We start from the raw sequence: 109,556 nt of genomic DNA, 5'->3' as shown, positions 1-109,556 counted from the left end.
GATTCAGTAGCATGCTGTAAAGTTTAAGGAACATAAGAAACCTGTGGAGTTAAAGAGGAACACCAGGAAAAGAGAGGAAGATAAATACTCCTGAGCATGTTTGTTATTTCTCATAAACCCTGAGGTCCTGGCACTGACCATAGCATTAACCAAAATTGCTTGTGATTATGGCAACATTTCTACGACATCTAGATATGTCTGGTCTTTATAAAATGTTTTGCCAAACAGGAGTTTCTGTGTACAAATTTGATTACTCATTTATTCAAGGAAATTCTATGTTAGTTGCCAGGAGATAGGAATAAAGAGCTTGGCTCTGGGAAAGTTCTCTTGCCATCATTTATATTTGAAGGGACTCCCAGGCAGATTGAACGTAACCTTTTCTGTTGCCAATAGCACCTGACAGAGGGGCTTCTAGATATGCTTTGACCCATAAAAAAAAGCTGAAATCGGCCCTATAACTGACGGATGTTTATGGTTAGGTCTTAAGCTCTCTCCATTCCATATGCTGTGTATGTTTGGGGGGAAAGATTAGTGGGAGAACAGCTGACAAGAGTGATGTTTGGTTTTCAGTATCCACTGATGCATTACAAGCTTTAATTAAAATGATGAGAGTAATGTGTCTTCCTTGTGCCAATTTTTGCTTCACAGGGAACCTAGTAAACAAAGGCAGTATAAACTGCTTCTTAATCTTTGAGTGTAATTCTGCATCTCTGCATCTCAAAAGCGTACCTGCCTCTGTGCAATAATGCTGCCATGTTTCCAGTTTATCCTATCAAATATTCCCTAAAATAAGATACTTGGAAATTCTGTCTTCTTTCTATAGACCCTAACATGAGCCTGAGCACTTTGCTTTGGTCTTTAATGCCAAAGGTTTCAGGAATGCAGATGGGGAGTTTTGTGCCTACACATACCTCAGAATGGGAAACTGTTTGGTTAGGTGTTGGGGTTTTGTTGTTTTCGTTGAAAGCTGGGGTTGAGAACTGTTCTGGGTCTGTAACAAACTGGCATTTGTCTCCTCTTTGAATTCATCTCAGCAGTCCCTTGATTCCTTGACGTTAGCAGTGCTGCCTGACTGGGGATTGAGTGTGGGCGGTTAAGTACAGACACTGTCAGCATAAGCATGCCCCTTTGTAGCAGCAAATAGCCCAGGAAGGCTGAGAGGAGAAGTAGGGAGAGGGTGGTGGGATGGCATGAGAGATGTGCCAGGGTGAGTGGCTCTTCCTGGTATCTTAATCTGTCTACGGGCTTTAAAGTTTTGATGGGCACCAGATTATAGGGTCGCTTTGGTAAGGAGCAGATTTCCCCAGGGAAAAGGGGTAAAATTTCAGTGAAAAAATGTGAAGCACAAGTAGAGTTATATCATTGCTCCTCATTGTCTAGGATAGATTTGCATAGTCTTAGTCATATAGAGGTGAGTAATTATGTGAGTAATGCCGTCGACTTCTGCAAGTTTAGTCAGCGTGTGAGGAGAACTACACTGTTGTCTGAATGTGATATCATGAGCAGCTGCTCACAGTTCTCCCTACCTTTCTTTCTCTACTTCAGCACACAGAATCTTAAAAACTGATTTGCTGGAATAATTTCTCCTTCTCTTGTTTATTGTTTATAAGGTTTTAAAGTTGAAGTCTGAATTTTCCATTAGAGATTTAATTGAAGTACAACAATCCTGTCTGGGGATGTTTTCCTGTAGTTTAAGCCATGTAAAATACTTTATGCTTTGTTAGAAAGACATCTCAGAGTCACCATGTCCTGAATAACATTCTCATCACAGAAGAATAATGTGTCTAGCTTGGAGAATCTTCAAGAAAAGTGATTCTTACCATTCTTCATCATCTTGTTTTGTTACCTTATCTGAGCACATCCAAAATATCACATTTGCTACCCTTCTCTTCAGGAGTGTAGTACATCTTGGAACTACAGATGATGTTTCCAGCTTATCAGGACAGAACATCCTACTAAGTAGCTCAGGAGTATTTATTGTAACACGATCATTTCCTTGTTGGTCAATATCATAAAGCAAAGTAGATAAAATCTACATCCAGCATCTTGGTTGTAACTGGTTTCCTTTCAACCGAGCTGTTCACCTAAACCCAGTTTAAAAGAACTTTGAATTGCCTAGTGAGTTTCTTTCCCAAGCAACACATCTGAGTTCACATGTGGTTGGTTTCAGATTCCTTCCTGAGTTTCGTTTCTGGATGCTTAGCGTAGTGCGTTCCTGACTTTCTTGATCCTGTTTGGTTTGGGAACAAATTGTAGGAACGACTCTTCAAATTTTAACCCTCAGTCTAGCTTCTGGCTTTTGCTTAGACCCTTAATGTACACCAAACTACTCTCCTTTTTGACCTGGCCGTACCCCTTCTGAATCCTGCTTCTGGCCCACCCTTATATCAGTGGCCTTAGCTACGTGTCTACTGGTTAATATCATTTTACTGGATGCTTACAGACAGCAGCCTATTCTGACAGCTACAGGCCTTTTCTACAAGAAAATAGGCTTTTCCTATGCCTGAGTGCATCCCGCTGTTTTTTTTGTTGGTTTTTTTTTGTTGTTGTTGGGGTTTTTTTCTCCTAAAGTGCTGGCTGTTTCTTCTTCTGCAGTTAGAGGGAGCTACAGATTTCCATGCTGAGTTAAGCCTAAATCTTTAAACAGATTTATCTTCAACAGAAAATATGAGCTAAAATAAGAAGAATTGATTTGCTCAAGGGCACCTGTGACTCATGAGCACAGCTGAAGTAGAAATTAAATCTCAGTTCTCCAGTGGCATCTTCTATTACAGAAATGTGCATTCAGACAGCTGGAATGGAATCCATTTCTCCCATCTTAAGCATCTAAGATTATAAGTTTAAAGCTCAGCTTTTTACTTGAAACTTTTTCAGCAATCACTGAAGAGAATAGCCTCTGGAGTGGATGACTTGTCTCACCTAAAGAAAGCTTTTTAGGGCAGGTCAATGGCCTGTCATTGACAGCAAACATACTGTCTGTGTAGGGAGCCATTGGTAAGTAGGCTAACCAGACATGACTACTGACCTCTTGATCCCTGATGTTGATCAGAAGAATTCAATCCTAGGAGTGCAAAGCAGATGTCAGAGATAAATACTATTTTTGTGAGTAGGAATTACTATATTAAAGAAAAGTGAGAAAGTATTAGTTACTTGGTTTCTGATTTTAAACTGTGATAAGGGCCACTATAGGTGATTGTCTCACGGTAAGGAAAGGCACATACAAGCTGTAGGCAATCTGTGTGCCCGGAGTAAAAAGGGGCACATAGAATTGAGACAATATTGGAAAAGTCTGGACTGAAGAGTAATTGCACTGAGAATCAAAAAGGTAGTCTGGTCTTTGTGATGAACAAAGGGGTGCAAAGAGAGCATAGCAGTTAAACAGCGGGAATCTTACCTCTCAGAAGATAGAGCGCACTTACCAGTTCAGTGACAGTACCATGTGACTCCCTTTTACCTTCACGATAAATGTAGAAATCATTTTACCTTGACTTTTTTTTTATTTCATTTAGCACATTTAGATGTGACATATCACCATGCAAAATGGGAAGAATCCTGAAGTTGCCACTTAGAAAAATGAATAAAACAATCAATTATATTAATATTTATAGCTGACAGCACAAAGACAACAGGCAGCAGCTAATTAATGCTCAGTGGTATGAAAAGGTCTGTATGTTATCCCCGTTGGACAGCAGTCAATGAAGCTGGATTCTAAGATGAGTAACATAGCATCCCTCAGATGTCACACAGTTTACTTCTGTCACACTGGCTTATTACCTGCATGTGATATATACCCTTGGTGTATTGGTTTTCAGAAGGTCTGATCTTTTCCTAGACAATAGCTAACCTGACAGGCAGCTGTGGTGTTTTGAGACAGATGTGTTGGAACCAATCAAGCCATGCTAATATAAACTCTTGAGCGCACTTGCTCAGTTAATGGTTCATTGCTTGCTTTAAAGAATTATTGTTGTCCTTTAAGCTCTTTTTGAAGAACTGTGAAAAATTCTATGAAAATCTGTATTTCATTTCAATTTGAAATCATTCTGTAAATACAAGTATGAAGACAAGCACTCTTGTAAAAAGTTATATTAGCCATGGCAGTATTTTATTGTTCCTTGCACGTGAAAGGTAATTAGAGGTACACAGAACTTGCATGATATAGGTAGAAAAATAGATCTAGATAATTATGTTTTACACTAAGTTTATTGAATTTATCCAGTTGTGAAATTGACGTGACAAATATCTTCAAAGTACTGTGATTGGTAAACTGCTTTGGTTAACTCTGTAACTGTCATTCGAAGAGATTAAGACATCAGAAATTATACAAAAAGAATATAAATTATAACCAGTAGGCTTCTTTTATTCCAATAATGCCTACTTGGCTAGAGTGTAAGGAGGTAAAAATGGGGCCACTATACATACTTAGAGAAAAGAAACCGTAAGAATGTGTAAGTTAACTGACACCCTCTCTCCTATTATTAAATTTGCCCTTTGTCATTTTTTTTTCCTGTTCCTTGGCATATAAACTACTCTCACTCAACCTCCCACATTCGTCATACGGCAGATCTGAGTAGGCTTTAAGGGAATAATTTAAAATAGCTTCTAAATATTTTTGAAAGTATTTTTATGGCCATTATAGAATAAAGCAGTAAGGATTCAATTTGCCACAGACATGAGCATCTGAATACATCCCTGTTTATATTTTATGCTTCATCTCATTAAACTCTCATTTCAAATGTGGGTAGTTTATTAGGACATCTTTCTAGATAGGAAAGAATGAGCTGGCATGTATTTTATGTTCAATTTATGTTTCTGTCTGCTGATCTGCTCATCAAAGTGTAAGGTGTGGAGCATCTTGCTGAAGTCCCAGAAAGTTCTGCCTCAGGAAGGTCTGATTCCCTCTGACATGATTAATCTCTTCTGAAGAAGATGCAATGTGTTTCATTGGAGAGTTAATTGAGTGGAAATCAGGAATCTGGAGTTCTTTCATAACTCTGCCACTAGCCAACTCTGTCATCTTGATCATATTACCCTGAAATAAAAAATTTCACATAAGTATGAAGTAGAATTGAGATATTTATTCCATGTAATCTTGTAAATGCTTAGATTTTGTATTTGGCTTTCTATCATATCTGCCATATCTCTAGATAGAAAGTGTAGTTCTGCTCCTTCACATGCTTAAGTCTTAACAGTGCTCAAAGCAATGTGGTACTGCTGAAGTACGTCTAGAGCCTTCTGCTAAGGGGACTACACTCAGAAGGGACTATGCGGGTGGTTAAACTAAGTTCAAAGCAGGCAGAGTTGGTTTTCCCCATCTTGAAATGGAAGGAAATTGAAATCTAGTTAATACTGATTATCTTGGTAAAAACATAGGTATGACAGGGGCAGGGAAGGTTTTGAGGGCTGTTTCAACACTTGAATCCTTTTTAGTGTAGCCCTGAGTTTTATGCAGCATCAGTCTTTCATTTTATGCATGTATGACCTGCATCCAAACATATTGAAATTCTAATAAGACTTTCAAGTCCATACATAATGTTGGTAAAACTGATTTTTTGTGTAGCTCTATTTATTTTCAGTTACAGATTTCTACATAGACTTTCATTTAGTATTTCTCTCTATGTTTTTCCTCACTTGTATTTTTATAACCTGATTTTATTGCTCTCATTTCTTTGTAAATTTGAAATGAATTATTGTGGGAAGTTTGTTAAACTGACAAGAAAATAAATTTCTTTTTATATGGATTTTACCTTCAGTCTCCCAAAATACTGCCTTGAGAAATTGAATAGCATGTTCTAAAATACCACTTCCCCAGTAGCGTCATGCCCAGAAGTGTCATCCTACACTGGCATTACAATTGGATGCAACATTAAGTGTAGCAGGCACGAAGGCAAAAAGATATAATCTTTTCTGATATGTTTCACCATCATGTATCTATCAAGGTAAGTTAAAGAACTAATACTGAATTTGTCCCTCATTTTTAGCAGAGATACTACGCCAGTGCTTACATTTTACTTATGAATATAATTGTGAGCAGAAAAATGTCATTTCATTACTGCCAGTTTGGGTAGGTAAAAAGGGGAAGGTGTAGGAGAGGAATCCAAGAGCAGTGGATCTCAGAACATTCAAACAGTACCCCATGAAAGCTCCATCACTTCCAGAAGGGATATATTGTGTGCCTGGTGCTCATCACTTTTTCAGTTGGGTACCCCAAAGGACAGAACTACTTTCTGGAGTCAGAAAGCCTCCTGTATATCACTTAGTGGTGTGTTACAGTGACACTGTTCTCATATTGCTCCCATAGCTCCTGCAGTTGCATGGAGCACGTGCATTCTACTTTTTTCTTGCTTCCCATTGTAAGCTATGCTTCAGTTAACTTCCCTATATCTTTGCTTTTGGACTTTAAAGTTTAACTGAATGCAAAATGCAGAGCACTGTTATACGACTTTAAGAACAGAAGAATTGCCATAGTCTGTCAGACAACAGGTCCATCAAGCCCACTATGTCTCAAGACACTGCCAGCAGGTGCTTAGGGAAAGACTGTCAGAAATAGTGAGAGAAATACTTTGGTCTCCCTGCCTCATTTCATTCCATTTAGATTCAAATATTAATTGTAACATTCTATCATATTTACATGCATGATGATTCATAAACATTCAATGCCAAAACAAATCCGGTGTGATACCAAGAGTTTCTATTAATAACTTACAGTAACAGCAAATTAAGGAGAGAAAATTATTTGCAAATCTTCAATTTGAAGGTCTTGAACTGCACTTTGAGGCTTTAATATTTTCTACAGGATATTGTATCATAGATCTCATGGATTATCTAATACATAAAAACAAATACAGTTTTATTACTTGACCTTTTTGCTACAGAAGTTGTGGAGCCTATATTGCCATTTCATGTGTGTTGTGAAGAATGCCTTTATCAGGAAATACATTGGGAACAGCATACCAAGGTTATTTATGAGATGCAAAACAGGGATAACAAACACATGTAGACAGATTTAGAATCTATTTGAAAGCTAATTAAAATAGTGCAAATAGTTCCTGATTTTCAAAGTGTTAAAACTGCTTCTTTTGAATGTCTTCACCTTTGATGCCTCTTCCTAGACTGTGCTTTTTCCAAGAAAGGTTGGACCAGGTATCTTTGAGGTCTCTTCCAACCTGGAATTGTATGGTTCTATCATGATTCTCTGATTGATTTTGATATGGATTTATTCATATGCCTCAGTGTAAATGTGTGTCAAAGCTCTTTTGATGAGGGGATTTGGTGTCTGTCAAATGACAAGGTTTAATATTGAACAGAAACACAACAAACAAAAGTTAAATGAACTATTTCTTCTATTGTATTCTTTAGATAACTTGAAAGTCAAGATTTTTCCTTTTCTGCTTTTACACTTGCTGCTGGATATTTATAACAGACAATGACATTCAGTAGGTTTCATGAACAAAAAACTTTGTAATGAGGTCTGAGTTGTTGTGTTAGTGCTGTTATTTTCTTTCTTACTGGTTAATATAATGGAGAAAATAAAATCTTAATCACTAACAATCACTAGTAAACCACCATCACAACTCAGCCTCATGGGGATGTTTTACTCATACCTTGTATAGCATATATAGCCTTAAAAGCTTTTTAAAACCTATTGCTTGCCATCAATTTTAATAGAAACACCTCACATCTACTATTTTAGTTTTAATGAAAAAAAATATTTTTTTCTGTGTGTGAATGGAAATTAAGAATTAACTTTTTCAGCACATGCATTATCAAGGGGGATTAACTCACTGATTTATTCATTGTTTTTTCTAAGTGTTTCATTAGAATTCATATTCTTCCTAGAGAGGACTGAAAATTATTAGGGTAGGCAAAGGTGGCAAAACTTTAAGTGTCAGGAACTGCTTTAATAGAGGAATGCACAGATTCATGGTATAATGTCTTTGTAATTATTACACTACATTTTTCAGTATATAACTGAGGGCCATTTCTATTCCTTTTATTTCTTGTATGCGCTCTGTCTGCAAAATGGTACCCATATTGATTCTCCAGGATGTCTCTTATCTTACACAGAGTTCACCATCTCTTTTTGTCCTATTGTCTGTTAGAATAGTATCCATGCTACTTATCCGGACTGACTTAAATTAAATAACATTTAATTCAGTTATGTTGATCAGGTATATCAAGTTTGGCATGGTAGAAACTCTTATTGTTATCTTAGATTGTATTAGGGTTATGAATGGTTTAAAATTCTTGTACCAACATTTGAGGAACATCATCATTAAGGCAAAAACATCACTGCTCAATAGAATTAAATGAAAAAAAAAGGTGGACTGAAAAAAACCTGAACTAGACTGTATAAATGATTTAAAAATCCACATAAATGCAAGAAGTACACCATTCATCTTTAATCTGCAACTGTTTTCAGTTTGCTTTTTTATAGGAGCTTTGTCTGTTGAGTCTGGCTCAAATCCTTTATTTCAAGCCCTTATTCATGTAATGCAGGATGCTTTACCTTTATAAACATTTCTTGAGACATAGAAAAAATACCATAATATTCACAGTTTAACCTCAGTCACTTATAATGACTTTTTTCCTAATGTTTTCCTGCTACGCTATAAAAAATATTTCCTGTTATACTATAGAAAATGCTGGATATAAATCTACAGCAAAATGGGCAGGTGTTATCAATCTATTAGTAAAATCACAAAATCTTTTCTAATATGTTTCCACATAATGTATCCATCAAGATAAGTTAAAGGACTAATACTGAATTTGTACCTCATTTTTAGCAGAGATATCAGGCCAGTGTTTACGTTTTACTTATAAATGCAGGGATGAGCACATTCTGTCTTGTAGAAGGGGTGAGACTGGTTAATGACAATGACAATCCTAGAAGTCTGCACAGGATTTATAACATCTGTTTATCTGTGATAAATAATTAAAGTATTGGCACATGAAGGAGCTGTTTCATTCCTACATTTATTGCACAGATTAATCAATAATCTGGGCAATCAGTTGCCAAGATTAATTTTAACTAGATGCAGCCCAGCCTTCCCTTAGTTAATCAAACTGATACAGTTAATTGAAATATGAATGAGGATTAAATGAGGGACCTTACAAGTGTTTCAGCCTTTGAAGACTATGAAATAATAACACCAATGGAGAACCTCCATTTAGAGGTGTTGCACAACAAATAGAAAATAATATGTTACGATTCTGACTGATTTTGAATATACTCATGTTTGTTTTGTTGACTTGTGTGAAAGAAGCTGAATTCCAGCTCAGGAGTAAATTTCTTCTCTGCCAAAAGAGCAAATTAAATTATGATTTTATAACCTAATTTTTTTTTCCCTAATCCTATCTATGGCTAACATCTTTGGATAATATCATTATCTTGGTAACCTTTATGAAGAAGTCTTGCTGAGCTAAATGCTGTTTTGATTTTGTGATTCTGTCCTTATTATTGATTTCAGGTTTTAATTCCTCAATTTTCATGTGTCGCTTCTGTTAAAAATTTTAAATAATGCTTGTTCAGCTAAAAAACATGAATTCTACAATTTCCACTTTAAAAGTTATAAATGTATTGAAATTGTGTTTAGCTAATAATAAGAAATCCTTTGACTTTTGTTTTTGTAACTGTAAAACTGGTGTCATCAGAATTACTTTGTTCACAATGATTTTTAAGATTTTAGCTTAAAGCTTTCCTAAGATTTTCCATCTGTATCTTTGCCAAGCCCTGATTCTAAGCAATGCCTCACCTGTTGAGGCTGGTGTGCTACTGACCGAGCTTCAGCCATGTGATACCCACCTGTGGGTTATTATAAGATTAATTAGGGATGCACCCTCAAGGCTAGAGTTCTCTCACCTCACACTAGGATGAGCTATTGACAGATGAAGACATGTCATGTAAGTACTTGTTCCTTTTCTGGTTAGCGAAAAAGGAGAGGTAATTTCAGAGCATGATTCAGCTTCCTTGGTCTTGCCTGCACCCCATCTTTCTCACACTAATCTACGGAAAGGTGAAAAAGTCTTATGGGTTTCTGATACAATGATAGTTTAGTTTCATAGAGACTTTTTGGTTATTTGCCCTCTACCACATGTTGTAAAATCTCTAGACCGTGTAGTAAAACAAACATGTAAAATATCAGTGAAGACTGAATATCTAGATCTGTCCTACATATTTCATGCTCTTTAATTTTTAATTTTTTTTAATGTATATGACATTTGGTTCTTGTAATTCTGCAAAATCAAAATTCCATTGAATTTAATGTGAAAATATGATTAAGATCTATTGTTAATATCACTTGGTGGGTAGCATTTCTTTCCTGACACTTCCTAAAATAAACCTCTTTCACTTGTTTCAGAAGCAAATTATCTGGACTGAAAATTTTCAGGTTGGATATGTGCCTCCGTTTTGTTGTTAGGCATGTTTATTTATAGAAACTTTCCCTCAAAACAGCTCTTTCTGAAAAAAAAAGCAAAGCAAAAGTGTCTTGGTAGAAAATATGCTGGTTTCTTTTAAAAATTCTAGGGCATTCAAGAAATAGGGACTTGATAGGCAGGTGATTTTTTGAAATCAGAAATATGATTCATGGCTTTAAAGCTAGTCATATTTGGTCCAATTAAATTTTAGAACATGCTCTCTGTAACTTTTTGTACTCAATTAAGGTGTCCTCTGCTAACTACCAGGATATTCCTCAAAGTCTTAGCTGGGCTACTGCATATTGTGCTATACACGTGCTGCTCAAGACACTTGAATGGAGAGCAGATACATTTATTAACAGTCACTTTTTTCTGTGCTTAGGTGGAAAAATTGGAAAGGAAGATTCCTACCTCAGTCTTCTCTCTTGCACAAGTGCTGTAGGGAGTAGATGGGGACAAAGAGCTGGGAACACTGGCAAAACCACTGAAGTTAGAGAGTGATTATGCATTAGGACACAGGAAGAAAAGGAGTATGCAGCTGGGAATGAACTATCAAGGAAAAGACTGTTGTGAGCCAGGTGGGGTGGATGATGTGAAAACAGACATGGAAGGAATGCTGCACTTCGGTGAGATGCTGGGGGGAGTCCTACTCTGGACACAAATTAAGTATATTCAAAACTCTACAATAGTGATCAAATAATAAATACTACATTGTGGTGAACGTAATGTTGTGGCCACAATAGCATTACTAGGCCATTTGTATCCTCATTGATGAGTTTGAAAGTAGATTGTAACTATTTTATTTATATTATTGCAGCCTCTACTGGTCACAGCCAAAATCTGGCCCCATTCTCATAAGTAATTCCAGCCTGAAGAGAATGCTCTTCAAAGGCCACCGAAGTAGTAATGTGTATTTAATTGAATACCTTACTGGATCAATGCCTTGCAAGCACTGTTTTGGCCTTAGTTGAAAGCTCAGCCTGCTTAGATAGGGTCATTAGTTAGATAAGGTCATCACAAGTTAGTGAGAAAAGCTTAGGTATGAAGAACAATATTACACAGATTAAGATCTGGTGCTAGCAGCATTCTCAGTATTGGATGTTAATGATGCTTTGTCTTAAGTACACCTATTTAATAGTTGGCACTTTTAAATCCATTCAGCAAGCCACATTTGTGAGTCAGATACTTGCTTTTTTTGTTGTTTTATTTCTATACCTAAGTACTGAAGTGTGTACAGGAAAACTGAACGTTTATTTGGAACTGAAAATCAAAATTTAAGGCAGTTTTTTGTAATGGACCACAGGCTGGTGATTTTCTCTGCTGTCTTGTGTGTAATGTTGTTATATCTGGTGTAGCTGGTAAAAAAGTGGCTGACCTAAATCTCAGATTGATTAGTTGGTGATGGCAACTGTCAGTAGAAGATTTTTGGCTGCCATTAATAGGACTTGTTGATGGTTTCCTGTTACCTCATAACATCCCTCAAGAATATAAGCCTGCGAGATGTGAGATGTATGTGAATGTGGCAGAATGTCTTGCAGCTGAGGCATTCATAATCACTGAAGCCTAAAATATTTCAAATTCAGTATGTAGAGATAACTACTACCTAACTATCTTATAAACTTGGCTGAAATCTCTGCTCAACATCAGATTAATATATATGATAATTTTATAAACCTTCATGGTATGGCTCACTCCTTGTCTTTAAAAAAAAAAAATCTTGAACACCTTTTTCTAACAAAAAACTATGCATCCATAATAAACCCTGGAGGAAACAATTCAATAAAAGAATACATATGCATCAGGAATTCATTGAATATTCTTGATTTCCCTTGGTTCCCTTAGATTTTCCATCAAGCTTTAAACTCCTAGGACTAAATTTCATCCCCAATGTATACAGAGTTCCCTGCAGTCAATGGAGTTACGTTGCAGGTGTGTTTGAAGCTGTGAACACTTTCAGAAGTGTTCTGTATTTAGTCATAATAAATATATATTTCTAATGAATTGCTGCTGGAAACTTCCTCTTTAGGACTCTAAAGAACAACATTGTGTTTCACTTTAAAGGGAAATACAGTAAAGTAGGAAGTGATGGATGTACCTGAGTGGATATTCATTACCACGGGCAAGTGATTAGTTATATTTTCTATTCAGAAGTGGCTTATTTTTTAATAAGCAACTATTCTTTGTGCCTCTCATCCCCAGAATACCTGAAAATAATTAGTATTGCTGTGGGAAACTGGGAATAGGGCTACACTCCAGTTACAGATACGATATACCCAGCTTTAAAGTAGGTGATGGTGGTGCTAGAAGCAGTCTGGTATGGCAACACCAAAGGCAGGATGGGCTGCAAATTTCTGGATTAATTCTCAGAGCTTGATCTTAAATATGAGAAAAGATTGTTGTTGAGACTTAAAGCTTATCATCATCTTGCATGTCACGAGTCACAAGGAGTACCACATAATCAAATGTTTAGTGGCTTCGGTTCACAAGTGCTTGTGAAAAGCTTGTATTCTTTTCTGTTTTGGTGGGGGGTTATTCCTAAGGCAAATTAATCTTCTGCTGCAAGCACTGTGCAACTCCAAGTAATTCCCTCAGTGAAAGAACAAGGGGGGAAAATAGTTAAAAAACAAACTTAATGAGAAAAGAAGGGTAATTCAGCACAGGGAGTCCCATTGGTTTGATATTTAGAGATCATAAGGGGCATTGTAGCATAATGGGAACAAATGTTTTTGCCCAAAACTGCAAGTTCTCCTTTAGAAGCTTCTCCAATTCAGATCACATTTATTTCTGTGGAAAAGCTTGTCTGACTTTTTATTATTATTATTATCTATTTATGGCAGGTTAATCATCCATAATGAAACTTTCGTTATTTTTGGCTTGTAATTTTAATAGAAGCTACAGCTACTAAAATGGCACCACAGGAGGATGAAATCTCCACTGTTAAAGCTTTTTGATAAATCTGTTGAAATTGAAAAATAAGCTGTTTCATATTACAGCTGGATGCTCATAGGGCTTTTACCTTTCAGTCAGGAATGTGTATCAGTCTTGAGATACATATATCTATATCTATAGATAGATAAATGGGGAAGTGTCCAATGAGGGAATAATAGCCTACAGTGCAAGAAAAGTATGTGATTTTAATCAACTTTATTAAAAAAAGAAAAAAAAAAAAAAGGAAAGAAACCAGTGGGACTATGAATTTATCTCCAAGGAGTCCAAAGGCAGGGCACTGACGTCTGGGTTGAGCTTTTAAAATACTCCCAGCTCCCCAAGAAAAGTAAAAAGCAACAAATAGTAGGCTGAAAAACAGAAATTACACAGGGTACTTCTCTGACAGGTAAAACAGCTGGCACAGCATCAGACGTTGCCATAACCTGGCTCTCCAGAAAGGTGACCATATAGAAGCTGCCTTGGCTCTGTGTGTATCTTTTGTCCAGACTAACTCCTGGATCATGCTGGGGATATTTCAGAAGAGTTTTACATGGCAATGACCACAACCACACCAATAATTAGACTAAAAATTCAACAGTGCATAGCAGGAAGCATTTGTATCTTATTTAATTTACTATATCAATGTAGCAATGGAATCTTGAAGCCACCAGCCTTGTAGCTAGATACACTGGAAATAACTGAAAATTACCTAGTCACCATCATTCCCAACAGAAGGAAAGGGATGGTCTTTCAGAGCGCTTCACATAGTAACTACAATCTGAAACAGATAAATAATCTCTGTAATCAGGAGCATGTGCTTCCCGCTCAGTCCCGAGATGGAATATGTACGTTATGGATAAAGAAAAATGTAGCAGACTTATTTTTAATATAACCTTAGATATATAAACTTATATAGAAGACAACACATCTTAGCAGTTAAGCAATTAAGTGCTGGACATGTTTTCATGGAACGATTCTCCATTTACTGATATTTCTAAAAGCCTACCTCCCATGCAGACCTCATACAAAAATCTAATATATATTTTTAATTATTTGTGTAAGGATGATCTGCCTTAAATGGACTGATGGCTGTTTTTTTCTAAAAATATGGTGATCACACAAAACATGCCATGTCAGCTGCATGGCAGCAACATCCCCTGTTATATTGCCTGACTTGTTAGGGTAGGAGCCATTTACCTAAATGCCCGAACTTAAACAGACCCGATCTCCCTTTACAGTCTTCAAAAATACCTCCCTCTTTCTCTCTATGCAACTTATTTCAGAGAATTCTGACCTTAAGAACCATTTAGCATGCCTAAATTAGATGAACTAGAGGCCCACAATTCCCTTCTTTCACCTTAGCATTATTTTAATGCAAATTTTCAAGTTAAGATATTATGATTCATAAAAAATAAAAATTGCAGAGCTACACAGAACTCAGGCCTGCTGTGCTTTTAGTTTCAAAATAACTTACATTTACTACATATCTTATTACAGCTTTGAAATTTGTGTAGGGCAGTAATGAAACTGTCATGCTAAGCATATAATGAGCTACTTTGCTTTGTTGCTAACTGCCTCTTTGTTTGTATTATATTTCATAACTACTGTATCTTCATAAATATGATTGAATACAATAATAACTTTAAGGGCACTGCAGCAACTGCTTTGTTTGTGAAAGGTAATATTTTAGTGTCTTGCCATTTGTATTGGACTTGTGCTGAATACAAGTATTTGTAAACTTAGAAGATTTTTTAAAAATTGTTTAAAGTAAAATACAGCACTAATTAAGAAGAAGCCTAGAACCATGCTGAACGGTATAAAACCTTGTTACACATATATGTAACCTGACTTTGAACTACAAAATTAAGCAAATTAACTAAAACTCTAGCCTTATTTTCTAAAGGTGGTAAACAGCCAATCTCTCATGGATTTCATTAGAAACTGTCAGGCATTTGCTTGCAAAGTCAAGGAGATGAGTAAAGACCTCTTCACCTGCAAAAAATCTATCAAGTAACCACGTTGATGTGAAGTACTTCAGACCTTGAGAACTGCTTTTCTGGAACAAATAATATTATAAGAGCTTAGTTGTTGTGTACAAATGTGGATAACAAGAGGCACAGTCATAGAGATGGATGTTAGGTGAAAATCATACTCTAACTCAGATAATTTTATAGAAATTAATTTATCACACCTGTGAGGCCTAATTGTGAACTTAAGGATTTCACTTGATGTAAACATCTTTTTAAAGGCTTGCTTGTGTTGTAAGCCCCTCTCAACACACCAGTCACTGCTTTTAGGAAATCCTTCTCATTTGAGCACCTTAATAGCATTATTTTCCTTTCTTTTTTTTTTTCTTTCAATTTCCAAATCCCTAAAAATTTTCTCACATGAGAATAGTTGCCTCTAAAATAAATTTAAGCCTACTATTAATAGGTCTGTTTTTTCTTAATTACCTTTAGCAGACTTCCCAGAAAGCTTACTAAACCAGACTCCATGTTGCTCAAAGTGTCTGCCTTGCCCTGTTGATACCCTGTATTTGGGAAAGGAGGTAGACATTTAACCATTGCTCTCATCCATCAGTTGAGTAAAATGCCTGAACTGGATGAACTGGAATCCCATCCATAGATTTTTTTACAAGCACCTATTTCTCTCCATCACCTGCATGTGGAATATATGGGGTACCAGATAGAAGAACTTTCATGAAGCAGTGTATAATGTAGGTAACTGGGAAATGTGACCAGATATTTTTCATTTCAGATATGTAGATGACTCAGAGGCAAGCTGATGGAATAATACAAATTCAGATTAAAAAAAATATTGAATTTAATTAAGCATAGGAACAACTTAATAATGAAAAGATTGTCATCTGTGACATCTTTCTGATGTACACTAGCGTAAGGAGAAGCTATGATCTTACTGCAAAAAGAATGAGAAATTGTTCTCTTATATTGATTGCTTCTAATGCACTACTCCTAACATTTTACTTCAAGTATCACACTCTTATCCTGAGGTGAATGTATCTGGAGGACTTGCAATTTGTGGTCACGTAAATGGATGGCCTCTTGATTAACTCTGGATGTACCTTTACTCTGGATAAGAAAGTAATGATGCCCTTTTAGTACACTACTGCCCATTATATATCTGAAAGTTTGCAGTAAAAGCCTGGAGATAATCTAAATTTACTAAATGAAGTGGCTATTAGATGAGTGCAATGTAGTAGAAGGTATTAAATTATTTAATTTTTTATAGTTACAATGAAAGTTGTTGGGGATCTCCGCTATTTTCTAGTATCAAGTAGTAGCAAGCTAAACCAAATATACAGTCTCTTGAATGAATTTTTACTGTTTGTAGGTAGAAAACGAGAGTGTATAGTATTCAGTGAGATTATTCTTGTGAGATCGTGAAAGCTTCATGGCAAAAACATGATTTCACTCACTGGAACATAATTAGTGTTATGAGTTGACAAGGAACAAAAATAACTTAAAGGTTGTTTCCACCGTTTCCTGTATGGTATGTTATTGCTGTCTGCATAGATGATATGCTGGCACCTCACATGATATATACATTTAGTACAAGTTGACTCAGTGCAAAAATGAAATTCTCCTATTGCCCATAGAACAAGCATCACAAAATAATAGTGGGGTAGAGAGCCCTCAGTCCACAAGACAGGGTAAATAAAATTGCTTTAAGAGGACAGAAGTAATAAAATACAGTGAGGCTAGAGCGGATATTAAAACTGTCAAGAAATGTTCTACATGTAGAGATAGAGCCCTATACTTAGACTTAGTCCTTAACAATGGAAAACTGGAGACTTCCTTGTAAAAGACAGTTTGATTTGCTGTGGGATGTTTGGATGTTCAGCTTAGATAAAGGACACTTATCCTGTCAATCCAGTAAGTAATCAAAACCAGAATAGTGGGAATCTTAGTGCAATAGAAGACACTTCAAAAGGAGTTGGTACCTCGAATTGTAGTTTTGCAGTTTCTTTTCAAAATGCTTCACAGTATTCTCACAACTGCGCACCACAAACTCCGTGGTGTCTTTGATGCCGTCTCAGTTTACCATTGAAACTTCATTGTGTCTGCTACATAGATATAAAATTTATTGCTGACTTGAGTGATTGGAGTGTTAGCAGGCACATAGGATTGGTGGCTTGTGATGACTAATGGTGATTAAAGAGAGCACTCAAAACTCTGGGTGCCAGAGACGCGGTGGTTATCTGAAGGACAACCAGAGGAGCCAAGAACAACGCTCTGCTTCTAAAATCCTGCCAGTGCCACAGCTGCTTGGTATTTTAAGTGGATAATTTTGCTGCTCTTATGTGACTTTTCATTATGCTTGAAAAATATCAGAGATTTGTTCCTTGTGTGACTTTATCACAGTCTGGGAGATAATAGAAACTGGACTTGGCTGCATCCCCAGGCTTACTGTGCTTGGAAAAGAACATGATTATGTATGGAAGGCGAAACACGTAATCCAAGAGGACATGGCAAAAGAGCACAAGAAATGCTCAATTTAACTCTGTGTATTCCTGCTTTACCATAAATTGTGTCACAATTAGCCTGATTGTAATCAAAAAAAGATAGAATTTCATTATAAAATTATACATGTTAAAGCTTATCTAATTTTTAGAGATCTCGAAGTTCTAAAGAAAAGAAAAAGAAGCATCTTCATTTTCAGTCTGTACTTGTGAAAACTATAATCTAGGAAGTTATCATTACTTGCCCAGAACATAAATAGTATTGTTATCAAAGAAAATCATAGTTTGAGGACTTCTGCACTGAAGTCTGCTTTGTAGCTCATCTCTTTCCTTTCTGGCTAAACCCTTAAGAATGAAACATTCCACGAAAACGTTTTCTTTATAGTTCCTTTGGTTTTCCATTTTTCCCATCTGGTGGAAGCTCTAATTATGACTGACTTTGTTCCCCGAATTTCAGCAAGAGTTCTGGCCTCCATATATTTCAATATAAGTTTAGAAGATTTTTAATTTTTATTATTATTATTTCTTACTATTATTTAACTTTCATTCCTACTATTCACCAGTGTGGTTAGAACTTAACGTCTTCTAAGCTCTTCTGAAACAGTGGTCTCCAAAATAATAAAAGTCAAAGAATCAGCAAGTGCATTTGTGTAACACCAAGAGCAGCTTTACCATCTTCCTTCTGAACAAAATATTTAAGGGGTGCTCGGAACATCTGGGAAGGATCTTACCTCATTTGCCACAGTAAGTACGTTGCATCTAACTGGATGTAAACAAGGCCTTCTCAACATTTCATTCTGCTACGAGCATAACTGGAAAGTTATCAATTTCTATTAGTGTCTTTAGCAATTTCAACAATCCACGCTCAAGGTAAAAGGAAACTCGGTAATTGTTTCACTGGCTGCTGTAATTTCTTTCCTGGACAGGGCATGGACTCATTGATTAATAAGCACTGAGTGCCATCTAGTGTGTACATCACAGTGCAGGGACAAAAGCAGCCTAGGAAATTCTAACGAATCTCATGATTACAGTTCCTAGCAAAAAAGTGTGTAGAAAAGTTGCTATGTCTGAAATAGAGATCATTAAATTACATTGTCTCATTTAAAAAATAATTAAGAACATATTTCAGACTAGAGAGAGAGAGATGTATGGACACAAAACTGTCGGTGGGTCATGTGTGTTATTGCTTTTGTAGGCTGAGCTCATTAAACACACCAGGTTCCCTGTATCCTTTTATTCCCCACATGATTCCCAGTGTACCACCTTCTCATCCCACTTTATGTCTTAGAACAGTTAAGCCATTTACCACTTGTAATTTGCTAAATTACTTCTGTTCTTTCCTTCTGGGAGAAAAGTAAATCTTAACTGAGATGTTTGGCAGGGTTAAAAGGTATTATACGGCTTCAGCTCTTTGATCTAAAGGCAATAATAATCCCATTAGGGGACAAATTGACTTATCAATTGCCATAGCTTTGTTGGTCCCATTTTCCATCTCCAGTTTTCCCGTTTTCACAAGATCAATAGGACCCTTCCCACTGATAGCTGGCACTATTTTCTGAAAGAATGATTGCACTATGGCCAGGCAAACAGAGCTCTGGCAGAAAAATGCCACTAGTGTGAATGTTAAGTCCGTGATTCACTTTGGACAGTACAGCCTGAAGAATTCAACCATAAAAAGGCTAGGTTTAACTCTCTATCTTCTTATCACTTCTAAAGTGATAAATATCTATGTAAAGTGATAGATGGTATGGTTTGAAATGGCAAAAATGTAACTTTACAGTATTGTCTTACACATATTATCTCAGAAGTGTTTTTTCCAGTGGAAGCCGGATGTTTACCATACCCACGTTTGCAGACATTAGTCCTGGGTTTGTTTACCTGATTCAAGATATATATAATTTCTCATTTCATGTTACAGATATAAAAATCTGATCTATGGAGCTGGTTAATGACCAGCTGGAGACATCAATAGATGCATTTTCAAACTTAGTATCACTTCATTAAATATTTAGTTCAGCTTTCTTCAAAAAGTTGCATAGGTCTGTACCTCTAGGTGCTCCAGAAGCCTGGATGAGATTGAATGTTATTAGAAATTCCCTAACATGTTTCTGATGAAAAAAAAACTTTTAAGTGTCATTGCCTTAAAAGAAGTAATAGATCAAAGGAAAACTTCTATAAAGCCACTAAGAAGGTCTCCAAATGGAACAACAAAATATGAAATTTGTTCTTTCAGAAGAAAAATAACCACTTGAAAGGATAAATGGCTCATGAAGTGCTTGCTTAGTGCTGTATAGCTATAGCATACAGCTATATGGGTACAAAGGGAGAGAGAGGAACAAAAGCTACCTGCTGCTGTCAGTAGAGAAACTAATTATCCATAAAGCTGTTGCTGTTCGTACAGCTGAAGTAAAAAGGATAGAAACGACTATTGCATCCAAGTTTACCGACTCTGGGCTGCAGCACCAATGACCTTACTAGGCAGAGAGGCTGGAGCAGAAAACACACAAATGCCCATGCACACACAAACCTGCTTACAACTCTGAATATACTTAACCTAGTTACATAGTAAAAGATTAACACATTAGAGATGACTGCTGAGCTGCAGCAGCAAAGCGTGGCGAATAGCAAATAAAAGAGCAGTGCTTTTTCTCTACCAGAAGATGGAGGACCTGCTGCAGATACCCAGCAGTGCTGCCCAGGCGCAGCATCCTCACCCAGAGAAACAGGCTGGAGCGATCCTGCTCTCCCGCTTCTGCCCCTGTTTTTGCAGGGGCTGTGGTTGTCCTTTCTACCTTCTTGTTCTCTCCTTTGTGCTTTCATGCTATATGGGGTGTTCTACATGCAATGCGTACAAGTTCTTTGTTGTCTCTGCTGTGCCTAAGCCAGGTTCTGCCCGGCTCTCAGGACTGCATCGCTTTAGTGAGCAATAATATATCAGTTCAGATGTCTGCTGTTCCCCAAGAACAAATGGTATAACCCTATACTTGTTCTGTCAGTTCCTTTGATATCAGCCTAGGCTTGGGGTCTTGGTATAGACCAGGTGAAGGATTGAAAGGTGATAAACGGGTATTATTTTACACTAATAGACCTGTTTGTGTTCATTGAAAATACCATTTTTTCTTGTCCTTGACATGGAAAAAATTTCCAACTTTACAGACAGGTGATTTTCATCCATGAAAAACGTGAAAGACTGAACACATCTGTCAGAACAAGCAACAGTTTTAGATTAATATTATGTACTAGTCATTGTCATAATAGAAAATTTGTTGTGCATTTGAGGGACAAATCAATGAAAGTGGCGTAGCGCTAGAAACAGACTTAGCAGCCAAATCATGATAATGTAAAGAAGTAAATTTGAAGTGGAAGAGATTTCCTGTTGAGACATCAAAATACCAGGTGTGAATGAGTCATGAAGTCTGAATCTGAGGGACTGAATCACGACTCAGTAAATACCATGAGCCTTCTTCACACAAATAAAACAATAGCTATCCCTCAGCTTGTGCGCCAAAGAACAATTGTTAAAATCTTTTGATGATGGCTCAGTTTCCATAAAGAGATGAAGCAATTCATCCAGATAGCTTTTGCTGGCATTTACTACCGAGCAAAGGTGGGGGAGGTTGTGTGAAATAATGTTTCATCAGAGTAGTTGGTTTAGCTGGGAAAATTAGGCAAGCGTTTAAGCATCAAAGCCCTTCTTCAGGTTTAAGATAGGCCTGGCCCATTTCAAAGCAAAGCAGATATTAAAAACATTTGTTTAGGGCCTAGAGAGACAGGTATTGATAAGGTCATCTCTGAGAGAAATGGTGTTTGATGATTGTGGAGCAGATTGCTTATTCTTGGAGGAAAAGGGTAGGGGAACAGGTAAAGAAATAAATACAAGGTAAGTATCATTTGGATAGAAGAGGGAGATGTAATTTCTATAAAAATGTATTAGAGGGGAAGAAGATAACAGTATGTCCTAAAAGCAATACCCCTACTGAGTTTGCTTTTTGTATGTTCGGTAGAATTACAAATCTTGGTTCCTAAGATCAATGAAAAAATATTATTTGCCTGTTTGCTCTGAAGATAAAATCTTAAAGATCTGAAATAGTACTATTTTTCTTCTTTAGAAATACTAGGTTTTGTCATGTAGCCTTTTACAGATGTTTTGGAGTGTTCATCCAAATACAAAAGGGACTGTGATATCATACATGCTATTTGATAACTGAAGGTGACTGACACAGCTGAAGATGAAGTTTGATAGCTGAAGATGACTGAATTTGTTTCCAGAATTTACTGCTAGACATTTGCTCTCCAGTACACGTGAAACTTGCATAAGCTGACACTAAGAGAACATTGTATCATGGAAGGAGAAGTCCTATTCAATCTGGTGCCACAGGACTTAAAATTTTGAAATACTATTTGGAGAACAGTGAGCATTATAGTGTTATCTCTGCCAGTCTGCAAGGTTTAGAAAGGACCTGGACCTTCTTCGCTACAGCTGTGGGGAGGCAAGAGTTGCAATGCCTGGAGGGGAGGCTGGGGAGGAACAAACAAACTAACTTGCTTACATATTAATTAAGCTCTAGAAATGTTGACCCTTGATTCATTCAGATTAAAGTGGTTACGCTCAAAATTCTTGTTTGTGGGCAAAGAAACACTCCTTACATTTGTATAAAGCCAGGAATTTATTGCTAGTGTAGTCAAAACCTTAAGAGTTTAATCATTATTATCCCAGATCTAATTGTTAAAAAGAATAGTTAGAACACAGAATAAAGTCTTAGTAATAAACCAGTTCAAATTACTATACACATACTTAGTTTCTACCCCTTTCCTGGTGTTATGCTCATCCTTCCCCTGCTCCTCTGACTCCTGAGGCTGGCAGCTTCCTTCTGGTAGTGGTAGGTGGTGAGCTGTCAGCATCTGGAGTCCTTTGTCAGGAGGAACATGATGTCATTTCAGTGGTTTCTTCTTCCTCGTGCTAGGATCTGTGTAAGGTGTATTGGGAGCCTGGTGGCAGAAGTATCGGAGGAGATACTGATCCTAAGCAGGCCGTGTCTGGCAGTTACACCAGCTGCTTGGTGTTGCCTTTATCTAACAGTACAGCTAGGATGTTCTCATGAGAACATCTTTTAGGAACAGAGTTGTTTTCTTACAAGGAAATCATATAACAGCTCAAATGACCAAAAGGGAGAGCATCTCTTCATGGATAGGATTTGCTCTGCTCTGCACAGCACAGTGGGGAAAAATCATCCAGGCTCCATCTGATGTTGCACAAATGCAGGCTGCCCAGCATGTGAAAGGATTTACTCCCTGTCTATATTCCTCTTCTTATTCTGTCTTATTAAAGCAGTTCACTTATTAAGACACTTGTTGTCAGGCCTCGTGGAGATCCTGCACCGGCTCACTCATATCACCTACCATTTCATGGGGCCATTTCTAAATGTTTACCAGCATCCATTTGCACCTTCCTCTGTCTTCATTGGTCTGCACCACAATGTTATATCCAAATTTACTACGTGCCATGACCTTTGCATATGTTAGACACAAAATGCTATATTTATTCATTCTCCTTGTTAACCCTAAAACCAGTTTTGTGTAGCTCCAAGCTCACCGTTGGTGAGTTAAAAGAAAGTTGAAGGTAAAAAGTAGTTCAGAGAGAGCAAGCCAGAGAAGCCTCAATCCTGAGGCCTTGCAAACTCAGTACAAAGCTTTAATAAGCTTTAATAAGCTTTAATACTGCCTTGAAGTATCTCTAGCAATTTTTCAGTACAAATAAAGGCAATTATTACTCTTATCGACACAAAAATTTTTGACCAGTAAGGCTTATTGTGCATAAATATGGTTCTTGTCATTTGTGAGAATACCTGCATTAACGTAATTATCACTTCTAAGCACACAGGAAATTTGTAATACCTGAAAGAAGTCTGTGGATAGATATCTTCAGGATATCTGAATTTTTGTCATCTCAGGTCTGTCAATAACTTACATTTCTGAGTTGGGTCACTGGCTAAAAATTCTAAAAGAAACCATGGTATTGTAGAAAAAAGAATAAAATACGTGATATATTTAGCAATGATGGGTAAGTAACTTTAGGCTGATGCCACTTGGAGATTGTGAGTTACACTGGAAAATAGGTCCTAGTAATGGGCAGCATCACAGAAGGAGATATTAAACCTGGAATATGCTGTGTGTAAGATTTCCATTGAATCAGTTGTTAGAGTTTTGGTAGGGAAAAGAGGGGTTTGCTTATTCTTTGAGTTTATAAGTGGCATAGATAGACCATGCTGTACCCAGCTCGGGGTTCTGCGTGTATCATCAAACATATGCTAGAGCAGACAACCTGGGATCTGTCTTAGAAAGGTCCCTCTGGCACTAGCTAAAAAGGCAGATAGGCCCTGTAAATAACCTGACCTCAGGTGGGACGCAGGTTACCCACACGGATATTGAGGGCTGCATCATTGCAGTGCTCCAGCACTTCAGACTGCTCCCATGGCTGAGCTTAAACAGGTTTGGCTGCCAAGCCAGGACTCGGTTTGATCAGTCTAGTAAGATCCTTTCATGACCAAATAACTTAACCTAGTTATGTAACCTAGAAAACTCACTATTCTAACGAACAAACCTGTAGCAAATGCGAAGAAGTTCAGATGTTAGTTGCCTATACTTACAAGTCTGCTAAGTCATGGAACTAACAGAACTGATGTCTGTTAAATTTCTCTGTTTTATATCAGCTCCTTGTCTAAGAACCTGCCAAATGGCAGTGCCTTTTGCTAATTTTTATTTCTGCCTTGTATCAGCTCAAGGTCTGTAAAATATAGGTAAGCAGGGTGTTTGGGTTTTTTTAAGATTAAAATATGCCAAAATGAACAATAAAATGAAAAACATAAGGAAAGGTGCTGAACATGTGCAGTTCACATGGGCCATTCTGATCTGGTGCAAAATGCTGGTTTGAAGCATGGCTAGCTTTACAGGAGAGGAGGTTCTGGAATGGCCCCAGGACTCCCAGAGCAGTCAGGTTTTCTTTGAGTGTTTTACAGATCCAAATTAATCCTGAAATCAAGCACATTGCTTTATGTATGAGTCCAAAATATATGTCTGGTTCTTTCATTATTTGTTTGTAAGAGCTATCAGTATTTGGATCAACCTTCTATTTGTAGAAGAGTCTTACTTGTTTCAATATATGAATTAAAAATTAAACAAAAGCACATTTACTGAAGTAAACTAACGTAAAGAACAAACCAAGCCAAGGAAATCAAATTCTGGGTTATATACTAGACTTAATTATTCATATGAGTAGTTTCCTGCACAGAAAACAAACAAACAAGCAAGCAATTCCCAAAACGAGAGAAAGGTAAGCCTCCAAAAGTGAAACAATCTTGGGGCTTCATACTGTATGCGTAGATATTCTCTTCATTTGAAATGTTTAAAGTTTAACGTTTCTGTACAGCAGTGTTAACAGCTCTACCTCTGCTTTCCTAGAGAATAAACGACAAATCCCCGTTTTCTGGGGTTACGGCACCATCTCCTGGCAAGATGTGGCGTTTGCTCGTAAGTGACAAAATGTATCGTGAATCACGTTTAAAAGGCTATCTGGATGCTTCCTCTGAAGTTTCCATCTCCAGCTCATTTCCATTGCGAGAATTCCCAACGGCTTGTCATACATTAATCGGGGCTGGAGAAGCAGGACCATACTATTTGCAGCTTTTTACCAAAATAAAAACTAAATCAGAAACAGACATAAATATTTTTTTGAAAGACTCTGAGAGCAGTTGTACTTCGGTATGTCTGCAGAGCGCCGCGTCCTCTTACAGTGCGTACAATGTTATGGTGGCACTTCACCGTGAAAAGGGACAGACTCTTTTCCTTTTTGCTTCTGTAGTCACGTCATAACAGCATGGGAGAGTCAAATCTGCATCTGACGGCGGGTAACTAGGTAGAGAAAATCAAGTTTGAGGTTAGAAAGTGTGTGTTATCACATTAACAGGGTATTGTAAATTTTTCTACAATACTTGGTGTTTTACTTCGTGCTTTAAGCTCAACAGAGCTGTCAAAACACACCAGACACAGCTGCCAAAGGTCCCCTCTGGTAGAAATAATCCTTTGATCCTGCAGATTCTTCAGTGGAATGATTCTACCAACTTTTATTTAAAACATTTGTGAAATAATTTAATTGCCTTTACATATGGGAAAAATATTAAAGATGAAAGAAAAAACATACATAAGCACAAACTGATGAGTTTCTGGTCTCTGATAAATGATTTTTTGAACATAGAGGTTACTGGCAATGTTCTGTCACATCTTCACAGCCACCAATATTCTGTTAACACAGTGTTACGGCTTTTTGAAGCTGTAGAAATTATATAATCAAACCTAAGTAAAACTGAAGAACACCAGGATGAGTATTCAAATGGTAAAACTTATTAAACAGCAGTTATCCAAGGAAAATGTTGGATGCTAGTTTGTTTGGGGTTGTTTTTTTTTTTGGGGGGGGGTTGATTGTTTAAAAATGTATGTAATCATATGGACAAAAAAAAGCCTTGGTAGAAGAGACAAGCTAATGTTAGGTTTCTTGCATTCTGAATTTCTGGGATCTGATGCCTCATTTGCACCAATAACTTTAATTTTGTGCAAGCTGAGCTGAAAGAAGATCTAGGATAATTTTATTAACATATATTAAAAAAGAGCTTGTGCTTGATGTAGTTATTTATGAGTGGAGTATGATGTTCTCTCATCCATGTGTCCAAATGCAAATGCAGCGCACTGGCCTGAGCTACCTAAGGCTTCTGTCAGCACCCTCGGAGCGACTCTTCATGCATTTTCCCACACGGCTGTATTTTCCAATGTAAGAATGGGTGAATTTTCTTACTAAAATGCTAAAAATCCTGTTCAGTAATAAGGTCCTTATGAATATTTTGATTTATTAATATCACCCCTGTAGAGAAAATTATAGAACTTTAGTTTAAAAATGTTGGCCTGTAACTTGTATACTTCTAGGTGAAAAAATACTTTACAAATTGCTAATATATGTGGTGTGGTTTTTTTTTCTGCATGTCTCTATACTGAAGGATTTAAAAGCTGTACTGAGCAGCAAGACCATAATAACACCTCCTGTTACCTTTCTGGACTGTCTGAGCTATGAGTAGTACTGCTCACCTGTTTGAATTGCCCTTCTCTCCACAGCTGATAAAGCATGAGCAATTCTTCTTAACACTCACATCACACTGTAAACTTTCTTGGACAGATACCTACTCTTTCTCCTGTTTTTTGTAGTTGTGATCCATGATGGAGACTGATAGAAGACAGCACCACGAAAAAAAGAAAACAAAATAAATTACTTTTGATTGAAAACACAAATGTTTAGTTAGGCGTGTAAGATACTGTTTAAATTTCTAATTGTTTCTAACTTCTGACAGAAGATGGGCTTCTAAGCTGCCAAATTGATCGATGAGATTTACTTTTCCTGTCAGCAATTAATGATCAAAATTTTATGAAATTCCTTCTGCAGAATCACAGTTACTCAGCACTATCCAATGGTGGGGAATGGGAATATATTCCAATATATAGATCTACCTATATGTACTTACATTCCAAATAGTTCTTTGTCTGAAATCAGTTGGAAACATCAGTAAAGCAGTATTGGAAAATATATCCTTAAGCAAGTTGGTGTTTCTTTCAGCAATGGATTTTCATTTATGTCTTCAAGTCTGGGTTGCGAATATTCAAGTAGTGGTAAGACATGAAAATTCCATTTAAAATGTTTATTGGTACAATCCTTGTAGCATAAAAATAGGGTGTCTGATTCTGAACTTCACTAACATTACTTTTGGCATAGGTGGAGTATGGAAAAGGCAGCAGATGGAGACACAACTTTAATTAAGTTTTAATTCCTCTGGCCCTACTCTGAACAAGAAATAGTGTCTTATTGCACACACCAGCCATTCACCATCTTCTGGCAAATCCCCAGATAAAAGAGCATCCTGTTCTAGCAGAGAAGTCCTCAGACAATTCCTCAGCATACTTGTATTCAAGTGTCATCATAACTATTATAAGTATTTTTTCATTTAGCTTGCAGAAGTGTGTATGGCTGTGAAAGTATTACTAAATAGTTAATGTGGTAATGTTAATTTTTAAAAGTTATGGTTTTCCCATGATTTTCTAAAGCCTCTTGCTAGCCTGTCAAAAATGATGCTTCACATGCAAATGGTTCTTTAAAAAAAACACGTCAGTGGCAGTTCAGCAGGGTTCATGGTTAGGTTTTGGATCATTATTTTCAGCTGCACAGCCTGGGACTTCTAAAGGAGAACTCTGTGCCCCGGACTTATGCCCTGTAAGTCTGAAATTTTGCCACATCATTTGCTGCTAAGTGGCTTGGGCTTGGAAAAATGAACATCATGGGCTGGCACAGGACCTCAGAAATATATTCAAGAAACGTGTGTATTGATTACATCTTACTTACGTTAAGTTCTTGCCTCAAAATTCTTGGTCCCAAAGAATTTCCTGCTCATTTTTAATGAAAAACATGTTTTGAGTTTTTAGAGGGTGAGATCCACTCACAGACTTTGCTGCTTTCCAAAGCCAAGACTTCCTCAGCAGTGACACGGCTAAGAGAATATTTGCAAAGACACATTTCCACATAACATTTTATTCAGGCAGAAATACAATTTTACATTTCTGTTCAATTTTTTTTTTCTTAGAACTAAGGTCCAGACTCACAGACAGGGTGGCTTCTCACCCTGTAGTCTACTGAAGTTACAAAACTTGCTACTTGTGTGTATCTAGCTTCAATGTCTAAGTAAACCTGAGGGCAATGACGCTGTCGTTGCTGCCGTCAGCTGCTTGCTTTAAAATCAACAACCTTTAAATGTCAGGAAAAAAAAATCTGATGTGAAGCTTAAACATCTGAGTTTCACAAATCCTAATAGAAGATGTAAAAATTGCAGCTTACAACTGTCTTTATTCTAAATAATATATAAAATTCATTTAACTGGGTTCTTCTAGATAGTTACATCACTGCACAAAGCAATTTTCCATAAAATGGTTATTAATGTTTATTTTTAGTTTTAACATTTTAGGAAATCATCTTTTTTCTCTAACTTTATCATCATAAGACGTATTCATGCTGTCTTCATCACCAACTAATGCCTTCTAAATAAAAATAATAGCATATATTTGTGGGGAGCGCTCCAGATTTATGTAGCCCCTGGGTTTTTTTCCTCAGAGAGTTTACTCGCTCATTTATTCCTTATTCCCATATCTCTAGGCTGTTGCCTAGTCAGCATTCTTCATATTCTTTTGAAGTTTGAATCAAGGTTTTCAAAGACTGGCTGAAATGTATCCGATACTGGAAATGTGTCACAGATCCAAGACTATTATTAAAAAGTAATATTAGAACACCAGGGAATCTTGGTAATAATTAATGCCTTTTCCATAAATAAAAATAGCTGGTTAAAATGGTTATGATTGCTGTTCTGGTTAACACAGAATGAAATCAACAACTTCTGCACAAAACCTGAATTTTCTGTACTCTCTCTCTTATTCTCATCTGTAGACATGTGAAATAGTATATTCTTCAACAATTTGTGCTTACAGCTACTGAAGTATTTTTTTTTTAAATCCCATACTGTATCTGGTTCCTTGTAAGGGTAAGTTCTTAACAGGTGAATACAGACAAATAAAACAGGAATATCCGATATGGGCTCAAGCATATCACTTCTGCAAGCACCTTCCTGGGTGGCTAATACTTCCTAACACGAGGTCAGTTGGGCTGCACTGAGAAGGATGTATTTCATTGAGCACTTTTTCTCTTAATAAGCAAGATCCCACTTCATTTTTTGTTAAAGCCTGATCATTTTTTTAAGTTGGGGTTAATATTCATTCTGACAAGCCAAATGTGGTATTATTAAACTTTTAAGAAGATTAGTTCCCATACCACTCCAGATTTTGAGCAATATTGTGAATACCATAGCCTCTGCTGTCACGTGAGGTTCAAAATAAGTGCTGTAGCTCATGTGTGGTGGCTGGCAAGGAGATGCGTTACGGGCTCTACTGCAGAGTTAAGTCCACCAAGGCACTTCAGCTACATTATTTGCTTCTGTCTTCGGTCATCAGACTCAAGTGTTTAATGCACCAGTTGTATGTTACACAGTGAGCTGGACTCTGCAAAAGGTGATTGAGAACAATTTATTTAAACTCCTGATCCTGCTAGACCTTTAGCTTTAAAGAGCAATAATTTAAATAGGCATGACTGGGAAAGACCAGTCTGGCAAGCCAGGTTTTGGCAAATTTTTTCTTTAGGAGTGTGAGAGAGACTGATCTCAGTGATTCCTGCACAGCCTGAGCTCACCTCAGGTCCCAGAAGGATGTTCGAAAGGAGTGATTTCTTGCCCAGCCCGTGTGTAAGATCCCTGACACATGCTCTGCCCTGTGGGAGCTCTGACGGTGCCGGGTAAGGGCCTGCCGGAGTTAATAAAGAAGAAACACCTGTTTTCCAGATCTTGACAAGAAACAGGTAGAGAGGACTATATGAACCATGATCATTCACACTTCAGATGAGTGCCTAGTTATCTGGAACGCACGACAACACCAACTTCTCCATCTTCCTCAGTCCGCCACAGGTATCTAAGTCCAGCAAAAGGTTTTTAACTTCTGCTCTTGAGAATGATGAAGTGCCTCCCTCCAGCCTAGAGTTTAGTGCCTGAATTTTTGAAATGTAATAACTGTTCTTTGATAATAAAGAGCTGCAGTGATTTTTTTTTTTAATTTGAAAAACATGATTTTTTTATTCTTTTTAGGTTTTTAAATAATTATTTATTTTATAACTCTTCATATTGATCCACACAGAGCTTGGCTGGGCTCTAGGATCCTTTGTTGAATCCTTTAACACATAAACTGTATCACAGCCATTAGAGTAAAGATTAAAGTTTTGTGCAATTGGAAAATGGCCTGAATCCACTACAGACTTGTAATTAATGACTAGATTTAATTTCAAGGCAAATGGGTCACTGGTACTGTCTTTTTTCTGTCTATAAGCAGAGACTTCAAGAGTATAAGTGTAGCATGATGTTAGGGATCCCAAGGGCACGAATACATAACTCTGCTGTACTGCTGCTCCCTGGAGCAACGCAGTCCTGAGAGCTGGGCAGAACCTGGCTTAGGCACAGCAGAGACAACAAAGAACTTGTACGCATTGCATGTAGAACACCCCATATAGCATGAAAGCACAAAGGAGAGAACAAGAAGGTAGAAAGGACAATCACAGCCCCTGCAAAAACAGGGGCAGAAGCGGGAGAGCAGGATCGCTCCAGCCTGTTTCTCTGGGTGAGGATGCTGCACCTGGGCAGCACTGCTGGGTATCTGCAGCAGGTCCTCCATCTTCTGGTAGAGAAAAAGCACTGCTCTTTTATTTGCTATTCGCCACGCTTTGCTGCTGCAGCTCAGCAGTCATCTCTAATGTGTTAATCTTTTATATGTAACTAGGTTAAGTAGATCAGAATTTTAAGGAGGTGTGTGGGCATGTGTGTGTGTGTGTTTTCTGCTCCAGCTTCCCCACGCAGCAAGGTGATTGATAGCACAGGGCTGAATCAGAGCAAACTGGGATGCATCACATCTTGAAAGAAATGAGGTGGCACTGGCAAAAATGCTGCTTCTTGGTGTTGTTACTTGGTGTTGCTATAGCAGGAGTGGTTTTAAAAGCTTCAGAAAAAATAAATAGTGGTGAATTATTTTCATTTGCTGCGTTAGCATCCATCAGTGATATTAAATACATAGAGCTGAAAGCATCAGTTTAAAACTTTCACCTCTTGCTCTTTTCCCAAATGCTAATTAGTTTTAAAAACAACTTACATGGAACATGGTTTACAGAGACTACTTGGAACATGCAAAAAGATTTGCCCATAAAAATTTTTCAAGGTAACTCAGTGAAACAAGGAAAGGTTTTTCCCATAGGCATCAAGCTTCATAATACCGTTGCCTTGCTCCTTCATTAACACTACAATCAAATATTTTTTTCTGTTTCTCATGGCTCTTTTGTTGACCTATATACTGACAAGTACTTCATTATTTAACTGATGATATTATGTGACTAAACCTTGCCTTTGAGAGCTTATTATCATGATTAGTATTTCCCTTTGGAGTTGCTATGTAAGCACATTGTTTTACTATGTCCTCAAAACATTTACTTTTTGTGTTGATCATACCAAGATGCAGAAACAAACATTAATGATAATGGTATGTTTAGGTTCACCCCCACTGATACTTTTGAGAAGCCTCATGGCATCAGACCAACATGGTCTGTAAAATCATGTTGAACTTAGAGAACTTAATAAGCATCATGGGAGGAATGAGAAAAGAGCAGCTACTCCAAACAAAAGTTTTTACTCAGGAAAATCTTATCTTCTGTGCCTTTGAAGTCTTTATTGATTTCAATAAAAATTTAATGCATTCAGGACTTTTGGTTTTGGGTTTTGGGTTTTGTTTTTTTTGTCCTAGCACATCATTAAGAAAGCACAAACTTGCTTTTTTATTCTCATGTAAATTGGTATGTAAATGTTGCTGTGCCGCACACCACTTTTTCAGGGATTTAAGCCACGTGTCTTTGGCATGCATGCATTGACTGCTATTTAGAAAAATAGCAATTCTGCAATACATTTCTTCTTGGGAATACTGATTCCAGTATTTTAAGTATTGAATCTTTTTAAAATATTTTATTTTTAAATTGTATTTGAAAAATAGAATTGTTTAAAGAAATTGGCTGTTTATTTGGGTTTGTGTTTCTGAGCTTTTAGAGTGTGCTGTGCATGTTTTACACCTCGTTACCACACTATGTGATTTGAAATATGCTAAAAATAATTGAAAGAACATACAGTTGCTTATCACAGAAAACCTGGCCTTTCAGTAAAACAGCAAAAAAGAGATTCGTTTCAGGTAGCTTTAGATGTTGCCCCAATGCCCCGAATAGCTCAGATGAATTCGTTTTGTGTGAGTGGTGTTAAACAAACACAGTTTAAAGCTCTAGATTCTTTTCCTGAAGCAACATCATACATTTCAATTATCAATTCATCTGTCTGTCATGAACCAAAGGTTTCAGGCTATGCACAGTTTTTATTTTCATTAAACCACATGATTCTTGTCTGCTCACCAGGCATTATTGTTGCTCCTAAATTTGCAGCATTCCCTTGGCTTGCAAGTTTGTGATAATAGTTAAGACTTCCAAAGTGGCATTTATTTTACCTAAATTTAAATGCCTACAATGCAGACCTCTAAGGCTGTGTTGCTCTTCTATGCTTGAATATAGAGCTAATCTAAGCTAAAGAGGTGAGGAACCATCATCATATGCCAGTGGGACACAAGGAGTGAACTAGGTGAGGAGCTCCCATCTGTGGTATACACCGGAACTAGTAGAAAGAAAAACTCTCTGTGGAGCAACAGTGCAGAAACGTTAAATGGACAAAGATGACAGTAAGTGAACTCTGGTAGGAAGCCTGCATCCTTCTATCTATAATACCATAATGAAAAGAAGAAAAATACTACTAGATTCTACTGTGCTCTGAAGTCACATTAGATGAGACTGAGAACAGAATATAGTCCTAACAAACTGAGACTTAGCTTTCAAGTAGCTAATTTATTATTTTTTATTATTATTCCATCTTCTGAATACCTAGGATGAAGCAAGAATGAAGTGCCCCCAGGCTGTAAAAGCTCCGCTGAGTTCTCAAAGCCACTGATGAAAATGAGCTTGTTATTACCATTGTCAATTAGAGCAGAGACTGCAAGCAGCTCTGAGCAGTTGCCCAAACGTGTTCAGCCTAAATCTGCTTAAAAGACAGCACGCAAGCTCCAGGCACTTGCTGTCAGCATGAATGCTTGCTGGTCTTTAGCTGGAGTTTCCTTTCTGACCTCCTCTCTTTATACAATGATAATAAAAATTATTCTAGGTTTTAGTAATTTGATTTTCAGAATCAAAAAATTGATTTTCAACAGCGTTGAAATGAGATTTTATTTTCTTTAATTTCCTTTTAGAGGAAGGCGTATCATTTACAAAGGAGAGATAAGAAAGTCATGGTAACTTGGAAGACCTTTGGAAAGAGACTTGAAGCTTTCTTGTTCCTCAGCCCCTCCACCTGTGACAGAAAAGGAACAGCACTTCCCTACTTTCTGTAGATTGCATGGATGGAAAAGCTTGTGAATTTTTATAATAATCTCTTGGTTTGGTGAGTTTTGAAATGTAACTGAAAAATCAGCAATCCTCTTGTATTCTCACTAGGATGTAGACATTTCTTAGCATTATCAGCACTTGCTTTCAAATGGCCTGAAAAAGTCTAAAAGTATCAAACTTTGATTCCTCTATATTTTGAAATGCCAGTTGTGGAAAATTAATTTTGAGTTAGATATGAAAATAGTGGACTGGGTATACATGTCCAAGCCCCCTTCACTAACACCTTTGTCTCCACAATATTTTTTTGTCTGGAAAGAGTTTTAAATACATCTCATGGAAGGTATCTTATTCTTTCTGGTTTTGTATTTATAGCATTCCTTTCTGCTATTCTGCATAGATAATAATTAGTGTTTAATTCATATTTGGAGCAGAACTTTAAATCTTTGTGTATTAACAGTACTCAGGCATTTTCTGATGCTGAATGGGAGATGTTGGAGTCATTATAGCTCTACTTGTAGGATTAGCAGGGAATGTTTGTTCAAAATCCTTTGTGTATCCCTTAAATCTTCCTTGTAATAGAATTTTTCATGTTTGTGCAATGAATTAGCAGCCCAAATTATTAAGCAAAAGTACCACTGCTTTTTATCCTTAATCATACACACATGCCATAAACTCAGAAATTCATTTAATAATGAATTGTAATATTTCCAATGTTTTATTAGAAATAAATTTTTCAAGGACTTCCAATAAATAAGGGCAGGTAGAATCATAATCCAGCGAACAGACCACTTTTAGAAAAATCTGGAGAACTGAACACCCTTCTAGTAGCTGTGCTATGGCGTCATTGCTTAAAAATTGTACCTTCTTTCAAAAGAAGAGGGCTATAGGGGGTTTAGGATCTGGACTAGTCCAATTCCACTTGCACCACAATACTGCAGCTACTCTTTGTCTACTGGACTTTTGTATCCCATTTCAGCTGATTGTCCCACTGGCTGTTTCTTCTCGGCACGGAGGCTCCTGGAGCAGGAGAGGAGCTGTCACACTGTGTAGCAGCTTGGGGCTTTGTGCCTTTTCCTCTTTAAAGTCCCATGCCATAGCCTGACCGTATCTTGGCAAGCAGGAAAGTGAATTATCTTGGGGAATAAAAAAAGAAAATTACAGCCTTTTATGTGAAGGTCAAGTATTTCTCCAACTAAAATAACTCTGAAATGAAACCTAATTTCTGCAAGTCTCTGGTTCTTGTGTCTGCCATAGCTATTCCTAGCACCAAGAACACAGTGAGAAGACTAAAGGAGAGGGCTTTTTGATTTCAGATCTCAAGAAAGCAACGGACTAAATGCACAGGGAAATATGGCAGCAGTGTCTGAGACTAAATTTCACTGTAGGCCCACCTAACCACCTTTCTAGTGTCCTTGTTCAAACATTTTTGAATGAATGACCCTGTTGAAGCTGGGTCACTTAGAAGCCAGGCATCAGAGAGGCAACGTTCTTAGCAGGAGCAGGAGTAGGTGGTTCCACCACCCAGCCCACCAGTATTAAGCCCTTTGGTTTTGTGATTTTCCTTTATTTTTCTTGTTTGTGGATTCATGTCGGACTAAAGGAGAAGGAGAGGACTCCACAGTAATAGTAGTTGTCTTGAATATTTTTGTGGGTTTAGTTTACATGCCCTTAGAGTGTTTTCAAATGGCACCTGAAACATTTGGATGGCTCCTAGTTGCAATGCCTTCTAAGAACTAATATAATATAATATAATTTTTTGCAAATATAATGGGATATTCAGTGAGAATCAGTTCCACACAGGATACAGGATGGGATGCTGACTTGCAGTTGTCCATGCCAGTTTGTTATTAGCACATCCCTTGACACAGCTCTGACATACCAAGTGACACACACATATCTAATGCCAGAGACTGCTCTCAATAGGTGATTTTGGCCCAGGTACTTTTTCTGGGACACTTAAGCATGAACCAGTCCATTTCCACAAGGAAAAACATGAATCCTGTCACTGGTTTTTTAACAAGTACAGATCTAGCTATTGGGCCACTACCACAGCTAGTGGGAGAGCCGATATAATTTTGGGCTGCACAAGTCAGGCAGTAGGTAATCCTTCTTCTGGTGGCATTCCATCTTATTACTTTCTAGGGTTAGCCTTTTTGATCAGAATGCGCAGAAAGGCCATTGGTAGAATAGTAACTCTAAAACTGGGTTAGATTTCTGTACTACAGCTGGCAGAGGCAATTTAACAAACAGGCTTTGCAGCTCTTTGATGTGAAAGATCACCAGTAAATTTCACCCACGAGCAGTGGGATTGCACTGCTGCCGAACAAGGGGCACTGCTGACTGCTGACTTTGTGCAGAAGCACTTCATCTCACAAGCACAAGTAAACCATGATGATTAATCTAATTTAAAAATTATGTATATTGGTGACTCTTGACATCTGTGAAGCCAGAGACAGTCCTTGAGCATTTAAAAAATGAAGCCATAATACAAGGATGTAATTTCTTGCTAGTATATTAAGTCTGGAGTCATAGACAGTAGTTTAGTTTGGAGGAGGCAATGGCAGGTCATCTACTCAGATTCCCCACCCTTGCTCAAAGCAAGTCCAGAAGTATCAGGTTGCTCAGGAGCTTCTCCAGATGTTTTAAATGCTTCCAAGGACGAAGATTCTACCAACTCTGTGGGCAGCCTGTTGCAGTGTTTGATTACCCCCACTGTGTTTGATTACCCCTACTGTGATTTTTTTTTCCAAATATATAAGCAGAACTTCTCATGTTGTACTTTGTGCCTGTTGACTCAGTGTCCTACCACCTCCAAGAGTCTAGTTCTAGCTTCTTCATACTCTCCTGTAAGGCACCTGTAGACAGCTCCGCTTAACCTCATCTTCCTCAAGCCAAATAAATCCAGCTCTCTCAAGGCTCTCCTCATACTTCATACATGCCAGCCTCCTGATCATTTTGGTAGGCATCTGCTGGCCTTGCTTGAGTACATCGATATCTTTCTACTGCTGGAAGGCCTAAATCCATATACAATACTGTCAATTCTTACAGGAGCCAAATAGAAAGAAATAATACTTTTTTGATGTGCTGGTTACATTCATGATAATGTGCCCTAGTATCTGTTTGGTCTTCTTTATAATAAGGGTATGGTGCTGACTCATGTTCACCAGGACCCTTAAGTTTTCTGCAAAGCCGAACTTCGTTCAGCTTACCTCAGCCTGCTGCATGGGGTTATTCCATCACAGATGCAGGACGTCGCATCTGCCCTATTGAACTTAATAAGTTTCCCATCAGCTCGTTTCTCCTGACTGTCAAGGACCCTCTAAATAGCAAGAACCCTACTAACCAGTGTATTGACCCCAGCTCCCAGTTTGCTGGCAGTGCCTTCCATCTTTATCACAGCTGTTGATGCTGAACTGCTGATATCAAGAATTTTCTGAGTCTGTGCTGAAAAAAAGGTTTTGTTTTGTATTTTCATCTGTGTTTAAAATCTTATCTGATATTATATCATCTAAAAATTCTGATACAGTAAGTGGAATGTTGTAGGACCAAGTGATACTAGATCCTTTGGAAAGACCAAAGTAGTAGCCACTCTAAAATGGTAAGCACAGTAAAATGACCAGTGTGTACCAACTAGAAGTTATCCTTCTGCTGTCGGACCTTCAGTCCCTGAGTCTTTGTCTGCAAACAATCATACCATTTTAACTATACTGATACGGATAAATCATGCAAGTATCCCTATGTACTTAGGTTTTTTTCCCAGTTTGAAATTATATATGCTGGTGTGACAGACTTGGAGAGATCTCTGATAATTTGTAACTGGGTTTTGTTACATTATTTTGCTTATTGTTGTGGCCTAAATTAATAAATACCCTTAACTGACAGACTGAAATGTGTGGAACTTGGTGTCCTTGTAAAGCAGGGCTGGAAAAGGTGCACTGTGCTCTTTCTGCATCAGGTATGTCAGGAAAATAACCTAGAAAAAGGAAGGGATGAAGGAGTTTTGTAATTCCCATGTATAGGCAGACAGGAATTGAAAGTAGCTGTGGCAATGTATTTGGAAGAAAAAGGACATGTGGCCTATCAAAACTCACTCTTACTTTAGCGGCTTGATATGATTAAAAGCTTTGTCTGCTCAGCAAGGCCGCAAGGTTGTGAGAAAGACACGAGAAGAAAGAAAACAGGATCTTTGGCAGTTAAGCAGGCAGAAAAACAGGAGCTGAGTTGGGAGCTGATAACCACAGGAATGTCAACAATTTTAAAGGTGGGACTAACCACTTGTATGCTTTTAACCAATTAGTATCTGTATAGCAGCATTTGAACAGTGGATGTAACCAATAGAATTAAGGTGTGATGTGTGTACAAATATGAAAATTGTATATAAGCTTGTATATAACTTGTATATAAGTAAAGCGTCTTCAACTAGGATCATATTGATATGTCGTTGAGTCCATTATTTCACTCCTGCAAGTAGCCCTGTGGAGAAGGATGTGTGTGTACTGGTGGCTGAAAACTAGACCCAGCAACGTACACTCGCAGCCCAGAAAGCCTACCGTATCCTGGGCTGCATCACAAGAAGCATGGCCAGCAGGTCGAGAGAGGGGATTCTGCCCCTCTGCTCTGCTCTGATGAGACCCCACCTGCAGAGCTGCGTCCAGCTCTGGGGCCCCCAGCACAGGACAAACATGGACCTGTTGGAGTGAGTCCAGAGGAGGCCTCAAAAATTATCAGAGGGCTGGAGCACCTCTGCTATGAAGAAAGGCAGAGACAGTTGGCGTTCTTCAGCCTGGAGAAGAGAAGGCTCTGGGGAGACCTTATTGCAGCCTCTCAATACTTAAAGGGGGTTTATAAGAAAGGTGGAGACAGAATTTTTATCAGGGCCTGTTGCAATAGGACAATGGCTAGTGGTTTTAAACTAAAAGAGAGTCGATTCAGACTAGATAGAAAGAAGAAATTTTTTACCATGAGGGTGGTGAAACACTGGCACAAGGTTGCTCAGAGAGGTGGTAGATGCCCCATCCCTGGTAACATTCAAGGTCAGGTTGGCCAGGGCAATGAGCAACCTGATCTAGTTGAAGATGTTCCTGCTTGTTGCAGGACCTTTAAAGGTCACTTCCAACCTCAACTATTCTATGATTATGTGAAAAGAATAATGCTGAAGATATTTGCTGCAATGTTCTTACTAGAATCCCTGAGAGTTTGGTCTTCCCAATGAAGCAGGAGATCAAAGAATTCACACATTTTTGGTGGGCTGAACACTCTTTTGCAAGTTGGCATAGCCAGGAGCTGTAACTTCAGCTAGACCTCAAGGGCTTAGTGGTCCCTGGGAAGAAAGCTCTCATGGAGATGTCCCAAAGCACACAGGGATTCACCATCAGGAAAATATGCCTGGAGACCTGTGTTCCTAGGGACAGTTTTAACAACTTAAAAGTGTAAGTTCTTATGTCCAGACATGCTTGAGTTACTAATGTAAGTGAAACCAAAGTGTGTTGAATGACACACCTGTAAAACCTCTAAGAGAGGGCCTGAGAACGAAGTCCTGAGAGGGGAAAGTACACTGAAAAGAGGACAGCATAGAGGAACAGGTGTCTCTGCTATGTGACTTCATTGGAAGAGATAGGAGTAAGTCAGACTTATTTTTATTTAAAAAAAATAATTAATAAAAGGTGCTGCAAACAGCTAGTCAAGCAGTTGTAACAGCATGAAGTCAGTGTCCGTGCTACGTATCTGCAGTGCTGGACATTGCTGCCAGGGCAGCACAGCCCCCAGCTCCAGCAGTTTTGCAGCACGGGGCTGGTCTCAAGCTTGGTGATGATGTATTCAATTCCAGTGTCTGAGAACTGAGGGATCCACCCTCAGAGATGGAATGCTAAACTGAATCTCTGTGTATATTTCTGTCTCTGTCTGAGCTTTGATTTCAGCCTGTGTTTTAAAAATACTCTGTGAACTGCCCGATTCCCAGTTGCACATCGTATACCACAAGGAGCTGCTAAGTTCAACCCCTCAGCAGCGCTGTGAGGAAATACAGCTTCTGTGCTCCACACTTCACTGGGTGCTTTGACTGAGTAAACACACATTCCTGTTAAACATCATTAATTATTCAAAAATAAGCACATTATTTAACGCTTCCTTCTGTGCATGTGAAGGCATCCTGGGGTTTTCTTTCTGTAATAGTTTCCTGGAGCTAGATTCAGATAAACCTGCAGCTTCAACGGCAGCTAATTCAAGTCAGCTTTCTGTCCTATGAAGCTTTTAACACTTTGGAAATGCTTTGTGACCATTTCCAGAGGGCCAGCATGCCGGACAGGAGCTTCCTCCGCAAAATAAGATGATGCTGAGCGTGGGATGCAGTATTGGTTGTAGCCATGACTGTTTCCTTAGGGAGAGGTACCCAAAGCACCCTGAACATATATCTTTGTAATTAAGGCAGGTACTGGGAAGAGTAGAGTTTGGCTTCTGGTGGACTTTAGTAGAAGTCAGCCTGTGTCACTGCCATAGCAAGTAGGCTAATGTGAAAAAGGGCACCTCTTTTCCTGAGGCATCCTCAAAGTTGTTGCCTATTTCTTGCTATGTTATTTTTTGAGAAAAGGGCATCAAGTGACAGAAAAAAAACATCCAGGCTATGCGTTCCAGGTGCCAGACTCAAACATCAATTTATTTTACTTGGGAAGCATGAATTTTTTATTATTTGTATCAGAGAGGGAATCTACGCAAACATAATACATATAGGTCTAGTTGTGACTCAGAAACGCAAGCTCTGTGGGGAAATCTCACAGATGTTCTGCAAGTCAGGTACAATTCCATGATACAAAAATGATTTATGAAAGAAACTGATTTCTTGTTTATAATAAAGGCTAGAATATATGGTTACTAGAAACCTTCTTTCTACTGGAGGAAAGAGACAGAAAATCCCTTTAGGGTTTATCAGATGCTTTCTTATCCTGCCCTCATCAGGAACTTGAAGGGCACTGAGTTAGGCTACATTTCAATTCATATTTTCTTTGCAGTGAGAAGACAAAACATCCATTGCTAAACTGTGCTAACGTGCACATTTTTTTGTTCTCTGTATAAGATCTCAGAGAGGTATCTGTGTGAAGATATCAACAAGTTGCATGTGGATTCTGGTTCTGACTTGTTGGAAGAAAAGTTTTGATGAACTAACCATTCCTTATTTCAAAATGAAATGTGGGATGTTAGTGATACCCTAGGAATTGTGCTCGTGCTGAAATGGGACAAACGAATATGGGCAGTGTGTGCAGCGTTACAATAAAACCACTGTGGTCAACAAATGGGAAATTTGAATCAGCAAAATAGATTTTCATGTTAATTAGGGAAAAGAAACCAAACCAGGTATTTAAAATATTTATTTCTCAGACTGGAGTAACAGCCTTTATAAAGCAGAATTTGCATAAGTTCTCAAGATACATCCTGTATGCAATCACAAAACAATGACATGGATTTATACATAAAGTGAAAATTGACACAGATGTACAAACATTTTTATATAATTCTCATACGACTTTTGTTTCCGTTTTTACAACTTTTAGAACAAGTTTGTATTTTTTTTTCCTATTGAATATGAAAGCAAAATCAAACTTAAAAGAAATTCAAACCAAAATAAATATCCATAAACCACCATCTATGCATGCAAAATTCACTGTGGAAACATTACATTTCTCCAAGGACTAACGTTTTCTTCATGTTTTTGTGGGGGTTTTGGTGGGTTTGCATTTTTTTTAAACATTGGGTGTGCTGTACATGTTGTCCATAGCATGACAGCAGACGTTAGGCAGCCATTGGTGAGCACCTGAGCACATCACTGAACATCTATGGGACAGTCAAATAAGACACATTCACATGCCTGGATGTCAGATGGAGTTAATAATTTAGACTGTCTTACAAAAATGTATACTTATTTGCAGGGTAACAAATTAAGAAAACAACTTTCACTCAAATCATCTACTTTGAGTTATGGATATCTGTATATATATTATAATTTTTGAGCTCATCCATATATTTGCCTATTAATCTTTTCAAAATAATAGAACATATAAAAAACATTTAAATGCTTCTAGCAACTAGAAGATTATAGTCTTGAACTTTAGTGAGCAATTTGTTCACCTGCTGGTTATCAAAGACAAACACAAGGTCAAATTTTAAGACACAAGGTAAAGCTTTATGCAAGTGAGGTGCCAGCTCTTCGTGTGTGGAAGTCAGAGGGTGCCAGGCATATGGGCTGTAACTCTGAGCAGACTAGTGTGTGGGAAAGTCCAGAGTTCTGGTTTCTGACCTCAGCAAGTGGCGGTCTAACTTAAAATGTAGTGTTCATCTGAAATCTCCCTCCTGCTATGTCTCTGTGGAGATCCACAGCGCTGTGTCCAGTCTCATGGCCTCTGCTTGCCCAGCCATGGAGAGGAAGGGCCAGGAACAGCCCCAGCACTCGGGCGAGCCATGCAGGCTGGGGGTTCAAGACTCTCCCTGATATATCCTGTTCTCCCGCTAAGGAGGTTCATGCCATGCAAGCTATAGGCTTCTCTGAAGGAATTGCTTCATTCTGTGGATCTATAAGTTCATTCTACATGTTTCTGGGAGAAATACCTTTGATTATATATATACTTGAGAGGGTGAATTATAGTTACACATTCAGATAATTTTTAGCATTTCTTAATTATTGAGTAACCGAATTAACAAGCTCAATGCTTCTCTTTTTTTATCAGCTTCCTAAGTTTTTCGAAAAGAAAAAGAACTCATGAAAAATTGCATTTCCACGATAGGACTAGCAGCAGGTTTATATTGTTCACAGTCGCCGAGCTTCCGGCAATGAGTGAAGGAGGTAACTGATAACAGTAGGAGTCTGTCACCATCCTTGTGAACCAGCAGGAGAGAAACCAGGGCATTTCGTGGCTTGGTTTCAAAGATCTAGGCTAACAGAAGAATGGCAGAACTCAAGGATTTTGTACTCCACGAGGACACTAGAAAAGACCGTATGACAGTAGGCACATAAAGCAGAACAACTAGTGTTCCCAGTAATCAAATATCTCAACATTTTTGAAAATTTTCCATTCTGATTTGGGAAACAAGAAGTCAAGGGCGTTAAATTTGTTATGGTGATGGCAATGTAAGTTTTTGCTCTGTTGAACTGTCACGGTCTGTGCTGTGAAAGGTTAATTAATTCTACTATTAGTCTTAAATGACTGCTGCTGTAAATCACAGGATGTGTCAACCGCATTGGTGTTGCCAGCTTCCAGAGATTGATAGCTATGGATTGTGCTCCCATTCCTTTTTGATCAGATGCCTGCCATCAAATAAAATTACCCGAGACAGTAATGAACAGTTGTCTCCCATTGGCCTGTGCTACCAAGGCTATTTCAGCAGTGCATTTGAATAAGCCGGTAAATCTCACTGGACAATGGCAGGAATTTCATTCAGTTCAATTGCCTAAATGTAAAATTCTGAGCTAATTTACATATTTATCTTAGAATACGTTGAATTTTCTCAGATTGACTTTGCCTATTTGCATAGACAAATCAAGTGTGAGTAGGTTAAACTTGGAAATTTAAATATGAGATGCCTAAATACTGCTGGCAGAAATACTTTTTTTTTTCCCCCTATTATTTTAGTGCAAAGAGCCTGTGAAAATTAGAGTTGTCTTATTGTAACATGACAATGGTGATATATAAGACAGCATGATGCTGCCCTGGTGGGTGGCATGAGAGAACACGGGAGTATTTGGTGGTGCCCATCCAGCTATGTCAGTGCTGACAGTCAGTACAGAGCATAGGGAAACAAAGATGTCCACCACGCTGCTGGGAGGTGAGCAGACTGTCTCCAGAACCTAGGTTTTGTCTCAGACAGAGCAAATCACTCTGTGCTTAAAGAATTCCTAGGAGAATACTAAAATCATTCAGTATAGAAATCAAAGAATCCAGATCAGGGAGTCAACCAAGGAGAGAAATTATGTGACAGTGCAAAAGCCAGTTATGAGAGTACATGATACAACTCTGTAAATGTTCTCTTGAGGGAAATTTGGGAATAAAAAAACCTCCACAGATTTTTGTATCAGTGGCTTCTGGTATTTGGTACTTGTATGTTGTGTGAGTGTCCCCCACAAGCAAACTAAAGTGAATTAAATCTGTCTCCCAACTTGCCTTAAAAGTGTTTCTGAGTATGACACAAAGTATTGTTACTTCTGAATCTGTTACATTTATATTTCTGAAAGAGTAAGTAATAAGCCTCAGAATTTCCATAATCTTTCAGTCTAAGATGATGAATTAAGAGGTGATTAGCATAGTGTCACCATAAGCATATGATCAGAAATAAAGACTACTTTAGTTAGAACTGTTAGTTAGGCTCTGTTAGAGCGAAAAAGTGAGGGGACCGTTTTCTTGGCTCAGAAAGCAGGATTGAAAGCGTCCAGCTTTTATTTTCCTGCTGCTCCTACACAGCAGGTGCTAGGAAGGAATTCTAGTGCTGGCCCTCACCTTCCCTTTGCAGCCATGGAACTACTGCAGCAAAACTTGGTCTACCTGCTTTCTGAGCCAAGGAAACAGCCCCTTCACTTTGTAAGTGTAACGGAGCCCAGATCACAAAACCCATGAAGCTGAACAATGAACCTGACCCCTGGCCCTTAACTGTACCACAAACTACAAATTCTAACCATCTCTAAATCCTAATCCTAAATCTAACCCCTACCCGCTTAACCCAAACCCCTAAACCCTAATCTGAACTTGAATTCCTAACCCTTAAAATACCAACATTAACCCAAATCCCAAACCTGAGCCGAAGTCCAAACCCAATCCCCTAATTCTAACCCCAGCCTGAACCTTAACCCTTGACCCAATCCCAAAAGATAACTTCAACACTTAACATCCTAACCATATTCCCTAATCCTAAACCCCTAACTCCAAACCCTCACCCTAACCCAGAGAAGCTGTGGAGTTCCCATCCTTGGAGATACTTGAAAACCCTAACGTGCTGAATCCAAACCATAGCTCTAGATATTATCCTCCTAATTATTCTATTCTATCAAAGGGAACAGTTCCAAGATATGATTATTGTACATTTTTTTAATCTTAACTGTACAAAAAAGTCAAATAGGTCAGAAAACAATTATCTCCCCTTTACAATGATTTCCTCTCCCGCTGCCCAGTCTCCCTTCCCACACCTACCAACAAAGGCACATATACTGATGGATTGGTCTCTCGCAGAACACACTGGCTGCAGAGCCAAAACCCAATGAAATCATTCAGTAGCAGAATAGAAATATTAATAACAAAACACACATCTGCAGCTTAGTGTAATGACAACATTATGTGGGCTTGTTGTCCAGCATCATCAGTAATGACAGCTAAGGAAGAACCAGGTTACTATAACACCTATTAAAAAAATTAAAAATTAAACTCCACTTATAAATATTCTGGATTATTGAGAATGTACATGCCCTTCTCCTTTATGTACATCAAGAAGATTCTGTACATTGTAACAGCTTGCTGCAACACTGCTAGCTGCTACAACTTCTTGGTGATTTCTTTAATGTATCAGCTGCACTTACACAAATTCTTTACATTCCTAAGAATTAAAAGTAGGGAGGGTCTGCATGGCAGATGATAACAAAAATACAGTTTTACATGTAACTGACCCATGAAACTACAAGAGACCAAGGACTCGTAACAGGTACAGGGCAGGTTCAATAGAGTCTGGAAAAAAAGACCTCTGCCTTCCTCAGTCCAAAGGGACAGCACAGCCCAACAGCACACACTCATAATAATCCCGTGCAGAACTGAGCAATGTTTGTCAATCCTCAGGCTGTGATTCCTCTCACAAGCTCTAAGACTGCAGATGTGTACATGCCTGTGAGACCCAGAGTATGAGCCCACCTGGCAAAATGTTGGCACCTGCTCTAAATACAATCACTCACTCCCTCAAGATCCAGTGACAACGCTGACTAAATCTCCCCTGACCGAGATGAAAGGCCAGACACTGCATTCAGTATACATACGGGCATCACAGAAACTTAAATATAAGCAAGATCAAGTCCACTGTAAAGTTGTCTTGTTACAGGTCTGCAAGTTCTTCCTCTTGCACACGGAAAACATGCCCAGCTATGGCATAGGCACTCTGCTGAACTTTTCCTGCATTCTTCTTTTACTTTCTGGTTCTCTCTCCAAATTCAAAGGCGCTTCTCATTTGTTACCTTACCTAACATTAGTGAACAAGACACAGTTTGCTCAGTTTCCATGCATGCTACATCACTCCTCAAATTGTGTACAAAGACACAGAGTCATTTGTGGCAGCACTGATCTAGAGTATCAACTTCAGTGTTCACATGAACAGCAGAACTCACAAGCCACCTTGCAGAGTTGTTTCTTTTGCTTCTTAGGTTCTTTCCCCAAGAATAAAAAGAAAGACCAATAAAGGACATGTGAAGCAACAATATTAGGATCACCTTCACATATTTCATTTATTCGGTTGTATTGAGAGGAGAGTGGTAGGACAGCAAGTGTAAAAAGGATTTGATCTCTCAGGTGATTCTTGTGCTTCAGGAAACTGAGTAGCACTTTTTCTCTGGTTACAGAAGCTGCTCCTAAACTGTTGACTTGCTTGGTGAAGAGTTCTTCGATCACAGAAAGCTGCGAAGAGCAGCATTACTGACAGCGCAGCTGGGAACAGATTTATCACCATCAGCCTTAAAGACTGATTTTTCTTTCAGCTCTTGAGATCTTCTAAATACAGCTACTTCTGTAGAGACACCAAATCCAAGTACATCTGGTACAAATATGCTGGTGTTTACGACCTAACACCATGACAAGAACAGTGGAAGTTACATTCTTTTGATAGTTGTCTACATGGGTAACAGTTTGAAGCTCTTTTGTACATGTCGGAAATTCTCCACACTCCAACATCCTGTTCTGCTAGTGCTTTTCACAAACTTAGCATTACTTTTAGTCCATTGCAAAGTGATAATATGGGACACGGAATAAGGAGGAAACCTGTGCCCTGAAACTTGGTCTTTAAATTTTAGGAAGCCAAGTGAAATATTGCCACCTAGACCCAGTTTTTTCTGAACCTACCCTGCATGTATGTGGCTGAGCTTCACTATTTGCACAGGAATTCAGATACACAAATATAATAGTGTCTTTCTGTTCCTATTTCCATATGTGTGTTTATTGAAGTGTTGTTTGTTTTTAAAAATGCTGTCTCTCCTTTGTGGTGTGTTTAAACCCTTCTGTTTCAGCACAGCGTTTTCTCCCAGCATGACTTATACACTATGCCGACGGTTGTTGATCATGGCCACAATGTGTGACAGGTCCAAACTTTTCATCATAACCTCCATGAACTCCTCATCTTTTCTTGCTCCCTCCACAAATTCATCCAGAGAAAGTTCACCTATGTGAGACACAGACAGAAGGCATCAGAATCATGCCAATCCACATTTGAAGAGGAAAAGGAGTACTGTAATCTAACTTCCGAGAAATGGGTTTTCTGTCATAGGCCAAAAAACCCCTTGTACAGGGAACCAGCTTGGCAGAGTTCTTCCGGAATAACAAAAGAGCCTATCAGAAGGTAATGAGCACATGAAGTAGCAAGGAAAGAAATATCTCAGGGACATACAGCAACTACAGTGGTGTTGGGTGATTTTTGACTAACTGGTCCATAGTTCTTCATGGGCTTGCTCTACTGTCTGTAGCAGACCCAGTGAAGAAACTCTGAACTTCAACATTAAGTTCCAAATCTTCCTTTCCTTGCTGCTGAAATAGTTAGGAGCAGCTGGGGCCATCTGTTATTGTTTCCCATTTCTAACTCTGACATAAGCTACGCAGCAACATAAAACAGGCCAACAAAAAATCCCCACTCCAAAACCTCACTGCCAAACTCATGTGGACAGAACACAGCTGAGACTTAGTACAGGGAACAACTCCTGTCATACTGATTATGTATGACGCAAGGAGAAAAATGCCTTAGCAAAATTCATGGAGAATGCACTACTGGATGAGAATTCATATAGCGAGCAAATATAAAATGAAGCAGCATAAAGTTCAATAAAGAAAAGAAGACATAGATGTCTCTCTGAGAGAGATGTCTCTCAGAGACCATCTGAGTTGGATGACAAAGACAGGAACCTTACCATCTCCATTGACATCAATTTTGTTGAAGACTCGGTTGGTGAACTCTTCTGCACTAGTTTCATGGCCACCACCATTAATAGCTCGAATAGCCTAAAAGAAAGGAGTAAGAATAGGAAGCTGTCTAATGGCTCCCAAAAAGATAGACTGATTCCGCTGCAGCCTCTCAGCATAGATTCAGAGCAAGATAGCCACACATGTTACCTTCCCCACACAAATGAACCAGCGTCACAGGAAAACACAGTAGAAATCATCAGGCCTTACTGTTGGCACTGAAGAGTGCAAAGGGAGCATGGTTCTGGAGCACGGAATGAGCAGAGGATCACCCTAAATCTGCTTAGGTAGAGGTTCAGCGCTGTAGAAATGGCAAAATCAGGATCCACCTAGCTGATCTACTTTCTATTACCCTGTGGTCCACCAAGCCCCATAAACACTGTCAAACACCCTCTGCATTTGACATTATAAAATCCCTTTGTTATATGCTGTGGTCATTTATTTCTGTTCTTGCTTTCTCCACTTCCATTTATATACTGCTTGCAGTGTGTCCTGGTTCTCCCTAAAGCTCACTGAAATTCATTTCCAGCTTGAGAAAGTTTAAGCATTATTCACTACTGTTTACTAGAGTTCATCTTATTCATACCAATATAGTGCAGAGCACTTTTTCTTTCCATGCCCGTTTCCTTTGTTTGAGGATGTCCATGAAATACCTGATTCCAGAGCCTTCATATTGATTCTATGACTATTCATTTTCTAGTTTTTATCTTCCAATATTTGGTATGTTTATTCACTCTTTTTGAAATGCCATTTTACTAAAACTAAGTATCACCTCAGCAACTTCCTAAGGCTGCCAAAAAAGACACTGAACTACAGTCACAAATTTCAAAGAGCAGCAAATTGGTTGCAACCAATTATCACCCAAAGGACTTGTTTCTTAAGAGCTCTGTGTTAAACACTATCTATTGCTTCACTGTGAAGTCTGAGTATTTCTGTTGCAAATTATTAGCAGGAGGCTGTATGTTATTACAGTTGTTGATTTGGTTTGGTCTTTTCAATGCCCAGCACTAAAACTCATATCCAGATAAGAATGTATTATTAATATCTTATTAGTGGTTTTGTGGACAGCTCAGGCTTCAAGTCTTCACCAGATCCATTTCCTGACTTTTCTTATTCAGAATTGTAAATTATTTAGGGCCATTGAATCTTTCCTGCATCTTCCTAATTTCCCACTCTCTGCAGAATAATCTGAATTTCCAGCATAATTTATTCTGAGTTATTCATAAGGTCATATTTATGCCTGTAATACCAACACCTTCCACAATAGCTATTTGCATACAATCTTTTCCGTAGACAGTCATTCTTTAAACTATTTGCCAGTCAGAACTGTTTTACTGCATTGACATTTAGGAGCTGGTTCTAAAAAGCAAACTGGGAATAACTCTTCAACTACTGTTCACATGGGGAAAAGGATATGTGAAGGACACATTGCAGAGACTGCAACTGACAGTCATGGAGTCTGAAAGCTTAGAAAGTGCAATTTAGGTCCTAGGCAGCTAAAACAACTTTATGGAGTTAACTAAGCTGTAACATGTGCCGTGGTGGTAAAGAAGAGTCTGTCAAGTCTGCTTACTTGTGGGGAATGCTGCTAAAAAAAGAACGCTGCTAAAGAATGTCTCATCCATGATCATCCATATGGGGAACAGCTAAAGTCTTGCTTGTGTGGTGAAATTGGGCTTTAAGGAAATGAAAAAACACAGACCCCTGGATAATCACCTTAATGATGTTGAGCAATTCATGTCGATCAATGCAACCATTGCCATCTACATCATAGAGCTTGAAATACCACCGCAATTTCTGCTCCATCTTCCCACGGAGGACGAGGCTGAGGGCAGCTACATATTCCATGAAGTCAATATACCCATCCTGTGGGAAAACCAAATTGTGACAGGAACAAACTGAGGGAGTTATGGCTCTGGAGCCCTTTTACATTATTGCTCCTTACATTCACAGCTAAAAATCAGGAAGAAAAAAAAAATGGCACAGACTTGGACCTCAGAAAAAGCTTTAGTACACAGAGATACATATACACATGTGCTATTTCTCTGGCCACCTTAAAGATTTCCTAAATACCTAGATTCCTAAACTTATGATCTTACTTATGTCTAGACTACTCTGTGCTCATCACCTGCAGAGATGGAACTTGTTGCTCCTCATGGCCAGTGTGAACAAACCCCTCTCTGTCCACCAGAGCTGACTGCTGGGAGAGAAAATAGATCCAGAGCCCTGGCTACAGAAAAGTAGAAAGTAATACTACCTGAGGTTTTCTAGTACTAGGTACTAGTCTGCTTTGTCTTAGTGGGAAACTATGCAGTAAACCATAGATCTCTTCACTCTCTGAAAAAAAGTGACTGAAGATATTTTTTAAAACACAAAGAACATGATTTCAGAACTGGAAAATTTGTTCTGTATTTAGGTTGTTAAGCATTCCACATCTTGAATCCACAAAGAAACTCAAGAAGGTCTTGTTTCCTCTGCAAAAAAATGCCAGACAGTAAAGGTTCGTATTCCCTAGATTTAACACTGACTAAAATTTGGAGCAGTTAAAAAGAAACAACAAATGAAGTGCCTATCACTGTCAAAGAGTCTGACCAACTACTTCAACAAATTGCAGAGCAAGAAAATGAACTTTCATTTATTGAGGCATTTAAATAAAGTCAGGTGCCATTCTGGAATGGATGTAAACAAATATATGTGAAAGGCAAGTGTAGGTGGACTAGCAGAGCACTACTGTTTTACAGCAAGAATCACAACATTTTAAAATATTTATTCAGGATCACTGTAGTCCTCCACTTATGTGAGTTTTTCATAACTTCACTCAGCAAAGCCACAGAACACAAAGATAACCAGCTCTAGGGGTGGGAAGGAGGGCGTGATTGAAATTTTTAAAATAGCTCAAATGCAAATTTATCCTCTTTGTCCTCAGCAGAGTTCTCAGAATCTGAAGGCCCAGAGGGCAGATGATCCCATCCATTGTCAATGTCTGTATTACTACAGGGTGAATCTTCCTCCGGGTGCTCTTATTCCTTGCCCTTGTTTATAAAAGGAGCTTAGATTAAGTGGCTAACTATTAACAGACTAAGATTAACTGCTGTAGATCCATCTCTACTAGCTGCCACATTACTTAGAAGATAGCTTTTTATCTTTGTATGACCAAATTTGAATTTGAGTCTTCTTAAAACGTTGCTTAACTGCGTAACATGGGGCTCACAGGAGAACTTCAAAATGTGTAACATTCTTAAAGAAATTCTAAGTCTTTAAACATCCCAAGAAATGACAGAGGTAAAGTCTTGTGCTGGAACTGTGTGTTGGTTTACTTTATAAAACTGCTTCTCACCACTATCATCATCCTGGCCACAGGGAACTCCAAGATGACAGAATATTCTTCAAGATTTGCAGTCATTGCCAGTCATTACATCCACCACAAGACCTCAGCTACCCTGATGGAGCCTGGCTGCACCTCTCTTACCTTTAAGAATTTTGTAACATTCCTTAACTCCTTATGCCTTCTCACATGTTGTCCAAACCAATGCTTTTTGCTCAGTCCCTAGGCTTTCCTTCTTCAAAATTGACCCTGTGATTTCCTACCTGTTTCACATGTCTCTGTGACTAGTTCCTCCTTGACTCACAGCCATTTGCTCCAGCCATTTCAGAACCTTGGAGCAGAGAACAATTTTCTGCATCTTCCCAGGCTGCCATAAAACCAAATTTCTCTGTCATTGAGATTACAGGCCTGCAAGCATGGGCTTAAGTATATATGGATAAAAAACAAGCAAAAGTGAGAGGCATTGCATGCTTAAAGGAATTGTGGGGGCTACTGTTTCTTACCTTAAAGATAGCTAGTGGTCACCTGTCACAGTGAGGAATACTACCTACCTCCTAGCACTGAGGAGAGCTACATCAGTGGTCCGCCCTGGCAGTATTAACTTCAGCTGGCAAATACCTGGAAATTACTTCCTCTGTGAATGCTATAATGATTTATATTGTGTTTGGTTCCTGTAGTGTCTACTATCTAATACAGACATGTTTTTGAATAATAAGAACATATAAGAACAAGAATAAAAATTAAATCTCCTTTCATTAGTATTTTGCGAGTGAAACAAGGCGAAGTCCATCAAAACACAATAAGGAATTCTCAAACTTGCACAAGGTAGGTAGATAATAAGGTATTATTATTTAAGGTTCTGTTATCTATGTCATTATGTATGCATATTAATTTGCTTCTTGCATTTAGCTACTTTACATTAGTGTCCCTCAGCAGCTTTCCACACCAATGTTTGTAAGAGAAAACTGAGGACTCTAAAAGTTCAGGAGCTGGTTCACTTTTAGGCAGTTATTTTCCTTGCCGGTGAACTCACCTTGTTCATATCAAACGTGCGGAACATCTGCTCAATGTACTCATTGGCCTCTGGATCCAGCCCTCGAAGCCCAAAGAACTGTTTAAATTCGTGCTCTGTCAGCTGTCCAGAAGGACACTCCATCATGAACTTTTTGTACCAGTGGTGGATCTCAACAGCCTGCAGATCATCCACTGTGGAGCTGCTATTGTTCCCCATGTGTATGCGTGTTCAGAAGAACGATGCTACAGGAACGATCCTCTTCCTCCTGTTGCTCTCACAGCACTGCCCATCAGCTCCTGTCCACGTTCGACATTAGTGGCAGTTCAGTGAGGATCTAACATTCCACAAGCTAATTATAAGTGTTAATCTGCTTAGAGGTTGATTTATAAACCTCAAAGTTTCAATGATACAAACAGTCTTCTTAAAATGGAAAGGAGGTGCAAGATAATCTAGCAAATCACCACTATTTCAGAAGCCAGATCAGAAAGGGTGAGAAGGTTAACCAGAAACTGGCATCAGGATCTATACTGGTTTGGTACACTACCCTACTTTTAGCCTTGACAAGATTATACATGAAGATAAAAAGAAAAGGCTACAAGATGTGAGGTGAAGTAAAGATCTACTCCTCTAACTGGATTCAAGAGTCTGTTTTCTCAACTAGAAATGTTGGTTAACTTTTGTGTATAAGAGCAGAAAGTGTTATAGCAGTAGCCCATCACAAACATTAGGCTATGTGGGAAAAAGTTCACCTCCACACACACGAAGGAGCCCAGAGGAACAACAGCAGATGGGGGACCCCAAACAATCCCCCGACCTACCTACTTACTCCCAGAACCACCCCAGAAGTGCAGTCAACCCATAAAAGGCTCATTTGCATGAACAGGAAGGAGCAGAAAGAGACAACCACAGGCTGGGGAAACCCCAAATAACCCAGTAAGAGAAATTAAGCCCCTGTCCCAGCTCCTTCTAAGGCTGTGATAGAGAAATCACCACCCCCATAGGTCTGGAGGTGACACCCATCACAAGTCAGTGGGAGATGTTGTCAGAGTGTCTTACAGACCGAGTTGTGTGACTGCCTAGGGGTATGGAAAAACATTACGGGGTGCAGGGGAAGAGAATTCGGGGATTGCAGAGAACTTATTGTGGGGTGTTTAGGGGAAGAACCAAAGGTGGGGAAATGTAACAATTCGAGTCCAAATCAGTTTGCCTCACATGGGGCACCAATTGTCACAGCACTATGAAACTAGCAAGCAGCAAAAAACTTTACCAATGGTCAAACCCTACTGTCTATGCTGGGCATCCATCCTCCTGTTGCCAGACCACAGTCCCTGTTGCTGCTACATTGGGGTTTTCCCCTTCTCCAGGCTCCTCCTTCATCCAGGACTCTTCTCTCCCACACTCCTCAGAGCTATTTAACCACTTTGCTGGGACGAGCTACAGCTGCACATCATCAAAGCAAGGCCACAGCTGCATATTATCAATGTCAATCAACCCACTGTCTTCATTCCCCTACAGCAGGGGTCCTCAAACTTTTTAACCAGGGGGCTGGCACACGGATGAAGTGGCAGGCAGTCATCTGCAGCTGCTTGGTTTCCCCCCGCCCCCCCCCCCAACCCCTGGCAGGGGGCGGCCCTGTAAATACTGGGGGTGGGATTGAGGACCCTAGGGGGTGGGATTGAGGACCCCTGGTCTAGATGGTTTGGGGATGAACAAGCATGGGAAAATGGAGGGAAAGGGGATACAAGGGGCTAGTTGCATGTAAAATGGTTTTGGCCAGTATGAGTATCTAGCCATGTCCTGTGTCTGATCAGCACAGCCTTTCCTGTCTTCTACCATTTCTAGCTCTTTTTCCAGCTGTCCAGCTCTGATCTGTGTGCACATGTGTGCATGAGGATTTAAGTGCCTACAGCTGGAGTGGAGACCACAGCTCACAGGAGCCTGCATGTATTTGGCACCAGCAACTGGAATCAGCGAGGACCTAAGTGCCAGCAACTGGTGTCAGACCACGGATCACAGGGTCCCGCATGTCTTGGGTTCTAGCAACTACAGTGAGTGAGAGTATGTATGTTAGTAAGTATCAAGCCAGATAAGCCATCAAATAGGTTAGGTGGTTTGGGAACCAGCTGTGTGTATGTCTTTGTGAGTGAGACAACTGGAGGAGTTGACTATCAGAAACACCAGGGGTCCAGCCCAGCCACTGGAGAGACTGTAAGGTGTGGGGCTAAGGAAGACCCACTTTTCTGTGTGTGTTTCTCTGTGCAGGAGACAGCTGGAGAAAACAAGGATCCTGAGAGTCTCATCACAGTTACTGGAAGGACCCACAGCGTACCTGTCTGTGTGTATGTTGGTGTGTGCAAGGGGATCTGTACCAGCAGCTGTAGTGGGGCTGTGGGCCTTGGGGGTCTGGCATGTCCAGGTGACAGCACCTGGGGAGATGGGGCACCCAGAACCAGCTACTGGGTAAGCAGGGTGTCAAAGTCCAGCTACTAAAGTGATCTGCACTGCACATTTGACTATATTTCCCACTGATGGATCTTCATCCTCATCAGCCGAGAGTGGGACAGAATGCAGCCATTGGTGCTGCTTGTGTTTGTGTGAGTGCTGGGTGATTCTGTCTGTGTTGCTGGCTGCGTGCATATGTATATATGTGTTGTATACATGTGTTTCTGTGTGTGCTTACTAAGAATACATTCTCAGCTTTGCAACTGGTTGGACCTGGGGGCATGGAGCTGTAGCAGCCTCACCTCTACCAGGCCACCAGATCTAACTCCTGACAATAGCACAAAAGAATCACAGGCAATAACCATCTTTACTTAGAAATGTTTGTTGTTCCAACATTTTATCCTCTCAAACCTGTATCTGTTAAAACACAGTTAGAGATTATTTTTGTAGCATAACTTACAAAAAATATGCAAACCCAGAAATATTTTATAATAAAACAAAAAGAAGTAATTTTAGATCCTGAAACAATGAACAGCACTAAACAGTCCATGTACTTACCATTTGTGGCCAGCATCATATAAAAATATAAGTAGTACCACCTAAACTTCACTTTCTCAAGAGCATATTAAATCAGTGTAACAAGACTATGTATCACAAATGTTTCAGCTACTTAAACTGAAGCTGCAGATAAACATTAAGACCATAAAAAATTGGTCTTACTGAAATATAGTGAGATACTAGCACGACTGAGCCTTGAAAATTAACACCATTAATCCATTTAAGAAGGACAGTCTGTAAAGGAGATAGAGGATTTCTACCTCTGTTAGACACTGTTACTAAACATTCTTAAACTAAGAACTCAGTGTTACATTCAAAATCTTTTTTATGGACAAAGAGGAAGTATACCTTACATATAGAATCACAGAATGGTTTGGGTTGGAAGGGACCTTAAAGGCCATCTAGTTCCAACCCCCTGCCAGGGACAGGGGCACCTTCCACTAGACCAGGTTGCTCCAAGCCCCGTCCAGCCTGGCCTGGAACACTTCCAGGGATGGGGCAGCCACAGCTTCTCTGGGCAACCTCTTCCAGTGCCTCACCACCCTCACAGTAAAGAATTTCTTCCTAATATCGAATGTAAATCTACCCTCTTTCAGCTTAAAGCCATTCCCCCTTGTCCTATCACTACAGGCCCTTGTAAGAAGTCCCTCTGCAGCTTTCCTGTCAGCCCCTTTAGGTACTGGAAGGCCGCTGTAAGGTCTCCCCGGAGCCTTCTCTCCTCCAGGCTGAACAGCCCCAGCTCTACCAGCCTGTCTGCCTAGGAGAGGTGCTCCAGCCCCCTGACCATCTTTGTGGCCTCCTCTGGACTCACTCCAACATGTCCATGTTCTTCTTATGTTGGGCCCCCTCGAGCTTAACACAGTACTATAGGTGGCGTCTCAGGAAAGCAGAGGGTCAGAATCACCTCCCTCGGCCTGCTGCCCACACTTCTTCTGATGCAGCCCAGATTATGGTTGGCTTTCTGGGCTGCCACTGCACGTTGCTGGCATCTGTCCAATTTTCTGTTTACCAGTATCCTTGAGTTGTTCTCAGGCCTCCTCTCAATCCCTTCACTTCCTAGTCTGTAACAGTACTGGATATTGCCCCAACCAGCTGTAAAACCTCGCACTTGGCTTTTTTGAACTCGATGAAGGTCATGAAGACTTTATGAAGTCAGAGCAGCACAATCACCCTTGCCTCCTAGCTGTCTCCATCATGTGTTAGCATATATATTTGAATGCCCTCATAATGCTGCTTCTGGTGTCGCTGTGTAGTCCTGCCACAGGGCATGGCCATGGGCTCCGCGCCCAGTTCGCAAGGCCCCAGGGCTAAGGCTTGCCAGAGCTGCCCTGAATTGTTCACCACTGGCCTGCAGCTTTCTTTCACTTGGCTTAGCTGTGAGAATAATTTCTCTAATTTATCAGATGTCTATGGCAATTTCGTTAGTTATGCTTGTGTGGTACAGCCATGGTTTTATACAGGTAGTAGTAGCAAGCAGTTATTCTAGGTGGCATGAGATGTTTACGGCTCTTAACACAAGATGTAGAGAAAGACAGGCCTGGTGAAACAGCTGAGGTCTGGAGAAGTGGGAGATGCAGGATTTGACACAGGAGAGAACAGGCACAGGTGGGGCAAAGGCTTTGTGCTGGAGACCCCCTGGCGGTAAACAATTAACTAACGATGAGTTAAGTAAATGCAGGCCCAGAGCTGGACAAAAGTGGTTTAGGAGTAACAAAGTAAACCTATCAGAGACATGTACAGGGCACCACAGAGACTGACACCCACCCTGCCTTTTTTGTGGGCTTAGTAGAAAGACTTTTTACCAGGGCCTGTAGTGACAGGACAAGGGGTGACAATTTTAAACTGACAGAGGGCAGGCTCAGACTGGACACCTCGAGAAGCACTCAAGGCCAGGCTGGACGTGGCTTTTAGCAACTAGATGTAGCAAGAGCTGACCCTGCCCACAGCAGAGGGTAGACCAGATGACCGCTAGGCTCCCTCCCACCCCAGCTGTCCCGTCACCCGCACACGCGTGGACCAAACAGCCTATCGCTGCCGCCGTCCCACAGCACCCTGGCGATGCCTCAGGCAGCCGCGGCTGATTGGTTGCTTCCTTGTTATTGGGCGGGACCCCAAGCCCTACTCGGGATTGGTGATTTTGTGCCATGTTGCAGGATAACCATGGCGCCGAGGCGGATGCTACGTCGCAATTAGCTGACTGACGTGTCTATCTTCGTAGCTCCGTAGCTTATTGTCTTTCCTCCCGCTAGGGGGCGGGGCTGTGCGGGAGGCGGAAGCTGCCGCGGCATGTTCCGGTGCTGAGGTGGCTGGGGGCGGGATTGGTTTCACTGCGGCGGAGCCGTCGCCGGCGGGTGCGCGTCGCCTGCAGGTCAGTGCTTCCCCTCCGCCCCTCGGCGGTGGGCCCGGGCTGGGCTTTTTCCGTCACGCAGCGCCGGGACACGGCCGCCCCGTGGCGGCGGCCTTGCTGGCCCGCAGCGTTCGAGGAACCGGGGCGGGTTCGCAGGTGCTGGGATGCGGGGCGGTGAGGAGCGGCTCGGTCTGGCGGCGGACCGTTCTCTCCCGGGCTCCGCAGTCCGGTCCGCCTGGCCCCGCCACGCCGGTGCCTACGCTGTGGTCGTGCCGCTATGGCCGCGGGGCCCAGGTGTGCCGCGCAGCGGGGCCCGCCCGGGGAGGTACCCCCCTGGGGAGGTTTGTGTCCCGGGGCGCCCGCCGGAGGAGCTGTGGCCGGCCAAGCTCTCGTCGGTGAATCTGCGGGGCCGGTGGGGCAGCGTGTGTTCTGTAGCTGCCTCGGCGCTGGCTTCCCCTCCTCTTGGTGGAAGGTTGTGGCGCGCTCCTGAGGCCTGGGGTTGCGGGGGGCAGCGGTGGTGGAGAGCTGTAGCTCTCCTTCGAGCCTTGTCCCTTGTAGAGCCCCTCTGCACAGTGTGAGAGGCTTGGTCCGGGGCTTGCGTACAGCAGCAGTGCCTTCTATGCCTGTTTGCCTTCAAAAGAAGGGAAGAGCAAAGAATTAAACTTCTGTGTAAAAAACTTATAATAGAATAAATCAGGGGGAAACGCTGTCAAGTCTTTCTTCCCTGTGGCTAATACCTAGAGATAGAAATGCATGGATTTATGCACTGCTCATTATTCATATGCAGACTGTCCTATGACTAGTAATGGACTCAGGCCATTCCCAGTAGGGCAAGTATATTTCAGAGTAATGGAGCCTCTTCTAGAACGCTGCTGGTAGTCACAGTGTTCAAATTAAAGTCTCATGAGTAAAAGTTTCTTAGTCATGGGAGTGCTGAGCAAAATATTATTTTCAACTACCGTCAGAACACAAAATTCTGGCTTACATCAGGAACACAGTGCATATCTTTTGTGTTCTGCTATTCGTTACAAAAATGGAAATCCATACCAAAGTCTGTATGACCCTGGAAGAGTGACAGTCTTGTCCTGAGAGCTGTACTGTTTACTTTATTTGGGTGAGGCAGTGGAACACAGAATAACCTCTGTCTTTCTGTGTTTGTCTACTTCTGTTTATGAGGAAATTGGCCAGCACTGTATAAAGTTTTCCTGGTATAAGCTCAGAAGCAAATACGAAGTGCAAGCTCCAGGTTATTCCTGCCACAAGTCCCTGAGACTAACACATGAGACAGCTACTACCTTGCATGTGGGCTGTTGGCTTTGGGACAGTATTTAAGACTATGTTATGTCTGTTCCTGGATTTTTTTATCAGGGATGGCTCAAACAAGACTGAGCCAGGCTCTTTACAGTGGTGTCCAGTGGCAGGATGGGAAGCAGTGAACACAAACTGAAACACAGAAGGTTCCTGCTGAACATCAGGAAATCTTTTTTTACTACGTACGTTACTGAGCACAGGCCCAGGGAGATTGTAGAGCCTTTGTCCTTGGAAATACTTAAAAGCTGTCTGGACAGTCCTGGGGAACTGGCTCTGGGTGGCTCTGTTTGATCAGTGAGGTTGGACCAGGTGACCTCTGGAGGTTTCTTCTGACCTCACCTGTTCTGTGATAAGATCCTCCCTGAACCTTCTCTGTGTTGTCCTTCACTGAATTTGCTCTAACAAGTCCCACCTCTCTTGTTCTGGGGAGCCCAGAACTGGACACAGTACTCCAGATGTGGCCTCACCAGTGCTGAGTAGAGAGAAAGGATCACCTTCCTCCTGGCAACACTCCTAACGCAGCCCAGGATGCTGTTGGATGTTGTCATGCTGTTTGTCATGAGGGTGCATTGATGGCTTATGGTCAACTTGTTGTCCACCCACCATGATCCTCTCAGGTTTTTCTCTGCAAAGCTGCTTTCCAGCTGGTCTGTCTCCAGCATATACTTGTGCAGGGGGTTATACCTCCCCAGGTGCAGGAGTTTGCATTTCCCTTTGATGAACTTCATTAGTTTCCTGTTGGCTCATTTTGCCAGCCTGTCCTGGTCCCTCTGGATGACAGCACACCCCTTTGCAGGGTATCAGCCACTCTTCTCAGTTTTGTGTCAGCTGCAAAGTTGCTGAGGGTGCGCTCTGCAGTGATATCAGCCAGCTGTCTCTACACTTCTGGTGCATCCTCTCAAGGCCCATGAACTTGTCTATGATCAGTTTGTGCTCCCTAGCCTGGTCCTCTTCCACATAAGGTAAGTAGTCTTTGCTCCAGACTTTCCCTCAGGTGTTGGTGGCCTGGGATTCCTGAAGCCTAGTCTTGCCACTAAAAACTGAGGGAAAGTAAGTGAGCCTTTTCAGTGTTCAGGGCCCCTGCCGCATTTAGTAGTGGATCCATGTTTTCTCTGGACTTCCTTTAGCTATTTATATAATTGTAGAATCACTTTTCATTCCCCTTCACATCCCTTGCCATACTCGGTTCACCTGAGAATATAATCTAAAAGTGAGTTCGAATCTATAAGACTTCAGTTTATTAAAGTCCATGCCTGTGCAAATAGGTGCAAACAGGCCTCAGTTCCTCTGTTTGTATTTTCAGGAGGCCAGGTGTAAGCCAAGCCCAGCAAGGCATATTAGCTTGAGTTCAGTATCAGGTTAATGTATCCAGCCTGGACAAAGGCCAGGGAATCTTTTTTTCAACATAGTCCCTGTACACATTCCTGAAATTGTAATGCCCATGCAGATAGGTGCTGAGCCCCATACATATTTCTAGTTACAACTGATATCTGGAGATGCATGGATTCTTTTTTTTTCCCTGATTTCTAATACCACTTCTAATAATTCACCTATCACTTCTATCAGTCCTGAATCATGTTATTTATATTATCTCAAGTCACATCTCAACCACATACTGTGCATTTGTGACTTTAAGAAGCTGTGGCCTAATGCTCAATAGCAAGGTCAGATCCATCCTCTTCAAATATTGCTTGCTGACAGTTAAAAAGAGGCGGTTTTGCATTTGGATGACTTTTTTCTAACATGTGCTTTTACTTCTGCCAAGACAGCAGATTCTGTTCCTGGGGCATTGTGGGGGTGGTGGTTTACAAAACTGTAAATACTTCATTATTCTTACAATGAATCAGGGATTCCAGGTCTTTAAGTCTTATATTACCAGCTTGGTGCACAGTTGATGTTGACAAGAAATTTCTCTAGCAGGAATGGTAAAACTTATTCTGATATTCCATGCCTCAGGCTCACCTAGGGCCAGCTGAAAAGCAAAGTACTAGCACTTTTTTCATGGGCTATTGTATTGATACAGAATGTGGACAATCCTGGCTTTCTGATAGTATGCTTCATTAATAGTTTCACCCTCCAGAGCCCTTGGCAAGAGACTAAGGCCTGGCTTCTCTCCTCATGTCCTTTTGCTCACAAACAGCTTCTCAAGCATTTTATTCTGTAGGCTGAAGAAACTAAGCTTATGCCATTCAGTATAAGAAACCAGGGCATGTCTCAGCAAGAACAGGAGAAATCCAGTTTTCTGAACACTTCTTATGCTTATTGCGAATGACTGACTGTAATAATCCCAGTGTACTATGTAGGATGAGGAATGGACTTACTTCTGTACTGTTGGGTAAATTATTTTCCTCTTTTTCTTTTTTTTATCTCTCTGTCTAGAGTCTTGGTTCATGCAACCCGCCAGTACGCAAGAGTTAAAAAAAGAATGGTGTGAAGGACCTGTGTATGACTGTTCTGCCTTGGAAACCTCTTTACTACTGAATAAGCAGACCTATGAGCTACCTGGCGCATGAAAGTGGTTGGTGTTCATATTCCCTTTTCTGCTATTGATACTTAATGTGCATTGTAACGTTTTCTACTTCTGCAAAAAAAGTTGGTTAGAAGATGTGACTGCTACAGAAAAATAACGCACTACTATTCTCTCCATTGTCAGTATTTCCGCATGTTCTGTGGCAATCTAAAATCAAAGATTTGCTTACTAAGAGATCAGGAATGAGTGGATCATTGTAGCCAGCTTTAGAAGCCTACTTCTAGCTAAACCGAGACTTCTTGTCATATTAAAAGATTCCATTTGATGGAGATAATTATTGTAAATGTAAACTTGATCTTATGGCTAATGTGAGTTTGCCTAGTTTCAGTTTGCACTATTGGAACTTCTTTTACATTTGTACAAATTATTTTGCCACTTACAGGCATGGACTTACAGTTGGGATAGATGTAAGCTTTTCTGTTAAGAGATATGTCAGGTGTCACGTGACCTTTCTTCATAGAATACTAGAATGATGTAGGTCTTAAGAGATGTTGACATTTGTTTTGCTGATTGACTGGATACCAAGCAAAAATGAATTCCGAATCAAACATAAGAATAAATGCAGTTTATTAAATTACACTATAATAAAGGAAAACAACATGCAATATGATAAAAGGAAACAGTACTAGTTATTATGCATAATATGATAAAAGAGCAATAGGAGCGAAGCATCAGATCATTACTGCAAAGCGTTACGGAGACTAAGAAAAGGACACATCACCAATTACCACCTTAACATCATCCAGGCCCACATTTTGGCTGGGAAGCCCCACTGCAGCCGGCGCCAGGAGTCTCTTGGTAACTGGGAGAATTCCTATGCGGTGTGTCCACCCATAGGTGAGGCTTCTGGCCTCGTCCTGGAGCTTACCTGCCTTTATACTCCAGTGAAAAACGAAAATAGTATACACACCTAGTGTATGCAAACTTTTAAGTTTAGGCTAAGTGCAGGCGTGCACTATCTCATGTTTCATAGGGTTCACACATGCCAGGGACATTGGCCAGATGCCTGAGCATGGTGGAGTTACCATCATGACACAGCTGAACACAATATTTATTGTCTGGATGGTCCTGCTCATATCTTGATTGTTCAGGGGGCTTGAGACAAACACCACCTGCTCATTAAAGTTGTCCTTGAGTGCCCCGAGCTCACTGTCCAAGTTGAGTGCTCCCTGATTAAAGACAAAGACTTTTTCATAAGCAGTCATCAGTTTAATACATTTTTATCACAGGATTGGTCAAACCCTCTGTTCCTAGCACAGCTGGCTTCAAAGTTAGATCAGGTTGCTCTGAGCCTATTCCAGTATTTTTTTTATCATCTTCCGTGTGCGTGTATTTTTTCTGATTGAAATTTCTTATGCTGCAACTTGTGTCCATTGCCTCATGTCCACCTGCTGTGCACCCTGTAAGTGTCTGGCTCTGTCTTTAACTACCTAATAGGTGATTATGGAGAAGACGGCGATTATATCCCCCTCCTTACCTGATGTTCTCAAGGCTGAACAAGCCTGGCATTCTTAGCCTCTCCTTATGTCTTGTAATTCGACCACCAATAATCCTGGGGCTTTCTGCTATACTTGCTTCGGTTTGTCCCTGTCATTTTTGTGTATCAGGGAGCTTCAAAGTGGACACTGTACTTTAAATGTAGTCTTACAAGTGCTGAACATAAAGGAATAATTGTTTCCCTCAACCAGCTGGCTGCAGTCTTACTAGTACAACTCGGTATGTAGCTGACCTTCACTGCTGTGAGAGCACGCTACTGACTCACGTTGAGCTTATCCACCAGCATCCCTAGGTTCTCTTCTGCAACACGGTTTTACAGCGAGTTTGTCCTCAGCCTGTACTAGTGCGTATGTTTGTTCCATCCCGGGTGTTGGGCTCTGTATTTGCCTTTTCTGAACTTCATGATATTTCTATCTCTTTCTTTAGCCTGTTGAGATTCCTCTGGTGGGCAGCACTATACTTTGGGTTATCAACTACTCATTAAAATCTGGGGAACTTACTGAGGTGGATTGTATCACCTTGTCTGGGTTAATGATGGAGAACTTAATTTGCCATTGTAGGGAGTGGAAATTATGTATTGCTGACTGGTACTTCTTGCTGCCTTTTTCTGGTTCTTTTTTGCTTACTAAGATAAAGGAGGTCAGGAATGAGTGGATCATTGTAGCCAGCTTTAGAAGCCTACTTCTAGCTAAACAGATACTTCTTGTCATATTAAAAGATTCCATCTTTTAATGGTTTAAAGGTTTCCTCCACTTGCTGGATCAGTTTGGGTCCTGAATTTCAAGCAAAGGGAAGAAGGTATGCTAAGCAGCAGCTGTGGAAATACATGCCCTCTCCACCCTGTCCCTATGTCAAGGTCCTACGCTGTCATATGTGACATGCAGAGGTCTCATCATCTCTGTAATGAGACACACTTGCATTTAGTAATCAAATGTCAGGGCTGAGTTCACCATTCCCACTACTTATTAACAGAAGCCTTTTATGTATGGCCTGTAAAGAAGTGACTTTGTTTAAGAATCACTTACCCTTCTTTTGAGTAGACTGAACAGATCATGGTTCTCTAATGTCACTGTTAAGAAAGATAAAGAATGAACTATGAGAGTGACTTGAAATCTGGTATAGAAACCATTTCATAGAAACCATGTATTTTTCAATCATACATGTAGAGTGGTGAAGGTATCTTCATGTGTCTTACTAGCATATCATCTGCTTTTATGTTCAAAGTGTCTTGCTGCTTTTGTTAACGTGGTCATTTCTTTATTCCTGAGGTTTTACTTTGGCTTTTCTCTCTTGGCGGGGGTAAGCCTGGTCACCTCTATAATGTTACAGGTCAGCCTGAAGGGATGCTTATTCTTAGCATTTTTGACTCTGTAACCATGTTCTGACTCTTTGTTTTGTTTTAGGCTGAAAATGCTGAGCCGTTTGTCAGGTTTAGCAAATACTGTTTTGCAAGAGCTGTCAGGTGATGATGGAGATGCGGTTACTGAATCCTCAGTTGCTGTAAGTACAGTGTTATCTAAAGACTTACAGATGTTACTGAGAGTTAGTTTGAAAAGTATAAATAGTTTGACTGTAACGAGAACTGTTTTCTGCTGCTTCATTGCTGACCGGTAGACTGAGCTGTCATCCCACTCTGCTGCTTCTGTATTCCTGACTTCTTAATTCACCATTTTTGTGGGGCAGACCATGATCTCTTTAGTTTCCACGTCTCAGGGTGATCCTAGAAAACAAACTAGAACTAGGGTGAAGAAAGACTTTTAAGGGTGCTAATGATTCAGTAGCAGAAAGGGGAGCTCTGCATGGTTGGGTGAGGGTGGAAGGCTGATCTGTATGTTGCCCTTTGGGCGTGTGAGTGGTAGAGTCCCTCCTGTGCCACTCAGTTTCAGATTTGCTTTTGTTGTGTTTGGCGAACATGCTCTTTTTTCTGTGTATTGGCTTATGGGTATCCTGAGCTTTCCTCCTGATTTCGCCTAATTGTATATAGTTCTATAGGCTACATGAAATGCTTGGCAAGGAACGGAGCGCAACATTTAGGAGTGGAGCTGAAGATACCAGTTAGATGCTGTGCTGCAGTCTGTTTGGACTTTTTTTTCCTCCAGAGCACTCATTTCATTTTCAGGTACAAGCTTTAGAGACAGAAGCAGAAAACATGGAGGAGGCACCTGAGGAGCTATTGGAGCGCCTAGCCCAAACAGAAAAACTAGTTGTTCACCTAAAGGATTTGATCAGAGAAAAGGATGCCCAGCTCCAGCAAAAAGAAACTGTACTCAAGGTATCATTTCTTTCACTGGGGACCTGGGAGCAATGGTAAAATGCTGCTTCAGCTTTCTATGCAAGCCAAGCTATGGTTTCTTTTGAACATTTGAGACATCTGTACTACTAAATGTATCGGTTCCAGAGAATTACTGGAATCCAAAGAATGGATCCTAGCCCAAGAGATGTAGGATAGCTTCTGTACGTTTTGCATAGAGGTAATTCCTTCTGGAGTAGATTACTTACATCCAGGCTATGTAACATTTTGTCTTGGAGCTCCTGAAGGCTAGTGTGGATTCCTGGTGGCTCTAATAAATATTAATATATTTTGTATGAGGTTTTTCTTCCCCCACTTCAGAGTGTTTGAGACAAAGAGCAGACTGTGCTGCAGTCACCCAGCAGTCCAGTGGTGTTACAGCACGGTAACCAAAGATACATATTGTATACCCTGAGGCATGACATGAGAGAAAGAGCAGATACTTGAGATAGTGTTGAGGGGCTGAGTAGAGCAAGTCAAACCGAGTTTGTACTAACTGCAAGAAGTTCCTTGAGTGATCAGTCCCTTGAACAGAAAGTACTAGAGCAGAAGCTAACTGTTTTGCTGTGTGTAGTGGTTCAGAGCAAATTTGTTTCTTGGATGTGTTTTGATTAGCACTGTTACTGGGGAGGCAGGTTTGAACAAAGAACGGCAGGCTGACAAATTATGTAACTTTTCCAAGTGGTGCTTTTGGTGTGATAGCACTGGAATTTTAAGTGCAGTTTATATCTTGCTTTTACAGGAAGAGCGAGAGGCTGCAGATGCTAAGCTGCTGAAGCTTAAACTTCAGGCCAAAGCCAAACTGGCCTCTCTGAACAAACGCATTGAGGAGCTGACAGAGAAGGGATCACCATTACCTGCACAGACCTTATCAGAAGAGCAAGCGTATTCTAAGGTTGGGAGAACAGGGCTGCTCAAATGATGTTGGCCTCTACTGATAACCTGGTGCCACCCTTCATTTTAGGTCCCAGTGAGTTAGCATGTCCTATCTGTCTTGTTAGCAGGACATTCATAGTTCCCACAAGGATGTCTATGCTGTAGGAAGCTGTTGCACTGCAGATGCCCTTGGAGTGCACAACTTGACCTCCTCAAGGGTATGGGCCAGTTTCACTTGCATACCTTCAGTAATCTGTTGTAGCTAAGTTATTTCCTGAAGAAATCACATCTGAGCTGTAAGTTTCAAAATATTACCTGTCACATAAGTACAGCAGAGGGAAGATACAAGAACAAGGAGGTAGGGAGGTCATTAAAATTGAAAGACAGTAACTTACATGTAAAAAAAGCAACATATAACTTTCCAACAGTGTAGCTTCCTGTGCTGCTGCGATGTTTTGTGGTTAACAAGCCACAACTGTGTAAAGCTAGGTAAAAAATGAGGGGAAAGTGTCCTGTACCAAGACATTAAAGAAGCTACTAGCTATAAACTCCCATTGACATTGGTAATTTTTGGAAGCTTAATTTTTTTCTGCTGATCACATGGTTTTCTTTAAAAACTTAGTAATATTAGGCAAGGGAAATATGACAGAAGTCCAAACAGCTTGCAGGACTTCAGATGATGTTTGTTAAACCAGAGAAGACAAAGGTTATTTAAAACATTGGAATAAAAAGATTTAAAAGGGTATCAGAAACATTATAAAGGGTGAGTAAGAGAGCTGTTAGGTGAGGGGTGATGACTGATGGAGTAAAAATTGGCTCCGTGACTTGTGCTTACTATTTTTGATTGATGGCATCATAAAATCATTGCGACTGTAAATCATGCTACTGTAAAATCATGTGCTACTGTAATCCACTTTGCAATACAATCTTGATACTCTTTCTCAATGCAAAGCAGCGTTTGGTTTTCATAAAGGAAGACCTGGATGACCTTGAGGATTGACGTAATATGAAAATAAAGCAAAATTTAACAAGTGCAAGACCAAGTAATTGTGGTATCCTGCCACTGTATACTGGAAGGCCATGAAAAAAATCCCCCATCTGCAGTGAAGGCCCTGGAGGCTGTTCAGCTATGTCACTTTGCATTGCTGTCCTGCTGCTGAGGCGCTTTTTTTTTTTTTTTTAAGCTTATTCACATGTGCGGTTTGTAGACCTGTGTTGCTGTTACATCACATTGTATAGATTTCCTGTTATGGTCTAATAAGTGTTCTGGCTTCAAAATTCAAATTCATTAGTTGAAGGCAAAATGAGAGAAAGCTTATAATCAGTTAATCAGCGTGGTATAGATTTTTAAAAGACGCCTACTCTTTTGGTTATTATGTAAGTCAAACAGCTGTCTTTCCAACTATTGTACTAAGAGTGGCAAGGCCTTGTGGAGTGTAGACAAGGCTGTATTTAGAATATCTAATTGGTACTGTTAGTTTCTGTGCTTTTAAGAGTGCCTTATTTTGAGGAGAATTGAAAAATCAGCTTATATCTTTCTATTAAGTAGTTGGCATTTGTATACAGAACAATTGAGGCTCTTCTTAAACTTTTAAAATGGGTAAACACAAATTATGTTCAGATACAAGAGTTTATACATTTTGGAAAAACATGATATTTGAAAACTTGAGCTCTGGGAACTTTGTGGCTATGCTACTGTCCTTAATTGTGGCACTCCATGTAGTGGCCAGTGTGCAACAACTTTATCAGAAGCTTTTCCAAATCTGACTGTAAATATCAATTCTGAAAGCTAATCCCAAATAAGTAAATTAATCCACCCATCTTTTCCCCCCTAGCAACTGTGTTGCCCCAGCCTTATGAATTAGTATATCCCTTGCTTCTTAAAGCTTCCTGCACTTTTGTTGTTTCAGGGTTTTTTTTTTCTCCTGTTCTACTTCTAAGCTTAAGTGCAATTAAAGCTTTCCCCTGTCTGTCTAGTCTATCTGCTTCCAAAGACCGTCTCTGTAGGTGACACAGCTTTTGGGGAACAGTACCTTATTCTTATTACACTGACTTATAAGTCCTTCTAAAAGCCTTCATAAATTTTTCAGATTGGCTTTAAAGGACGTAAATGCTCTGTAGACTTGATATGTTATTGGTGATCTTTGTTCTAATGCCTGTGACAAGGAAAAGGAAAGAGATACATTTTTTTATATCTATTCAGTCAAAAATCCCCAACACTAAGTGCTTGAAGTAGTTGGGAGTGCTGAGATTGTAACAATAGATGGATGTTTCTCCTGCTCCTCCATGATAGTTTTGATATGCTGGATTTAATATCTGATTCTGTGTTAAGCAGGTGTACAGCTGAGGTATTAGAGGATTGCCTGCCATGCAGATGGTCTTTGAAAGACAAAAAAAAGTGCAGATGTAGTGTGCTCATACGTCTGAGTAGACATAACCTAAGCACATGTTTTTGTGAAATGCTGTCCAAGTTTAAATTTCATGGTCATAAATGGAGTATTTTAGTGCTTTGGAGTGGAGTAGAACTGATGATTGTGTGATCCCTTTGCTTATTTCTAATAGGTTCATTGCTGTAAGTCCCTTTAGTCTAAGGAGATTTCCATGGGCATTTTCTGTAGTCTGGAGTATATAAGGTCTGACCCTTTGTCAAGTGGAGAATATTCTTCTGTTGCTAATTTAAAAATGTTTAATTTCTGGTATTAGCGAAATCTGTGAAATTAAAAAGCCTCATAGATTAAGGTGGTCATATCATATATTATGTATTATATTTTAGTTAATAATATGATTTACCTTAGTTTGTATGGTAAGCATTCATGGATAATTGTCCATTCCAAAGTGATTTGACACTTCCCAGTTAAAGACATCTTGTGCATATCTACACAGAAATAGGGAAAACAGTTACTTTTTTCTTCATTCTGAAGAACAACTTCATTTAAAGACACAAATTAAAATGTGAAGTTAAGAAATGTAGTAGAAATAAGCATCTGGTTAAGAGTCAAGAGTACAGTAGCATTCTAATTTATTTTTTTTAATTCCGGTAATACTGATCGGTTTATTTTCTTCTGTTTCTTTTCTTCACACTTCTTTCTCCTTGCAATATCAGAATGACCAAAATACAAGTGAAGCACATAGTGAAGAAGCTGGAGCACTAAAAGAGCAGCTCAGGGAGCAAGAGGAGATAGTTCAGGATCTGAAAGAACAGCTGGCTCTAGCCAAAGTGAATCTGAAAGATGCTGAAATCAAATATGCCACACAGGTACAGAAATTTTTTCTATTCATCAGTCTGTGTTTATGTCTGTGTTTCCACCCCACCACTTATTCTAGCATAATGGAATAGAATAGGTCAGCTGGAAGAGACCTGCAATGATCATCTAATCCAACTGCCTGGCCATTTCAGGGCTGACCAAAAGCTGCTAAAGCATATTAAGGGCATTGTCCAAACGCCTCTTAAACACTGACAGGCGAGGGGCATTGATACCTTTTTAGGAATCCTGTTCCAGTTCATGACCGCCCTCTTGGTAAAAGATATGTTTCGTAATGTCAAGTCTGAACCTCCCCTAATGCAGCTTTGAACCATGCCTACACGTCTTGTCACTGGATAATTTCAAACAGTTGTTTCTGAGGATGTGCTGCTGCTAGGGAATATGGCTAAATCCTGTAGCCTGACAGGGGCGAGGTTGCCAAAGCTCCATGCCCCCCAGTCCAGCCAGTAGCATGGCTGAGAATGTGTTCCCAGCAGTCATGCATATACAACTCCTGTATGCATATATAGGTGGCCAGCCACATGGATAACGCAGACAGAAGGACCCAGCACTCACATGAATACAAACAGCACCAACAGCCTCACCCTGTTCTCCTCTATGGCAGTTCAGGTGAGGAAAGAGTAAGAACATATATGGATGTACATTGTGCATCTCACCAACAGCTATGCTTGGACACTTGGTCTGTCCAGTAACTGGCCTCTGGATCCCAGTATCCCCAGTTGCTGTGGGACATGCAAAGCCCCAGGGCCCACAGCTCTACACCAGCTGCTGGTACAGACCCATTGCTCTCACACGTGTGCACAGAGCCAGCTGGGTCTCCCCTGGTCCCTCCAGTAGCCAACACTCCTGGGCTGGCTTGCTTTTAGAAGAATGCTCATATTAGTGCATGCATGCATGCAAACACCCACACACCACCACCACGCCTGACCAGGGCTCCCTTGTTCCTTTCAGTAGCCAACCCCCAGTAGTCTTATTCTTAGACAGACACAGACACACATGCGAACCCTGACCAGGACTCTCCTGGTCCCTCTGGTAGCCACGCTCCCTGTGTTCTCACTCTTAGAGACATGCAGGCATGTGCTTGCACACAGTTGACCAGGACTCCCCTGTTCTCTAGTAGCCAGCTCCCTTAGAGATTCACACACACACAAAAGCGGGTCTTACTCTTAGAGACCCCCAGGACCCTATGGTCTCTGACAGCTGGCCAGAACTCCCCTGGTCTGTCCAGTAGCCAAGTCTGCCTTTTGGTCTCACCCTTGGGCAACATCGCCTCCCTCTGTCCTTGCTCCTAGGCTACTTCACTTGCCAGCTAGTCCAGCTTGATACTTGCTAGTGACTATACATTGACTTGCATGCTTACACTTGTTCCAGTTTCTGGCACCATGTGCACGCAGGCCCTCTGACCTGTGGTTCCACTGCAGCTGCTGGCACTTTAGTTCACTTGCTCTAATCACTCCCATTGTTGGCACCGTGGGCACGTAGGCCCTTTGACCCGCAGTCTGATTCCAATTACAAGCACTTAGATCCCCCCCATATGCACACAAATGCACACTGAATAGAGACCCTCTCCCACAATGGAAGGGTTAGAAATGGTGTTTACTAAGAACACAGGACAGACTCCTATCAGGTGCAGGGCGTGGCCAGGCAAGCGTATTGAGCACCTGCTGTTTACACAACTGGCCTTTTTTAATTCCCTTACGCTCTATTTTTTTCATTTTTGTTCCTCCCCAAATCACCTAGGTCCATCCATTTCTCTGCCTTTCTTTCCTCCTTTAAAAGTCTTTTGCAATCCCCAAATGCTCTTCACCTGCATCCCATACCTATATATATCCTATACCCCTAGGCAGTAACAACCCTTGGTGCAAATGGTGCTCCGCAGTGAAGTCATCTTAATGGGTTTCATACTTTTGACAGTGGGACTGATGGCTCTCTGAGGAGGGGGGGAACAAGGCCTGTGTAGGGTGTCCCTTCCTCAGAGTCAGAATTTGGATTCTTCCCTGCCTGCCGTTGCTGTTCTGTGATGAGCTTTGGAATAACTGGAGCAGAGTATTCTTTGGCCTCCCAGACTTCACATTGCTTCTGCGTTCTATTGTGGATGAGCAAAGGAGCTTCTTATCACATAATGCAACAGTTGTTATGTTACATTGTATTTATTTATGGAAAGATTTTTGTTAATACTCTGAACTGCAGGTTTAGCTTTTGATCTGTGAATTGGGCTGTATCCTATACAAATAAAACCCCTGAAGTGTTACAAACTTGTAGTTATAAAGTAACATATCTTTTACCATTCTGCATATTTGTAGATGAAATTTTTGCTTTCTGGGATCGAAATCTTATCAGTTAGTATATATGTATTAGTAGGATAAAGATACTGTTTGACCAAGGTGACATATAGGGTTATCAAGCTGAAGACCTTATCACACACATAATATGCTGGTGCATGTTGAAAGCAAGCCCGCGTGTCTGTCAAGCTTATAACTGTCTTGGTTTATATTTTTTTTTGTTTTGTGATTTATGTTTTCAGCTGAGCTCCCTGCAGGAAGTGATTCGGGAGAAGGAGGCTCTCCTGGAAGAGCAGGTTCACCAGCACCAAGCTGAATTGCTCAAGATAGTGGCCCAGTCAGACCTGGAAGTAGAGATGCAACAGGTATATTTGATATAATAATATTACTATGAGAGGAGAAAGGAAAAGAAATTTTACCAGTCTGAAGACACCCTGAGAGAGCTGTTCTCATCAAAGTAACTCAGAAGGGGTGAGAAGAGATACAATTTGATTGTCCTGGGAGTTTTGGGGATGCTGGTTTGGACTTTGAGTCCTAGCTTCAATCTGCTGATTTGCTATCAGTTGAAAAGCAAGAACAGTTAAAAAGAAGTATTAAATTACTGTGCTCCAGTTCCCAATTTGTGAAACAATGGTGAACTCTTCCTACTGCATCAGGGCTCCAGAATAAGTGTCAACAAAAATGAAGTTATTCAGGCTATTAAAGTAACTTGTGTTATGCAAACTAGGTGGGCGGCTGAAAGCAGGAAATCTAGCCTTCTTATGTTAGCCTCCCAGATACTGGTATAGCGCTGTCTCTCTCACAGAACCTGCGTACGCTTCAGAGGAAGCTAGAGGAGCAGGAAGCAGCTCTGCTAGGACGAACTCAGGTGGTAGAACTGCTGCAACAGGAATTGCATACTGCTGAACAACAAAACCAGGTACCTTTCATGCTTTGCTTATTTCCTTACTGTCATGTGTAGATGGTGGATGGGGCCTTTGTCAGTAGCTCAGAAGTTACCAGATTAGCTTATTTCTGCCACCAGGTTTCCAGCATGAAGTCAGCTGGGAGCCTCCCTCATGTTAGGCTTTAGAGCTAGAGGTCTGTATGCATAGCTCATAGTCCATCCAGACAAACAGCAGGGATGGGGTGCTGCAGCAGCCACCTCTAGTGACCCAAATTCTGGGCAGGTGGACAGGGACAAAATCTATCCGTGCTTCACGCTGCTGACTGATACATTCAAAGTCATCAAATACACAATGTTTTGCCTAAAACAAAAGTGCCTAACACAGTGCTGCCATAGCCACACTGTTTCCGGACTGCAGTATCCAGACCAGATCAGAGCATAGACAGATTTTCTTTGGTATGTCTTGCTGAGAACTTGCTAGTATGATGACACAGCTTCTGGAGTGGTATTGGCTTTCAATCATTTTTGAGCATGAAGAGAATGAGAGCAAGTCTGTGTGTATATGACAATATATATACCTGTGACCCTTAAGACAGGGTTTAGTACACAATCTCTTAGAGAGCTTGTTTGCAGATACCAGTTAAGTGTATTTTTAATTTTTTTCCAATACCTGAAGATAATTCTCCATCCCTTTAGAAGAGACTTATACTGTATCAGGCTCATGTTAGTAGGCAGCACGATCTCCAGCCAGTCTAGTGCTAAACCTCATTTTGATAACTTTGACACACTTAGGTATGACTCTCATTTTCTTTTCCTGTGTGGCCCAGCCAGGCACAGTGGTGGGACCTTTTACCACCAGGAAGAGGTGAAGAACCTTAGTGAGCTGACTTGTGCTCACTACTGATTACATTGCTCACCAGGGTGTTTCATGGAGTGGTGGCATGTATATCTTCATGGCATGGTTATTGGGGGTCCCCTGACTCCTGTCTGTCTTTGACTCCCCTCATGCACATTATACAGTCAGAGGGAGACCTTGGTACACATATAAATTTGAGGCCATGTGGCTGAAGCTTCTCTTTCTACCCATAAAATAAAGGGAGCTTCTCATGAGTCTCCTCCTGACACTAGTTATGCTGACTGTCCACAGCTGCAGGAGGAGGAAAGGAATTCTGGCAAGTGTAGGGTCCGTTTTTGTTCCTTGGTTGTCTTAAGTCTCTGGTCAGTGTCAACCAGCTTTCTTGGATTTTTGTTGAAGCAGTGGGCACTGTGTAGAGCACTCTGTTGCCTCCATTTTCCTATTTCAGCATTTTTTACCCCCTTCCACATACATACTTTTGTTCAGGTTTTTAATTGTACTCTGTCATTTTTTAGTTCCCCCTCTTTTGTTGTAGTCCTTCCTTCCCTTTTGGGGAAGCTTTCTTTCCTCTAAAAGAGAACTCATGGACACTGTTCTATTGTTTATTTCCTCTACATTCCCCTGCTCTACATTAAGACTCATCTTTTTTTTACCAAAATCAAGTGTTCTTGTTTCTTCCAGTATTGCTTTCTTTCGGTTTGCAAATAGTAGGGCGGTTTCTAACAAGCTGAAATTTCTGCCATGTTTATTTCCTCCTTTCTGCTACTTAGATATTTGAAAATAATTTAATGGCAATTTTAAAATATATTTCAGGCACTTTTTGCTTTTGCAAGGTATTGAACTAGTTGAGAGTTAAATTAATTTCCATATCCTTTTGCAGATGCTCCTAGATCAGTGCCAGAAGATGGAAGTGGATCTAAGCTCCCTGAGGGATGTGCTAGATGCAGAGAGACAAAAGTCTCAAGATCTCAGAGAGAAGATGGAGCTGGAACTAGCAGAGAGGAAGCTGTCCTCCCATCGCTTGCAGGAGGAGGTGCAATGTCTCTCAGAACAGCTGGAAGAGGCAAGAAGAGCACAAGCTGAATTAGAGGTGAAGTATAAAGACCTGGAGCAGGAACAAAGGCAGGAGGTGGAAGAGAAGAACCTGCAGATCAGATGTCTTAAGGTGGCTGAACAAGAGCTACAATCTAGCCGTGCTGCTCTTGTTGCTGAAAATGACCAGCTGAAACAGGATGTCAATCAGCTCTTGGTAGTGTCTGCCGAAAACAGTGCTACGATACAGAAACTGCAGGGTAAGCAAGCACAGCAGTTCGCTGAAGCAGGTTCTCAAGAGCCTAAGGATCATCAGGTTGCCTTCTATTTGGCTTTCTTTTTATAATAGCTTATAAGAAAGTCTCAGTTCCTAATTGCATAGGAACATAGGAGTGTTTGTGCTGTATCAAACTAAATGTCTCTCATGTAATCCCACCTTTCTACCTTTGGCGGAAAAAGCCAGTTGCAAGAGGAGGAGCATAAAACTAGAGCAGCATATGTGGTGCTTTTCTTGTGTACTGTCCCAGCCTATAAATTTTTGAAGCTTATGGATTTCTTGAGCAAGATGTATTTTTCTGATTAATGTTAATAACTTGTTTGATTTTTTTCCATTAACTTATGTAAGTTCTTTTTACATGTGCCACATCCTTCAGAGTCTGAATTTCTACTGAAATTACAAGTAAAACAACCAAGGAAAGCAAACTGTACCATTTTTCTCTGTAGGCTTGTATTAGAACTAATAACATTGACCTTGCCTCAAGCTATTATTTAAAATTGATTTTTCTACCAGCTCCTTTATGGCCCCAAACTGACGCAGTGACTGAGAGATAAGGGATCTCATATACTATTGTCCATACACGTAAACTGGATATATTTCAGACAAAAAAGGCAAGAACACACCTTAATGCCCCTTTTTCCCCTCCATTAGATGAACTTGTACAGAAATGTGAAGAATTTGTCTGCTGTCAGAATGAGCTGAAATCCCAGTCAGTAGTGCAGGTCTCTGAATTGAAGAAACAGGTACGATCTTTTCATATGAGTCTTCTGAAATTTTCCCATGTGTTGAGGAACTGAAGCTGAATGAAATGTCTGTAATTCCTTTTTTATGATGTATAGCTTGAGACAGGATCTTATGGGTTCTCTCAGCTGATGGGCAGACACCTTATGACTGTGAAAGCCTGCGAAGAAATAGGAGTAATCTGAGTAATTTAAAAGTTGCCCATTGATTTGTTAAAAAGTTAACTGAAAGACCAAAGACTAATATGGATGTTTAAACTGTACTGAAATTTATCTTTATCCCCTCCATCCTATGTTTAAACAGGATGAAACAACTTCACAGGAAAAAAAAACAGATCAGGAAGATTGGAATGGGACTTCATTCCTACCCACAGAAAATTTGGAAGGACAGAAGACTGAAGATGGTATGATTATCTTATCTATCTTAATATTCTTTAAATATTTAAGAATTATTCTTGCCTGTTTTTAGATAATGAACATGCCCTTGGTTACTGGTTCATTATGCTGTCACTGCCAAGATCTTCAGAAATACTATATAATTCTTTCCAGTGGTTAAAGTAGAATTTAGTTCTAAAGGGAAAAGGTACTATTTGATTATCAGACAGTGAACAGATTGACAAACACCTGGAATTATTAAAAAAACTGGGCTGTGCATCGTAGGCCTGCCTGTATGGTGTTATCTTGTGATATGAAGTGATGTTGGTATTTTGGCCATGAGACAGAGTGGGTAGAACTTGCTACCCGTACGGTTCACATGCTTTATGTATGATCTATGGTGGTAGGTACAAAGAACATGGAGAAGACATGAAGAAGCTAGGATGAAGGCAATAATGGTGGTAATATGTGATTGCAGACTTTTTCAGAAAAGGGTGCCAAGGTTAGCTTCACTGTGATGGGGCATATTAAATTCAATGAATATTTTGGGTTTATTGGGGTTTTTTTGTTCCATTAATGTCAGTTGTGCCTAAGGATGGTAGAATAAATTATGTATTCCAAGAGACTGTGCACTCGCACATTGTTAGATTGTATAAAATAAAGTGAAACTGAAGTAGGAGCTCCTCCCTGATACAAAATGCTGACAATCTGCAGGCAGTGCTTCTGGGGTGGTTATTTTTGACAACTGTAGCTGAAAGAGTAAAGGTTCCAAACATATACTGGGGGGGGGGGGGCAGGCAGGGAGGGCGTGTGTGTTAAAAAACATGGACAATTAACTTGGTCTTGAGTGTCTAGGCATGTAGACTGGTAGCAGTGATAACACCATTCTACCTTTGTGACAGTGATAGCACAACTGTCAGAATTACAGTATGAAAAGATGAGTTTCCATAGGTTTTGATTTTAGAGTATGGTGTGCTATGGCAATAGGCTGTCTAGATTTTTGCAGAAATAGATTCCTTTTGCTTCCTGTCATTCAGAGATACGCCCTCTTCATAAGAATCATGGTGAGAGAATAATCACCAATAAACTTGATTCCTTCAGTCCTAGCACGTATCTGTTCTCTTTTCACTCTATGAACTCAGAAACGCAGGGCTTTAATGGACTTCAAGACATCATTTAGAATCAGAGTGGTTTCGGTTTGAAGTAACTTTTAAAGACCATGTAGTCCACCCCCTTCTGCCCTAGTGAATAGGGATATCCTTCACTAGATCAGGTTGTTCAAAGCCCCATCCAGCCTGACCCTGAACATATCCAGTGATAGCACAACCAACAACTTTTCTGGGCAACCCAGAGAGAGGTAGTCCTCTTGAAAGGCTGCAATAAGACTTGCTTAGCCTTTCTTCATAGGTGAGATGTTCCAGCCCATTGACCACTTTTGTGGCCCTCTTCTGGACTCACACTAACAGATCCATGTCTGGCTTGTACTGGGGGACCCCAGAACTGTAAACAATATCCAGGTGGATCCCACAAGAGTGGAGTAGAGGGTGAGAATAGTCTCCTTCGAGCTGCTGCCCAAACTTCTTCTGATACAAACCAGGATATGATTGTCTTTCTAGGCTGCAAGCACACATTGCTGGCTCTTGACCATTTTTTTGTTTACCAGTATCCCCAAGTCCTTCTCTGCAGGCCTATTCTCAATCTATTTACCCCCTAGTCTGTATTGATACTGGGGGTTGCCCCAACCCAGGTGCCAGACCTTGCACTTGACCTTGGTGAACTTGATGAGGTCTGCATGGGCCCACTTCTCCAGCCTGTCAAGGTCCCTCTGAGTGGCATCCTATCCCTCTAGCAAATCAACCACACCACTCAGCTTGGTGTCATCTGCAAGCTTGCTGAGGGTGCACTCAGTGTGTGAAATGCAGACTCCCACTGTCTTATGCCATGGATGAAGACAGTAAATAGTATTGGTCCCAGTGTGTGGACCCTTGAGGAACACCACCCATTACTGGTTTCAACTTGGACACTGACCCATTGACTATAACTTTTTGCACATAGCCTTCCAGCCAGTTCCTTATCCATCTAACAGTCCATCTGCCAAACCCTAGCTCTGTAACTTAATGGCAAGAATGTTGTGGGTGACCATATCAAAGGCCTTACAGAAGTCCGTCTTTTAGTCTGATATCATGCCCTGAGTTAAGATTGAGTATATCCAAAATGTACTTAAAAAGCAGGTCCTTTTTCCACTGAAGGGAATGCCACCTGAAAAATGCAGTGACTTTTAGAGCTTTGCTGTCATGTTACTTAAAAGGTCTTTCCCAATGCATGTTTACTTCAAACAAAGCTTTTTTTGTTGTAATTTTGTTTCCAGTGGGTGTGTTGAACTTGGTTACTGACTTTCTTTACATTTTAAACACTGGGAGATGTAATTTCTTCAAAAAATAAAAGCCAAACCCCAAAAGATTAAATGAAAACATGTAAAAAATCATTGTCTTTCAAATCTCCTCTGTAGGTTCTAAATACTTTGTTATTCCTCTTTCTTATCCCTAACAGAACTGTTTAACTTGGTCTTGAATTTTATTTTGCATATATATTAACATACATTTAATATCAACAGTAATTACATGTTCACAAAAATTGAGTCTGTTTTTTAATGATTCTGAGTTTGTATTTCTGGGCAAGAAAGACATTATATAAGTTGGTTTACTGGCTGTTACACTAAAATATTGAGGCATCATCTCTAATAGCATTAGCTAGAACTGAGACGAGTCATAGAATCACAGAATAATTTATGCTGGAAGGGATCAAAGGCAGATTTTAGTCCAGCTTCTTCCTAGAAGCAGGATCAACTGTGAGATCAGACAGGGTTGCTCAAGCCTTTATCCAGTCAGGTCTTGAAAACCTCCAGCAATGGTTACTGCACAGCCTCCCTGGGCAGCCTGTTATGATACTTGACTGTCCCCTTGGCAAAAAAGGTCTTCATTACATCCACTTGGAACGTACTTTATTTCAGTGTATGTGGGTTGTCTTTCATCCTCCTACTTTGCACCACTGTAAAAAGCCTGGCTCTGTCTTCTCAATAACTCCTTCATCAGCATTGGAAAGCTGCTTTTAGGACTTACCAAAGCCGCCTGTTCTCTGGGGTAAAAAAGCCTTGTTCCTTCTGCCTCTTCTCAGAGGGAAAGTGCTCCAGCCTCCTGACCATCTTGGGGGTCTCTTGCTGAACTTGCTTCAGTTTATCAATGTCTTTCCTATATTGGGGGTCCAAAACTGAATGAAGCACTTGAAATACAGTGTAGCGAGTGCTGAGTAGAAGAGGATAATCTGCTGACTGGACTGCTGTTCATACACTCCAGGATGCTGTTGACCTTGTTTGCTGCCAGGCACACTTCCTGGCTGAGATTTAGCCTGATGTCTATCAGGTAGATCTTCTTCATCCTTTCTTGCAGAGCTGGTCCCCAGTCCACATTCTAGGGGCAGGAGTTTACATTTGCCCTTGTTGAATGCAATAAGGTTTCTGTTGCCCCATTCTTCTCGCCTCTCTAGGCTGCTGTAAATGGCAGCCCTGCCAGGGAGGGTATCGGTCAGCTGTTTCCCCACAGTGTGCTGTGTTCTCCAAACTTGAGTGTGGACTCTGCCACCTCCAGCTCACTGATAAAGATGTTAAACAGGAGAGGTCACAGATTGACCTCTGTGATTTTCCACTTGTTCCTAAACTCCAGATAGAGCATGACCTGTTCACCACTGTTCTCTGAGCCTGATCATTCAACCAGGTTTTTTATGCGTTGAGTTGTCCTTCAGTCCAGACTATTACTTCTAATTTTCAATAAAAAATATTGCAGGACACACTGGCAGAAGGTAAATGCTATCCACAGTTCTCTCTTCATCCACAAATGCATAAAAGGCAATTGGGCATTGCAAATGTAATTTAACCTTGGTAAATCCATGCCGACAGTTTCTCAGTCACTCCCTCCTCTTCCACGTGCCTGCTGATGTGCTCCACAAGGACTCGCTTCGTGATTTCAGGAGGGACTGAAGTGAACTATACTGGCTAGAAGTTTACCATGTCATCTTTGGGGCCTTTTTTTGAAGATGGATACACCATTTGTCTTTCTCCAGTCATAGTGGACTTCCCTCAGTTTCCATAACCTTTCTGTGATGATATTGTCCTTGCAAGGATGTTGGTCAGCTCTCTCAGGACCCTCAAGTGCAAGACAACCCATCTGTTCTCATAAATTTGTATCACACTCTTTCTCACAAGTAGTCCCTGACTCAATCCTCGGGACAGAGGCTTGGAAAACTTTGTTAGTGAAGACAGGGACACAGATGGTGCAGAGTATCTTAGCGCTACCTGTGTGCACTGTCACTAAGTCATGAACCTCATTGAGTGACAGTCCCACATATTCCTTGTTCAGCCTTTTACTAATGTAGAGGTAGAAGCTGTTCTTGTTGCCCGTGACATCCCTTGCAAGTCTCAAACGCCAGTCATTTTTGCATATTGTAACACAGTCCTTAAATGTTTCTGAATTCCTTTGCAGCGTGTCCCTGTTTTTATCTCCTATATAATACTACTTCGCCTCAGAGCTCTGCCATGAGTTTCTTGTTTACTCAAGCCAGTCTCCTGATAGGCTTGTTTTCCTAAGTGTCAAGATGGACTGTTGTTGTGCTTGGAGACTGCTGTGTTTACAAACCTGCCAGCCCTCCTGAGCTTCTTTGTCCTTCAGAGCTGTCTGCTGTAGGATCCCACCTACAAGTTCCCCCAGTAAGGTGAAGTCTGGTCTCCTGAAGTCTATGATCTGTGCCTCTGTTACTCTCATTCCTCACTCCCCTCAGAATCTTGAACTCCTCTATTTCATGGTCACAACAGCCAAGGCTACCAGTGATTACCATATATCCAGCCAATTATTCCCTGTTTGTGAACAGCAGCTCTAACTCTTGGTTAACCCATCCAGTACCTGTATCAAGAATTTCTCCCTGACTCCCTCCAGCAATCTCAGATTGCCCACGTTGTGGTGTGTTACTCTTCCAGCAGATGTCAGGGACATTAAGGTCCCACAGAAGATTCAGGATCTGTCACACAGAGACTTCCTCAAACTGTTTAAAGACAGACGTTTACTGGCAAGTAGCCAGTGTGGAAATGAACACATTTTCTGTCTCCCCAGGTAGTGAGATGACTGACATGGTGACTGTTGATATCAAATGCAAATGGAAGCTTTCTTCCTGGGGTAGTTAATCAGGAAAGCTAAATAACTATTAGTATTTTCAAAAATAACTATTAGTACTTTCAAAGTTTTTTTTTTCTGGGTTTGGCACAGGACATATTTTTGCCTATCTTATGCTTTGGAGTATGAAAATGTCTTGAGTACCTCCTGAGTACCGTAGAATGGTTGAGGTTGGAAAGGACCCAGAGCCAGCTGCCCAGGACTGTGTCCAGACAGATTAAGAGGGAGACTCTGCAACCTCCCTGGGCAACGTGTCACCCTCATGGCCCAAAAAGTGTTTCCTGATGTTCAGAGGCAACCTCCTGTGTTTCACTTTGTGCCCGTTGCCTCTAGCACTGAGCACCACTGAAAAGAGCCTGGCTCCATCTTCTTTGCACTCTTCCTTCAGGGATTTATACTCATTGATGAGATTCCCTCCTGAGCGTCCTCTCCACGAGGCTGAAGAGTCCCAGCCCTCTCAGCCTCACAGGGGGATGCTCATGTCCCTTCATCATCTTTGTGGCTCTTTGTTGGACTCTCTCCAGTATGTCTGTGTCTCTCCTGTACTCAGGAGCCCAGAACTGGACATAGTACTCCAGGTGTGGCCTCACAAGTGCTGAGTAGAGGCGAAGGAATACTTTGCCTAATGCAGCCCAGGATGCTATTAGCCGCCTTTGTGGCAAGGGAGTGTGGCTGGCTCCCACGGCTTGGTGTCAGCCAGGACCCCCAGGGCCTTTTCTGCAAAGCTGCTTTCCAGCTGGGTGGTCCCCAGCATAAACTGGTGCTGTGGGGTTGTTCCTCCCCAGGTGGAGAGCTTTGCACTTCTCCTTGTTGAACTTCATGAGGCTCCTGTCAGCCCATTTCTGCAGCCTGTCCGGATCCCTCTGCGTGGCAGCACAACCCTCTGGTGTACCAGCAACTTCTTCCAGGTTTGTGTCATCTGCAAGCTTGCTGAGGGCGCAGTCCGCCCCATCACCCAGATCATTAATGAAGATGTTGAGCAGGATCGGACCCAGTGCTGACCCCAGGGGTACACTGCTAAGTTACTGGCCTCCCGCCAAGCCTTCATGTTGCTGATCACCACCCTCTTGGCTGGCCAATCAGCCAGTTTTCAATCCACCTCACTGCTGTTCGTGCAGCCCATACATCGACAGCTTCTCCATGAGGCTGTTACGGGAGACGGTGCCAAAAGCCTTACGGAAGGCCTTGATGATATCCACTGCTCTTCCCTCATCTACCAGGCCAGTCATTTCATCATATACAGTGACATATCTATGATAAATGGTGTTTATATGCCAGGTTACAGACATATAAGTGTAAAAAAAATAATTCTTGAGTCAAACAGTAGTTGAGTTCTTGTACCAATCTTGACTTGGACCATGGCCCTTGAGTGTTTTATTCTTCTCTAATTTTAACAATTTCTCATCTCATTTTTATCCAAGTTAAATCTGAAACATTTTGCTATAATAATTCTTTCTTTCCCCTCCTCTATAAAAATGTTTCTAAAATCTTGAAACTCTATCAGCTGTCCTTTAATTTTAGTCTGTATTATAATAATTGTTCTTTTCTAAAAGGCGCTTAAAGTATGTTGTTTCGGTGGTTTGTCTCTTAAAAAAAAATAAACACATTATCCAATGGCAGTGTTATATATATCTCCACTACATAAGTGTTACTAAGACCCATGTGCCCTGCTCTCTAAAGCTCCTCGAAGAATATCCTGTTACTCTCTAAAGTAGATTTTTAATCTTCACGGAAATTGTTTGTTTTGAATGTTTCAGAAATACCACACTTGCAAGTTGTTCTCCAGGAGCCTCTGCAGAAAGCTGTGATGGTCACAGAATATGCAAAGCAGGTAATGATTAAGCAGCTGAAATAAGCTAAAACTAAAACAGGTCAAGGACTGGCCTTAAAACAGCTAAGCTGTTATGGCCTTTTTTTTAACAATCCTCTTTGGAAGGTTATTATTAACTGGATTAATGATGAAAGACAGAAAGAGCTTCCAAATACTGCTTGTACTATGTTCTTATCAGACTGTATTTCCCTTTGCTGGCTGCTTGGAATTCTTGTGTCCTTCATCCACCCAACCCATATTTGTGCCTTTTTTCTGTCTCTTGTGACTTAGTTTTTCATCAAAACCATAGGCTAAACTGGGGGAAGCTTCAGTAAATACACGTCATAGGATGCCTTTCAAACCAGCCCTATCCATTCCCACTGCCTTAATGGGGGTCTGGCAGACTAACTGGAGGAAGCGGAGTTATTTTTGCTAAGTGAGGGAGACAAGTAGACTCTATCCTTGTAGTCTTGCACTGTGAACAGCGGCAGGTACACTTGCAGTCAGTCTGTCGGTGAGAAGAGTGCAGGATTAGATACCTGCTGCTTTGCTTTATACTCGGTCAGCAAGGTGATGGAGATTACTACCTCTGTATATCTGTACTAAGAATTTGTTGTAGAGTTTTTTTGTTGGCTTAGAGCAATGTCTGGGCTCTTTCCAGACTGCTCCACTCTGTTCCAGCCTGCTGTGTTTTATCTAACATATTCCTCTCCAACAGAGAGAGTTTATAGTGTATGTATATTACTGTGAAGTATTAGGGCAAAAGTTAACATTTTGGACTTATGTTGGAACTGGAGAAGGCATTTTGAGTCAGTTCATTTTGCTTGACTTCAGACCCTTACATTCCAACTGCCTGTAGTCAGGGTGTAAGCTAGTGGATCAATGAGTTTGTATGCACACACATGCACACCATCTTTTCAAGGGCAAATATAAACCTTTGAGCTATTTTCTAGAGCCCCTTTATAGTCAGTGGAGATAAGTTCTTTAGCATACGATTCAGACCGAGGTGAATGTTTAGCATGGGTCAATGCATGCCGTACGTTCCATTTCAGTGCTTGTAGCATGCAAAGGCAAGGTGCTCTTGGGACTGGAGATTTCTTTATGATTCTGTGCCCTTTTAGTGCCCTGTACCTACATTCTGGGTAGTTACAGCAAAAGTTAGTTCTGAACGCTTCATTTTTTTTTTCAGTCTTTCAATTGTTGGGTTGGGGTTTTTTGACTTGTTTTTTTGAGGGTGGGAGGGAGTAACTTTTTTTTTTTTTTTTAGACGCTTAGTTCTGACATGTAGTCTCTTTGTATCCTAGTTCAAACCTTTTCCCATGGAAACAGTACTAGCCGTGCCAATTCTTTGTTGTGGTGAAAGACAATGTGTTGGGAACTAGCCAGAAATACTGCCATTCGTTTTAGGTGGATGTTAAGTGGATTTCTCGGAGTGAAGGAATTAGTAGATGAAGTTTTAGTTCTTGTAGTTCAACAGCAAACTAACCAATTTCCTGGGCTTTATTCAGCATCTTTGTGTGGGCAAAAAGAGTTGGTGTGTGTGAAATAGCAAAATCTCTCTTTCTAGTGTGCTCTGTGTTCTTCAACACTCAGGTTCTGTCCTGTCTGACAGAAGCAGGAGACATAGAGCAGTGTGGGGTGGGTCTTTCTCTGTGGAGGAGCCTACTGTAACTTTCCTGGGAAGACTGTACATTCTTTATCTGCAGTAGTATCTCATTACTATCTGGAGTAGTGAGGCATACAGTGACAAACACATGACTCCTCACCTTCTCTGCTTGGGTGATTCAGTGAAAGGCTATGGATCTATAGTTTGACCCGTTGAAGCAGTAAAGATAGACGAGGAAGCATCTCAATATGCGAAGTTGTTAGAATCATTGCATTCATTAATGCCTTAATCTGCTGAGACAGGTCTTAGTCTCTTGCTTAATATAAATTATTTAAAAAAAAGTAGATTTGTTTTGATTTCCATTAGACATCAGAGTTGCATCTAAAGTTGGGACTGGTGCTTTTTACTTAAGGGTAGACAGAGCAGCAGGCAGCTAAGATAGCTGTGTTCTAATGCAAAGATCATGGATCAAAACTTCAGTATTTTTTCTTCAACCAACAGAGTAAGTGTGTTGGACCTGAGGTGGAATTGCAGACTCCCGAAGCTCCAGCCTCTTACGTAGACTGCTCTTCTACTTCTACAGGTGAGGACACAGAATAAGGCACAAGACAAGAAAATTGTGGATGTTTGAGAAGTTTCAGGGACAAAGCAAAGGTGATTTGGAAAGAAGAGCTTTGAGGTCAGAATCTAAAGATGTACAGGAGATAGAAAAGATGCACATGAGGTAGAAGAGAACATTCTAATGTGGGATGGATAGGATATATCTGAAGAGAAGAAAGAAGTGGTTCCTAAGATGAGAGAGAAGGGTTTGAAGGAGAGCGTGTTTGTAGATGCAGAGGCCGATGTGTAAGACACATAAGAAAATTAACGTAAATTGAAGAATTGGGTTTCTCTCTGCAAGCTACTAAATTTCTTTTTGTGCCTGGAATTACCACCCCCACCCTATTAAAAAAAAAAAAAAAAAAGGAAGAAAAAAAACACACAAAAAGCAAACAACCCATCACCTAGTTCAGTCTCTTTGCCTCTTCATTCTTCTGTAGAGGTTAGTTATAATGTAGACTTAGGTGATGCCAGCATGCAGCAAACGCAGGAGGTTTTGCATTTATAGGTTCAAACTTTTTTTCTTTTCCTCGCCTTGGAAACTAGAGAAACTACAGTCCCATATATTTTCTCTCCATTTACCTACTGACTTTACATGCAACTTGTGATGCTGATGGTGACAAGTGTACCTTTTATCACTAGGTGTGTCAGGAGAGCTGGTGAATTCTGAAGTGCAAAAGCCTTTTGATGACACTTTGGTGCTCCTTGAGGTACAAATTTAGTCTAGAACTTTTTTCCTCTCAGTATTGTATGCATCTGTGGATATGAAAACTTTAATTTAGTTTAAAAGCCCCAAAGGCTTTTTTTAACATTCTGTAATGTAAAGTTGTTGATACAACACTGCAACATGCTTTAAGTGACAGCTCTCCTTTAATGGTTCCTCATAAAATGTTTCTGCTCTCCAAACTGCTGGACAGCCTTTACAACACAAGATGTTGACTTACTCATGGGCTGCTGATCCATGCTTTCTGGGAATAATTTGTGACTGCTTGTCTTCTGTAATCTGTTTTTGGGGGTGGGAGGAAAGCTTAGGACAGTTATTTGGAAAAAGCCAAGCACTTTGGTGCTTTCACTTTGGAGATGGACACAGACTAGAATATGGGCTTATGCACTGTTTCTTTGCCATGTTAAATGGACAGATAGAATACGGGACAAAACCTCATTTGGAGACTATGGATAGGATGCCAGGAAAATGTGGCTGGGTAAGTACACTGGAGAGCTAGTGAGAATCATAGGAGAACTGAAACACTTTGGAATCGTGCTATCTTGTAATCAAGAGAGAATGGGAAACAAAGGAATAGGAAGTTACATTTATGGTCTAATCCTGAAGCCAGAATCTTTGATGCTGCAACTTCAGAAACTGAAATGGACAGAAATTACATGAGTCATCCTCCTGTTATTAGTGAGGCTATTTATTGCAAGAGTCAGCTCAAGAAAGGGTATCCTTAAACTACAAAACGTGAAAAGCAGATACTTCCAAAAGTCACCCTTTCACAGGATTCAAAGGAAAATTGAAACCTTTTATTTTCTTTTAGGCAAAACCAGATGGCTTTCCCAATGGAAGCAAGCAGTTTACTGAAGAAAGTTGTCCACCTGGAATTCTGGAATATCTTGCTGCAGAGAAACAGAAAGAGCTGTCAGTTTTGCTGCTGGAACTGAAAGAAGCCCAAGAAGAAATAAATTTTCTGAAAAGGCAGCTCAAGGGCCCAAATGGCCAAGATTCTACAGGTAACCAGAGCAGAGAAGCAGCTAACCAGCTAGAAGATAACTCCCAGATACGGTTTCTTGAAAGGGAAGAGCAAAAGGCTTCAGATACCCAAAATGAGTTGGCCAGTAGCTCATTACTGAGCAAAATAGAAGTGCAGCAAGTTGGTGTATTTCAGGAAAACAGAATCAGTCTTCAAGAAGTGCCCCAGGGAAGCACTGTCCCCTGCAGAGGCGAGATGGAAGCAATGCGAGAAGTCTCTACAGCAGATCCAGAGCCTGGCACCTCTCAATCTCAAGAACTGATAAACTTACAAAACCAAATTACAGAACTGCAAGTAATTCTGCAGAAATCAGAAGAATCCTATAAAAAGGATTTAGGAGAAAAAGGTGAAGAAATAAACAGGCTAAACCAACTGACTGAGGAATACAGAAAAAAAATTGAGGATTATGATAGTGCATTTTGTGTTTTGACTGACGAACGAGATCAGCTTCTGTGCCAAATGAAGGAACTCTCTACCGTAACAGAACTGAAAGAGCAAGTAAAGCAACTTGAGGAAAATCTAGCTTTTTCAGAAAAGCAGAGGCTGTCAGACAGTGAAAGCAGTCTTCTGAGAGAACAAATCCAAAGTCTTAAAAATGAATTTAAATCTAAGGAGATAAAAATTGAAGCTTTGCAAAAAGACTTGGATGAGGCACAACTTCAGCTTTCTGACCAAGACATGCAACTAAAAGATCTGAGAAGCCAGATTGAGAAGAAGGAATGTCAAGTACTTGATCTAGAACAACTTTTGAGAAAGAATACAGCTGAGATAGAAGAGCTTTCCCAAAACTTAGTCTCAAAGGGATGTGAAGCAGCAAGCCTAGAACAGCTTGTTGCTGAACGCACCAGGTCTATAGAGAGCCTGCAACAAACCTTGCAGGAGAAAGACCAACAGATGAGAGAGATCAGTGTCAGCATGTCTGAGAAAATGGTCCTGCTGAATGAAGAGAAATTTTCTCTAGGAAATGAGCTGAAGAGTCTTAAAGAGCAAACAAGTATATTATTAAAAGCCCAGGAAGAAAAAGACCAAAACATAGAAGCAAAAGATATATATCTAAAATGTGAGGCATCTGAGCAGCAGTATGAGACAGAGGCAGCATGTAAAGAAAATGAGGTGTTAGTAAATAAAATTGAACTTCTGAAAAAAGAAAATGAGCAAGTAAAACGGAAGCTGCAAGCAGCACTCGTTAACAGGAAAGAGCTTCTGAAGAAGGTTAGTAAATTGGAGAATGAGTTAATGCAATTAAGAAGAGAACACGAATCAGAAACCTCAGTGACTCAAGAAGCTGAAGGGGAAGAAAATATGACAAATGTGATAAGCAGAGAAGTGAATCTTGAAAGCCAGCCTAGTGAGGATTATCTAATTCAGCTGCTTTCTGAAAAGGAGTCTGAGTTGCAGAGCATCCGGAAGGACCTGCTGGATAAAGAGACTACTGAAACACAATTGCAGGCAGTGATCAAGGAAATGAGGCAAAGCTTGCAAGGCAAGACAAACGTTGTTTCAATTAAAGATGAAATCATGGAGAGTCAGACAATTGCTGACAAAGTAACCGAAACCAGTAAAAGCCCAAAAGATTATGAAGAGAATGAAAAAAATAGTTCAGCAGCTACAAATCTTGAAGAAAACCAAAAGTCTGCTCTGAAAGAGAGGATTTCAGCTCTTGAACAAGAAAAAGAGCAACTTCAAAAAAAACTTCAGGAGGCCTTGGTATCTCGTAAAGACACTATAAAAAAGGCTCAAGAAAAAGACAGGCATCACAGAGAACAGCTGAAACAGCAGAAAGATGATTACAATATCCTACAAGAACAATTTGATAAGCAAAGCAAAGAGAAGGAAAGCATCCAAGCTCAGCTCAGACAACTCCAAGAACAGAAAGAATTGGCAGAGGGTGTTCTTGGGGATCAAGGTGGGTTGGATTCTTCATGCACAGAAGGAGAAAATACAACAAATAAACTCTTACAAGTTGCAGATGTTTCTGGGGAAGAGTTTAAGAAAAAACTTGAAAAATTGCAGATGGAGAAGGAGGAACTGGAACATAACGTTAGCTATATGCAAAGTGAACTTGCTTGCAAATCAGAATTAGTCTTTCATTTGCAAGAGCACATAGCACAGTTGTTTCTGGAGATAGAAGGGCTGAAGAGAACCTCTGACCAAGCTGAAGCTAAGGCAGCAAGTCTTCAGACAGAACTGGAGGAGAATCTAGCAAAAATTTCTAGAGAGGGCTGTCTGGAAGACCTGAAAACACTTATGCACCAAAAGGATGAAGAAGTGGAATGTCTTAACTTGCAGTTAAAGGAGAAGAGTGAAGCTCTCAATAATGTGCAGGCACAGTTGCTGGAAAAAGAGGATTCAGTCAGGAGACTATGTAGTCAGTTGGAAACTCAAGCTCAGGTACATGAGGAACAAAGCAAGAGACTGCAAACAGAGTTGCTTGAAATTCAGGAGAAGCAAGATGATGGTGCAGAAGCAGCTAAACAGAAGAATCAAATGCAGAGAAAGTTGCAAGCTGCACTTATCTCTAGAAAAGAGGCACTAAAAGAGAGCAAATCTCTAAAAGAGGAGCTAGCTAGTGCTAAAACTACTATTGAAAATCTTTCTGTCAAGGTGACAAATATGGAAAACCAAATATGTGGCCATGTTAAAGAAGCAGATACTTTAACAGAAAAGTTAGCAGGCCTCACTGAAGAGCGAGAAAAACTTATTGCAGAAGTTGATAAAGTACTTACAGAAAATCAGAATCTTGATGGATGCTGTAAAAACCTGACATTTTCTCTAGACAGAGTTACTCTGGAGAAGGAGAAGCTGGAGAAGGAGGTGGAATCCTTGAAATGCTTTCAAGCTGCCGAGAGTTCTGAGTGGCATGAGAAATACAGGGACCTTCAGAAAGAATATGAAACTCTCCTGCAGTCCTATGAGAATGTGAGTAATGAGACTGAGCGGATTCAGCGTGTTTTGGAAACTGTTAGACAGGAAAAGCAGGAAGTTTTCATTAAGCTGAAAAGTGTTGAAGCAAAAAAAGAGGAAACAGATAAGCAGCTACAAGAAGCTGGACAGGAAATTGATGGAATGAAGGAGAAAATGAGGAAATTTGCAAAATCAAAGCAACAAAAGATCCTGGAACTAGAGGAGGAGAATGAGAAGCTTAGAGCAGAGGTGCGTTTTACAGATGGAGAGCTACACAGGACTGGAGATGTCTTTACTAATACTAGCCTGAAAGAAGATCTGGAAAGCTCTAGGAGAGATTACCAGTCTCTCTCTACAGAGCTTGAGAGAGTAATGGCTGAAAAGGCATCTCTGAATCAAGAGATCACAGACTTAAAGCGTCATTTGCAGTTAACAGAATCTAAGCTGGAGGAAAGCAGAGAACTGGTAGACAAGTACGTTGCTGAGAAGGCAACAGGGGTAGAAACAAATCAGGCAGTTGCCACACCACCACCAATGGAGAGGACTGAAAATCGAGTAGACGTAAGTTTTAGACCAGAGTCTTCTACTGCAGAGCTGGAACAAAAAGCCCTTGAAGGTAGTAGCCCTTGTGAAGATCTTGGTACCTACATACAGCAGATAGCTCAGCTCACAGAGCGAATCACAGAACTAGAAGATAATAGGAAGGCTTCAGAGCAACAGCTGAGTGATATCCACGTGCGTGTTGAGACTTTAGCAAGTGAGAAAACTGCTTTAGAGATGCAAATGGAAGAGAAGGTCCATGAATTGAATGCTCTTCAGGACACAGTAGCAAAGATGGAACAAACAGTCCAAACAACCAAAGATGACCTCATCAGGATGACAGAACTGAAGGACAAGCTAGAGGCTGAGAAGGATGATTTGGAAGAAAGGCTCATGAATCAGCTGGCAGAACTTAATGGAACTATTGGGAACTATCAGCAAGATGCAACAGACTTCCAGATCAAAAATGAGCAATTGAAATCTGAGCTTCAGAGTTTGCAGAGAATGATGCATGAACTGGAGGAGGAGAAATGTCAGATGGCAAAGGAGAAAAGTAAAGCAAGTTCAGAAAAGGAATATGTAGAAAAGCTAAAATGCAGTTGGAGGGGAGACAATGGCACACATGTAAAGGAGCTTCAGGAACTGCTGAAACAGAAACAGCAGGAGATTAAGCAACTGCAGAAGGACTGTATTAAAAGCCAGGAAAAGAACAGTAGTTTAGAAAGAACTGTTAAAGCTCTGGAATTTCTGCAGAATGAGTCTCAGAAAGAGGTAGAAGCAATCAAAGAGACTTTAGCAAAAGCAGTTGAAGACACCAAGAAAGCCCAAACAGAACTTGCTCTCTGCCGAGTAGTATTGGATGACACCCAGAGTGAGGCAGCAAGGGTTCTAGCAGAGAGTGTCAAAGTGAAAGAAGAGCTGCAGGCAAACAAAGAGAATATTAAAATTCAAATGAAGAAAAAGGATGAGGACTTTGAGAGAAGACTGGAACAGGAAAAAGACAAGCACTCAAAGGAAATTAAGAACATGGAAGAAAAGCTGGCAGCTTTGCAGAGGGAGAAAGACTATACAGAAGCAACTGTTGGCGATCTTCAAGACTCCTTGAAGGCAAAAGATCAAGACGCCAAGCAATTGCAAGGCAGCCTAAACAAAACACTAGCCCAGCTTGCAGCCTTCACCAGGAGCATGTCATCCCTTCAGGATGACAGGGATAGAGTGATAGATGAATCAAAAACATGGGAGAAGAAATTCACTGAAAGTATTCAAAAGAAAGAGGAAGAAATACGTTCAAAAGAGGAAACTTGTGTTGTGCTAAAGGACCAGATTAAACAGATGACCATACGTGTGGAAGAACTTCAGACTCATATATCCAGGTAAAGGTGATAATGACTCAGCTGGTATTCTTGTATTTCCTTTTGACAAGGCAGCAGCCAGAGGTGAGGTAGGATTCCCCTTTGCACTATACCAGAAAGAAAGAATTTTGAGTACATAAGTATGCTAAATATGACATGTGATTGGAAAAACTAATGAATGCCTATGATGGAGAGCAGAAATTAGTCTTCCTAATAAACTCGTAAACAGGCTTATCTCCTGGATTGCTTGTGTTTGGATAGAAAAGAGGTTTGGAGTTATGTTGTAGGGAGTTACTATGTATTTATTGACTGCACCAAGTATACAAGGAGATTAACACTGTGTAATGTTCCTTTTTCTCATTATTAGGGCACCTGTGTTAAATCTGTTCTCTTTAACAAGCAGTAGTCATCAGAGGACTATCTAGAATCTTTATTAATCTGAAATTTGGAATAGATTCTGTTGCATAGAGTTGTTGCATTCAAAGATTAAACTTGGCAGGTCAAGAGAGCATTGGGATAGATAATTACAGTTGAATCCCAATAGATTTTGAGGGAAAGGTGGAGCTATGGAAATGTACCAAAACTTACCTCTGGGAATTCCCAGAATTCAAAGCCAAACTGTTCTTACATGAGTAAAATTGTTCTATAAAGTTTGTGATCAAAATGCTATTTCTTTGCATGCTGGAACATTAAATGAGCATCAGGCATATGAGAACAGTGATTTCATTGAGAGTGTGTGTGTGCGTGATGCTTGCTTGCTTGCTTGTTTGGGGTTTTTTTGTTAGCCACAGTGGATGAAAGAAGTATTTTAATGAAAAGGAGGTGATAACCCTCGATGTTTAACCTTCCTCCATTTTTTTTCAATATCAACGTAAACATTTCCCTCAATGGACAACTTTTAAAAAATATTTCCCTAGCACCACTCCCTTCAGACAGTAGTGCAGTCAGAACTTTAAAAGATGCCTTGAATTTTAAATTGAGGGAAAACTAATCATCTGGATATTTCCCACGTGCTTTCTTAAAGTAAAATGAATTTTGTGTCTTTTCTAAATTAGTATAATCAATGAAAACTGTTACTGTATTTGGATACTGAGATACTTCATTGATTTGTCACTGTCTTTCTCTTCTCTGTTTTCAGGCTGGAATGCAGCAAGAGAGACTGTGAGTCCGAATTGAGGAGTGAGATTCAGCATTATCAAAAGACATGTGAAATGTTGCAGGAGGAAAAAAAAGACCTTTTGATGCAACTTGACGGGTCTCAGAAACTGTACAGCAAGTCTCAGATCGAACAGCAGAAACTGGAGTCAGAAATCAGCAGCCTGAGAGACCAGCTTGCTGACTTACAGAATTCCTTCACCAAATGTGAATTGGTCAGAGAGGAGCTGGACAGTATGGTCAAGCAACAAGAGACCAGTATCCAGAACTTTAAATTCAGCTGTGAACAGCTTGAGGCTGATCTGCAAGCTTCCAAGGACCTAACAAATAAGCTGCATGAAGAAATTAGTGCCAAAGATCAAAAGATCATTAGTTTGCTGTCTGCAAAGGAAGAAGCAGTTATAGCGGCTCTATCTGAATTACAGCAGCAACATTCTGAAGAGATGAAAGAGCTGGAGCATAGGCTGAGTAAGGAGGAAGAAGATAAAAAAGCCTTGGAAAATGAGAAGAACAAATTTCTTGACAAACTTGATTGTCTCACTGAAAAGATGAAGATAAGCAGAGAAGAAAGTAAGCAGCAGAAGGCACAACTGGACTCCTTCACCAAGTCCATGTCATCTTTGCAAGATGACAGAGATCGCATACTGAGAGACTACAAGCAACTTGAGGAACGTCATCTTGTTATAATCTTGGACAAAGACCAGCTAATTCAAGAGGCTGCTGCTGAAAACAATAAGCTCAAGGAAGAAATTAGAAGTTTTCATAGCCAGATGGATGACCTCAACTCTGAGAATGCCAAGCTGAATGCAGAGTTGGTGCGATATAGAGAAGACCTGAACCAAGTGATTTCAATAAAGGACTCCCAACAGAAACAACTTCTCAAAACACAGCTTCAGCGGATCCAAACTCTGGAAAAAGACAAGACAATCATAGAAACACAGCTGAAAGAGTCTGAGCATACTCAGGATGATCTCAGGAAGTGCATGGAAGCCTTGAGAGAGGATAAAGTCAGTATGTCTCAAGAGATTGAAACCCTTACATCCTCTCTTTCTCAGGTGCAGAGTGAGATGACAGCATTACGTGAGGGGGGTCCTATCATGGAGTGTCAAGCACAACTGAAGGCCCAAGAGGAAGAGGCACGAGAACTAAGTCATAAGCTTTCCCTCTCACAGAAAAGGATAACAGAACTTGAGGGGGAACTGGTATGTGTTCAAAGGGATGCATCCAAGAGAGTGGAAGAAGCTGAGAACAAGCTTCGGAAGGAATTGAAACACCTACACCATGATGCAGGGATAATGAGGAATGAAACAGAAACAGCAGAAGAAAGAGTAGCAGAATTGGCACGGGACTTAATGGAAATGGAACAGAAATTTCTTGCAGTCACAGATGAAAACAAAGATCTCAGAGCTCAAATTCAGTCTTTTGGGAAGTCCATGAGCTCTCTTCAGGATAGCCGGGATCAGGCCAATGAAGAGCTTCATGTTTTGAAACAGAAATACACTGCAGACTTAGAGGAACAAAAGAGTCTAGTGCAGAATCTTCATGAACAGATGGTTCAGCTACAAAAGGAGCAACATTCCACTGCCAGGGACCGAGATACAGTGAGGTCTGAGCTGACAGAACTGCAGAAAGCCACTGATGAAAGAGGTCTCTTGGCCCAGATTGAGAAACTTAATCAGAAGCTGAGAGCCAAAGATGATGAGCTTCTCAGTTTGTCTTCAGAACTGGAAGGCTCTTCCAACCAAGTCAAATCTTTCTCCAAGGCTATGGCAAGCCTGCAGAATGAGCGAGACCGTCTGCTGAATGAATTGGACAAAATACGTAAGACTGAAGAAGTGAAGCAACAAGCAGAAGGGAACACTTCCGCCACTCTTTCAGAAGTGCAGAGTCTTAAGAAGGCACTGTCCTCCTTGCAGGATGACAGAGACAGAGTAGTAAGTCTTTGTTCTGTCTTCCTGCTCTTAAAACCCCATTGGAGATTTGGATCTTCAAATCTGCTATTTGCAGTGTGAAACATAGATTATTGTCATCACAGAATAGTTGAGATTGGAAGGGACTTCTGGAGACCTTCTAGTCCAACCCCCTTGTTCAAACAAGGTCAGTTGGAATAGGTTGGCCAAGGCACTATCCAGTTGGATTTTGAGTATCTCCATAGGTGGGTATTCCACACTCTCTGGGCAGCCTGTTTTTATAGCTGTCTGGAAATGGTTTCCAGAACTAGTCGCCTTCCCAGGGATAGAGATGAGGTTGACCAGCCTGCAGTTCCCCAGTTCCTCCTTCCTGCAGGTAGGGATGGCATTTGCTTTCTTCCAGTCCTCAGGAACCTCTCCCAGTCACCATGACCTTTCAAAGGTAATTGAGTTGCCTCCCAGTGACAATAGCACTTGTGGGCACACTCTATCAGATCCCATGGATTTAGTATGTGTCATCTGTGTTATCTTCTCTGTCATATGGAAGCTGTGATTTCAGGTTTCTCTTGTTAGCTTGATTTAAAATACAGAATCGTAGAAATAAGATACAGGTTCCCTGTTAACCTGCTTAGGCCACATCTGTGGAAGCTTTTGATTTGTCTTGGGTTTCTGCAGGAGACTAGAGCAAAGGCTTGGCTCTGTTTCTCCTCTTAGCAGCTGATTGTCAAGACAGGTCCAAGGCATTGCAGCTTCATTTTGACATCCTTACTTGCATATTTAATGTTTCTGTGTTTGTGAAGGCTCTGGCCTTTACAATGCAGCTCAGCAAGCTTCAGAGTTCTAGTTGCTGGTCAGATGGCCAACTTTTACAATCATTTTCCACTGACACTTAGTCTTAGTTTTCCCTTCTGTTAATTCACAATAGACTTCGTGATACTGTCTTAAACATTTTCTCCTTCTTGCCCGTTTTGTATCTCAGTTATTTGTAGATTTATGTCTCCTCTACTGCTGTTTTGTTGAACTTGCATATCTGTGTAGCACTGCTAATACTGAGATAGATCCTCAGTAGAGAGATCTCCTGACTCATTAGTTGGGTCCCTGTTTCCAAAGTCAGTCACATTGTCTTGTCCTGATTGCAGTGATGGATGCGTAATGACAACTTATTTCTAATCCCAGTCTGAGCAGACTGTCAAATGGATTTTATTTTCTCAGTTCCCTGGTTTACCCTAAATACCAACCTCAGGAGTTATTCTTAACTAGCTCCTGTCTCAATTTTTCTTCCTCTGAGTAAGAGTATTAATACTGTAGTCTGGGGTCTTTTTATTAATATATGTCAAATCTTCATGGAAGGTCTCAAAATTCACTACTCTCATTAACAGCAGAATTCACTGAGGTTTTTTTTTCTGAGCAGTTTTTAGTAGACTGCTCTAATCACTGATTCAGTTTCTAGTTTCTCTGTCATCTGAATGTGACTTTTTTTTCTCCAGATGCCACAGAGAAATGCTTTTAAACACTTGTAAGTAATAAACCTAGCTGCTTGCTCAGTTATCACACACACTGATGTTTCCTTTCAATTAAAGGTGAGAGAGCTGAAGAATCTGCAGCAGCAATACATACTCGTCGGGGTAGAATCAGCTGAAAATTCTCGCTTAAAAGCACAACTGCAGGAATATCAGCAAGACGCAGACAAACAGCAGCTTCTTCAAGAACAGCTGAAGCAAGAAAGCATTTTCTACCAGCAGGAGCTCCAGCAACTTAGGTGAGAATTGTCTGTCTTCTCGCTGCCTCAGAGATACAAATGTGCTGTTTCTTTCTTTCTAAGAGCACTTGTGGACAAAAGGCAAAGAAAGCATCGAGAAGCTCAGCCTTACCTGTGTCAGTTGTCACTCACTTTGCCCTGTTTGGGGGTGGGCACACGCTTCCCTTGTTCAGCTTTTGCCTCAGGCTTAGGGCAAAGGATTACAGCCCAGCATATTGGAAGGAAATGCCTGGGTGAAATAGATCAATGACCTCTTCATTTTTATTTCCTTCATCTAGTGGTGGCCAATATCACCTGTTCGAGAGAAGACAGACAGTTTCTCGTATTGGAACTTATGTATCCCACTGATACCATTGTTTAGAAAAAACTCATTTTGTATGACTGTATAATCCTTCGTTTCACTTGCTTTGTGTCTTCTATTTTTAAAAAAGTGTGTAATTCAAGTCTAGTAAATTGTCATTTCCGAGTGGACGGAAACTAGTCAGACAAATATGCTCGGTTCTAAAAAGGGGAAAACAGTCCTTTCAGGTACTTCAGCGATCCCTCTAAGAATGACTGAACCTGGAGTAAAAGGGTTTGGGGTTTTGGTGGAAGGATATATGGTTTATCTTTGTCCAAAGTGATATAAAAACTTATAGTGGTCCTTCCCTCTCCCCCTGCCCCCAGTCTGATCCTCAAACTAACACTTAAGATCTTGTAGTCTTGAAGCAGTTTACAAATTTTATTTATCTCCTGATAAAAGGGATATTTTTTTCCCCTGTCTAGCTTCTACAACGTAAATGAAGCTTAGGCCTCAAGTTTGCATGTTGGGATCAGTGCTGTGGTTCTGGTGCATATTTGACTGAGGCAACGATAATGTTATGATGACAAGTGTCATTGTCAATGACTTGCTTGACAAAACTCTCTGTGCACTAAGATCAAAACAATCTTCAGGAGTACCAAATGTGTAAGCACTGAACAATCTGCAGGATTGAGCAAAATATAGAATGCTTCCTTAAACTTGATTTTAAGGTTCCTGTACATAAGTGGGTTATTTTGGTTTGGTTTAGTTATGAAACTTTATTTCTGGCAAGGGGTGATGACAGCAAATATAATCATCCTCAGGTCATTCTGAGCAGGATACCTGGATATCATAAGTGATAGTGGTAACTTCCTGCTAATTTCCTTTGTGTCGTACTGGGCAGACAAGAGAAAACTACCTGGGAAAAGCAGAACAGCAGCATAAAGGAACATTACCTGATGGCCGTAGCAGAAAAGGACAAGCAACTGAGCCATTTACAAAGGATCACACAAGAAATGAAACTGTCCCTCGGCAAATCTCATGTTGTAGAGGAGCAGTACCAAACAAAGGTGGGTGGAAATACACAGACTCTTTATCGCATGGAGATGTGGGGCTTGAAATTCAGCCTTGTATTGTTGCTTGTATTCAGTTTGTACAGACTGCAGTATCGGATTTTGTTGTGTGACCTCCAAGGACTATACCAACAATGCAAGTTGGATCACTGAAAACCTTTAGAAAACTCTGACCTACTCTTCTGTGCTCTTCCCTTAGTTTGTGGTTCATAATGTTTCAAGAGAGAAAGAGACAGGGCTTCCTAGGCCCCCTAGGTCCTTCTAAGCAGTATGGAACTTATCAGGTTGGTCTTCCTGGCTATTTTAGGATTGCTTGATCCACTGTATTTGAATCAGATCTTCTGGTTTAGTTCTTGTCACATTGTCACGATGTCATGTTGTAATTTTTAAGTTTACTATGAATTTTTATTGCTGTTTTTACTGCGACGGGGATCTACAATCCTGACTTCAGCGTAGAGAGGCTGAGGATTGAACTTGGGACTTCCTGCCTCTTTCTCTTGTATCACACTCCTAAAAGTGGAATGGAATATGTTGAGTATTTTGCTTGTTCTAGGGAAAAACACTTGTGTGCTGCCTGTACAATATCATTACGAGTAAGAGGAGAACTCTCCTGCCTACATCTGTAATGTTCCAGTGAGAAGCTTTTATGTCAATGGAGAAGGGAGAAAATCTTCCCTTATGCCTTTGATGTATACGTGCATATATGCAAAGAAAAAGCTAGAGCAATGTGCATGTGGTGCTTTCCAGGAGAATGCCTCAGTGCTAACCTTTTAGTCTGTGTTGAATGAGAGCAATGTGGACGTTGCTTTGGTTTTTCCTTTGTTTTTCTTATTCTCATCACTTTTTTTTTCCCTTCCTGTACTGTACACAGCTTCTAAGACCACTTTTGAGAAGGACCCATCGTATGTGCAAGTTCAGTGATCTTTCGTAATTGTTTGGGTTTTCAAATGGCTTTTAGGATATTTCTGTTTAGTCCCCATTTGTTGTTTTGCCTGAGCAGACCAAGTTCCAGGCCTAGGGATAATGTTGGGCTTTGACCCTGGAATACTAAACAGAGAGGACTAATACAAGAGTGGGTTGTCAGGTGTGCAGTATATTTTGCATTGTTCTTTCCCTGGCAGATGTCTTCAGAAGTTCTGAGAGGGGACTTCTCAAGCCTAGAAACAGAGACAAAACATCTCCAGGCCCAGCTGAATGACAGCCTGAAAGAACTGCACCAAAAAGAGCTCAGAATTCAGCAGTTAAACAGCAAGGTACCGATCATATTTTATACTTGCTTGCAGAGTCTGGGATGAGGAATATGGGGAAGAGGGTAGGCTTGAATAGGGCTCAGGGAGCAGGAGTGAATCTCTCTGTTCTTGTGGGCATTCAGTGAAGTAACAAAATCAGAAATACTAGTTAAGAGACTTCTGCAGATGATCTTGTATATCCCTCTGTTCCTCAAAGCAGCACTAGATTGGGTCACCCATGACTTTGCCTAACTGAGTGAAGAAAAAAAGAGATTCCAGAACCTCTCTGGGCCCTTGTCCAATGCTGCTTTACGCTTTTAATGCAGATATTTTTTTAAATGTCTACAGCCCCTTATTATATTATCTGCCACTATCAAAAAGAGTTTAGTTCTATCTACTTTATGACTCACTTTAGTTTAATTGTAAGCTATTATAAAATGAGCCTTTAGCCTCCTCTTTAGCACGCTGAAGCAGCCAAGCTGTTACAAGCATCACCTTTTCCAATCCCTTGATGATCTTAGCACCCTTTTCCTGGACTACTTCCCATTTCTCTATCCATTCTAGAATCCTTTAGGTTGGAAAAGACCCTGAAGAGATTAGAGCCCAACTGTTAACCTAACACTGCCAAGTCCACAGTTAAGCCATGTCCCTAAGTGCCACATCTACATGTCTTTTAAATACCTCCAGGGATGGTGACTCAACCACTGTCCTGCACAGCCTGTTACAATGCTTGACAAGCCTTTTGGTGAAGAAATTTTTCTTAATGTAGAATCTAAACTTCCCCTGGCACAACTTGAGGCCATTGGCTCTTGACCTATCGTTTGTTACTTGGGAGAAGAGACTGACTTCCCATCAGCAGGCAGCTGTTCAACCATCTCCAGGAAAGCAGGACTCCATCACACGTAACAGTTACTTGGGAAGACAAATGTCATAACTCTAAATGTGTCCCCCACTTCCTTCTTTTTCCCCCAGCTTTATATACTGAGCATGATGTCATATGGTCTGGAATATCATTTTGGTCAGTTGGGGTCAGCTGTCCCAGCTGTATCCCCTCCCAGCTTCTTGTGCCCGCAGCCTTCTTGCTGGTGCAGTGGTGTAAGAAGCAGAAAAGACCTTGACTCTGTGTAAGCTCTGCTCAGCAATAACAAAAACCTCTCTGTATTATTGTTGTGGTTTAACCCCAGCCAGCAACTAAGTACCACACAGCTGCTCCCTCACTCCCCATCCCTGCCCCACCCCAGTGGGATGAGGAGGAAGATCAGAAGAAGGTAAAACTCATGGGTTGAGATAAGAACAATTTAATAACTAAAATAAATTAAAATAATAATATCACAGAGTACATTTGTAATTGTGATGAAAAAGAGAGAGAGAGGGAGGAATTAAACACAAGGTGGAGGTGGGAGGGAGAAAAAACCCAAGTAATGCACAATACAATTGGTCACCACCTGCTAACTGATGCCCAGCAAGTGCCTAAGCAGTGGTCAGTGGCCCCTGGCCAACTCCCCCCAGTTTATGTACTGAGCATGACATCCCATGATACGGAACATCTCTTTGGCTAGTTCGGGTCAGCTGTCCTGGCTGTGTCCCCTCCCAACTTCTTGTGCACCTGCTCACTGGCAGAGCATGGAAAATGAAAAGTCCTTGATTTAGATTCAGCGCTACTTAACACACTGATGGTTTGGTTGTTGCTATCAACATTGCTCTCATACTAAATCAAAAACATAGCATCAACTACTAAGAAGAAAATTAACTCTATCCCAGCCAAAACCAGCACATCCACTAAGTGGGTCACCTTGTTGTAGAAGGAGATCAGGTTAGTCGATCAGGACCTGCCTTTCATAAGCCCGTGGTGTCTGGGCCTGTCACCTGGTTGTCCTGTATGTGCCATGTAATGGCACCCAGGATGAGCTGCTCCATAACCTTCCCCAGCACCAAGGTCAGGCTGACAGCCCTGCAGTTCCCAGATACCCTTCTGGCCCTTCCTGTAGATGGGCATCATGCGAACCTCCAGTCAACTGGGACCTCCCCAAATGAAAATGAGTGACCTAAAACCAGTCCCAGGGTTCCAGATATAGTCTTACCGGTACCAAGCAGAGCAGGCAATAGCTTCCCTCAATCCGCTGGCCTTGCTTCTCCTAATGTAGGCCAGTAGACAAGTTTGCCTTGTTCACAATGAGGATGTACTCTTGGCTTGTATTCAGCAGGGCAGCTGCTCCCTGGTGCTTTACAGCAGAGCTGTTGCCTCGGCAGCCTTTTCCCAATCTGTACTGACGCATGGGTTTTGCCTCAGATGCAGAAGTTTGCCGTTTCCCTTATTGAACTTGAGATCTCTGTTGGCCCAGTCCTCAAGTTTCTTAAGGTCCCTCCAGGTTGACATTTTGGTCTTTGTCATGTGAGCCACTCCTTAAAATTCAATGTTGGCTGCGAACTTGCTGATGCTATGATCTATGTTGTAACTTATATTGCTGTCAATGTTGAGCAATATGTGCCCCAGGTGGGCCCCAGGAGTATTCTGCTCGCTGCTGGCTCTCAAGCCATTTATCACTGCCTTTGAGTCCAGTGGTCCAGCTAGTTTTTGACTATGCAGCAGTTAATTTGTCTACTTCATAGTTCCTTAGTTTCCAAATGTGAATGCTGTAGGTGATGATGTTAAAAGCTTTATGTACTGGAGCTGGGTTGGAGTTAATTTTCTTCATAGCAGCCCCTGGGGTGTGGTGTTACAGCTGTGTGACTAAAGCAGTGCAGGTAAAACACACCAATGTATTGGCTGTTGCTGAACAGTGCTTGCACAGCATTAAGGCCTTTTCCATTTCTCTCTCTGCTCTCCCTGTAGTGAGGAGGCCAGGGTGGGCAAGAGCTTGGGAGAGGTCATAACTGGGACAGCTGACCTGAATGGACCAGAGGGGTATTCCAGGCTGTATATAGATCACATTCAGGAGGATCAGTGACAGTAGTGTCTGAATCAGTAACTTTTCTGCCACTGAATTTTAGTGCCCTTTCTCTAAAGTGACCAGAGAGAGAAAGGAGGAGGGAGAAGGAAGACAGAGGAGGAGAGGGGAGAGAGAGGGCAGGTTGGCAGAGGAACAATGAGGGAAGGGATGGAGGGGAGAGCAGGAGGAGGAGGGGGCAGAGGAGGGAGAGGGACACCAGACAAAGGGACCAGAGAGCAAGATTATGTGAAGAAAGTTGTTCCCGAGTTCTGTTTCTATTGTCAGTAGTTCTTTCTAGCCTTTTGCTTTCTAGACTCCTGAAGGAAGTACCTCCATTGGAAGACATGCTGGCAGTCTTCAGTGCTGCCTGCGATATTGAAAAAGTTTCTGTACTTCAGTGCAGTATCCTATTCCCATGTTGAAATGGAAGACTTAGAATTTAGCAATCTTCAGAAAGAGAGTTGCATTTAAGGAGAAAGGAAGAATATAAAATCATAATTTATTGATGATATTTTGGAAAGGTTTAGGTCAGTCTCAGCACTTTAGAAATCTTGTTTTGGAAATGTGTTATCCTGTACATCATGTTGATGTTTTGGGACTCATGTTCTGGAAACCTTAGCCATAAGCTACTGTTGGAGATTGTCACTGATCTTTGTAACCTGCAGTGTGGCAGTTCCCATCTTCTCAATAGAATTCTCACCCTCAGTTACACAGAGGACAATTTTGCTTTCACAAAAATAAGAGTTCTTTACTTAGCAGTTGTGTTCTCTTCTCAGCTGTCTCAGGTCTTTGAGGAGAAAAATGCCCTCTCCCTCCAGCTGCGAGGTAGCAGTCGGAACATCTGTGAGAGCCATCAGCACTACAGTGAGGTGCTGAACCGCTGCATGGTGCTTGAAAGGCAGCTTCAGGAGCTGCAGTCTGCAGACAAGGGCACGGTAAGGGTGGTCGTCTTGGTGTAAGGGAGGGAAAAGCTTATTGCGGATGGCTCCGCTAACTGCAGCGTTGTAGCTACTTTTTATCCTCTTCAGTGCTATCTACCATACATTTGTGCTTTCTTTCAGGAGCTGTTTACAACAGATGCTGCTCCAGGAGCACCCCAAGAAAAGAATGAGCCTCAGAGAGGCAGTTACACACCAGAACTGCAAGAGTTGCAGCTGAGGTAAAGAAAGCCTGAGAAAACGCTTGGGAATGGTAGTCCTGATGGAGGTCTTTAGGCTAGTGATGAGGCTGTTTCTGTTACTTTCTGTCAGAGTGTTGGGAGAATTCAGTTCCACACCTTGTGGAAGTGGAGGGGCTATTATATGCACTTGACAGCTGTTGTTAGGTATCTTTTTGGGTAGGACTTCAAAAAATGAAGAGACAACATGCAGCAGCAATTCCAGCTAACCATCACCAGCCAAATGAGCATCTTTGATTTGATGGGCTGGGTCCCTCAGTAACTGCTGAAGTGTATCAGTGGTCCTGGTCTCAAGGCTGGCAGCTTGAGAGCGTCTGGAATTGAGACCTAGCACATGATTCCTTGTAACCTTCTGGAACTAAGAACTAGCACGTGATTGCTGATGTCCTTTCAAAATAATTTTCAGAAGGTGGGGCCACAGGTGACAGACCCAAGAAGCTCCTTCCTGATGTGACACAGAAGTTTCAAGAGATTTATTTTCTCTTTTGCTTTCCAAATAATTTAAATATTAATAAGAGATAACCAAGTCTTCTGTGTGAAGTGGAAGGGAACTGGAGTCTGTTCACATACTGCATCAATGAATACTACAGAAACAGAATAATAGTCCATGAATTAGCCCTTGTTTTGGTATATGATTGGTTATTTTCCGACAGGTTGTCCGAAACAGAACATTTACATAGCAGCACAAAGCAGGATTTGAGGTATTTAGAGGAGCAGCTGGAGGAGGAACGGGATCGTCGTCTTGCTGTAGAGGAGGCGCTCTCTGCAGCACAGGATCAGATCAGGAGGTGAGGGAGCTTGAACAAACAGGCAGTATCACCATAAAAGTAGGGTGATCCTAGCTCTGTGTTCGTCTGCACTTCATTACCTACTTCTGTCAAATGTCACTTAGGCACATAGAAATGACTATACCTTGTCTATCACAGAATGGTTGAGGTTGTGGAAGGGACCTCTGCAGGTCATTGGGTCCAATGCTGCTGCTCCAGCAGGGCTACCTAGAGCCAGTTGCCCAGGATCAAACCCAGACAGTGCTTGAGTATCCCCAAGGATGAAGACTTTGCAAGCTCCCTGGGCAACCTGTGCCAATGCTCAGACACTCTTACAGTTAAAAAAAAAAGTTTCCTGATGTTCAGACTGTTGTTCAATTGTAGACAAAGCTAGAATGAGACAGCGGACTAGACATTAAGACAAATTTTGACTAGAAAAGAGATGCCAGCTTTCTCAATGAGTTAAATTAACTACTGGAAAATATGATTTGGAGACTTGGAATTGGGTGAAGGCAGAAGAGGAATTTTTGTACTTCCAGGTGATTTGTCTCCTCAGTAAGCACCTGTCTGTCCTGGGCGAAACAGTCTTGACTTGAGGAATGTCATTCAGTTTTAATGTATTGCAAATTAACATAAAGTTTTAATTAATTTTGGTATTAAGAAACAATTAAACACAGGTAAAACACTTCCCCTGTGCCTTTCCCAGGCTCAACTTTGGTCTAGACACCTCTCCTCCCCTCTTCCTAGTCCCACTGTTTGCACTGCACGTTTTGCTTAGTCCCCTTGGTGAGGCAAAGGGCAGTGCAGGAGGCTGGGGTCCGTATGTAGTGATTTCTGTCTGCTGCTCCTTGTTTCTTACTCACTTCCTCTTCCCCTAGCAGCTACTACCTTTTGTTAAATATGTTTGAGCAGAGACCACATACTCCTTTGGCTGTAGTTTTGGCACACAGCGAGGCGTCATTCGTTGCTAAGTCAACTGTAACCGGCTGTGACTGGTACAGAGCCCTTCACGGCCCCCTGCCATACAGCTCTCCCTTGCGACTCCCGGTACCAAAATCTTGCCATTTATACCCAATACACTGTGTATCTCGGGTTACTTGACAGATGCCCTTATAGTCAGCAGAGAAAAGGAGGTTGACCTAGACTAGATGTGAGGATCAGGATGCAGTAAGTCACATGTTATAGAAATATGTGCTTCTCCTTGGGTTTTATCATGTAACTTGATTGTAGGCACTTGTGCTGTGCATTTCCTGGTAGTTAAAATTAACATCACTGTTGGAGTCTTTTACATGAAAACAGAAATTTTCTTCTGACACACATGCTAATTCAGCAAAACAATAATGGTCTGTATGGAAGAATTTTGGATGAAGTTCCCTGGTAATTGCTATACAACACAGACAACTGTAGCCCCTTCTAGCGTTCAAGTCTATGAAACCCTTCTGCAACTGATTTCCCTTCACTAACCAATGCTAGCCTGAAGATATGACAGTGTTGCTTCCACATTTCACCCCTTAGTAGTATCTTGCCAATCCTGAATATCTGTCACTAAAAAATAGTAAGAACCAGCATTATTGGGACCAGAGCTGACTTCCAAAATAATTTCAGGGAATTTAAAATACACAGTTAAATCATCTGCCCTGGCTTCCTTCAAGTCACACACTGTGAGATTTCACTTGAAAAGCCTCATGTAGAACACAGAGACCTTAATTTTAAGTTAGAGTTCAAAATTCCTGGAAGACAAAAGGCAAAAAACAGCACCTAAAAAAAACAGTTTTGAAGTGACAGGATATAAATCAGGTAAGAAAGGGCTCCACTGTCAGCAGCTGAATTGTCCTGTCTACTGGAGAGGAATGGTGATCTGCACATCATGTAGTATGGGAGTTCTACCTTTCTCTCTGGCTATGGCCGTGACGGTGGGCACGGGAAGTGCCAGTCACTTGAGCAGGTATAACTGGCATGGAGAGCACAATGTGCCTGCTTTCTTACAGTTTCACCAGCCTGGTGGAGCAGGGAGAACTGCTGCTACCTGGGTCACCCAGTCCTCCTGATGAACTTGAGCTCAGGAGGCACTACAGTTGTACGAATGGAACCAGTTCTTGTCAAGTGAGGCCATGACTTGCTTCCCATGGTTGATTACTTTTTGAGAAATGCCTCTTTTCCTAAACTTGTCTACAGTGTTGGTTTGGGGCATCATAAGAAACTGAATTTAATTTCATTGTTTTCTGCTGCAGGTTGCAGTCAAATGATTGGACATCTTCCTTAAGTGCTAGCATTGATATGGCTCCAGGTCATGAGCATTCCTTGCTGATTGACTCCATGGATAATAATTCCAGCCAAGTAAGAATTTACATACACAGCTGTTAATAATGTGAGCCCTGGCTTATGCAAGAAAACGTGAACTGAAAACCGTGTACCTATAGCAGTCAAATCCTTCTGTAGGCACATTCAAATCTGGGTTTCTGTAGGTTTCTGCTCTGGTCTTGCTCTGTTTGCAACACCAAAAGCCACACACTGTTCTGATTGTGGCTCTGCTGTGGCCTGCATAAGCAGAGTAAGTTTCAGAGCTCCCTAAAATGTAGGCTAGCATTGCCTATGCCTAAAATGTGGTCCCAGGTTCTTTGTGGAATATTCAAGGCCTCAGTAGTGAGCAGATAGGCAGTCTGTGCAAACAGTGGGCAATCTCATGCGTAAGAAGTGTAGTGTAACTGGCCCTAGCATCTGCGATGCCTGGAGAGTCTGTCCTTTTGATTAGGGACAATCTCAGTTTTTCCTCACTCAGTGTCTTTCAAACCTGTGTCAGTCAGGCTGGGAGCCAAAGTGGAGAGTTCATTTTTCACGGTTCTGAATGACAGCCTGGCAGTCACCTGTCCTGTTTTGCTACAGATGAAGCCCTGCTGAAGTCTTTGCTCTCTGGTCTCTTCAAGATTTGGGGGTGGTGCTCTCAAGAGCAGCATCAGCAGAATTATGGCAAGAGCCATAACTGGACACTACTTTGTGCTCATGCACAAAGGTTTGTTACTAGAATAGGCAGTTTTCTTTCTATTGGAACTTTCCCAGTAGATGTTATATTGTCTGAGGACTCCTGGAAGGGCCCCTGTAGAGCGAGGTCACTCTGCAGCAGCTTGTTCAACAGCTTCAGAAGTCCTTTCAGCTGCAAGGGTGAAAGAACGCAACAAATAGTAACTCTTCTAGGCCGGAGAGTGAAGCAGAATTCCTAGTAGCTCAAGGCTCTAGCAGAAAAGTAACATCAATCCATTTGTTTATATTTCACTCAGAGGGGCTAGAAATTTGTAGAGATCAAATATTAGAGGGAGATGTTCTGCATTCTGTCGCCCTTTCTCAAGGAAAATTGGAGATTGCTGGTTCATGAGAAACCTGCAGAGAACAGGGGAAGGGGAGCATTTCACTGAGGGTTGGCTCTAGAGGTCGAGTCCAACAGTGGAATGGGTTTGGTAAGGTTCATACTACTTATCTTAAACTTATTTTCATGGTTTGGAGAGCTCTGAGTGAAGGCAGCTGGGGACATAGCCATTCCTGGTACTGACTGGTCTCTCTTTTACTCTTCCAGACTCGGAATATCCTTGGATTACGACGCCTGTTACGCTCTCTCTTCCGTTCCCGGACCCACTTGCCTCTGCTAGTGGCCATGTATCTGCTTGCTCTTCATGTCCTGCTCTTCCTGTGCTTTACAGGCCACCTATGAACAGGAATAACAGCTTCTTCTTGAGCCGCAGCCCTCTGTGTAATGAGGTCCTGCATTCCCTATTGACAGGGTAGCACTTCACCCAGCTGCCTTCTTTTTCTCAATCAGCCCTTAAGGAGCAGCTGCACCCAGCAGCTTGCACCTAGGTTGCTTGCTGTCGAAGTGTGCAGCAGCCGATGCTGATATTTGGGATCTGTTTCCAGGACATCTGCCATTGCTTTGGTGTTTTTAAATGAGTGGCATGTTTTCTGAGCCAGGGTTCTTGCACTACAAGCTTCAAGGACAACATCTATTCATGTACCTGGTGTAGCACCACTCATTTTATATAGTACTGTGCTGTGGGTGGGAATAAGAAAAATATTTTTGAGTTGCTTAAATAGCTCAGCACTTCTAGAAACTGCAGGATCTTCCCCCTCTTAGACTGAATCAGTGATTTGGGTAGCTAGGTAAAAAAGAGAGAAGCTTCTTCTATGTCTTCCATTCCTTAGATTTGCTCTGTGGCTCAGTGCTGTTTGAAATGCATATCCTAAGGAAGTTGTGGACACTTTAAGGAACATGAATTCCAAAATTGTTTTCTGCTCAGTTGCATCTCCTGTTCAAGAAAGGCCAAAATTAGTATATCCAGATGTGTTGAGCATTCCATTTAAAAGCAGCCATATGTCTGCCTTGACAAGCCTGTAAAATAATGTCAGTAACCTAGTGAATGAAAAGGAATAGGAAACAAGAAACTTTTTAGCTCAGAGTTAATAACCTTGCTGTTTGTAGCATCTGTGCACCTCTCACAATGGAAGGTGCTTGCATACCTCTTGAAATGAGAGCAGCTATGCTCCTGCATTCTTGTCCACTGAACCCTTGTCACAAGATTAAACCCATAGAGACTGTTTTGAAGGGTTCCATAATGTGGTATGTGGGCCCAAATCAAAGGCAGAAGCTCCAGAAATAATCTTTTCCCCCTGTGCTGAGGAAGGGACTAGAGTTCTGAAACCTTCTGGCATCTCCGCTTTAGGAAAAGCGTGTTGTAGAAAGCTAGTGCTGGTCATTGGACTTGTCTGAATCTAAAGCAAACTGATGCAAATGGACTTGATCTTATAGGATATATGGAAAGCTGTGTTTTCTAAAGAATTCCTGAATATGTCCTGGAATTGAGACTGCTGTCTTCCAAAGGGAAAATCCTAAATGCAAAGATAGACCCAGCTGAGTTCCCTGTCAGAGACCACCAAGTGGTCATTCTGTTCAGAGTACTTGCCAGGATTGTATCTGTTTCTTGCCAGATTATTAAGTCACATTTTTCCCATGGGGAAAGAGGTAGTTCATTTGATGCTGCTGGTAAACTGAGATTCTCTAGCCTGTTTGAGGATGGATTGATTTCATCATGGTAGCTAAAATAACTGGATCTCTGGCAGGTCCAGATCATTGGCATTATATATCCATTTGTGCACTATCCTTGATTATCTGTGTGGACTTCCTCAATATAAAAATCAAGTGACCAAATACTTTGCCTATAGCTTCCTGGGGCATGTGCTCCTGTATATATAATAAAGATTATTTTTTAGATGGGATTTGTGTGGTGTTGTCATGTAAATGTCAGAGGTCTTTCAAGGTTATAATGCTGCTGTATCATACCTTATCAGGACCACCATGTTTTCCTGAACTGAAATAAGACAAGCATCTGCTGGTTCAGAGACATTTAAATATTTTGTACCTTCCAATGGAACAGTTAGAGCTTAGAGTAAATACGTAAATAAATAAAATGAAGCCTCGG

At 40.8% G+C, this 109,556-nt stretch overlaps 2 protein-coding genes across 3 annotated transcripts; one reads left to right on the top strand and one right to left on the bottom strand.

Annotated features, from left to right (window-relative positions):
- Positions 1-26,271: 26,271 nt before the first annotated feature.
- On the bottom strand, positions 26,272-54,041 carry LOC308065845 (guanylyl cyclase-activating protein 1-like). Its single transcript, XM_080392368.1, has 4 exons — positions 52,489-54,041; positions 49,847-49,996; positions 48,079-48,169; positions 26,272-47,339 (listed from the first exon to the last, which is right to left on the bottom strand). Exons 1-4 carry the CDS (start codon positions 52,684-52,686, stop codon positions 47,212-47,214), a joined length of 567 nt encoding a protein of 188 aa, XP_080248494.1. The 5' UTR covers positions 52,687-54,041; the 3' UTR covers positions 26,272-47,211.
- A 2,291-nt stretch (positions 54,042-56,332) lies between these two features.
- GOLGB1 (golgin B1) lies at positions 56,333-109,351 on the top strand. Of its 2 annotated transcripts, XM_080392353.1 has the most exons (24): positions 56,333-57,838; positions 61,508-61,646; positions 64,559-64,655; positions 65,275-65,427; positions 66,188-66,340; positions 69,425-69,577; positions 72,109-72,231; positions 72,672-72,785; positions 74,489-74,900; positions 75,569-75,660; positions 75,962-76,061; positions 83,009-83,082; positions 85,169-85,250; positions 85,910-85,977; positions 86,803-91,832; positions 92,950-94,900; positions 96,457-96,635; positions 97,820-97,985; positions 99,110-99,241; positions 102,924-103,082; positions 103,209-103,306; positions 103,978-104,112; positions 106,323-106,428; positions 107,660-109,351. In XM_080392353.1, exons 3-24 carry the CDS (start codon positions 64,566-64,568, stop codon positions 107,792-107,794), a joined length of 9,705 nt encoding a protein of 3,234 aa, XP_080248479.1. In that variant the 5' UTR covers positions 56,333-57,838; positions 61,508-61,646; positions 64,559-64,565; the 3' UTR covers positions 107,795-109,351. The 2 variants fall into 2 exon arrangements, with proteins under 2 accessions (XP_080248479.1, XP_080248480.1); XM_080392354.1 differs by lacking the exon at positions 61,508-61,646.
- Positions 109,352-109,556: the final 205 nt, after the last annotated feature.

This window comes from Falco punctatus, assembly GCF_963210335.1.
Source record: "Falco punctatus genome assembly, chromosome: 6".
NCBI classification, from domain to species: Eukaryota; Metazoa; Chordata; class Aves; order Falconiformes; family Falconidae; genus Falco; species Falco punctatus.
The sequence above is the reverse complement of the archived record's forward strand: the minus strand, read 5'-3'. Positions and strand labels throughout refer to the sequence as shown.

What these genes read in the sequence shown, in the direction of transcription:
- LOC308065845 (XM_080392368.1), bottom strand. Translation starts at nt 52,686, where the DNA reads ATGGGGAACAATAGCAGCTCCACAGTGGATGATCTGCAGGCTGTTGAG. An exon ending in GCACGTTTGATATGAACAAG is followed by an intron (nt 49,997 to 52,488) that starts GTGAGTTCACCG and finishes GTTTTCCCACAG; the next exon opens with GATGGGTATATTGACTTCAT. An exon ending in AATTGCTCAACATCATTAAG is followed by an intron (nt 48,170 to 49,846) that starts GTGATTATCCAG and finishes CCTTTCTTTTAG; the next exon opens with GCTATTCGAGCTATTAATGG.
- GOLGB1 (XM_080392354.1), top strand. Translation starts at nt 64,566, where the DNA reads ATGCTGAGCCGTTTGTCAGGTTTAGCAAATACTGTTTTGCAAGAGCTG. An exon ending in TCACAGAATATGCAAAGCAG is followed by an intron (nt 83,083 to 85,168) that starts GTAATGATTAAG and finishes TTCAACCAACAG; the next exon opens with AGTAAGTGTGTTGGACCTGA. An exon ending in CTGCTCTTCTACTTCTACAG is followed by an intron (nt 85,251 to 85,909) that starts GTGAGGACACAG and finishes TTTTATCACTAG; the next exon opens with GTGTGTCAGGAGAGCTGGTG.